Source organism: Mustelus asterias, chromosome 4 (assembly GCF_964213995.1).
Source record: "Mustelus asterias chromosome 4, sMusAst1.hap1.1, whole genome shotgun sequence".
In the NCBI taxonomy this organism is placed as follows: domain Eukaryota; kingdom Metazoa; phylum Chordata; class Chondrichthyes; order Carcharhiniformes; family Triakidae; genus Mustelus; species Mustelus asterias.
The window spans coordinates 146210654-146354832 of record NC_135804.1 but is presented as its reverse complement, the minus strand read 5'-3'; the positions used below and the strand labels follow the sequence as shown (position 1 = coordinate 146354832).

The window sequence follows — 144179 nt, the reverse complement described above, 5'->3', positions numbered from 1 at the left end:
AGCAGCTGGGAAGCCCACATTTCCACCTAAAAGCTTGAGTTATCTTCACTCCCAGTCCTTACTTATTACCATGTAGAAGCAAGGAGTGCAACCTGAGTTTAGCAGGAATAACGAGGCAACTGATATAGGCCATAGCCTGGGTGGGACGAGAGGAGATTAATCCTGGCACAACCCAAGTGATGATGTGGAGATGCCGGCGTTGGACTGGGGTAAACACAGTAAGAAGTTTAACAACACCAGGTTAAAGTCCAACAGGTTTATTTGGTAGCAAAAGCCACACAAGCTTTCGGAGCTCTTAGCCCCTTCTTCAGGTGAGTGGGAATTCTGTTCACAAACAGAGCTTATAAAGACACAGACTCAATTTACATGAATAATGGTTGGAATGCAAATACTTACAACTAATCAAGTCTTTAAGAGACGAAACAATGTGAGTGGAGAGAGCATCAAGACAGGCTAAAAAGATGTGTATTGTCTCCAGACAAGACAGCCAGTGAAACTCTGCAGGTCCACGCAACTGCAATACACATCTTTTTAGCCTGTCTTGATGCTCTCTCCACTCACATTGTTTCGTCTCTTAAAGACTTGATTAGTTATAAGTATTTGCATTCCAACCATTATTCATGTAAATTGAGTCTGTGTCTTTATAAGCTCTGTTTGTGAACAGAATTCCCACTCACCTGAAGAAGGGGCTAACAACCCAAGTGGTCAGGGGACATTGTTCAGCAGTGATTGTGGGGGATGTAAGCCAAGGGAAGGGCCAAGATTTCCTCCTGGAGCTCAGAGGAACAAAATTTAAATATCCAATTCTAATTCAGTAGGCCCCAATCCTGCCTGCTGCTGAGTTTTAAAATGAGGTACAACAGTGTACGCAATTTGGGTGGTTCGGGTTAAAATCATCTTGGTTTTCCAGTGACGACATAGGAACCAAACCTTTTCAATATTAATGAGGTCCTGTCTGCCTGTGCCAAAAGCCCAGGAGTTAAAATCACAGAGGACATAAATGTGTTGGGCAAGGAGCAGGAAGATCCCGACCACAACTTTAATCAGCACATGGGCAGAAGCAACCTCAGTCCTCAGAGCATTGTCATTGCTTCATAGTCAAGTGGCCTAATGCATGCCTCTCTGAGGTGACATCTGAGATTTATGGGGAGATGTAATGATGCAAGCTCGCAGATTTCCTCAGGAACTCTGAAGGTATTTATTAACAAGGAAAACTGTGCAGAGGCTGGCAGCCCTCTGGCTGCCCCAGTCCTACATGTCTTCCACATGTCTTCAGACTGTCTTCTGCGAAGACTCCACCCCCTGCGGTAATTACCTACTCTCGGTCCCAATTGGTCCCTCAAGCCTGGTGATCCTCTCCTCTGTTGCCCTTAAAGGGACAATCACCACAGGAGATCTGTGCAAACTAGTCATTGCCTTTTTTGCCGTTATTCTTTGCATGGTCTCAGTGAATGTGTAACTTTTTGGACTGGGTTATTCTCAGACCCCATTAACTCTGGAAAGGGAGGATATGTTTCAATTGCTGTTGCCTCAAAGGAGTGTGTACGATTGCCTCAATCATTCCTAAATGTGTTTTAACCTTTTAAGTGCTGTAAGGAACTCCATCAATTTCTTTCACTCTGTTTTCTGTCACATTATACACGTGAAATAAAGTAGAATCAGTGGAGCACTGTACGACCGTCTGTTGTGAAACAGTGAGCTGCGGCTCATCCCAGAGACTGAAGCACAAAATCTAAATGCTTACTCCAGTGGGTTACCAGGGAGTGCGGCACAGCTACAGGTGCCAGACATTAAACAGAGATCCTGTCAGCCTTCCCATGTAAATGATATCTTGACACAGTTGCAGAGAAGAGCAGGGTAGTTCTCCCTAGTCCGATGCCAACATTTATCCCCCAAAACAACCAGCACTGAAAGAGGCTATCTAGTCATTACCTCATTACTGTTTATGGATCTTTGCTTTGTACAAGTTAGTTGCCATGAATTGTAAGCACCTGCACTTCAGAAATTCAGTGGACTTTGTCATGAAAACGTGCTACATAAATGCAAGTCTTCCTTTTTCTCAATGTCATGGCATGCCAAGGTGTTCACAATTTCTTATCCGGACGGATGATGGTTTAGGGCTGGCCACCAAAGAAAAGCAGAGGGTGAAGACCCAGGAATCCTCACAAAGGGAGGACTTTCTTTTTATTTTTTAGTCTTACAAATAGACTTACATTAACACTGCAATGAAGTTACTTTGAAAATCCCCTAGTCGCTACACTCCGGCGCCTGTTTGGGTACACTGAGCGAGAATTTAGCATGGCCAATGCACCCTAACCAGCACATCTTTCGGACTATGGGAGGAAACCGGAGCACCCGGAGGAAACCCACGCAGACACTGTCAAATGGTATACCACAGGACAATCACAGGCATTCCCTTGTATGGTATTGGCTAGAACCTGGGTGTGGCTCGCTTAAACGTTTGCTTAGAATTGCGGCTTGCATGGGGAGAAAGATAATTCCACATAGCAACATCCCACATACAGCAATGTGATAATGGCCAGATAACTTAATGAAGAATTCACCCCTTTAGACATATTTAGGCCCAGTTTCTTCTCCAGCTGGCTGCATTTTACGTCCTTGTGCATTTTTCATAACTTCATTAAGGTCGGGAAGTGTCTGTAAAAATAGTGAATATCTGAAGCAATTTCCTGACTTTTGTGCCAGGATTGTGTCGTTTGCCGTCAAGGCCAATTCTGAGTGGGTGCAAGGTGGGGTGAGGTGGGGCGGGGGGGTGGGGTGAGGTGGGGAGGGGGGTAGATTCCGAACAATGCTGCTAGATTTTTCCTCGATGTCCTCCACAGGCTAAAAACTTGTGTGAGTTCATTCGGGGCCTACAGTGCAGCCCATGCCTTTACTCGGGTTCAGTTAATTCTCAGGGAGGCCTCTAGCTCCATTGGAAAAGATAAAAAGAACAAGAGAAACATTCCTTGGGACCTTCCCCATCTTACCACATGGAATGAAGCACCCCTCCCAACTGAGTAAATAATACCATCCCCAGGATATGGCACCCCGGCCAAGAATTAAGGCCAAAATATTGGGAGCTCATATTAAATAGATGAGTGCAAAGACTTTTCACATTCCAAACTTCAATACTATAGCTTGCTTCATTTGCTCAACAAGGGAGTCAAGGGTTATGAGGGGGAAGTTTAAGTTTATTTATTAGTGTCATAAGTAGGCTTACATTAACACTGCAATGAAGTTACTGTGAAAATCCCCTAGTTGCCACACTCCGGCGTCTGTTCGGGTACACTGAGGGAGAATTTAGCATGGCCAACTAGCACATCTTTCGGACTTTGGGAGGAAACCCACAGAAACACGGGGAGAACATGCAGACTCTGCACAGTCAGTGACCCAAGTCAGGAATCAAACCCAGGTCCCTGGTGCTGTGAGGCAGCGGTGCTAACCACTGTGCCACCCTGCCGCTGGCAGGAAAGTGGATTTCAGGACACTATCAGATTAGCCAGAATCTTTACTGAATGGCAGAGCAGGCTCAATGGGCCAAATGGTCCACTCCTGCTCAATGGGCCAAATGGTCCACTCCTGCTCCTATTTCTTACAGTCTTACTTTCCTTACTAATTTGATAAATAATATCCCACGGTTACTCTTGAGTTTCCATGATGTCATTTCCATTAGCTTTGAATTTGATGCAAAAATACTTTTGAACTATCTTACTGTATTTAAGGCTATAAATTGAAGTTCATGATTAGCTGAGGCATTGAGTAAGTTTATATTCCAAAACAAATATCGTGAAATAAATCAAAAGCATTCAATGTAAGCCATGTTGTAAAGAGTTGTCACATTTGGTTAGCATGCTTTCTTTCTAAAGCATGTATAGCGGAGGAAAACCAGATATATGCAATAAATGTTACAAATAAATCATTCAGTAAGATGACCAGCCCCAAATGAAGCTGAAGCCATTCTCTCTTAATCACTATTAGGCCAGTTAATTCACACGTATTGCATTAATATGAAGACATGTTGGCTCCTGATCAATCAGGCTTTACTGCGACTGGTGTGAATGTAAGTTTATAAAGTTTCCAGACTCTTCACGAGCATTAAACCTTCAGTTATCCTTCGGAACAGGAGCTAGCTTGCACAAATACCAACTTTCAATGACTATAGAGATGATGCTTTAGACCCGGCCATCAAAGAAAAGGCCAGGGTGAAGACCCAGCCTCCTCACAAAGGAAGGGAGGGCTGTCAAATGGCATACCACTGGACAATCTCAGGCATTCCTTTGGTTTTATTGAAGTATGGTATTGGGTGGAACCTGGGTACAGCTCATTTACACCGTTTAATTGCGGATTGCATGGGGAGAAAGACAATTCCAGACAGCAACATCTCCCAGACAGCAAACCTGACATCCTCAAAGCACTTGAAGAGGGAAACGAGGTTGAAATTGGGGTGAAAGGGCAGAGGTTTTAATAGTTGGATTTTGAGGGTAGGAGTGATGAAGGGGAGGGGAACACTAACTACCTTAGAATGTGGAATTGTTCCAATATTCGTTACACAAAGAGCAGATTCATTCCAAAAACAAGATGGCCTCAAAGATGGACTGAGCAGCACTTGTTTTTTGGTGCAGGATAGGCTATTGAGCTCCCAATATCAAGTTTAAGTTTATTTATTATTGTCACAAGTAAGCTTACATTAACACTGCAATGAAGTTGCTGTGAAAAGCTCCTAGTCGCCACACTCCAGTGTCTGTTCGGGTACACTGAGGGAGAATTTAGCATGGCCAATTCACCTAACCAGCACGGCTTTCGGACTGTGGGAGGAAACCGGAGCACGCAGAGGAAACCCACGCAGACACGGGGAGAAGGTGCAGACTCCGAACAGACAGTGACCCAAGCCGGGAATTGAACTCGGGTCCCTGGTGCTGTGAGGCAGCAGTGCTAACCACTGTGCCACCATGGCTGGCAGGAAGCATGCCCACATTTCCAAATGGAAGAGTGCTGCCTACCATTTAAAGTGCTGAACCAGAAGCACTCATCGGGAACATTTAAGAGGCAGAATAATTTATTCAAATGACGGTCCTTTGAAGTACTGGTTTCTAATTTTCAAATGTCTCAACGTTTCAATTGCAAGTGCTGAACTCACACAACACAGCAAGATGACCATGGGTAGGAAGGTGGCTATACTTACCCAAACATGGAACCAAAAGCAGGAGACACCAAAGTGCATTGGTCTTCACTGTTCAGGTGCAGGCATTTTATCCTGTGTCGCTGTGCACCCAAAAATGGACATAGCCAAATTTCTAGGCCAATTTATGTTTTTTTTATTCTTTAGTGCTAATCAAGGCGACTAATGTTAGAATTAAAAGCAAACTACTGCAGGTGATGGAATGCTGAAACAAATGAGAGAATTCTAGGAATGCAGAGCAAGAAATCTTCAACACAAAGGGATCGATTTCCAATTGGCCTCAGGCCCCCAATGCCAGGGCCAAGTGGGAGTCCTGCATTGGCAGCACGCCCAGCGAGTTGCTTGAGGGGATGGTGTCCCTTGGTCATCTCCACCCACTCTGTCCACAGCGGCTCTCGATGCTGCTGGCTCAAACAAAGCATCAGCAACCCCAGAACCTCGGCAGCCCGAACAGGAGTGGTGAAGGTTGTTGCGTCAGGTCAAGGGCTGTGAGGCAATCTCAATATTGGGGCGCCCTCTGAACAATTGAAAATTCTATTAAACACACCATGGCCAGGGCTGCCAGGCCATCATAGCAAAGGGGAAACCCCGCCATAGGATGGCCTGCAGTTGTAACCCTCCCAACATAGTGGATCCTGCTCTGTAGGATGCGTCTCCACCCACCTACACCCCCCTCATCCCCCCACCAATACCCCCCACACCCACCCTCCTCCCCCGCCACCCGCCACCCCCCCCCCCCCCCCCCCCCCAGCCACCGGTCTTGCAGCAATGGGCTGCAGCCGCATCAGGAGGCCTATCTGGATGGCATGTGCCCTCAGTTGGCACTTTAATATTCCTAATGGGCCAAAGATGCACAGATTAGGTGGATTGGCCATGCTAATGAATGGACAGCACAGTGGCTCAGTGGTTAGCACTGCTGCCTCACACCACCAGGGACCCAAGTTCAATTCCGGCCTTGGGTGACTGTCTGTGTGGAGTTTGCATGTTCTCCCCATGTCTGCGTGAGTTTCCTCCGGGTGTTCTGGTTTCCTCCCACAATACAAAGATATGCAGGTTGGGTTGATTAGCCATGCTTTATTGCCCTTTAGTGTCAGGGGGATTAGCAATGTAAATACATGGGGTCACAGGGATAGGGCCTGGGTGGGATCGTTGTCGATGCAGTCTTGATGGGCCAAATGGCCTCCTTCTGCACTGTAGGGATTCTATGATAAGTTGCCCCTTAGAGTCCAAAGATGTTGGGTTAGGTGGATTAGCCATGGTAAGTGCGTGGGGTTACAGAGATAGGGTGGGGGTTAGACTTGGATAACTCTTTCACAGAGTTGGTGCAGACTCAATGGGCCGTATGGCCTCCATTGCACTGGATTCTATGGTTCAATGTGCAAGTCAGGGAGTGGGCAGGGAGCTGCAACTCCTGCCCAGAAGCCATCTCCTTGTATAAAGGCCAGAGGTGGAAGCGTGGTGGCATACCGGCACGCCAACCGGTAGCAAGAAATTGCTGCCATGACTGATACCGTCTCCATGGCACGGGTACTGACTGACCTGTTGCATGTTTCCAGAATGTTGTCTTTTTATCTGAGATGGTACAGCTTCGAAACAAAACTGGTTGAGTAGTCGTTACTGATAATCTAATAACCCAGAGAATGCAAGTTCAAATCCCACCACGTCACCATGAGAAATTGAATTCAGATTTTAAAATCTGAAAACATTAAAAGCTGGTTTCGGTAGAAGTGGTCATGATGCTGTGGGATTGTGGCAAAAAACCCATTGGTTCACTAATGAATTAAAGGAATGGGAAACTTCCTTTATGTCTCTGTGGTTGACTCCTAACCAAAACCAATGTGGTTGATTCATGAATACTCATTGTAAGTAGCCTAGCAAGCCACACAATTTTATTAAATCACTGCGACAAGTACGGCAAGTGGGGTTGGGGGAGGAGGCAGGGAGCAATAAATATTGGTTTTACCAGCAGAATCCATATCCTGAGAGTTAATTTTTTTTAAATGATCATCCAGGTGTCCATCAAGCACTCCCTATAACATATAGAATGACATTAGAATCATGGAATCCCTACAGCGCAGAAGGAGGCCATTCAGCCATCGAGTCTGCATCAATACTCCTACAAAACATCTTACCCAGGCCCTATTCCTGTAACCCCACTGATTCCCTTAACATACACATCTTGGGACACTAAGAGGCAATTTAGCATGGCCAATCCACCTAAGCTGCACATCTTTGGAGTGTGGGAGGAAACCGGAGCACCCGGAGGAACGGAGGGGCGGCACGGTAGCACAGTGGTTGGGGCGGCACGGTAGCACAGTGGTTAGCACTGCTGCTTCACAGCTCCAGGGACCCGGGTTCGATTCCCGGCTTGGGTCACTGTCTGTGTGGAGTTTGCACATTCTCCTTGTGTCTGCGTGGGTTTCCTCCGGGTGCTCCGGTTTCCTCCCACAGTCCAAAGATGTGCGGGTTAGGTTGATTGGCCATGCTAAAATTGCCCTTAGTGTCCTGGGATGCATAGGTTAGAGGGATTAGTGGGTAAATATGTAGGGATATGGGGGTAGGGCCTGGATGGGATTGTGGTCGGTGCAGACTCGATGGGCCGAATGGCCTCTTTCTGTGCTGTAGGGTTTCTAAGATTCTAAGGAAACCCACGCAGACACGGGGAGAACATGCAAAATCCACACGGACAGTGACCCAAGGTCGGAATTGAACCTGGGTTCCTGGCGCTGTGAGGCAGCACTGTGCCACCATGCCGCCGCTTGAAGATGGAGCGCAAAGTTCCCTTTATTCAGTCTCAACAGTGGAAGAAGATTTCCTGTAAGTGGAAATTCTGAAAGCATTCCAAGGGAATACCAGCTGACAAGGGAGACTCGCATTCCATCAGCCTGACCTGGATTCCAAAGCTATATCCCAGAGGTGAAAGGTGTAATGTACTTATTCAGTGCCTGAGACATGTATGTTTATTCAGTCAGATAGCACTGCATTCTCCACCCCCCACGGTAATCAGAACAAGGGTTACATACATGTGGATTCCAGTGCTTTGATATTTTGACTCATCTTCTTTAAGGCACAAAGAAAAGGCACTGGGGAAATATTATTCTTCCAACTTAATTTCACTTCATTTATTAATGTGACTTGATCCCTGCATTGTGTGCAACTTAAATAGTCTTCATTTTCCATGTTATTTTGCAGTGGTTTGTAGCAGAATCCAGTCATCCTCGCTGCTTGTTAAAGTTTTTAATGCAGCACAGATTACCTGCCTATATTTCCCACTTTTCCAAACAGAATGTACTAAATGCCTGTACCTGCTTGTTAAAGTATTTTAATGGGTTGTTAGCTGTCATGTCTGAGAAGCCAAGGTCACAGCGTTCCATGTAAACACCAGTAATTTTAGTGCCTAAAGGCACTTCTGGTTGGATGATTCAAAAATTACCTTTACAAGTGAACATAAATCATAATAACTTACTTAGGTCTGTTGTTTGATGCAAGCTTTCATTTATCCCACTTCCCCCATCTTACATTCAGCTAACTGCACTGCGTTCAGTTAATGTGAAGTAAACAATTAACATTCAAGGTGTTCTGGATGTGCTTTCTAGAGTCACTTGTGACAGCAAATTTTTTTTAAATTGGTCCTCATTATTTTCCACCTCCTGGGTCAGAAAGGCCCCGCCCCAGGATTTGTCAATGCCTCACAGCGCCAGGGACCCAGGTTCGATTCCCGGCTTGGGTCACTGTCTGTGCGGAGTTTGCACATTCTCCCCGTGTCTGAGTGGGTTTCCTCCGGGTGCTCCGCTTTCCTCTCACAGTCCAAAGCTGTGCAGGTTAGATTGGTTGACCATGCTAAATTGCCCCCTAGTGTCAGGTGGACTAGCTAGGGCAAATATGTGGGGTTACAGGGAAAGGGCTTGGGTGAGGATTGTGGCAAAAATCCATTTGGTGCACTAATGAATTACTGCATGGAAATTGGCTGGCATGTTTTCCTGCGTATATTTTTTTTATTTCAAGAGTAATTGATAATGAAACACTTTGGAATGTCCTGTGGACATGATAGAGTTTGTTTGTGCGTCATGTTATTCCTTCATCTCACTCCTGGTCCCAAAGTACAGATCAAGAAAACCTGTTGTGTGGAACAGAATATGAAAAGATGGCGCCGGAGAGAGTCCACAGCATACCCTCTACTTTCATCTTTTACTCCCATTCTACGCTCTTGAAATTGAACTCCAACTCTTCCAAACTTTCTAATAATGCTCAACACTATATTCTGCATCCTATCCTTTCCTTCTCCCCGATATACTCTAGGAACGATGTGGAGATGCTGGCGTTGGACTCGGGTAGACACAGTAAGAAATCTCACAACCCCAGGTTAAAGTCCACCAGGTTTATATGGTAGGGCTACCAAATAAACCTGTTGTACTTTAACCTGGTATTGTGAGACTTCTTATTGTACTCTATGAAGAGTCTACTTTGTCTATATAGCGCGCAAGAAACAATACTTTTTACTGTATCCCAATACATGTGACAATAATAAATCAGATCTAATCAAAACTGGGTCATCAAGAAGATGGTTTCACTTGCAATATCACTAAACACATTTGAGAGCATTTTAATTACTGCAGAAGTATTTCTTGCACTATTGATAGCAATAATATACTTGATTAACATATGAACTATCAGACAAAATTTTTTTTTATTATATACATTTCCAATTCAATCAAATCAAGTCCAATTCAGAGTCTCGACAAGTTGAGACATTTCCAATCCAAGCTGAGACAGGGCAAGCAACCCTCTACCCTGTCTTGGGCCTGATCTACATGAGCCAAACTGATTGGAGTAGGCAGACGTCTCCGCCCCCCCCCCCAAGGCTTGATCTCATTTGCATCTTAGCCAAAAGGCCGAGATACCGCTTTTAAAAATTGCTTCATAGAAAAATGAAGCTTAAATGCAACCCAATGGCCACTACCAAGTGCGTGATCCGCATAACTACACTTGATCTTAGCCAAAAGGCCGAGAAGTCAAACAAGGGAGAATGTTTTTTTCATAAGAACCCTGTTTCCGCTGTCCTTGTAAATTCACCCAACTCAACACTGCCTTATATTTTTCCTGGGGTCTTCCAAGCCCGGCTTTCACAAAACTGCGCAGTGCAATATCCCTCAGGAAACTCTGTTGAAGCAGAGTCGAGTCTGGGGAAGACAGGACATGCCCCCTTTATTTACAGCACTCACTGCCATGTGGCAAGTTTAAAGGTCCAGTTCGTGAATGGGTGAATGTGTGAATGGATGAGTGGGAGAATAGGTAGTGAGATGAGCAAGTGGGTAAGGGGTGATGGGTGATGTCAGTCGGGGTAGATGGGTGAGGTTGGTTAAGTGGTTAAGTGGTTAGGTGGGTGTGGGCGAGGTGGGAAAGTGGGCGAGGTGGGAAAGTGGGTGAGGTGGGAAAGTGGGTAGGGTGGATAAGTGGGTAGGCGGGTGAGTTGGGCAGGTTGGTGCGATGGGTAAGGGGGTGGTCAGGCCAGGCGGGGGGATAGTTGAGTTGTCGATAGTCAGGCCGAGTCAGGGGAGTAATCAGGTGTTCAGAGATAGTCAGGGGTGGAGTTAGACCAGATTTTCATCTGTCCAACATTTCCTGGATAAGTATCCATGTAAGTACATCAGAACTGTCCGAAGTGCTCAGAGTCGGAGACATTTGCAGAGGGTCCAACGGAGCAGGACAATTATCTGTCAGGAATTGAAACTTCCTGGGCAATTCCCATATAAATCCATGTGTCAGAACTTCCACAGGATCCTGGCGTGCTTCTTCAGTCGAATGCGATTTCATCCAAGTCCTCAATTCTCCCCAAAAAGCAAGAAAAGTGAAGCACTCAATTATCTGGTGCAATCTCTCACACTTAGTGCTATTAAGATGTTTAAAGTTTATTTATTAGTGCCGCAAGTAGGTCGAAGTTACTGAAGAGCACCCGGAGGAAACCCACGCAGACATGGGGAGAACATGCAAACTCCACACAATCACTCAAGCCGGGAATTGAACCCGGGTTCCTGGAGCTGTCAGGCAGCAGTGCTAACCACTGTGCCGCCTGCCACCCACCATGTTGAGCCCATGGTGACAACTTTAACGTAAGCAGTGACCAGGTATCCTTCCCAGAAAGCAAAGCACATCATGCCGGGGAGAAGGTGTGCCCAAATTCAACGCCATCTTCAGTACCCACAGGGCACAGTGGTTAGCACTGCTGCCTCACAGCACCAGGGACCTGAGTTCAAATCCAACCTCTGGTCACTGTCTGTGTGGAATTTGCACTTTCTCCCCGTGTCTGCGTGGGTTTCCTCTCGATGCTTCGGTTTCCCCCCACTGTCCGAAGATGTGCAGGTTAGGTGGATTAGCCATGTTAACTTGCTCCTTAGTGACCCAAGATGTGTAAGTTAGGTAGATTAGCCGTGGCAAATGCATGGAATTATGGGGATAGGGTGGAGGGGGTGACCTTTCGGAGAGTCGGTGTAAATTCGGTGGGCCAAATGGCCCCCTTCCGCACTGTAGGGATTCTATGTTCTTATGGATCTGCAGAATATGTTGGCAGACCTCAAGAAAGCATCAAGGATAAGGCTATGGCATAGTGGTTAGCACTGTTGCCTCACAGTGCCAGGGACCCGGGTTCAATTCCAATTTTCAATTGGGTGATTGTGCGCCGTTTGCACATTCTCCCCATGTCTGCGTGGGGTTCCTCCCAGTGCTCCAGTGTTCTCCCACGCTCCAGAAATTTGCAGGTTAGGTTGATTGACAGGCTAAATTGCCCGTAAGTGTCCCAAGATGTTTAGGTTGGGGGCTTAGCGGGGTAAGTACATGGGGTTATAGGGATAGGATCTGGGTGCGATTGTTGTTGTAGAGTCAGTGCAGGCTCGATGGGCCAAGTGGCCTCCTTCTGCACTGTAGGGATTCTATTTCCCAGACAAGGTATCTTGGCCGGGTATGCATGCCCTTCTCAACATTTACCTCTGCCCCGTGCAAAGCAGCCTCACAACTCTTCCATTGTTTAACACACATGCCCATATGTTCAGTGCACACATTCAATTTGTAGCTTACAGCTGGGACTCCTGTCATTATCAATACCACCAAAGGGTTTCATACTAAACGTAATTTAAGCAATCTAGCTGTGATGCATGTTAATTTATTAATGTATGCTGCGACATGCAAGATGATTATGTGAACTCCTTTGACCAAGGCACTACTTTAAAGCAACTAAGCAAATTAAAGTTATTTTTATTAAATTAGATTTCAGGACTTTTGTTAATGTTTGGGATTGCATTCTGATATTCAGTTTGCTTTTCTGCAAAATGTAAATCCAGATCCCAGATGCCCAGCTTTGGCTAAAAGCTAATCAATTCTTCCTTGGGCTATTACTTATCCGTCCACCATGTCTTGTTGAAATTTGTCCATTCGCTTACAAACAGACAAACAGACTAACAACTGACCAGAAACATTACCTCTGCCCATCTTCCCTGGAGGATCGAGGTAATTACATAAACTACTTCCACAACTACCAGGTGACTAAAGCACTTTACAGCCAATGAAGGATTTGCAGTGTAGCCACTGTCGTAATGTAACAATATGGCAGCCAGTTCCCACACAGTAAGCTTCCACAAACAATGATGTGATAATGACCAGATGGGCTTTTTAGCTATGTTGATTGAGGAATTGGCCAGGACACCAGAGATAACACCCCTGTTTTACTTCACAATAGCCCATAAGATTATAAGAGATAGGAACAAGAGGAGGCCATTCAGCCCTTCTAGCCTGCTGTGCCATTTAATAAGATCATGGCTGATCTAACACGCATAAATCCACTAGGGGAGGTGATGGGCTAGTGGTACTATTGCTAGACTATTAATCTAGAAACTCAACAAATGTTCTGGGGATCCGGGTAATTTGAATTCGATAAAAATAATCTGGAATTAAGAGTTTACTGATGACCACGAAACCATTGTCAATTGTCGGAAAAACCCATCAGGTTCACTAATGTCCTTCAGGGAAGGAAATCTGCCGTCTTTACCTGGTCTGGCCTACATGTGATTTTAGATACACAGCAATGTGGTTGACTCTCAACTGCCCTCCAAGGGCAACTAGGGATAGGCAATAAATGCTGGCCCGCATGTCCCACGAATGAATAAAAGAACTTTCCTGCCTTATCTCCTTAACCCTTAATTCAATTAACACCATAAGTGCCATGGGATTGTTCACATTCACCTGAAAGGGTCGGCAGGGCCTTATCTCATCCAAAAAACAAGCACCTCCAATAATGTCGCACTCTCTCAATGGAGCACCGCTGTTATTTAACTGATACGGGATACTTAAATAAATGCAAAATACTGCGAACGCTGGAAATCTGAAATAAAAGCAGAAAATACTGGATAAATTCAGCAGGTCTGGCAGCTTCTGTGGAGAGAGAAACTGAGTTAATGTTTTGGATCTAAAAGGTCTTCCTACAGAAGGAGCATTTTCTGTTTTTATTTCATGGGGTGCTGTTGGATAGCCTATCTTGGAAGCCTGCATATCATCTGCTAACTTATTCTGCAGTCTTTTGGGTACAGATGGCATAGCATTGACTCTGGACACACCTCCTCCCTGGCATGTATGGTTTTGTATTCTAGGAAGGTCTCCCAAACTGAGTTCAAACTGTTCACATTGGCCCCATGCGGCAGCGCCTCCACTGACATGGGGCCGTTCACGCCAGCGGGATTTTCCCATCTGGGTGCCAAATTCTCCAACCTCACTGCAGTGGGAGCCTGGCGTGAGCCACCAGTAAGGTCAAGCCCACGATCCGTATGCTCAAATACTGAAGTGGGACTTGAACTCACAACTTTCTGATGCAGAGTGGTACCGACTGAGCCCCAGCTGACAAATTGTAAGACGTCTGAATGAACTGACTGTAAGTGACTGTGATGACTTGAGCCAGGTTAATGAGGTTGGCTTGCTGGAGTATGAACTACCTGATGAGTCCTCTTTGCCGAAAGAGCTACCTGATGAGTCCTCTTGGTTGGTACCTAAAAGAAATACCTGATGAGTCCTAATTGATGGTTAAATCAAGGAGCCTCATGCTCCCTATTTAAAGCAGGTGTGTCAGACTCCCAGCCTGCATTCAGCAGGGAGCAACTGGAGAGCTGGCTGTGTACAGATGCATGGTGTAAATAAAGTAACTTGGTGACGGGACTTTTGCCTCCGTGGAGTTATTACAGTGACACAAATAAATCAGGAGTCCCACGACCATCACCAGTCTACACTTTCCGCTGTCTCGGAAAAGCAGCCAGTATATTCAAGGACCCCACACACCCCGGACATTCTCTCTTCCACCTTCTTCTGTTGAGAAAAAGATACAAAAGTCTGAGATTACTTACCAACCAAATCAAGAACAGCTTCTTCCCTGCTGCCATCAGACTTTTGAATGGACCTACCTTACATTAAGTTGATCTTTCTCTACACCCTAGCTATGACTGTAACACTACATTCTACACCCTCTCCTTTCCTTCTCCCCATGTACTTTATGAAAGGTATGTTTTGTCTGTATAGCGCACAAGAAACAATACTTTTTACTGTATGCTAATACATGTGACAATAATAAACAAATCAAATCAAATCAAAAAGGGACTGGAGACAGAACCATGTAAGAGTTTCCCATCAGACTTCACTTATGTCATCTTTAACATTTTAACAACATAATATTTCAATTATGTCAGATGTTTGAAAGTCTTAATTACGCGGCTATCAGGACTACAGAATCAAAACAAAGAACTAAAATGCTGCATGCTTTAAACTGTGCTTTCCCAAAGCAGGCTTGAAAAATGTGGCAAAGAATGACTGTGCCAAATACTTGGGGTATTGGTTTTGAGCATTGCCAATTCAACTTGGTTTGAGAAGAACCCACATTGGATCTGAGAGGCTCTTTAAGATTTCCTAGCATTTGATACTAATAGCAGTGCCCGCAGAACTGTTGCGGCCACTCAGTGAATGCAATTATTTTTTTCTTTTTCTCAGTAAACCTGCTTTAATTCAGTCTACACCACCCGCTCCCACCTCCCCCACCGCCCTCCACCCCCGTCAAGCCTCACAACAAACCCTGGAGCAAGTTGTGTTGTGTCCATGTCATTGTGAACAGCCTGCAATATCTGGGGTTCTGTAAAGTACAAACAGACTTACAGATGAGGTGCCTGGTAACTAACTGCAGAAACAGGGCCTGCACTTTCCGTAAGCAAGATTCGTTTTTTTTTTTAAATCTGCATCACACAGATTATAGCGATGAAAGACATCTGTAAATGGTTCGACAATTGTCCGCAGATGTTTCTGAAGACAATTTTTAAAGTCTGTGCTAAAGCTGATTAAGATATTCCTGATGCAGGAGGTGCAAGTCACCGTTTTAAGTGAGTCCAGCTTTGGGTATATATCGTACGCACGTCTCAATCTTCACATCCTGTTGACTGATAAACTGTGGTATGATTAAAGGGCAACAGGAGAAGATTAATAAACTAGGATTTTAATGAGGGTTTCTGTTTTCCAGCTATTAGTGCCTATACTTACTCTTCTTGGAAGATTTCTTATCGGCATGATGTTCATTACCTCTCCACACTGTTTGTGCTATCAGGTCACTAAACTTGCCCAATAAAGTGTCACAAGCTATGTTGTTTTTTTTCCCATGAGTTAACACACTGGGGTGAATTTCCTTGGAGCTTTTCCTGATCCATTGCCATACCCTTGTAAATGGGATGCCCATTGCACTTCTAGAACATAGAACATAGAACATTATAGCGCAGTACAGGCCCTTCGGCCCTCGATGTTGCGCCGACCAGTGGTACCAATCTAAAGCCCTTCTAATCTACACTATTCCAATATCATCCATATGTTTATCCAATAACCATTTGAATGCTCTTAATGTTGACGAGTCCACTCCTGCTGCAGGCAGGGCATTCCCCGCCCCCACCACTCTCTGAGTAAAGAACCTACCTCTAACATCTGTCCTATATCTCTCACCCCTCAATTTAAAGCAATGTCCCCTCATGCTAGCCAACACCATCCGAGGAAAAAGGCTCTCACTATCCACCCTATCTAATCCTCTGATCATCTTGTATGCCTCTATTAAGTCACCTCTTAACCTTCTTCTCTCTAACGAGAACAACCTCAAGCCCCTCAGCCTTTCCTCATACGATTTTCCCACCATACCAGGCAACATTCTGGTAAATCTCCTCTGCACCCTTTCCAACACTTCCACATCTTTCCTATAATACGGCGACCAGAACTGTACGCAATACTCCAAATGCGGCCACACCAGAGTTTTGTACAGTTACAGCATGACCTCCTGGCTCCGAAACTCAATCCCTCTACCAAAAAAAGCTAACACACCGTACGCCTTCTTAACAACCCTATCAGCCTGGGTGCCAACTTTCAGGGATCTATGCACATGGACACCCAGATCCCTCTGTTCACCCACACTACCAAGTATCTTACCATTAGCCCAGTACTCTGTATTCCTGTTACTCCTTCCAAAGTGAATCACCTCACACTTTTCCGCATTAAACTCCATTTGCCACCTCTCAGCCCAGCTCTGCAGCTTATCTATATCCCTCTGTAACCTGCCACTTCCCTCCGCACTGTCTACAACTCCACCGACTTTAGTGTCATCCGCAAATTTACTAATCCATCCTTCCACGCCCTCATCCAGGTCATTAATAAAAATGACAAACAGCAGTGGCCCCAAAACAGATCCTTGCGGTACACCACTAGTAACTGAACTCCAGGATGAATATTTCCCATCAACCACCACCCTTTGTTTTCTTACAGCTAGCCAATTCCTGATCCAAACCACTAAATCACCCTCAATCCCATGTGTCCGTATTTTCTGCAAAAGCTTACCATGGGGAACCTTATCAAACGCTTTGCTGAAATCCATATACACCACATCAACCGCTTTACCCTCATCCACCTCTTTGCTCACCTTCTGGCAACATTGAGGCAGTGGAGCAGGGATTAATTAGCTGTAATTATTTATACAGAGCTATCTACACAGGATGAAAAGGATAGATAAGGAGGGTGGAAGATTGGCATTTTGATTCTGTAAGTTGGGATGAGGGCCGGTCCAACACCTGACAAAGGGCGATGGCAGGTATTCTCCAAGTGTCGTCCGAATGGTATGTTGGGGTAAATGGAGAAAAGAGGGAGGGGGAGAGGGAAGAGGGGACAGGAAAGGCAGGGGGATGGGCCTCTGCATAATTAGATCTCTACCTGAGGTAGGTCAAAGGATCAGTAGGTGAGAAAATGGATCCTCCGGATCTCAGTCTAGCTGACCATTCCTGCTGTGAATATTCCTAACAGGTGACCCATTCTGGGGGAGGAGGGGTAGTGGGCTAATACTGACTAGCCCCTTACAGTGCTCATGGAAGGTGAGCCATTTGTGTTGGAATCTGTCTTGGATAATTTTCACTTCGACAATTACTTCTCATAACAGTTCCAATATCATCTCACAGTGAAGCCCATGCAATATGACATAAAGCAGCAAAGGGAGTGAGTGAATCCCCTTGCACTGTGTCTGCTTCCTGTCATTTGCTGGTGTGATTGGTCTGGCTTTCTTTTCCCTCTCTTGGTCTGTTCGAGAGCTTTAACCAAAATGCGTCAACAGATCGTCAGCGTCTGGGAAAACATAATAAAGGAAGCAGACTAACACTCCAAGGGAATCTCTTTGCTTTACGTCACCCCAGAGAGTCCATTCCATTGGTCTGTGCCAATGGAGAATGCACAGGACTGCATGAAGATCTGCAAAGGGGAATATTATTCAGTAACACATTTCCAAGCAAATATTTAAACAGTGATGGGTTATCAGTGCTGCATCAATAATTATACCTTGCTACTCAGAAAGTACAAATATAATCTCCAAACACTGCAGACCAAGATGTTATAAATCATATTTCATATTTAGAGAACTATAATAACATTACATAAGGTTCATTGTCTATTTTTAATAGGTGATAAATCCTCCTTGATTTTCTCAATAGTGCCCCACAACATCCCTAGAATGCTGTTGAGCTCCACAGATTCCAGAGCTGATGATCAAGCTCTTTTTTTTATTACTTCTAACTCCCTCCACCCACATTCCTTCCCCGTTTACTTTTCCTCCTCTTCCTATTTTAATCTGAAGGTTCATAGCCTTTCAACGGTGCGTTCAACCCGACAAACATTAGGGGCAGAATTTTCCAGTCCCACCCACCGCGGGAATTGTAGTGGTCGGGAAACGGACCGTGCAGAGATCCGTTGACCTTGGGCGGGATTTTCCGGCCTTGGGGCGGGCGGAGCCGGAAAACCCAGCCCGAGATCATCAAAGGTTAATTCAATATTTTATTCAATTTACAAAAAACTCCTCAGATAAGACATGGGAGGCCGGTGGGTGGGGGGGCGGGGGTGGGTGGGGGGGGGGGGGGGCGAACAGGAGGGGGTGCGAATTCTCTGACCATTCACTCTGGCAGGATTCTCTGGACCTGCCGGCAGCGCAACCCCTACCGGGGTTTTCGTGGCACCATGGGGTGACATTAATAGGAAATCTCATTGACAGTGGTGAGACCAGAGAATCCCGCCGCTAGCAAACAGCGCACAGCCTCCGCCGCCGAGAAACACACGGCTGGGAGGCCGGAGAACTCCCCTCACGGTGTAAGTTAGTAACTTCATAGATCGTTCATTCATGCCTACACGTGATTCTTCCACATTTCTCCTCAATGTTGAATCTCCAAAATTCAGTGAATGAGGTGAGCAGCACGGTTGTGCAGTGGTTAGCACTGCTGTCTCACAGCGCCAGGGTCCTGGCTTCAATTTTGGCCTCTGGTCACTGTCTGTGTGGAGTTTGCACATTCTCCCTGTCTCTGCGTGGGTTTCCTCTGGGAGCTCCGATTTCCTCCCGCTGTCCAAAGATGAAAGTGAGGAGGTGTGGGATAGAGGGAAAGTTGGCCGATTGGATAGGTAACTGGCTGTCTGATCGAAGACAGAGGGTGGTGGTGGATGGAAAATTTTCGGATTGGAGGCAGGTTGCTAGCGGAGAGCCACAGGGATCAGTGCTTGGTCCTCTGCTCTTTGTGATTTTTATTAATGACTTAGAGGAGGGGGCGAATGTTGTTCCTCTGTTTAAGAAAGGGAATAGAAATGACCCTGGTAATTATAGACCGGTTAGTCTTACTTCGGTGGTTGGTAAATTGATGGAAAAGGACCTTAGGGATGGGATTTACGACCATTTAGAAAGATGCGGATTAATCCGGGATAGTCAGCACGGATTCGTGAAGGGCAAGTCGTGCCTCACAAATTTGATAGAATTTTTTGAGGAGGTAACTAAGTGTGTTGATGAAGGTAGGGCAGTTGATGTCATATACATGGATTTTGGTAAGGTGTTTGATAAGGTGCCCCATGGTCGGCTTATGATGAAAGTGAGGAGGTGTGGGATAGAGGGAAAGTTGGCCGATTGGATAGGTAACTGGCTGTCTGATCAAAGACACAGGGTGGTGGTGGATGAAAAATTTTCGGATTGGAGGCAGGTTGCTAGCGGAGAGCCACAGGGATCAGTGCTTGGTCCTCTGCTCTTTGTGATTTTTATTAATGACTTAGAGGAGGGGGCTGAAGGGTGGATCAGTAAATTTGCTGATGACACCAAGATTGGTGGAGTAGCGGATGAGGTGGAGGGCTGTTGTAGGCTGCAAAGAGACATAGATAGGATGCAAAGCTGGGCTGAAAAAAGGCAAATGGAGTTTAACCCTGATAAATGTGAGGTGATTCATTTTGGTAGGACTAATTTAAATGTGGATTACAGGATCAAAGGTAGGGTTCTGAAGACCATGGAGGAACAGAGAGATCTTGGGGTCCATATCCACAGATCTCTAAAGGTTGCCACTCAAGTGGATAGAGCTGTGTTAGCTTCACTGGCTGTCTTGTCTGGAGACAATACACATCTTTTTAGCCTGTCTTGATGCTCTCTCCACTCCCATTGTTTTGTTTCTTAAAGACTGGATTAGTTGTAAGTATTCGCATTCCAACCATTATTCATGTAAATTGAGTCTGTGTCTTTATAAGTTCTGTTTGTGAACAGAATTCCCACTCACCTGAAGAAGGGGCTTAGAGCCTCGAAAGCTTGTGTGGCTTTTGCTACCAAATAAACCTGTTGGACTTTAACCTGGTGTTGTTAAACTTCTTACTTAGCTTTTATTAACAGGGGGTTGGAGTTTAAGAGCCGTGGGGTTATGCTGCAACTGTACAGGACCTTGGTGAGACCACATTTGGAATATTGTGTGCAATTCTGGTCACCTCACTATACGAAAGATGTGGCAGCGCTGGAAAGAGTGCAGAGGAGATTTACCAGGATGCTGCCTGGTTTGGAGGGTAGGTCGAATGAGGAAAGGTTGAGGGAGCTAGGGCTGTTCTCATAGAATCATAGAAATCATAGAATCATAGAAACCCTACAGTGCAGAAGGAGGCCATTCGACCCATCGAGTCTGCACCGACCACAATCCCACCCAGGCCCTACCCCCACATATTTTACCCACTAATCCCTCTAACCTACGCATCCCAGGACTCTAAGGGGCAATTTTTTTAACCTGGCCAATCAACCTAACCCGCACATCTTTGGACTGTGGGAGGAAACCGGAGCACCCGGTGGAAACCCACGCAGACACGAGGAGAATGTGCAAACTCCACACTCTGGAGCGGAGGAGGCTGAGGGGAGACTTAATAGAGGTTTATAAGATGATGAAGGGGATAGATAGAGTGAACGTTCAAAGACTATTTCCTCGGGTGGATGGAGCTATTACAAGGGGGCATAACTATAGGGTTCATGGTGGGAGATATAGGAAGGATATCAGAGGTAGGTTCTTTACGCAGAGAGTGGTTGGGGTGTGGAATGGACTGCCTGCAGTGATAGTGGAGTCAGACACTTTAGGAACATTTAAGCGGTTATTGGATAGGCACATGGAGCACACCAGGATGATTGGGAGTGGGATAGCTTGATCTTGGTTTCAGATAAAGCTCGGCACAACATCGTGGGCCGAAGGGCCTGTTCTGTGCTGTACTGTTCTATGTTCTATGTAATAATTCTGTGATGTGGGCCTCACTGCAAAGCCAACATTTATTGTCCACACTTGAGAGGGTGATGTCCAGTAACCTTCTGGAGCCACTGGAATACATGTTATTGGGAGTGCTGTCTGTTCAAACATAAATTTGGTTTATGGGAGTTTTGATACAACTGAGTGTCTTGCTGGACCATTTCAGGGCACAGTTAAGAGTCAACCAATTACTGTGGGTCTGGGTCGCACATAGGCCAGGCTGGTTAGGGCAGCAGGTTTTCTGCTCTCAAGGACATTAGTGAATCAATTGTATAACAATTCGATCGTTTCATTGTCACTATACATCTGATCCCAGATTTATTTAGTTAACTCAATCTAAATTCCACAGATGCTGCGGTGAGAGTTAAACTCCTGGTTCTGGATGACTGGCCCAGTAACATAACCACAAAGCAACCATACCCTTCATGCAGCGAGCTGTTAGGAGAAATCTTTATAAAGGCTGTTGGCCTATCTGAATCGATCTATTGGCCTTTCCCTTTTCTCTCTCCCCTCTTTAGTTTGCTTGAAGTTAATTCTTTCCTTTTGCCAATTTTGACAAAAATCTCCACATGAAATATTAACCCACCTCTTCTGTTTCCCATGCTGATAGATCCATTGTGGTTTCCAGCAATTTCTGGGGGGGGTTTTATTTCAGATTTCCATCGTTTGCTGTTTTGTTTTCCCCCTTTCATCTCTTGGAAAGTTTCCTCACTGGTAAACCCACCAGTGCTGGAAAGTAAGCTTCCCGTAACAAGTAACATTCTCCATTCAGTATGTGACTGTTAACCTTCCCACCCCCATGTACTAAGATTTATGTTTGAACAAACAGCGCTCCCAGGAACATGCAACCAGCACCAACTTGTACTTCTTGTCTTGTTTTAACTTAAGATTTAACAAGCATATAGCATTCTATAAACACAGAGGCTGAAGTCACACTATGGTTGTATTGATACCACGAGTGCATTTGCACCAAGATAGGTCACGCTGCCATCACACTGAGCGGGATTTTTCCCTCCCCCCGGCCCCCCGACAGCGGGTTTGCCCGCAACAGATGCAGCAAGCTATTGGTTGTCAGCAGGATCTTCCAGTCCCACCAAAGACTATGGGCTTTTGCATGGCTTGCTCGCCCCAACTTCGGGAAACCTGCCACCTGGGGGTCGAATTCAGCAGGACCGGAAGATCCCACCGGCGGGAGCGGCCAGTAAGACCCACCCACAAGTTCCTCTGTATTGCACCATTCCCTCAGTTGCATGATGCTAGTGTATGCCCATCACGATCTGAGATCAAAGATCTCAAAGATTGATGAGGATTTTCTGAGCTGGAGTATAAATATGCAAGCACAGCTCCCTAATGCAGCAATGGCTCAGTTGGTGGCACATTGCCTCTGGGGTGAATCCTATTATGGGAGTGCTGCATTGTTGGAGGTGCCATCTTTCAGACGGGATTGCAAGGGCCCCATCTGCCTGTTCAGATAGATTTGATTTGATTTGATTTATTATTGTCACATGTATTAACATACAGTGAAAAGTATTGTTTCTTGCGCGCTATGCAGACAAAGCATACCGTTCATAGAGAAGGAAACAAGAGAGTGCAGAATGTAGTATTACAGTCATAGCTAGGGTGTAGAGAAAGATCAACTTAATGCAAGGTAGGTCCATTCAAAAGTCTGACAGCAGCAGGGAAGAAGTTGTTCTTGAGTCGGTTGGTACGTGACCTCAGACTTTTGTATCTTTTTCCCAACGGAAGAAGGTGGAAGAGAGAATGTCCGGGATACATACGGTCCTTAATTATGCTGACTGCTTTGCCGAGGCAGCAGGAAGTGTAGACAGAGTCAATGGATGGGAGGCTGGTTTGTGTGATGGATTGGGCTACATTCACGAGCTTTTGTAGTTCCTTGTGGTCTTGGGCAGAGCAGGAGTCATGCCAAGCTGTGATACAACCAGAAGGAATGCTTTCTATGGTGCCACTGTAAAAGTTGGTGAGAGTCGTAGCTGACATGCCAAATTTCCTTAGTCTGTGAAAGATCCCATGGCACTATTCTGAAGAAGAACAGGAAAGTGTTCCCTGCTCTCCCGGCCAATATTTATCCCTCAATCCATATCAGAAAAACAGGCTATCTGGTTATTGCCATATTGCTGTTTGTGGGAGTGTGTTATGTACAAAGTGGCTGCTGTGTTTCCTAAATTACAATAGTGACAACACTTCCAAAATATCCCATTGGCTACAAAGTAACTTGAGACATCCGTTGTTTGCAAAAGGTGCTATACAAATGCAAGTCATTCTTTCAGCACTTCCTGCTAGTGGCCCAGTTTGGAATTGTGCTGTGGGCTGTGCTGAGGTGAGATGTGTGTCTGCTCGCATCTGGGCATAGCGGGGAGGGTCTATGTCAGACGAAGCACTTGGAATGGTAGATGTACGGCAATGTAGTTGAAACCAAGCAAAACAAAATGCAAAGTAACCAAAAAAGGACAAGTTCTACCCAAAGATTAGGATGGGAAATTTAAAAACAATTTCAGGCGGTGGTGTGATTGTAGAATTGCGCATTCCTTCGGTTTTAAAAGATGTTTAGCCCCTGTTTTCTGCCAGTGACTAAATATATTAGATTCCTCAGTACAGCAAAGATACATCCCAGATATGTCCCCGGTGATAAATGTCTGAAGTTTGTGCCAGCATAATTAAGGACCCATTGCGTGCCCTTTGGGACGACCCTGGCATTGCACCTTCCCATTGCATGGAGTCTCACTTCCTTCTCCCTCTGTACCCAGTGAGCACCTCTGCTGCCGACACATCTGAATAAAATTTCCCCTGTAATGGATGCAATTTAATAATGATTGTGACTCTCGGCAATAAAAGAACAAACAACATTAATTAATAGTTTTAAAATGACTAGGCTTGAACAGGTTTCACAAGCCCAATGCACCCCATGGCATTTATACAGAGCCTTACAGAGGTTTGTTTATAGGTTCAATTTCTGTCCTCTCCTCAGTGATGAAAGATGATAGTGGAGGAGCTACAGTTGGTCTCAGTGTCTGACAATTCCTACTTCTGATAGCATTGATCCTGCTGGAAATGCACATGTATTAACCCAATCAGGCTCACTCTGAGGGGCGGCACAGTGACACAGTGGTTAGCATTGCTGCCTCACAGCTCCGGGGACCTGGGTTCGATTCTGGCCTTGGGTTTCCGTCTCTGTGGAGTCTGCACATTCTCCCTGTGTCTGCATGAGTTTCCTTTGGGTGCTCCAGTTTCCTCCCACAGTCCAAAGAAGTACATGCTAGGAGTCCTGATCACGGTAAATTGCCCCTCAGTATGCATGCACATACGTGCATGTGTGTGTGTGTGCATGCATATGTGTGGATGTATGTGTGTGTGTGTGTCTGTCAGGATAGACTCAGACTCTCCACGACCCTAAATTGGAGCAAGCAGCTCGCGAAAGTGAAGAGGGCGCACTCTGATGGTGCTCTGAAGTTAATTCCTACAAACACTCACAGTCCAGACACTCTTGCATGAACAGGTTACTGGATGAGTTCCCATTGGATGTTGGCACCCTTGGTTATCTAAGCTTGAGCCACCAGCATTAGGAAGCAGGGGTGGGGCATGAATGGGAGGGTCATCAAGTCATGGGTCATGAAGGGGGACCCATTGGGAGGGCCCTAATGTCCAGCGACACTGATCTTACACACCATGCAATGAAATCCCTTTAATATTTGCGACCCCTTAATTAGGAAGAGAAGTTAACACCATTCTGGCCATGCCTGCCTGCTCAGGCTTGGCTATTGAAAGTCTCATGGACAGTTGAGAAAATGTGTAAATTTAATGCAATGCCTGGCTTGATCAAGTTCACCCTGGATTTTGTCCAGAACTTGAAGATTATTCCTGATTGTGCTGTGGGCAACCTGCGGGAAACATGATAGGGGTGTTAAAGAAATTGTTTTCTCATTCTCCTTGATCCTATTGTTTATTGATAGAAGTGCTGAAAGTGAGGATAAAGGCTGATTGGCTGATTGGGATGGTTGGAGGCAGAAAGTTATAGCAGGGCACCTCTAGAGTCTAAATAGCATTGGCAATCTTAGCATAAGGATTACAACAGCACGGAGTCGACTATGAAACTTCCAGGCCTGTGCTGAGTTTTGAATAATTGCTAATGCAGCAATCTCACTGCACTTCACTGGTGTCAGTTCTGTTGGCAGCACAGAGTATGCTTTGATCTGAAAGATGTGATGCCACTTATTTTAACTATATTTTAAATTTATGAGTGAGTGTCGAGCATTGATGGGCCCTTTTCAGCCCTGTCAACATTTCTGACACAATTTTAATTGTGCACCTTTACATTCAAATTAATAACACTCAGCTTAATAACTCTGCCAACCCAATTTGGGTTCAAGTAAGTTCTGTTAGTTTGCATTTCACTGATATAGATGTTTCGGTGCTCATTGCTTCCTCACTGTCATTAATGTTTCTTTTTCATTAAATTTACCTAATGCAAGGATAATTTAACAATCTCCTGCTTCATTCTTTTTTTATTAGTGTCACAAGTAGGCTTACATTAACACTGCGATGAAGTTACTGTGAAAATCCCCTAGTCGCCACACTCCGGCGCCTGTTCGGGTTACACTGAGGGAGAATTTAACATGGCCAATGCACCTAACCAGCACATCTTTCGGATCTTCAGGAGGAAACCAGAGCACCTGTAGGAAACCCAAGCAGACACGGGGAGAACATGCAGACTCCTCACAGACAGTGACCTAAGCCGGGAATCGAACCCGGGTCCCTGACGCTGTGAGGCAGAGGTGCTAACCATGAGGGTGAGGGAAGGGGGTTAACCAGCGACAAATTAAAGGGTCACAAAAATTAAAGGGATTTAATTGCATGGTGTGCAAGATCACTGGCATTGGACATTAGGGCCCTCCCAATGGGTGCCCCTTCGTGACTCTTTTCATGACCCACCACTTGATGACCCTCCCTTCCATGCCCCAAACCCTTCATGCCCCACCCCCTCAGGCCCCACTCCCTTGGCACTGCCCCAGCATCTGGCAGTGAGCACCTGGCAGTGCCAGTGTGCCAGGCTGGCACTGCCAAGTGGGCACCACTCAGCCATATCCCTAACCACCCAGGGGTTACATGACCTCTGACCACCTCCCCTGCCCCCGGCATGGCCATCACACCTGGTCTTAGAATGTGGAGATCAGTAGTGTTTCTCGCTGGGTTTCCTCTGCACACTAGGGCTGGAAAATCCCAGGAGCAGGAAGAATCCTGCTGCAAATGGACTCTGCAGATTTAAATACTTATTATGCTAATCTGGTTGCTGCTCAGTAAATACAGAAACCGGATTATGTCAGGGAGTGGTAGCTGGGAAGATCGCAATGGAGGTTTGGCGCTGGAGCTGAACGCGCTAAACCCCTCACCCATGATTCTCCGGCCCTGCTCTGATCTAACGTAATCTATGCCCGGCGCAACGCAAACAGAAAATCACGGCCATTATCTTCAGAATAAGTAATTAAAGCAAAAAACCCGAGTATAAAAGATCCTATGGCACAATTGGAAGAATAGTGGTCCCCTGCTGAATATTTCTCCCTCGACAATATTAGTAAAAGAGATGATCTGGTCTGGTTACAGAATCACAGAATACTACAATGCAGAAAAGGCTCTTTGGCCCATTGAGTCTGCACCAACTCATGAAACGCCCTGACCTGCCCATCTAATGCCACTTGCCAGCACTTGGCCCATAGCCTTGAATGTTATGACGTGCCAAGTACTCATCCAGGTACTTTTTAAAGGATGTGAGGCATCCCGCCTCCACCCCCCTCCCAGGCAGCGCATTCCAGACCGTCACCACCCTCTGGGTAAAAAAAGTTTTTCCTCAAATCAAATTACAGTGCCAGACTTTTCAGTGTGCACATTAGTTGCTGCACTTGCCAAATCACAACATCAATTGTATTTCAGAAATGATTTGCTGGTTGTAAACAGCCGTCCTGAGTGTAATGCTGCATACTTCAGACTTTGTCAGGAACAATAAAGGCATTTCTTAACAAGGAAAAACGGTACTGATGCCTGATCTCCACCTTCCCCATGGCACCGCCAGAGCAGCAGCCCCCCGCACCCCACCCCCCCCCCCCCCCCACCACCACTCCCCCTCCCCAGCTGCCCCAGTCCCTATATGTCCTCTATGTGGCTTTTGCCCCAGAGAGGACACCACCCCCTGGAGACATTACCCACTCTCTCAGTCCCAATTGGTCCCTCAAGCCAGGTGCCCCTCTTCTGCTGTGCTGCCTCAAAGGGACAATCACCAGAATCGCTGCACTGAACTTGTGGAGAGTGTTGAATAAATGCAAGTTCTTTTTTCCTTTATTGACTTCTCTCTGGGAAACATTAGTGAAACCTACTCCAGCATTGATAAGAATGCTCCAGGGTAAACAGATGCTCCTAACCACAATCTTGTTCTCTCTTCTTTCCAGAAATGTGTCTAATTGCTGCTTCAACCCTGTTGTATGGTCCACTTTATTGGCTTTTCCTTCTAATATTTCCATCAGTATTTACCACTGTCATTTTCCTAAAATATGATTTTCAAAATTCCACAGTACAATTAAAACTGAATATGCAATTTCCCAATGTAAACTGGAGGAACATCACCTCATCTTCTGATTCGGCACTTCCGAACTGAACACTGAGTTCAACAGCTTCAGAGTATGGGCTCTCCATCCCACCTCCACTCCATTTCCATTTATTTCATCTCATTTCCTCTTTTCACCTTATTAATCCAGTTTTATTACTTTATATCCTTCATTTTATTTTTCCACTTCTAAAATCTTGCTTTTCATCCTGTTTCCCGCCACCCCCCCGCCCCCCATCCCGCCCCCACCCCCCACCATCCCGCCCCACTCCACCCCACTCAGGCTATCTGCCACATTCATATACTCTGCAACTTTGTTCTGCCATTTACACATTCTCAATGGACACCATCAGCACCATTTACATTCTCTTTGTCATTTTATCTATGTCATCCCTATCAATGATGTGGAGATGCCGGCGTTGGACTGGGGTAAACACAGTAAGAAGTCTCACAACACCAGGTTAAAGTCCAACAGGTTTATTTGGTAGCAAAAGCCACACAAGCTTTTGGAGCTCCAAGCCCCTTCTTCAGGTGAGTGGGAATTCTGTTCACACTCACCTGAAGAAGGGGTTTGGAGCTCCGAAAGCTTGTGTGGCTTTTGCTACCAAATAAACCTGTTGGACTTTAACCTGGTGTTGTTAAACTTCTTACTGTGTTTATCCCTATCAATTACAGAATCTCCCCCTCCCCCCAACCCTCACAGTATAAATCTTGTCCTATTTTGCTTATCCTCAGCTCTGACGAAGGGTCATCCAGACTCGAAACATTGGCTCTGTTCTTTCTCCACAGATGCTGTCAGACTTGCTGAGATTTTCCAGCATTTTCTGTTTTTGACGTAATTTATTTAAATTTTTGGATGTGAGTTTTTAGAAGTGTTTTCTTTGCTCTTCCATCTCTTCTCTGCATCTTGAACCAAAACCCAAAGATGGGACTTATTTCAATCATTGGCCCTAAGTGTTAATTCTGTTTCTCTCATCACAGATATCCTGACCGGGCAGCTGGTTTTCTGGTTCAGTTGTGTTTAGCCATGGTGTTCTGAACCATCTCAGCTATGTCCTCACTGACCTGCTTGGTAACTTCTCCTGAAGCATAAGAAATGTTCCTGAGTCACGCAGGGGAATTTTCCCGTTCCGCCCAGCCATGGGAATGGTAGGGGGGGTGGGGGGACATGCAACCTGTTGACCTCGAGTGGGATTTTCCGATTTTGGGGCGAGCGTGGCTGGAAAATCCTGCCCACAAAAGTTTCCTGCTTGATGAATCTTGGTGAATCACCATGCTTACTAATGATCTATGCACCTTGTGTGAGCTGTTTGATGTCGTGTCACACATGATTGAAAAATACCAAAGCTATACCTTACCTTTGTCTAGGAATGTTTTCAGAATGTGCCTGGAGCACTCTTCAGTAAATTCCATTTGGTTTTCGGATAGCAATTTATATGCTTGAACTCTTTAATGTTGTTCCTGTGTCTTTGTTCCCCACTTATTCATTCACAGGAAATGAGCGTCCCGTGAAAGACCAGTATTTATTGCCCATCCGTAACTCTCGTCAAGGAGGCGGTGGCTGACTTAGTGTCTTAACTACTCACAGAGTAGATAAGAATCAACAACGTTGATGTAAACCTGAAATCACATATAGGCCAAACCGGGTACAGATGGCAGATTTCCTTCCCCAAATGACGTTAGGGTGGCATGGTGGCACAGTAGGCAGCATGGTGGCACAGTGGTTAGCAATGCTGCCTCACAGTGCCAGGGACCCAGACTCAATTCCAGCCTTAGGTTACTGTCTATGTGGAGTTTGCACATTCTCCCCGTGTCTGGGTGGGTTTCCCCCGGGTGCTCCGGTTTCCTCCCACAGTGCAAAGATGTGCGGATTAGGTTGATTGGCCGTGCTAAATTTCCCCTGAGTGTCAGGGGGATTTGCTTTTGGTTTGATTTATTATTGTCACATGTATTAACATAGAGTGAAAAGTATTGTTTCTTGCGCGCTATACAGACAAAGCATACCATTCATAAAGAACAAAGAACAAAGAACAAAGAACAGTACAGCACAGGAAACAGGCCCTTCGGCCCTCCAAGCCTGTGCCGCTCCTTGGTCCAACTAGACCAATCGTTTGTATCCCTCCATTCCCAGGCTGCTCATGTGACTATCCAGGTAAGTCTTAAAAGAAGGAAACAAGAGAGTGCAGAATATTATAGCTGGGTAAATACGTAGGATTATTGTCAGTGCAGGCGCAATGGGCCGAATGGCCTCCTTCTGCACTGTCGGGATTCTATGATTCCAGTGAAGCAATGGATCTCAACAACAACCTGATAACTTGATGGCCACTATTACTGACATGAACCTTACTGTTCCAGATCTTTCAAATTAACTAAATTCAATTCACAAACCGCTATGGTGGGATTTGAATTCACATCTCCAGATTAGTAGTTCAGTAACACAACTGTAATCATACTGTACATGGTCCTAAAGAGGTGATCATACTTGGTTACCAATTCAGTAAAGCCTAAGAAATAGCCATTGGATTTAACTCCCAGTTTGGAGTTTATTATAGAACATTGAACAGTGCAGAACAGGAACAGGCCCTTTGATCCACGATGTTATGCCAAACATGACGAAGTGTATCCCAAGACATTGTGGGAGGCTAGGGAGGAAATTGCAGGTCCCTTAGCCGAGATATTTGAATCATCGATAGTCACGGGTGAGGTGCCTGAAGATTGGAGAGTGGCAAATGTTGTGCGTTTGTTTAAAAAAGGCTGCAGGGAAAAGCCTGGAAATTACAGGCCAGTGAGCCTCACATCTGTGGTGGGTAAGTTGTTGGAAGGTATTTTGAGAGACAGGATCCACAGGCATTTAGAGATGCAAGGACTGATTAGGGACAGTCAGCATGGCTTTGTGAGTGGAAAATCATGTCTCACAAATTTGATTGAGTTTTTTGAAGGGGTAACCAAGAAGGTAGATGAGGGCAGTGCAGTTGATGTTGTCTACATGGACGTTAGCAGGCCTTTGACAAGGTACCGTATGGTAGGTTGTTGCATAAGGTTAAATCTCATGGGATCCAGGGTGAGGTATCTAAATGGATACAAAATTGGCTTCTGTCAAGAGGGTGATTGCAGAGGGTTGTTTTTCAAACTGGAGGCCTGTGACCAGCGGTGTGCCTCAGGGTCCACTGTTATTTGTCATTTATATTAATGATTTGGATGAGAATATAGGAGGCATGGTTAGTAAATTTACAGATGACACCAAGATTGGTGGCATAGTGGACAGTGAAGAAAGTTATCTCCAATTGCAATGGCATCTTGATCAATTGGGCCAGTGGGCTGATGAATGGCAGATGAAGTTTAATTTAGATAAATGCGAGGTGATGCATTTTGGTAGATTGAACCAGGGCAAGACTTACTCAGTTAATGGTAGGGCATTGGGGAGAGTTACAGAACAAAGAGATCTAGGGGTACATGTTCATAGCTCCTTGAAAGTGGAGTCACAGGTGGGCAGAGTGGTGAAGAAAGCATTCGGCATGCTTGGTTTCATCGGTCAAAACATTGAATACAGGAGTTGGGACGTCTTGTTGAAGTTGTACAAGACATTGGTAAGGCCACACTTGAAATACTGTGTGCAATTCTGGTCACCCTATTATAGAAAGGATATTATTAAGCTAGAAAGAGTGCAGAAGAGATTTACTCGAATGCTATCGGGACTTGATGGTTTGAATTATAAGGAGAGGCTGGATAGATTGGGACATTTTTCTCCGGAGCGTAGGAGGCTGAGGGGTGATCTAATAGAGGTCTGTAAAATAATGAGGGGAACAGATCAGCTAGATAGTCAATATCTTTTCCCAAAGGTAGGGGAGTCTAAAACTAGATGGCATAGGTTTAAGGTGAGAGGGGAGAGATACAAAAGTGTCCAGAGGGGCAATTGTTTCACACAGAGGGTGGTGAGTGTCTGGAACAAGCTGCCAGAGGTAGTAGTAGAGGCGGGTACAATTTTATCTTTTAAAAAGCATTTAGATAGTTACATGGGTAGATGGGTATAGAGGGCCAAATGCGGGCAATTGGGATTAGCTTAGGGGTTTAAAAAAAAAGGCGGCATGGACAAGTTGGGCCGAAGGGCCTGTTTCCATGCTGTAAACCTCTATGACTCTAAATTAAACTATTCCCTTCTGCCTGCCCTTGGTCCCTATTCCTCTATTCCTTGCATATTCATGTGCTTATCTAAAAGCCCCTTAAACACCCCTAATGTATCTGCCTGCACCACCATCACCTTGGCAGTGCGTTCCAGATACTGAGCACTCTCTGGGCAGAATCTTACCGGCACGTCCGCCCGAGGTTTGTATGATCCCGCCTGAGGCCAACGGAGAATGCCGTTCTCCGAGCCTCGCCCGCCCCTGGAATCGGGACGGGCGTGCCGGTCAAATTCTAGCCTCTATGTAAAAAACCTGCCCCTCATATCTCCTTTGAACTTTCCCCTTCTCACCTTAAGTGCTGCCCCCTAGTATTAGACATTTCAACTCCAAGAAAGAGAACATTTGTGCAATTCAGAATTTTTCATTTGAGTAGTTATCATCCAGTTGCAAGTGGCTATGTTTACCGCTTTTCAAATGCTCTCTCACATCTATCCATTTCATATGTAGCATTCTTAGCGTCCATAACTTCTTTTGTGGTCAGCGATTCACTTATACAGCTGGTGCCAGCCGCCACCTGAAGCCCGCCCAATCTGCTGGGCTACGGTTGGAAGAAAATTTTATGTTGCCGCATCCTGTGGAAACACTTCACATGGAGTGTAATAAATAGTATGCTGCATCGCTGCTGTCCAGTCACGATTAATTTTCTCCCCATCACGATGAGTGTGGTGGATATTCTTTTGGCATATCTTGAGTCAAATTTTATTTCCCAGTTATGTAGCATAAGAATCAGAAGGACATATTTTACACAGAGGGTGGTGGGGGCCTGGAATACGCTGCCAGGCAGGGTGGTGGAGGCGGACACACTGGGAACGTTTAAGACTTATCTAGACAGCCATATGAACGGAGTGGGAATGGAGGGATACAAAAGAATGGTCTAGTTTGGACCAGGGAGCGGCACGGGCTTGGAGGGCCGAAGGGCCTGTTCCTGTGCTGTATTGTTCTTTGTTCTTTGTCTGTTCATGCTGAAAATACTCAGCAGGTCAGGCAGCTTATGTGGAGAATGAAGCACAATTAACATTTCTGATCGATGACCTTCCCTCAGGGATCCTTCTATATGTCAAAATGTATTTGAAAACATTTTCTCAGCATGAAGTCATGCTCGTTTTGTTCCTCTGTTTCCTGCCTACTCTTTATCTAGTTTAACAGGGTAAGGACTACAACAACAATTTAAATTAATATACAGCGTTTAACATAATCAAATGCCCCAAGATTCTTCACAGTGGCATTATCAAACCAATTTTGACACCAAGCCACAGAAAGATATCTTAGGTCAGATGGTCAAAGACATAGTCAAAGTGGTAGATTTTAAGGAGTGTCATAAACGCGGAAAGCAAGGTAGAGAGGCAGAAAGTTTAAAGTTCAAAATTTATTTATTAGTGTCACAGGAAGGCTTACTACGATGAAGTTACAGTGAAAATCCCCTAGTCGCCACAATCTGGCGCCTGTTCGGGTACACTGAGAGAGAATGTAGCACGGCCAATGCACCCAACCAGCACGCCTTTCGGACTGTGGGAGGAAACTGGAGCACCCGAAGGAAACCCATGCAGACACGGGGAGAACATGTGGACTCCGCACAAACAGTGACTCAAGCTAGGAATCCAATCCGGGTCCCTGGCGCTGTGAGGCAGCAGTGCTAACCACTGTGCCACCGTGCTGCTCCTCCACTGTGCTACAGTGCAGGGAGGGTATTCCAGGACTCAGGGTCTAGGTCACTGAAGGCATAGTCACCAATGGTGGAGAGATTAAACGCTCAAGAAGCAGAGTTACATAAGCACAGGTATCTCGGAGGGTTGTAGGGCCTGAGGAGGTGACAGAGGTAGGGAGGGTCAAGGCCAGCGAGAGATTTTGAAATAAGGATGAGAATTTTAAAATCAAGGCAGCGCTTAACCAGGAGTCAATGTAGGTCAATGAGCACAGGGGTGAGGGGTGAGGGGTGAAAGGGATTTGGTGCAAGTGAGAACAGAGACAGCAGAGGTTTGAGTGCCCACAAGTTTATGGAGGGTAGAACATGAGAAGTTGACTAAATATACATTGAAATAATCAAGTTTAGAGGTAGCAAAGGCACGGGTTGAGGGGGGTTCAGCAGCAAAGAAGCTGTGGCGAGGCTGAGTGGTGCAATGTTATGAAATGGAAATAGGGGATTACCCCAATTACCCCAAAATTCTCCCTCAGTGTACCCGAACAGACGCCACGTGTGGCGACTAGGGGATTTTCACAGTAACTTCATTGCAGTGTTAATGTAAGCCTGCTTGTGACACTAATAAATAAACTTTAAACTTAAGACAATCCCACCATTGATTAACCTGTGAACCTTCATTGTATTCTTTCCATGGCCAGTGTATCCTCCCTTAGATAAGGAGAATGAAACTGTACACAATGCTCCAGGTGCAGTCTCACTAAGGCTCCATATTATTGCAGTAAGACATCCTCACTCCTGCACTCAAATCCCCTTGTAATGAAGGCCAACATACCACTTAACTTCCTTATTGCTTGTTGCACCTACATGTTAACTTAAAGTGACTCATGAACAACGACACCCATGTCCCTTTGGACACCAGCACATCCCAACCCCTCACTGTTTAAGAACACTGCCTTTATGTTTATTCTACGCAAGTGAATAACACCACACTTATTCTCATCAGATTCCATCTGCCATGTTCTTGCCCATTCACTTAGTCTGTCCACGTCCCCTTGAAGTGTCCTCGCATCCTCCTGACAACTTACATTCCCGCCTAGTTTTGTGTCATCAGCAAATTTGGTCCCCACATCCAAATCATTTATGTAGATTGTGAATAGCTGTGGACCGAGCACTGATCCTAACAGTTTGCCGTCCTGAGAATCACCCATTTATTCCTACTCTGTTTTCTGTCCGCTAAGCAATCCTCAATCCGCATCTGTCTATTACCCCCAATTCTATGTTCTCTAATTCTTTGGGAGACCTTATCAAAATCCAAATGCACCACATCCACAGATTCTCCTTTATCAACGCCACAGCCAACATCCTCAAAAAACTCCAACAGGTTAATTAAATATGATTTTAATAAATCATGTTGAACCTGCCCAATCATATCACTATTTTCTAAGTGTCCAGTTATCACATTCTGTATAATACAATCTAACATTTTACCTCTACCGATGGTCAAAGTTCTCTGTTTTCTTCCCCACCACCCCCCTTTTCAAATAGTACAGTTACATTTGCTACTTTCCTGATTATCAGAACACTTGCAGAATCTATAGAATTTTGATCTATTATCTTTTGAAAGGTAACCATCAATGCTTTCACTATCTGTGTAACTATCTCAGCACGCTGGGATGCAGCTCATCAGATCCTGGGGATTTATCAACCTTCAATCCAATTAATTTTTCTAATACTACCTCTTTATTAATACTAATTTCTTCCAGTTCCTCATTTTGCCCCTTGGTTCCATAGTATCCTGGGAGGTTTTCAGAATCTTCCTCTGTGAAGGCTGGGATAATACCGGGTTGGCGCTTCACTGGAGCTTATCATACAACATTGAATACTGAGACACATAAGAAGGTCAGATTTGATTTCATTTGATTTGATTTGATTTATTATTGTCACATAGAATCATAGAATCCCTACAGTGCAGAAGGAGGCCATTTAGCCCATCGAGTCTGCACCAGCCACAATCCCACCCAGGCCCTATCCCCTTAATCCCACTTATTTACCCTGCTAATTCCCCTGACACTAAGGGGCAATTTATCATGGCCAATCAACCTAACCCACACATCTTTGGACTGTGGGAGGAAACTGGAGCACCCAGAGGAAACCCACGCAGACACGGGGAGAATGTGCACACTCCACGCAGACAGCGACCCAAGGCCAGAATTGAACCTGGATCCCTGGCGCTGTGAGGCAGCAGTGTTAACCACTGTGCCACCATGACGCCCATGTATTGGGATACAGTGAAAAGTATTGTTTCTTGCACTATACAGACAAAACGTACTGTTCATACAGTACATAGGGGAGATGGAAAGGATAGGGTGCAGAATATAGTTTACAGTCATAGCTAGGGTGTAGCAAAAGATCAGGTTAATATATGGTATGTCCATTCAAAAGTCTGATGGCAGCAGGAAAGAAGCTGTTCTTGAGTCAGTTGGTAAGTGATCTCAGACTTTTGTACCTTTTTCCCGACGGGAGAAGATGAAAGAGAGTCGGTCCGGGGTGTGTGGGGTCCTTAATTATGCTGGCTGCTTTTCCGGGGCAGCGGGAAGTGTAGACAAAGTCAATGGATGGGAGGTCAGATGACTAAAGGCTTGGTCAAACAGATGAGTCTCAAGGAGTCACTTAAAAGAGGAAGGCCACAGAGAGTAGTGAGGTTTGGGAATGAAATTCCAGAGCTTAGGCCCTTGGCAGATGAAATGATCCAGCTCAGAGCAGTTTAGAGTCAAATATGAAACTTCCTGGATCTGTAAAGTTCAGTGTTGTACCAGACATAACCTTTATCCACTGAGCCATCAAGAGGACTTTTGAATTTAATTCCCAACATAAAATTCAAAAACTAACAAGTAATGAATCCCTTATTAAAATAACAACGCTCGTCAGCTTCAGGCTTTGAAAACTTTATTTTTGTTGCCAGATTTATGTCGCTCCCCGTGCTCTCGATGGAATGTTCTGTTGATGATGTCATGAGTTGAACCATCGCCATGTTCCTCAGATTATCTATTCTACTCATGACATCATCCCGTGAAACAGATCATGGAAGCAAAGGGAGCAACATTATGTGGACAATAAAATTAGGATCAGGCCCTTGACTTTCTGAACATTTGGTTTTAATACAAAAGAATCACAAGCTGTCAGGGTTTTTTATAAAATAAATGCTTTAAGTTGTTATTAATGCATTTGAGCAGAAATATATATATTGTCCCAAAAGTCCAATTTGTCAGTTTCAGGTGTCGTTCATCCTTTTAAATATAACTTCACATAAATATTTGTATTCTCATCCTTTTTTTAGTTTAATTTTTTTCTTGTTAAGGGCAAAGAAGGAATAAGGTTTATGTAAAGTTGTACAAAGGAACACATATGATGTGTTTTGTTATGATCCCAGTTGAAGCTATAACTGGATGGGAAGATTCCAGAATGGACCCCTGGCTTAAAAGACTGCAACTTTTACCTTTTGTATAAAATGTGGAGAATAGAGTCATAGAACCACTAATTAGTTTTAACACCAAGAAAAACATTTATTAAACATGAAAAGATTACTCCCCTCTTACCTTAACAAATACACACAGATTTTAAGATTAACATGGATTGCAAAGTATACTTCTAGCTACAATGGCCTCAGTAATGCAACGTCCCTTTAAACACACAAGATGGCTGTGGTCAAATACACTCTCCACTCTTGAAACTCAAGTGAATGTCTGTGGATTTTTCCTCAGAATTCCCCCCAGAGGCATGTCGCATGAGAGTTTCCAAACTCCACTCCCAAAAGAAACACACTTTAAAATCTTCTGTCACATTAATGCTTTCTATCAGCAGTTTGCATTCCAAAAACTGGTCCAGGTTTTCCAAATTACTTTTTTAAACAAAACTTCCATTCCACTTTTAACAGTGAATCCAGTATTCAGGTTTTACCACTTCTCCTTCAGGATTTTGTTGTCTTGATGGTTGTACAGTTTACAATTGCTTTAACTATCGATTCCCAGACTCTATTAAGATGGTGTCAAACTTTTGATTTACCTCTGAAGTCTACTTTCCCACTTTAAACTTGGTTGCTGAAACTGTCTCTTCAACTCAGAACATGTTGTTTATTTTTCCCCTTGAATCCTCATGAATTATATCCTGGTTTCTGTTCTCTAAACTTCAATCTTCTTCAGACATTCTTTATGTACCAATTCCCTGGTTATTGGGACTATAAGTGGTTCTTTGGGAAGCCTGCCTCTTTGCAGCTCCCTTGTCCAGTCCAGTCTTTTTTCTGGCAGAATTGAGGGATGTTCACTCCCAATGTCCTATCTCCAACTGCAATCAAATTCAGCTAAACAGGAACAAAAACCTTTCGACCTTAAAAGGCCCCCATTTGCTAAGCAACTACTGCTACTTCTACTTACCCTTAACACAATAACCCTCTCTAAACACAATAGAAGCACAGTTGGAATTGAAATCAACCCCACTCACATATAAACACCTTTGTCCAGCATGAATCTAACCATAGGTTTTATCCTTCCAGGTACAGAAACTTTAATTACATCCATTTAAAACTATACCTCATCATCATCGAATATCATAGAAACCCTACAGTACAGAAAGAGGCCATTCGGCCCATCGGGTCTACACCGACCACAATCCCACCCAGGCCCTACTCCTATATCCCTACATATTTTACCCACTAATCCCTCTAACCTACGCATCTCAGGACACTAAGGGGCAATTTTAGCATGGCCAATCAACCTAACCCGCACATCTTTGGACTGTGGGAGGAAACCGGAGCACCCGGAGGAAACCCACGCAGACACAGGGAGAATGTGCAAACTCCACACAGACAGTGACCCAAGCCGGGAATCGAACCCAGGTCCCTGGAGCTGTGAAGCAGCAGTGCTAACCACTGTGCTACCGTGCCGCCCTATTTTTACTGTTTGCTAATATAAATATAATTCCCTTAAAACTACCTGTGTTTTCCTAATAGACAGAACTTTTTCATTCTTTCCAATACTGACTGATCTTCCAGCGTATTCAGATTTTTCTGCAGATTTCCAGCATGTTTTATTACCGCTCCATGTAAACCCAGTGGAAGAATTGGCCAGTAATAAGTCTCATTCCTTTTTATATAAGAGGTAATTATCCAGTTTTGTACACCCGGCCAAAAACCTCACCCGTGGAAAATACATGTGGGAATTTCCAATCAGAAAATTTTGGATAAGCACTTTTATTGGGGCAAATCCCCTCTTTGGGAACATGAAATTGGAAAGCTTCAGTTTACATAAATCTCCAATTTTTCATTTCCCACGCCAAATTTTTTAAGTTACCTCGTGTATCAGACACTTGTTCTTGATCAAGATACCAGGAACATAGCCAAGACGTAACTATGTTACTCTGTGAGAATGCACAGTCATCAAGAATTATTTCATCCTTCCTTGCTGACACAGGCCTTGAATTTATTTGCCACATACTTAACATGAAGAACAGATTAGGAACTCCTGATAAGTGAGAATCAGGAGGAATGGTTATCCATGCTTTTCTACAACAAGTAACTGTGACATCAGGTTGACCCACATGGGGCTACCTATTTGCTAGAGTATCATTGCCTTGTTCATTCATACCGGCTTTTCTTTCCCTCTTGATTTCAATTTTGGGCCCCATATCTCAGGAAGAATGTGCTGTCCTTGGAGAGGTTCCAGAGAAGGTTCACGAGAATGATCCCAGGAATGAAAAGCTTTACGTATGAGGAGCGTCAGAGTACACTGGGTCTGTACTCAATGGAGTTTAGAAGGATGAGGGGGATCTCATTGAAATGTACAGAATAATGAAAGGCTTGGACAGAGTGGACATGGGGAAGATGTTTCCATTTGTAGGAAGGACTAGGATCCGAGGGCACTGCCTCAGAGTAAAGGGATGACCCTTCAGAACTGAGATGAGGAGGAATTTCTTCAGCCAGAGGGTGGTGAATCTGTGCAATTCATTGCCACTGAAGGCTGTGGAAGCCAGGTCATTGAGTGCATTTAAGACAGAGATAGGTGCTTGATTGGTAAAGGAATCATGGGTTACAGGGAAAAAGCAGGAGAATAGGGTTGAGAAACTTATCAGCCGTGATTGAATGATGGAGCAGAGTCGATGGGCCAAATGGCCTAATTCTGCTCCTTTATCTTATAGTCTCCCCTGAAGATGTTGAGCTAATTCCATGGATACTAGCAGCCAACTGATATCTGACTCAATGGCCAATCTCCACATATGACCTTGGATGGTGAGTGTACTAAAATCAGCTCCTGACCACATATCTGGATTATCACTAAGATTGCCTATTTCCAACTCTGTAACATTGCCCAACTCCACCCCCACCTCAGCTCATTTGCTGAATTCATGCCTTTGTTACCGCTCGACTTGCCTATTTCAATCCACTCCTGGCCTCCCTTGTACTAGCTTCTGTAAACTTGATCTTATCCAAAACTCTGCTGCATGTGAATAAAAAGCACCAAGCCACATTCACCTATCACCTCATTACTGACGACACTGGCTTTCAGTCAAACAACGCCTTGATTTTCAAATTTCATCCTTAATTTCAAATTGCCCCACAGCCTCATCCCTCCATTTTTCTGTAATCTCCTCCAGCCCCACAACCCTCTGCTCTGTTACCTTTGACCTCCTAAGCATTCCCAATTTTAATCGCTCGACCATGATGATCATGCCTTCAGCTGCCTTAAGCTCAGGAATCTCTTCCCTACACTTCTCCACCTCGCTTTCTGTCGTCCTTTTAGATTCTCCTTAAAATTCTACCACTACCAGCTAGGTTTTTGGATATCTAACCTAATGCATAGCCCGGTGTTTGATATGGATGATGGGAAGCACCTTGGGATGTTTTATTAAATTAAAGGTGCAAATATAAATACAAGTTTTTTTGTTGCTATAACAGTAAGTTAAGGAAATTCAGCACATCTCACCAGTTTTTACAGATGCACCATAGAAAGCATCCTTTCTGGATGTATCACAGCTTGGTCTGGCTTCCCTTCTGACCATGATCGCAAGAAACTACAAAAGGTCGTGAATGTAGCCCAGTCTATCACGCAAACTAGCCTCCCATCCATTGATTCTATCTACACTTCCCGCTGCCTCGGGAAAGCATAATCGAAGACCCCATGCACCCTGGACATTCTCTCTTCCACGTTCTTCCATCAGGAAAAAGATACAAAAATCTGAGAATACGTACCAACCGACTCAAGAACAGCTTCTTCCCTGCTGCCATCAGATCTTTGAATGGACCTACCTTATATTAAGTTGATCTTTGTCTGCACCCTAACTATGACTGTAACATGACATTCTGCACCCTCTCCTTTCCTTCTCCCCAATGTACTCTATGAACGGTATGCTTTGTCTATATAGCATGCACAAAACAATTCTTTTCACTGTATCCCAATACATGTGACAATAATAAATCAAATCGAAGAGGCTTCATTATGTCAGATATTATAGCCAAACCTGACCTATACCCATGTGGGAACCTTGGTGGATTCCTCCCTTTTCTTGCCCAGGGTTATTAAGGTCAACTGCTATTGGTCAATTGCTTCCCCAGCTAAGATTAGGCCAAGGGTGGAACCTGTGAATTTCTGGCCTGTGTAACTAAGTGGACACCTACACCAAGACTCTCACCACTGGAGTGTTGGGAGAGTTTCTGAGGGTGCCTCTTGCCATTACCTTCATGTGAAGACTCAGTCTGACTACATAGACAGCCAACAGGAACAGCTCTGTTAAAACATTGCTACTCCTACTTTGAAAAGTCAAATTAAAAGATCAGAGTGACCACATCAAAGGGTTGGCCCTTCAAGGAGGAGGGCTGAATCCAAACTGTGTGTCCATTTATGCTCGTTTCAGATATCAAAGCAGGCTGGTTACAATAAGTGAAACTATGTCCACAGTTCATTTTAAAAGCATGCTGGGCGCAGGTTGTACCCACATCGAGGCCTTTCCGATCTGATAGTTAACACTTGCTCTGAAGTAGGCAAGAGTCCACCCAGCTGTAGTTCAATGGACGTGCCCAAGCGATGATCGCATTTTTGAAAGTGTCCCATTTTATTTTCAGCCCATCTCCAGGATAAGGAAACAGTGCTGTTGTTACGTGATTGAACTCAACGTCAGGTCATATCTTTAAAACTGTTCACAAATAGCTACCATGAATGTTACAGTGCATTTTGCATCCACTGTGAATCTTGCAGGACCATTGTGATTTGGTCCCATTGTTCTGTAGTATTTGTCTCTCTGAAGTTGCAGGGTTCATTTCACAGCATTGTCTGTAACAGCAGACAATCGAGCCGGCTGAAGATTGATCAGCACAGCTTTAAGAGTAAATGCTGAAATTGGGCGAACAAAATAGTTCACAAGTCCATACTGGGTATTTATTATTCCAGCTTTGGACCTTTTCTGGTGTCAAGACACGGATCCAATGGGCCAACAATGCATATAAAACAGTTAGCATATCCAGGTTGGCTTAAAGCTCAGATCAAAAAGAATCCCTGCAGTACGGAAGGAGGCCATTCAGCCCATTGAGTCTATACTGATCACAATCCCACTGAGGCCCTATCTTCGTAACCACATGCATTTATGCTTCTAATCCCCCTGACACTAGGGGCAATTTAGCATGGCCAATCAACCTAACCCGCACATCTTTGGACTGTGGGAGGAAACCGGGGCACCTGGAGGAAACCCACGCAGACATGGGGAGAATATGCAAACTCCACTCAGACAATGACCCAAGGCTGGAATCGAACCCGGGTCCCTGGCGCTGTGAGGCTACAGTGCTAACCACTGTGCCACCGTGCTGCCCTATGTGTAACATTGAAGGGAGAAGTCATTCCAGGGTGGTTTCCATGTTGCCAAGGGGCTCTGCACAGAATTGCCATCAAAGTTGAAATGATAGAATGGTTGTCGGCACAGAAGGATTCAGCCCGTCAAGCCCACGCATCATTGCATTAGACATTGGGCCACAGACCCCCAAAACAAATACAGAGTAAGATCTCATTAGGTCTGAGCACAGCTATTGAGAATGTACCTGTAAAGATGCACTCTCAGAGACTTTGGCTGGAATTCTCCGGCCGTTCACGGCCCACCATCACCGCCAGCGAGAACAGGGAATTTGGCGCTCAGCTAAATCTCCATTGACTGCAGCAGGCCTGGAGAATCCCAGGTGAGGGCGAGGTCGGAGAATTCCGGCCCTTCATTTTTGTGTACAAAAGGTAGTTTTCTATGAATAAAAATTGTGCAGCAGCCTCATGGCTCCCAAAGAGCCTCTCTCACCAAGGGAGCGATTCCACAGTCTGAGTCCCAATTTGACATGGTAGACACCTAACCATTGTTTCTGACCACAAATCACCTCAGGACCATTTGACTAAAGGTGCAGCAGTGGAGAAAATCTCAAAACAACAAGGCCAGCAAGGAAGAGAAGCAAGCAACAGCACCCTCTAGCGCTAACTTTACAAAAGCAGAATGAGGAATATTCCAGAGCACAGAAATATTCAGAAGAAGAGGTTAGATTGGAAATGATCATCTGTAGCCAGTGAAATAGCCAAAAGAATATTGTTGTCTGTGTTCCATGTTGTTTTGGTATTAATTTAGTTTAAAACTGGTGCTGCACCCGATTGCGATGCTGTTCATTTTGAGCATTGCCATGTGTCTGAATCTGATCAGATCTGAACCTGTGCTGTGGCAAGTGAGCAGCTATTGGTGAATCTTCTTTTTGTTAGGGCGGCACGGTAACACAGTGGTTAGCACTGCTGCTTCACAGCTCCAGGGTCCCAGGTTCGATTCCCAGCTCGGGTCACTGTCTGTGTGGAGTTTGCACATTCTCCTCGTGTCTGCGTGGATTTCCTCCGGGTGCTCCGGTTTCCTCCCACAGTCCAAAGATGTGCGGGTTAGGTTGATTGGCCAGGTTAAAAATTGCTCCTTAGAGTCCTGGGATGTGTAGGTTAGAGGGATTAGTGGGTAAATGTGTGGGGGTAGGGCCTGGGTGGGATTGTGGTCGGTGCAGACTCGATGGGCCAAATGGCCTCCTTCTGCACTGTAGGGTTTCTATGATTTCCTTCAAATTCTTTTAAACTCTTTCTTGTACGCCTGTGTACAGAAAACCATTGCCAGCAGAGGCCCATATCCATCACCATGAAGCAGCACTTCCTTTAAGAAATCAGATGTCGACCTGCATCGCGTGGTCCCTGAGTGTCTATATGGATATGGGCTCTTTTCCCAAAAGGGAGGGGGGAAGGGGAGATTGCTGTTCAAGTCCCTCACATTCTTCCATTCGGAACAGACAGCCTGCAGTTGGGGGGCGGGGGGGGGGGAGGGTGGAGAGAGAGTTCGTGATATGTCTTGACACTAACAGAAGATATGTGCATTTGGAAAACATTATCCGAACTCAATTTTTAATTAACATCTGTTGCTATAATATTTTTGATACTTATAAGAGGTAGCCGGAGAAGCTTTTATAACTGCCACTCTCCTTGTAGCACCGTGTCAGCTGTTGCTCAGTTGGTCGCACCTCTGATTTTTTTTTTTATTCATTCGTGGGACATGGGCGTCGCTGGCTGGGCCAGCATTTATTGCCCATCCTCGGTCACCCTTGAACTGATTGGCCTGCTGGGCCATTTCAGAGAGCAGCTGAGAGTCAACCGCATTGCTGTGGCTCTGGAGTCACGTGTAGGCCAGACCGGGTAAGGACGACAGATTTCCTTCCCTAAAGGACATTAGTGAACCAGATGGGTTTTCCTGACAATCAGCAATGGTTTCATGGTCAAAAGTAGATTCTTAATTCTAGATTTTTTTCACTGAATTCAAATTCCACCATCGTCCATTGAATCTGGGTCCCCAGAACATTAGCTGAGTTTCCAGATTAATCGTCTGACAATAATATCACTAGGCCATCGCCTCCCATGAGCCTCCAGGTTCAAGTCCCACTCCAGCACTTGAGCACAAACCTCAAGCCAGAGACACCAGTACAGTACTGAGGGAGTGCTGCCCTGTCAGAGGTGTTAGCTTTTGGATGACTTGTTAAACCAAAGCTCCATCTGCCCTCTCGAGTGGACATTAAAAATCCCTATTTCAAACAAGATTAGTAGAATTATCATGGGTTTATCATGTTTATTCCTCAATTAACATCATAAAAAGTGATTTTTTGATCATTATCACATTGCTAGCTGTGGGAGTTTGCTTTGTGCAAATCGGCTGCTGTATATTGTACATTACAACAGTGACTGCATTTCAAAAGTATTCCATTGGCTGTAAAGCACTTTGAGATATCTGGGCGTTGTAAAAAGCGCTATATAAATGCAAGTCTTCTTTAACTGCAATGCCCAGAGTGAGCATACAGGGAATACATTCATTACAATACTTAATTATGTCTATATACAACGTACATTTGATTACTGATTTCAGTAAATTGGAAGTTGGGTCAAAGTATTTGGTAATAGATGCTTGTAAAGAAGAAATCCGACATAAAATCTTACAAATGTGTTTCTGTGCACTCAGAAATATCTATGGGCTTCACAGCAGGTGTAGAGTGGCACCTACTGGCTGTCCTTGGTACTTCACAAACTCTGGGCCAAAAGATTTGTGCCGGAATTTTACCACCTCACCCGCCCGAGGCTCGTAAGATCCTGCCCGAGGCCAAAGGAGAATGCCGTTCTGCGAACCTCGCCCGCCCCGATTCTGGGGAGGGTTGAGGCGGTAAACTTCTGGCCTTGTTCTGCCCATTGTACAGCTTGCCTTCACTTCTGAACAACATTTTGCCTTTTTTTAGTCATCACTTAGAAAATAGAATAAATAATCCAAAGCTCCTGAGAATTTCAAGCTTCACCTTTATGAAAGATTTCCTCAAGTTGGAACGCCTTTATGTGTCAAACTGTGTGTTGGACGATGCTCTGAATACCAACCGAGGTATTACCAACAGTGGTCTCATAAAAACTGTCTAATTATTACTTATTTTCTACAGAATGACCTGTGTAATTCTTATCCCTGCTGCAAACAATTAAAAGTTTCCCAGATCTTCCTGTACGATGGGAACAGAGGCTATATGTATAATAACATCTGTTTATGTGATGAACGTATGTTTATGCTTCTAAATTTTCACTTTACAATGTACAATTCCTGCTGTAAATTACAGAAACCGAACCACAAAATAATCAGGAAAACAGGGAAAAGGACAAACTCACAGTGGAACAGGGGACAACATGATTTTCCAGAAATTGGATAAAGTCCGGGAGCATCAAGAAGGATTTTAAAAATTGCATCTGAGTAACGCCTCTCAGGACCACTTGATGTCCCAAGCAACAAAGCACTTTTTCTGAATTGCGGTCACTGTTTTAATGTGGGAAACACAGCAGCCAGTTTGCACTCATCAAACTCCCATAAACAGCAAGGACGGCACGGTGGCACGGTGGTTAGCACTGCTGCCTCGCAGCGTCAGGGACCCGCGTTTGATACCGGGCTTGGGTCACTGCCTGCGCGGAGTCTGCACGTTCTCCCCGTGTCTGCATGGGTTTCCTCCGGGTGCTCTGGTTTCCTCCCACAGTCTGAAAGACGTGCTGGTTAGGTGCATTGGCCGTGCTAAATTCTCCCTCAGTGCACCCGAACAAGCGCCGGAGTGTGGCCAGTAGGGGATTTTCACAGTAACTTCATTGCAGTGTTAATGTAAGCCTACTTGTGACACTAATAAATAAACTTTAAACTTAAGTAATCTGTTCCAGTGATGTTGATTGAGGGATAAATAATGGCCAGGACTTGAGAGAGTGTCTTAATCTTTTTGACACACTACCAGGGAATCTTTTATATCACCTAAGAGGGCAGATAGGGCCTCAGCTTCATCGTTCATTTGAAATGGAACCTCTGGCATGGAACCTCGGAGTGTCAGTCCTGGAGTGGAACCTGTTGACTCAGGGGCATAAGTGCTCCCAACTGAGTCACAGCTGACAAAGGTAAAATGATCATTGGAAACAAAAGGTCAGAGATATTAAGTTTATTTTTAATTAAATTGTTGGCACCGTAATCTAGTGGATAAACTGGAGGAAATAATTTGTAGCGAGAGTATGAATAGTGTTGGGATGACTGAAACATGACTACACCCAGGACATTGTTGATCCACCAGAAGGAACTCTTTAGTTATAGGCAATAAAATAAAACAAAACTTACTCCAACTTGTAAATCAAAGAAAAAGATTTAATAAAGAAACTTCATTACTCCAACACTTGAGGCCTCACCTTGGGCCATTCCAAGCTCCCACAGTCCCCAACAGCTTTTATTTATACTGAGTCAGCTGATCACCACATCATTTTGTCATTGGTTACATACTTTACCAGGTCAGCTGACCCTCAAAGTATGTTACCATTGGTCACATTATAACAAATCCAATGTTATCATTGGTTACATTGTAACAGACATGGTGGGCAAATAAACATTACAGGACATAACATATTTAGGAAGAAATTTGATGGAAGGGGTGGGGTTAGAGTAGCTATACTAGTTAAAGATAAATAACAGCAGTAGAAACAGAAGAAGTTACGAGCAGTAAGGTATGTATAGAATCCATATGGATTGAGTTAAAAGATAGAAAGGATTTATCGTTCTAATAGGGATATAATATAGACCATCAAATGATGGATGGGAATTTGAGAAAGAAATATGTAGCTAAATCTATGAAGTGAGTAGCCATCATGGAATAGATTTCGGCACGGTGGCACAATGGTTAGCACTGCTGCCTCACAGCGCCAGGGACCCAGGTTCAATTCCAACCTTGGGTGATTGTGTATGTGGAATTTGCACATTCTCTCCGTGTCTGCGTGGATTTCCTCCGGGTGCTCCAGTTTCCTTCCACAGTCCAAAGATGTGCAGGTTAGGCGGATTGGCTAAATTGCTCCTTGGTGTCCCAAGATATGTATATAAATTAGGGGGTTGAGCAGGGTAAAATGCGTATGGTGACGGGGATAGGGTTATGGGGATAGTGTAAGAGTCGATGGGCCGAATGGGCTCCTTCTGCGCTGTAGGGATTCTATGATTTCAACAACTCCCAAATAAACTGGTGGGAAGAAGTGGAGAAGGCTGTAAAAAGAGTTTTGAGATTGGATACAGGATTCCTTTCTCACTCAGGAAGTAAGATCCAACAATAAAGAATCACTTCTGAATCTTGTAGAAGCTAATGGACCACAACAGGTAAGAGAAGTAAAAGGAACGGAGCTTCTTCGCAGTGGTGGTCACAGTGATTAAGAGTGACAGAAAGAAGATAATAGATCGGAAAAGAGCAAATGATGGCAAAATAACGGTGCAACTAAAGGTAAACAGGGAGAAAATCTTTTAAAACAAAGAGACCAAAAGCAGTGGGAAAGTTTTAAACAGTAATCAATGGAAACACAACAAACAATTCACATTTATTCAGCAACTTTAATGTAATGTATATATTGTTATATATAGTATCTTATATGTACTACTGTATAAAACTATACACTACTATATACTAATAGTATATTATATATTCTACTATATATTGAGCAGAAATATTCCCATATTTTGTAAGTGTCAGGCTCTAACTGCAAGCCAAGGTATAACTCTCCAGCGGCACAGTGGAGTTTTTAGTTCAGATCTTGAGCCTCTCGGAAGGAAAAAAATGAGTGGGCAAAGTTGGCTCCACAGAAATCAGGGTGCCATCTTTAAAGGACACACCGATCAGCACCGATCAAGGGATATGGGGGGAAAGGGGGGAATAGGATATTGAATTCAATGATCAGTCATGATCAAAATTTGGTTTGATTTGATTTGATTTATTATTGTCACATGTATTAACATACAGTGAAAAGTACTGTTTCTTGCGCGCTATACAGACAGAGCATACCATTCATAGAGAAGGAAATGAGAGAGTGCAGAATGCAGTGTTACAGTCATAACTAAGTGTGTAGAGAAAGATCAACTTAGTGCGAGGTAGGTCCATTCAAACATCTGATGGCAGCAGGGAAGAAGCCGTTCTTGAGTTGGTTGGTACGTGACCTCAGAATTTTCCTGACGGAAGAAGGTGGAAGTGAGAATGTCCAGGATGTGTGGGGTCCTTAATTATGCTGGCTGCTTTGCCGAGGTAGCGGGAAGTGTAAACAGAGTCAATGGGTGAGAGGCTGGTTTGCGTGATGGATTGGGCTACATTCACGATCTTTTGTAGTTTCTTGCGGTCTTGGGCAGAGCAGGAGCCATACCAAGCTGTGATACAACCAGAAAGAATGCTTTCTACAGTGCATCTGTAAAAGTTGGTGAGAATCGTAGCTGACATGCCAAATCACCTTAGTCTTCTGAGAAAGTAGAGGCGTTGGTGGACTTTCTTAACTATATTTTGGCATGGGGGGTACCAGGACAGGTTGTTGGTGATCTGGGCACCTAAAAACTTGAAGCTCTCAACCATTTCTACTTCATCCCCATTGATGTAGACAGGGGCATGTTCTCCTTTACGCTTCCTGAAGTCAATGACAACCTCCTTCGTTTTGTTGACATTGAGGAAGAGATTATTGTCACTGCACCAGTTCACCAGATTCTCTATCTCATTCCTGTCAGGCTCGAAGGGCCGAATGGCCTACTCCTGCTTCTAGTTTCGATGTTTCTATCTTTGGATCCAGAGGAAACCCACGCAGACATGGGCAGAACATGCAAACTCCACACTGGCAGTCACCCAGGGCTGGAATCAATCCCGGGTCCCTGGCTCTGTAATGCATCAATGCTAACCACTCTTCAGCCAGTTCAATTCAATGCCAGTCTTCAGCCTATTCAACTCACTCTATGTGATCTCAAGAAATGGCTGAACGCACTGACCATACAACATCCTGGATATAATGCCAAAAACCTGCTCCAGAATTAGCCACATCTCTAACCAAGCAGTCCAGTACAGCTATGACATTGGCATCAAGCTGACAGAGTGAACAATTGCCCAGGCTACCCAATGGAGAGGTTGCCCCACTAAAATAGCTGTTTGGGCCGTATAAACTAACATGTTATTGAAAAGTCTTCAGAGGGCGCCTTCACCTTGGGAGCTCACCCCTTGCCCAAATTCTTAATAGGACAGTGAACACACGTTCTGGCCATTGACTTAACAATCGTGCCAACTGTTGATGGGGATGTGGGATGGGGGGACGCAGAAATGGTTCTGATTGCAACTTAAAATCCTCTCCTATGACCATAAGGAGTTGCAAACAATGAAGATAAGGCTCAGATTTCTGGTCAGGGTGGGGTTAGGGATAGACTGACATGTGAGTCAGGCCGAGCAACCTCAGGAACAAGTGTGGATTGGTGCTGTGTGTGGAGGCAGGCTGGGGGTGCAAGACTGACTCATGTTCCGGCCACTGTGTTTAAATAAATAATATTTTTAAATCCCTCCAGTTCACATGGTCCCTCTTACCCTATGCCAAAATAGTGCCAACCGTGCCAACCCATGCACACACCCACAACTCTTGGCCCTTAGCCCCTCAATGCCAAGACACCTAGTGTCCTTGGACACTTCCTGGGCAGTTCCTTGACAGCTGGACAATTCCAATGAGTTTGTGCATAACAAGTGCATAATTCGAACTATCCCAAAGGATGTCTTACCTCTCCCAAAGGGTGCTTTATTTCTCCCAAAACGTGCCTGTTTCTTCCTAAGGTATCCCAAGACCTTATTCAAATGGGTACCTTACCTCTCCAAAGAATCCCCCAAGTTAAATCACCTTGTCCATCAGTGCACTCCGGGATTCACGCAGTTCAAGTTTAAGAATCGGAAGTCAGTGGAAGCAGCTGGTGATTTAATGGGCAGCTATCTCCACGAATCTCACGAGCATGAACCCTGCTCTCACTCCAATCCTGTCACTGTGAAGATGGGAAATGCTGGGTTCAGGGCCGGCACTTTGAAACTTCGGCCATTTCTGGGATTTCTGCCACAATGAAGAGCCTCACTGTTGTGGCGAAAATCTGAGTGCAAGTATTGCCTTTTCTATTCATTCATGTAGTTTGGGCATCACTGGCAAGGCCAGCCTTTATTGTCCATCCCTATTTACCTTGAGATGGTGATGGTGAACAATTTGGGACAAATGAGTGGCTTGCTAGACCACTTCAACAATCATTTAAGAGTCAACCACACTGCTGTGGGTCAGGATTCGCACTTAGGCCAGGACAGGCTGGGACAGCAGATAGAGTCATAGAGGTTTACAGCATGGAAACAGGCCCTTCGGCCCAACTTGTCCATGCCGCCCTTTTTTTTTAAATCCCTAGGCTAATCCCAATTGCCCGCGTTTGGCCCATATCCCTCTATACCCATCTTACCCATGTAACTGTCTAAATGCTTTTTAAAAGATAAAATTGTACCCGCCTCTACTACTACCTCTGGCAGCTTGTTCCAGACATTCACCACCTTCTGTGTGAAAAAATTGCCCCTCTGGACACTTTTGTATCTCTCCCCTCTCACCTTAAACCTATGCCCTCTAGTTTTAGACTCCCCTACATTTGGGGAAAGATATTGACTATCTAGCTGATCTGTGCCCCTCATTATTTTATAGACTTCTATAAGATCACCCCTCAGCTTCCTAGGCTCCAGAGAAAAAAGTCACAGTCAATCCAGCCTCTCCTTATAACTCAATCCATCAAATCCTGGTAGCATCCTAGTAAATCGTTTCTGCACTATTTCTAGTTTAATAATATCCTTTCTATAATAGGGTGACCAGAATTGCACGCAGTATTCCAAGTATGGCCTTACCAATGTCTTGTACAACTTCAACAAGATGTCCCAACTCCTGTATTCAATGTTCTGACCAATGAAACCAAGCATGCCGAATGCCTTCTTCACCACTCTGTCCACCTGTGACTCCACTTTCAAGGAGCTACGAACATGTACCCCTAGATCTCTTTGTTCTGTAACTCTCCCCAACGCCCTACCATTAACTGAGTAAGTCCTGCCCTGGTTCAATCTACCAAAATGCATCACCTCGCATTTGTCTAAATTAAACTCCATCTGCCATTCGTCAGCCCACTGGCCCAATTGATCAAGATCCCGTTGCAATTGGAGATAACTTTCTTCACTGTCCATTATGCCCCCAATCTGAATGTCATCTGCAAACTTACTAACCATGCCTCCTATATTCTCATCCAAATCATTAATATAAATGACAAATAACAGTGGACCCAGCACTGATCCCTGAGGCACACCACTGGTCATAGGCCTCCAGTTTGAAAAACAACTCTCTACAACCACCCTCTGGCTTCTGTCAAGAAGCCAATTTTGTATTCATTGAGATACCTCACCCTGGATCCTGTAAGATTTAACCTTATGCAAAAACCTATCATGCAGTACCTTGTCAAAGGCCTTGCTAAAGTCCATGTAGACAACATCAACTGCACTGCCCTCATCTACCTTCTTGGTTACTCCTTCAAAAAATGCAATCAAATTTTTGAGACATGATTTTCCACTCACAAAGCCATGCTGACTGTCTCTAATCAGTCCTTGCATCTCTGAATGCCTGTAGATCCTGTCTCTCAAAATACCTTCCAACAATTTACCCACCACAGATGTGAGGATCCCTGACCTGTAATTCCCAGGCTTTTCTCTGCAGCCCTTTTTAAACAAAGGCACAACATTTGCCACTCTCCAATATTCAGGCACCTCACCCGTGACTATTGATGATTCAAATATCTCGGCGAGGGGTCCCGCAATTTCCTCCCTAGCCTCCCACAATGTCCTGGGATACGCTTCATCGGGTCCCGGGGATTTATCTACCTTGATGCGCTTGAAGATTTCCAGCACCTCCTTCTCTGTAATATGTACACTCCTCAAGACATCACTATTTATTTCCCCAAGTTCCCTAACATCCATGCTTTTCTCAACAGTAAATACTGATGAGAAGTATTCATTTAGGATCTCACCCATCTCTTGTGGATCCGCACATAGATGACCTTGTTGATCCTTAAGAGGCTCCACTCTCTCCCTTGTTACTTTTTTGCCCTTTATGTATTTGTAGAAGCTCTTTGGATTCTCCTTTGCTTTATCTGCCAAAACAATCTCGTGTCCCCTTTTTGCCCTCCTGATTTCTCTCTTAACTCTACTCCTACACCCCCTATACTCTTCAAGGGATTCACTTGATCCCAGTTGCTTATGCATGTCATGTGCCTCTTTCTTCTTCTTGACCAGGGCCTCAGTATCTCAAGTCATCCAGGGTTCCCTACTTCTGCCAGCCTTGCCCTTCACTCTAAGAGGAATGTGTTTACCCTGAACCCTGGTTAACACACTTTTGAAAGCGTGCCACTTACCAGATGTCCCTTTGCCTTCCCACAGACGCCCCCAATTAACTTTTGAAAGTTCCTGCCTGATACTATCAAAATTGGCCTTGCCTCAATTTAGAATTTTAACTTTTGGGCCAGCCTCCCCTTATAGCTCAAACCATCAAGTCCCGGTAGCATCCCAGTAAATCTTTTCTGCACTCTTTCTAGTTTAATAATATCCTTTCTATAATAGGGTTAGCAGAACTGCATACAGTATTCCAAGTGTGGCCTTACCAATGTCTTGTACAATTTCAACAAGGCGTCCCAACTCCTGTATTCAATGTTCTGATCGATGAAACCAAGCATGCCGAATGCCTTCTTCACCACTCTGTCCACCTGTGACTCCACTTTCAAGGAGCTATGAACCTGTACCCCTAGATCTCTTTGTTCTGTAATTCTCCCCATTAACTGAGTAATTCCTGCCCTGGTTCAATCCACCAAAATGCATCACCTCGCATTTGTCTAAACGAAACTCCATCTGCCATTTGTCAGCCCACTGGCCCATGGGTTTTTATGACAGTGGTTTCATGGTTTCATTACTGACACTAGTTTGTTAATCTAGATTTAATTAACTTAACACAAAGTTCCCAGCTGGTGTGATGGGATTTGAACTCAGGTCTCCAGATCATTATCCCAGGCTTCTGGTTTACTAGTCCAGTAACATAAGCATTATTGTAGTATAACCTTGCTTATTCACCAATAACCTGATCACCAATGCTCAGTTTGGGTTCCACTAGGGTCCAGACTTCATTCTAGCTTAGGTCCAAAGAAGGTTCCTTTGACAGCATCTTCCAAACCCACAACCTCTGCCACCTATATGGACATGGGCAGCAGATGGTGCCGGTGCAGACTTGCTGGGCCGAATGGTATATGGCCCATCGAAGGAAACGGGAAACACCTGTACCCACAAATTCCCCATCAGATCCCTATGCACCACAGACATTCTCTCTTCCAATTTCTGCTGTTGAGAAAAAGATACAAAATTCTGAAGTTATGTACCAACCAACTAAAGAACAACTTCTTCCCTGCTGCCATCAGACTTTTGAATAGGCCTACATCTCTACATCCTAGCTATGACTGTAACAATACAATCTGCACCCTCTCCTTTCCTTCTCCCCTATGTACTCTATGAACGGTATGCTTTGTCTATATAGTGCGCAAGAAACAATACTTTTCACTGTATCCCAATACATGTGACAATAATAAATCAAATCAAATCAAATCAGGAAAGGTCGCTGGCCATCCTGACTTGGCAACATACCACTCACTGTTCCTTCATCAACGGATTTCAGGACTTAAGGTCCTAGAACTCCCTACCTAACAGCATTGTGGTTAAACCTACACCATATGGACTGGAAGTTTAAGAGAATACCTCACCACTACCTTCTTGAGGGTAATTAGGGAATGACAAAACATTCTGATGCTGCCAGCCTGTCTATTAGTAAAAAAAGGGAAGCACCCTTCATCGAGACCTCCAGCGCAGTGTTGAAAAATATTGGGGCCATCTCTCTTACACATACAATTGTGTTAACTGGGGGGGGCAGTATGCTGATCATTGCAGAAACAACAGGCACATGTTAATCATGATTCCCCACTCACCCCCACCATCCCCCCTCCCATTTTAGGGCCCTATTAAATTATCTCCCTTTAATTTGTGATATTTGATTTGATTTGATTTATTATTGTCACATGTATTAGTATACAATGAAAAGTATTGTTTCTTGCAAGCTATACAGACAATGCATACCATTCATAGAGTACAAAGGGGAGAAGGAAGGAAAAGATGCAAAATATAGTGTTACAGTCATAGCTAGGGTGTAGGGAAAGATTAACTTAATATCACACACACACGCACAAACACAGAAAATGCTGGAAAATCTCAGCAGGTCTGACATCATCTGTGGGGAGAGAATAGAGCAATGTTTCGAGTCTAGATGACCTTTCATCAGAGCCACAGATGATATCAGACTGCTGAGATTTTCCAGCATTTTCTGTCTTGGTTTCAGATTCCAGCATCCACAGTATTTTGCTTTTATCAACTTAATAGATGGTAGATCTATTCAAAAGCATTGGGGCGGCACAGTAGCACAGGGGCGGCACGGTGGCACAGTGGTTAGCACTGCTGCCTCGCAGCGCCAGGGACCCGGGTTCGATTCCTGGCATGGGTCACTGTCTGCGTGGAGTTTGCACATTCTCCCCATGTCTGCGTGGGTTTCCTCCGGGTGCTCTGGTTTCCTCCCACACTCCAAAGATGTGTGGGTTAGGTTGATTGGCCATGTTAAAGGGGATTAGTGGTGTAAATATGTGGGATTACAGGGATTCCACATCCCTGTAATCCACAGGTATTTTGGGTCTGGGTGCAGACTCAATGAGTCAAATGGCCTCCTTCTGCACTGTAGGGATTCTATGATTCTAAAAGTCTGACAGTAGCAGGGAAGAAGCTGTTCTTGAGTTGGTTGGTACATGTCCTCAGACTTTTGTATCTTTTTCCCGACAGAAGAAGATGGAAGAGAGTATGCCTAGGGTGCGTGGGGTCCTTGATCATGCTGGCTGCTTTCCTGAGGCAGCGGGAAGTAAAGAAAGAGTCAATGGATGGGCGGCTGGTTTGAGTGATGGACTGGGCTTCGTTCACAATCCTTTGTAGTTTCTTGCGGTCTTAGTCAGGGCAGGAGCTGTGATGCATCTGGAAAAGATGCTTTCTATGGTACATCTGTAAAAATGATAGAGGGTCATGGCTGAGATAGTATTTCGAAGTAGCATCTTGACGTGAAAGATCCCATGGCACTATTTGAAAAAGTGGCAAGTTTTCCAAGTGTCTTCGCCAATGCTTGTCCCTCATTAAAATAAATAGATAATTTTTTGCCTATTTTTGGGAGATTCCTGACTAACTCAGCTATCGTGTTTGACGACATAACAACAAACTAATAAACTTTAAATGTAATTCATTGGCTGCTCAGAGGTTGTGAAAGGCACTATATCAAAACAAAGTCTTTCTTTCAGAGCAATGAGATGGCATTGGAAAAATTTAGAAAGAAAAATGTCTAATATTTTCATGCTGAACAATATATGTACAAGGTACTTTGGATAAGGAAAACCATTGCATTCAAATGGGAAGCATTAAAACATTTCATAGAATCATAGCATCATAGAATCCCTACAGTGCAGAAGGTGGCCATTCAGCCCATCCACCTGCACATCTAGAACATAGAACATAGAACAGAACAGGCCCTTCGGCCCACGATGTTGTGCCGAGCTTTATCTGAAACCAAGATCAAGCTATCCCACTCCCTATCATCCTGGTGTGCTCCATGTGCCTATCCAATAACCGCTTAAATGTTCCTAAAGTGTCTGACTCCACTATCACTGCAGGCAGTCCATTCCACACCCCAACCACTCTCTGCGTCAAGAACCTACCTCTGATATCCTTCCTATATCTCCCACCATGAACCCTATAGTTATGCCCCCTTGTAATAGCTCCATCCACCCGAGGATGGAGCTATTACAGTCCATCTTTGGACTGGTTTTAATGATTCTTAATAGGTGCTATTCTTCAAAATGAGGCATAATGTTAAATTATATGGTCTGGTATCAATCTATTTATGTTTGTCAGTATATTTGTTCTGGGTTTGTCTCCTGGTTATCTGTCACAATTAGGCTATTTTTGCACAAAAATGGCCTCACCAGGCTGCTGCCCAAAGAATGTATGCATGTACAGACAGCCTGACATACGCAGGATGTCAATTGGAACACTGCCTGAAAATAATCTGTGGACCATAAAATGGGCTTAGTACATCAGTATGTATCAGTATTGTGCTGCTGTATCTCGCTGCAGCTAAGGTAAAGGGAAAGTGATAGCTCCGACTGTGTTACAGCAGGCATTTAGTTCTGTCGTACACACAACAGCAAGGCTGGCGATTGTATTACAGTCTTGTGGGATGGGATCCATTGCAGCTATTGCTATTAATAATTCACATATTTGAACATTGTAATAAAGGAGCTCCTGTGGTTAGTGACTGATCCCGTGATGCATGTGATATGAGTAACAGCGGAGTGGAGAAGATCTGATCATGGAATCATCATGGACGTATTTCCGCTAATATATTCAGGTCACTCACCACATCTGGGCTGCTTGTGGGAACCGACAGTCATTTAGATAAAGTATAGCCTTGATGTAGAATGACTATTAAAAGAAGCTTGCGCGCTGGGATATCTGGCAAATCAATGCAATCCACAATGGAATGCTGAGTTATCATGCTGGCTTACGAATGCACTGCAGTGTGGTATAGTAACTGTGCCGTGTACTGGTGATATTATCCAGCAGCATGTCAATTCACAGTGTAAAGGGGAACAGGTTTGCTCCAGCAATTTCCCACATGAAGAAGGAAGGTAAATACTGGAGAAAGACCCACCTCCTGCTTTGCAACCCGCTGACACCTCTCAGAATGACACTGGCAAATGACATGGATAGAGGTTACTCCCGTATTCTCTCAGCCACAGAAAGGAAGCGAAACAGAAAACTGGAAATAAATTATAAATGAATGCATTTAAAAGGGAGGATCACCCTGAAACAAATGATGATGTGCAATGTCCCAGAAAAGGGTCTTTTACTTAATTGTGCTGCTAACTAGAGTGTAGCAACCCCCCAGGACTTGCATGGGGAATCATTGATTGATCTCCTAGTAGGATCCGTAGAATACGAGCTCCGTGGTGATTGATAATTACCTTACCAGGTGGAGCTTGTATACTGAGCCTTGTATGAAGTAGGCCTCTGAGTGGGTCCATTGTTGTATTGTCCCGGTTGGGATCTGTTTGCATACACCACAGGCTTGTGGTTTTACTTCACTTTGTTTTGTGCACTAAAGCACTGTTCCTTGGCAGCCGACTCCTGGAGTTATTATTTAGCAAAAAAGCATTGCTTCACAGAAATAAAGATTCTAACCAAATATCATGCCTTCTTTCTTCAGGGCAAAGAACAAAAACAAAGAAAATTACAGCACAGGAACAGGTCCTTCGGCCCTCCAAGCCTGCACCGACCATGCTGCCCGACTGAACTAAAACCCCCTACCCTTCCGGGGACCATATCCCTCCATTCCCATCCTATTCATGTATTTCTCCAGATGCCCCTTAAAACTCACTATCGTATCTGCTTCCACTACCTTCCCCGGCAGCGGGTTCCAGGCACCCACCACCCTCTGTGTAAAAAACCTGGAATTTTTACGATACTCACTTATAGGATATAGAAAATATTGTAAAACAGCAAAAGATTTTAGGGCACTTAGAATATTGCATTCAATTCTGGTCACCACATTACAGGAAGGATGTGGAAGCTTTAAAGAGGGTGCAGAAGAGGTTTAGCAGGATGCTGCATGGATTCAAGGGTACGAGTGATAAGGAGAGGCTGGACAAACTAGGGTTGTTTTCTCTGGAGCGGCGGAGGCTGAGGGGAGACCGGATAGAAGTCTATAAAATTATGAGAGGCACAGATAGGGTTGACAGTCAGAATCTTTTTCCCAGGTTTGGAATGTCTAATACTAGGAGACATGCACTTAAGGTGAGAGGGAAAAAGTTCAAAGGAGAAGTGAGGGGCAAGTTCTTTACACAGAGGATGGTAGGTGTCTGGAATGCGCTGCCAGGGGTGGTGGTGCAGGCAGATACGATAGGGGCTTTCAAAGGGCTTTCAGATAAGCACATGAATATGCAATGAATAGAGGGATAAGGGACCAAGCACAGGCAGAAGGGATGAGTTTAATCTGGCATCATGTTCGGCACAACACCGTGGGCTGAAAGGCCTGTTCCTGTGTGATGCGCGATATGACACACGAGAGGCGTGATGTACTCGGGAAATAAAGGCTTTTATTGCCAACAATAACAGAGCTACCATATACAGTACACGATCCCAGACTAAAGGGTCACCAGGCAGAGCAGTGACCTTTATACCTCTCCCAGGAGGCGGAGCCGACTGGGGTGTACCATAACAACTCTATTAACAGGTAGAACAGCCCAACCCTAACCCCAACAGTAACATATATACAGACTCCATAGTACTGGCCAGACCATGGCTCAGCACTACCTGGTGGGAACCAACAATGGTTCACCACATTCACCCCTCCTTTGAAAACAAAGGCCGGCGGGGTACAAAACACAGAACAATTGTTCATCTGTCTATAAGTTCAAACGGTCTGGGGGACCGCACCGTCGCTGTGACCTACTCAACACCGGCGATGACACCGGTTCAGGCAATCGCGGTGATGTTCTCTCCAAGGCGGTGTCCAGCGACTCCTCCAGTGCCTCACGGGCCGGTAGACCCCGAGGTGGTGACAATCCGCTGAACTCGGGCACGCCTTGAAGTGGCGACCATCTCCTGGACTCAGGCAAGCTGTACACGGGAGTAAGAGGGTTAAGTGGTGGTCCCGATACTGCCCGTGCCGTGTCAGGAGGGGAAATAATGGTTGGGGGGTCCCTAACAGTAAGTGTGGGAGCGACAGGGGTTTCCAAGCCCCCTGCTGGCGCCAGATCTCAAATCGAGACCGTGTCCTCTCGCCCGTCAGGATATGCCACGTAGGCATACTGAGGGTTGGCGTGGAGGAGATGGACCTGTTCAACCAAAGGGTCAGACTTGCGGGTCCTAACATGTCGCCCGCAGGAGGACAGGTCCTGAGTACGTCAACCAAGACGGTAATGAGGTCCCAGAGGAAGACTTCCTCGGGAATGAAAACATTCTCTCATGAGGAGTAGCGTTGGTTGCCGTACACAGGAGTGAGCGTATGGAGTGGAGCGCATCAGGGAGTACCTCTTGCCAACGGGAGACTGGAAGACCTTTAGACCTCAACGCCAGTAAGACAGCCTTCCAGACTGTAGCATTCTCTCGTTCGACCTGTCCGTTACCCCTTGGGTTGTAGCTCATGGTTCTACTAGAGGCAATCCCATATGAGAGCAGGTATTGCCTCAAGTCATCGCTCATGAACGACGAGCCCCTATCGCTGTGGATGTAACAGGGGTAACCGAACAGGGTGAAAAGATCACGTAATGCCTTGATAACCGTGGCAGCGGTCATATCAGAACAGGGAATGACAAAAGGGAATCGTGAGTACTCATCAACCACATTGAGGAAGTACACGTTCCGATCTGTCGAGGGAAGGGGGCCCTTAAAGTCCACACTCAGTCTTTCGAAGGGACGAGTGGCCTTAACGAGTTGTGCCCTGTCAGGTCGGTAGAAGTGCGGTTTGCATTCCGCGCATACCCGGCAGCTTCTGGTTATGGACCTGACATCCTCCACCGAGTAGGGTAGATTCCGGGCTTTTATGAAGTGGAAGAGCCGAGTGACCCCCGGATGGCAGAGGTCATTGTGGAGAGCCTGCAATCGATTCTCCTGCATACTAGCGCATGTTCCACGCGACAGGGCATCCGAGGGCTCATTGAGCTTCCCTGGACGATACATGATATCATAATTGTAGGTGGAGAGTTCGATTCTCCACCTCAAGATCTTATCATTCTTGATCTTACCCCGTAACGTGTTGTTGAACATGAACGCCACGGACCACTGGTCTGTGAGCAGAGTGAACCGTTTTCCCGCCAAGTAATGGCGCCAATGCCGAACAGCCTCCACAATGGCCTGGGCCTCTTTTTCCACCGCAGAGTGTCGAATTTCAGGGCCTTGGAGGGTGCGAGAGAAAAAGGCGACGGGCCTGCCCGCCTGGTTAAGTGTGGCGGCCAGGGCGAAATCAGATGCATCACTCTCCACCTGGAAGGGGATGGACTCATCGATAGCGTGCATCGTGGCTTTCGCGATGTCGGCTTTTATTCTTGCAAAGGCTAAGCAAGCCTCTGTTGCTAGGGGAAAAGAGATAGACTTGATGAGCGGACGGGCTTTGTCCACGTAATTGGGAACCCACTGTGCGTAGTATGAGAAGAAGCCTAAACAACTTCTCAGTGCTTTGACGCTAGTGGGCAGGGGAAGTTCGAGGAGAGGACGCATACGGTCTGGATCAGGGCCAAGGACCCCGTTTTCCACCACGTATCTGAGGATAGCTAGGCGGCGCGTACAAAATACACACTTCTCCCTGTTGGAGGTCAGATTCAGGCGAGATGCAGTGCGTAAGAATCTAAGAAGGTTGGCATCGTGGTCCTGCTGGTCATGGCCGCAGATGGTGACGTTATCCAGGTACGGGAAGGTAGCCCGCAGTCCGTTCTGGTCCACCATTCGGTCCATAGCACGCTGGAAGACCGAGACCCCATTCGTGACACCAAAAGGAACCCTTAAAAAATGGTACAGGCGACCATCTGCCTCAAAGGCCATGTATTGTCGGTCCTCTGGGCGAATGGGGAGCTGGTGGTAAGCAGATTTTAAGTCAATGGTGGAGAACACCCGGTACTGCGCAATCTGATTGACCATGTCAGAAATGCGCGGGAGGGGATACGCATCCAGCTGCGTGTATCTGTTAATGGTCTGACTATAGTCTATGACCATCCGGGGTTTGTTCCCATTCTTAACCACCACGACTTGCGCTCTCCAAGGACTAGCGCTAGGTTGGATGATCCCTTCCTTGAGGAGCCGCTGAACTTCAGATCGAATGAAGATCTGATCCTCAGCACTGTAACGCCTGCTCTTTGTTGCGATGGGCTTGCAGCCTGGCACGAGATTCTGGAATAGGGAGGGTGTGGTAATCCTAAGCGTTGAGAGACTACATGTGGAGCGCGTTGGGCAATTTAGAGGCTGCGGGTCTCCCACTGAAAGCGGAGGGAGTGGCCCACCGTACTGCAGGGTTACACTCTTCAAGTGGACCATAAAATCTAGTCCTAGGAGTATTGGCGCGCAAAGGTGCGGTAACACAAGGAGCTTGAAGTTCTCGTAAACCGTGCCCTGCACCGTCAGATTGACCACGCAACTCCCTAGCACAGTGACAGACCGGGACCTTGACGCCATCGAAATTGTCTGCTTGACAGTCCGAATCTGGAGACCACACCGCTTCACGGTGTCTGGGTGAATGAAGCTCTCCGTGCTCCCACTGTCAAACAAACAATAAATCAGGCGTTTGTTTACCTGTATGTCCATCATGGACTTGTCGAGTCTGTGAGGCTTGGCCTGATCCAGGATGATCAACGCCACCGTTGGTTCGTGGGCGCAACTGCAGGCAGCTGAGATGGTTGATGACGGCCCCTGCTGGTCATTCGCGGTCGGTGCCGACCAAAATGGCTGCCCCCATAGGTCGCACGTGGACGATGGCGCCAAAACCTGCGGCCCCTGCAGGTCGCACGTGTCTTGCGACTCCAACGTTTGGAATGGCGACGACCTGGAATCGCACGTGGTAGAAGACCTTGAAGATGCAGAAGACAAGGAGGCCGGCTCCGAGGAGTCACACGCCGCACTGCTGTTCTTGGATGGAAGTTTGGACCGGCATACCTTGGAATAGTGCCCCTTCTTGCCGCAGGCGGAGCACAACACCGCTTTATCTGGACATCGCTGCCGAGGGTGTTTCACCCCCCCACAGATGTAACACCGCGGGCCACCTGGAGCTGCTGCCGTCATCAGGTCCGAGGCTGGGAACGCAATCGCGCAGTTTTTCGGTCCCGCTGAATGAAATGGGGTCTGTGACTGCCCCTGCCACGCTGTCTCCACGTGGTCGTCGGGGTACATCGCCAGACTTTTGGAGGCCGTTTCTAGAGCGTCAGCTAACTCTATGGATTTAGTGAGGTCGAGGTTACCTTGCTCCAACAGCCGAAGGCGGATGTACGACGAGCCGATTCCCGCCACGAACGCATCTCGAGCTAGGTCGTTCATGTACTGGTCTGCCGACACTGCCTTGCAGTTGCAGGCTCTGGCTAGCTGTTGAAGCTCGCACGCGTACTGTTCCGTCGTTTCGCCGGGCTGCCACCGTCGAGTGGCTAGAAGGTATCGAGCATGCATCTCATTCAGCGGTTTGTTGTATCGCTTCTTGAGAAGCTCGAGGGCCACTTTGTAGTCGGTGGCCCCACGGATCGCTAGGTATACAGCGTCGCTTACCCTCGCGTGGAGGACCCGGAGTCTGTCGGCATCGTTGTGGACCGCTGTGGAGGCATCGAGGTAATCCTGGAAACACTTCAACCAGTGGTCGAAAGTGTTCGATGCTCCCGCCGCACGTGGGTCCAACGTAAGCCGTTCGGGTTTAAGCATTTGCTCCATGTTTTCTTTGTCGTTTTTTTTTCCAAAAAAAAAGAATTTACTTGTTGGCAATAAAATTGATGCGCGATATATCACACGGGAGGCTGGATGTACTCGGGAAATAAAGGCTTTTATTGCCAACAATAACAGAGCTACCTTATACAGTATACGATCCCAGACTAAAGGGTCACCAGGCAGAGCAGTGACCTTTATACCTCTCCCAGGAGGCGGAGCCGACTGGGGTGTACCATAACAACTATATTAACAGGTAGAACAGCCCAACCCTAACCCCAACAGTAACATATATACAGACTCATAGTACTGGCCAGACCATGGCTCAGCACTGCCTGGTGGGAACCAACAATAGTTCACCACACTGTGCTATATTGTTCTATGTTCTGATTCCACTTCAGAAGTACTTCACTGGCTGTAAAACACTTTGGGGCTACCTGAGGTCATGAAAGACACTGTATAAGTGCAAGTTTTTTCAAGGAATCTAGACGTTCCCAGGTTGAAATGAAAAGAAGAAAGAAATTAGTTAAATCAGGAAGCGAGGCAGGAGCTGGATTGGAGGGTCTTGAACGAAGATGTGAGGGGAGGGGGAAAGGGAGGGAAACGAAATGTGTCGTAGGTCTAAGGCAGCAACGAGGTCCAGGAAGTTGGAAGGAAAGGGCTGGTCAGAGCTGGGTTGAAAGTTAAAGGGAATAGAGGATTTAAGGTTTAAGTTTGGGCTTCTTCAGGTAAGGGTGATCTTGAAGAAATAATGACAGTGCCAAAAGAAACGGACAGTGTTAACACACACGAGTCTACGAAGGTGAATTTGTTTGGTCTAGACATGGGAGACAGGAGTAGATCTCCAGTATTATGCATGAAACAGATGTGTTGAGAGCTGAGGAGAAGAAGCTGCATAAGGTGGAATGGCTGATGACTCAGTTGAAATGGAAGCCAGGAGTTAAAGGAAGCCGTGATAGCTATGCGTATGGCCTTAATATTGGCCAGAAAAAGTCAGTGGGAATCTCGCATTTTGAATCCAAGGTGGCAATGTGGATAAGTGGCAAGTATCATTCACATCACACCAGTGCCACGTAATGACCATCTCCAGCGAGAAAGAATCTAACCAGCTCCCAACAACATTATCATTGCTGAAGCCCCCACCATCATCATCCTGGAAGTTATCATTGACCAGAAACTTAAGTGGATCAATCACTCATAAACACTGTGTCTTCAGTGATGTGGAAATGCTGGTGTTGGACTGGGGCGGGCACAGTAAGAAGTCTCACAACACCAGGTTAAAGTCAAACAGGTTTATTTGGAATCATGAGTTTTTGGAGCGCTGCTCCTTCATCAGATGAGCGGACTCGTTGGACTTTAACCTGGTGTTGTGAGACTTCTTACTGTGGCTTCAAGAGCAAGTCAGATGTTGGGAATTCTGTGGCAATTAACCCACCTCCTGACTTCCCAAAGGCACATGTCAAGAACCTGATGGAATACTCTCCACTTGTCAGGACCAGTGCAGCTCCAACAACACTCAAGAAGCTCAACACCGTACAGGACAAAGCAGCCCAAATGATTGGCACCCATTCACTGCCTTCAGCATTCACTCGCACCATCACTAGTGCACAGTGGCAGTTGTCTATCACGTATAAGATGTATTAGCTGAACCTCCTTCAGCAGCACACTCCAAACCTGTAACCTCTACCATCTAGAAGGTCAAGGGCAGTAGTCACAAAGGAAATCATCTGCAAGTTTCCCTCTAGGTGCCACACTATCCTGAATTGGAATTATAAATCACCTTTGCTTCACTGTCTCCGAGTAACAATGCTGAAACTCCTTTCCTAACAGCACTGTCACCTACACCACATTGATTACAGCAGCTCAAGAAGGTAGCTCACCACCGCCTTCTCAAGAGCAATTAGGCCTCCAAACAGTGAGAGAGACAGAAGAGCAAATATGCAGGGAAATCACAAAGATGTGCAACAACCAAAGAGTGGTGATATTGGGTCATTTTAATTACCCAAATATCAATCAGGAAATTTTGAGTAAAGGGAAAAGAAAGGGATGAATTTCTTTAATGTTTTCAGAACTTCCTTGTTCAGAAAGGAGACATTGCTGCATCGGGTGCTGGGGAATGAAGTGGGCAGAGTGGATAAGGAGCAGCTGTCCCCCTTAGTTGAAGGGTCAGTCACAAGGGGACATAGGTTCAGAGTGAGGGGCAGGAGGTTTAGGGGGGATGTGAGGAAAAATATTCTTACCCAGAGGGTGGTGATGGTCTGGAATGCGCTGCCTGGGGCAGTGGTAGAGGCGGGTTGCCTCACATCCTTTAAAATGTAATTGGATGAGCCCTTGGCACATCATAACATTTAGGGCTATGGGCCAAGTGCTGATAGATGGGATTATGTGGGAGTTCAGGTGTTTCTCATGTGTCGTTGCAGACTCGATGGGCTGAAGGGCCTCTTCTGCACTGTATGATTCTATGATTCCAAGAGGGCCAAGTGGACTAAGAATCTATGGGAGAGAACACATGGGTACCATTGATCATCATATCATAAGGTAGTGTAGAAGAGCAAGGAATGGTCTAAAATAGAACATCTATATTGAACGGGGACTAATTTTAATGGGATGAGAAGGAACCGAGCCAAGGTAAAATGGAACCAAAGACTGACAAGAAAAACTGCAATAGAATACTGTGAGATCATTAAGGAGGAGAAGCTTGAGGTACAGGTTAGGTACATGCCAACAAGATAAAAAAAACTAAATCAGGGCTTTGTGGATGGTATAGAGAATATGATAACAGGAAAAAAATGAGGATGCATGATGACGGGTGAATTCTTCAAGTGAGGAACAGGCCAAGTACAATAGGGTGAGAGGGATGGTGAAGAGGAATGGAACACTTGCAAAGAGAGAATATGAGAATATAGTGGGAGCCAACATAAAATGGAATCCAAAGATCATCTGTGGCTGTAAATAGCAAGCAGGTAGTAAGAGATGGAGCGGGTCCTATTAGGACAAAGCCAGTGATATATACTTAGAGTTGCAGGGCAAGACTAGAATAGCTAATGAGTACTTTGTGTTGGTATTTATTAAGTAAGTAGTCTCACAACACCAGGTTAAAGTCCAACAGGTTTATTTGGTAGCATGAGCTTTCAGAGCACTGCTCCTTCATCAGGTGAGTGAAGAGTTGTGTTCACAAACAGGGGACATCTTGGCACAGACTCAATTTACAAGATAATGGTTGGAATGTGAGTCTTAACAGGTAATCAGGTCTGTACAGATGCAGACAATGTGCGTAGAGAGAGGGTTAAGCACAGGTTAAAGAGGAGTGAATTGTCTCCAGAGAGGACAGTTAGTGAGATTTTGCAAGCCCAGGCAAGTCATGGGGGTTACAGATAGAGTGACATGAACCCACGATCCTTGTTGAGGCCATCCTCGTGTGTGTGGAACTTGGCTATCTTGTTTACGAAGGAAGAGGAAACTGACAAAATATCAGTAGAGGTGCAAATGGTAGAGATAATGGATGGGATGAAAATGAGAGGCAAGAGTTACTGTAAAGGTTGGCTATGGATGAATAAGTCACCTTGTCCAGATATCTTTCTTTATTCTTTCTTGGGACATGGGCATCGCTGGATAGCCCAGCATTTTTTATTATTGCCAATCCCTCATTGCCCTTGAGAAGGTGATGGTGAGCTGCCTGCTTGAACTTTTTTTTCATTAATTTACAGGCTGTGGATTTCGCTGGCTCGGCCAGCATTTATTGTCCATCCCTAGCTACCCTTCACAAGGTGGTGGTGAGCTGCCTGCTTGAACCGCTGCAGTCCCACAGTGTTGTTAGGGCAGGAATTCCAGGATTTTGACCCAGCAACAGTGATGGTGAGTGAATTGGAGAAGAACCTCCAGGTGGTGGTGTTCCCAGGTATCTGCTGCTCTCGTCCTTCTAGATGATAGTGGCATGGGTTTGGAAGATGCAACCGAAGGAACCTTCCTGCATTGTATCTTGTAGATAGTACACACTGCTGCCACTGTTCGACAGTGGTGGAGGGATTGAATGTTTGTGGAAGGGGTAGCAATCAAACGGGCTGCTTTGTCCTCGATTGTGTTAAGCTTTGCTGACGAATGAACAATGTTCAGCACCATGCTCTCTTGTTGGAGATGGCCACTGCCTGACACTTGTGTGGTGTGAATGTTATTTGCCACTTGTTAGCTCAAGCCTGGATATTGTCCAGGTCTTGCTCCATTTGGACATAAACTGCTTCATTATCTGAAGAGTCACAAATGGTGCTGAACATTGTGCATTCATCAGTGAACATCTCCACTTCTGACCTTATGATGGAAGGAAGATCATTAATGAAGCAGTTGCTTGGGCCCAGGACACTGACCCTGAGGACCTCCTGTAGTGATGTCCTCGAGCTGAGATGATTGACCTCAAACCACAACCATCATCCTCTATGCCAGTTATGACTCCAAGCAGCGGAGAGTTTGCCCCCTGATACTCATTTACTCCAGGTTTGCTCGGGTTTCTTGATGCCACATTCGGTCAAATGCTGATGTCAAGGGCAGTCACTCCCACCTCACCTCTAGAGTTACATCCAAACCAATACTTAAAAGTTAAACAAGATCTGTCAGGCAAAGTTTGTACAAACTGGTAAGAAGAAATTCAGAATGACATCAGGGTACAGTTCTTCATTCAAAGTGACCAGGCACTAGAAACTATTCCAAAAAATGTACCTCTCATCATTAGATTGAATATTGAATTAAACCTGAGAAACTTGTTTGGAAATGACACAGCATTACCATTTCAAACAACTGCTGATCTTGGAGGAATATTCACCTGGTTACACTCGCCTCTGTCCACAACCAGGACATATAACTGACTGTATCAAATAACTAAACCAGAGCACTGACAGAAATCTAATTTGTAATGTGAGAGAGTGGTTAGCAAAGCATATGGGATCTTGGGCTTCATAAATAGAGTAAGAAGTTTAACAACACCAGGTTAAAGTCCAACAGGTTTATTTGGTAGCAAAAGCCACACAAGCTTTCGGAGCTCTAAGCTCTAAGAAACTGATAGCCAAGTTCTGCACACACGAGGACAGCCTCAACCGGGATATTGGGTTCATGTCACACTATTTGTAACTCCCACAGTTGCGTGGACCTGCAGAGTTTCACTGGCTGTCTTGTCTGGAGACAATACACATCTTTTTAGCCTGTCTTGATGCTCTCTCCACTCACATTGTTTCGTTTCTTAAAGACTTGATTAGTTGTAAGTATTCGCATTCCAACCATTATTCATGTAAATTGAGTCTGTGTCTTTATAAGCTCTGTTTGTGAACAGAATTCCCACTCACCTGAAGAAGGGGCTTAGAGCTCCGAAAGCTTGTGTGGCTTTTGCTACCAAATAAACCTGTTGGACTTTAACCTGGTGTTGTTAAACTTCTTACTGTGTTTACCCCAGTCCAACGCCGGCATCTCCACATCATTCATAAATAGAGGCATTGGATACAAAAGCAGGAAGGTGATGCTGAACCTGTATAAAGCTCTTGTTAGTCCACACCCCGAGTATTACATTCATTTCTGGTCACTATACTTTAGGAAGGATGTGAGGGTCTTCGAGAGGGTGCTGTGGAGATTACCAGAATGGTAATCCATTACCAGGATGGGGAGTTTTGGTTACAGGGTTAAGTTGGAGAAGCTGGAACTTGTTCTCTTTGAAGGAAAGGAGACTGTGGGGAGTTTTGATAGAAGTCTACACAATTATGACGGTTTGAATAACAAGCACCAATAAATTACCAAATTCCCAAATTAATGTTAGAAATAGAAAAATTGGAAATGTTGTATCGACAATAAATATATTAAAACTATTATAATGTTTTAAACAGAAAAAACATGTTCCAGTTAAATTTCAAGAAATAACTTTCATTTATCAGTTGCAGTATCCAAACAGCATCAAGATAGGCTCGTTAAGTTGGACACTGAGATTGTTTCCATTGGTCAGAGAATCTGAAACATTGAGGCCTAGTCACAGGATAAGGGGCCAATCATTTATAGAATCACAGAAGGAGGTCATTTGGCCCATCTTGTCTATATCAGCTCTCCAAATGAGCATCATGGCTTTGTGCCATCCCCCTGCCTTTTCCCCATATCCCTTGTGACGCTACTGTGCCTTTAAGAAATGTATTCTGACCATGTTTCTTTGAAGTTTTTAAGCAGGCCTGGCCTTTTGGTATTGTTGCCGTGATGTCTGATGTCCTCTAATTGTTGCTGAAGCAATATAATGGGCATTTTGTTTATTTTTAATTTGGACTAACGCAATGACCTGGAGTTTTATAGCCCCTTTTGAATTGTTGAATGAAGAATGATTGACAGGTCAGGTGGTACCCTGGGACAGTTTTGTTTTCACAGCAGAAATCCAAAGGTTTTACTTTCATTTGGCAGAAGCTGTTGGGACTGCAGACTGAAAGCAGTGTTCTCTGTCTTTCTCTGGAGTGAAAATTCTGCTGTCTCTGAGATGCAGCTAGAAGCTGTAGGCAAGCAGTATCTCAGTGTATCTCATCTGTGCAAAAAGTTCCTGGATTGAGAAAGCCTCAGCATTTTCAATTCAACATCCGAAGGAATAATCCACAGCGGGTTTTGGAAAGCTCCAAGGTCCAGCAACACGTTAACATGCTTGCTGTCTGTGCCAAGCCTAGAGTATGGTTGTGGGCGTTGTTTTTTTGATTTGATTTATTATTGTCACATGTATTAACATACAGTGAAAAGTATTGTTTCTTGCGTGCTCTACAGACAAAGCATACTGTTCATAGAGAAGGAAACGAGAGAGTGCAAAATGTAGTGTTACTGTCATAGCTAGGGTGTACAGAAAGATCAACTTAATGCAAAGCAAGTCCTTTCAAAAGTTTGACAGCAGCAGGGAAGAAGCTGTTCTTGAGTCGGTTGGTACGTGACCTCAAACTTTTGTATCTTTTTCCCGACAGAAGAAGGTGAAAGAGAGAATGCCAGAAGGTGGAAGAGAGGGTGCGTGGGGTCCTTAAATATGCTGGCTGCTTTGCCAAGGCAGCAACAAGTATAGACAGAGTCAATGGATGGGAGGCTGGGTTGTGTGATGGATTGGGCTACATTCACAACCTTTTGTTGTTCCTTGCAGTCTTGGGCAGAGCAGGAGCCATACCAAGCTGTGATACAACCAGAAAGAATGCTTTCTATGGTGCATCTTGGTTTAGCTTGGAACAGCAAAATTAGCTGTTAAAGGTTTATACAATGTGTTGTGTTTTTGTAATTGGTAAAAGTTATGCTAATTTTCTTATTATATGTTAACTGTGTTCTTAAATATACTTTGGTTGATAAAAGTTCTCTTCAAGTGGGTCACTTGAATTATACCTGGAGTGAAACATCTTATGCTTACCCGTGCCAAATTCAAAGTGCAAAACTTATGGTCTAGGCTGGCTTCATAAAACACCTTGGAGTTTCTGACCTGGATGATAGCACCCTGCACATTTAGAAGTGAGATAAGGAGAAATTACTTTGGTCAAAGAGTTGTGAATCTTTGGAATTCTTTAGGGATGTGGAGGTTCCATTGTTGAATACATTTAAGACTGAGATTGACAGATTTTTGGTCTCCTAGGAAATTGGGATATGAGCGAAAAAATTGAACTGGAGCCCAAGATCAACCGTAATCATATTGAATCGTGGAACAGGCTCAAAGGACCTGATCCTATTTCTTATGTTCTTGGTTCAGATGTTCTGTGCTGTAAATAACTCTTAAAATATTGGAGAAGATTCAAAAAATGAATTATGGTTGAGGAGTTTAATGTTTGTCTGCTCTCTAGAATGGTTCTAAAGGAGAAACCGAGGAGTGGTAATAACTTGAAGGAATTGAGTCACATCTGAAAATTAAACTATATTCTAAAACCTAACATTTTCTTGTTGCTATTTGTGTACTGCACTTGATAAATGCAAGTTCTTTCTTTAGATTTAACTGACACTTATTTAAAACATTATAATTTTTGTATATTCATTGTAGATACAACATTTCTTTAAAAAAAAATTCCTTTAAAATTAATTTTGGAATGTAGTAATTCTGTGATGGGTCTGGATGCCACGCAGTTATTAACCCCAAGCGGTAGAGGGCGCCACAGGATCTAATCTAGGCCCCTCTTGTCTGCAAAGCTCTTTGATTGCACCGGGCGGCGGGTATCGAAGAATTCCGGAAAGAGCCGAGGAGGGGCCGGCGCTGTTCCGGAAGGAGCCGAGGAGGGGCCGGCGCTGTTCCGGAAGGAGCCGAGGAGGGGCCGGCGCTGTTCCGGAAAGAGCCGAGGAGCGGGAGGCGCTGTGCCGGAAAGAGCCGAGGAGCGGGAGGCGCTGTGCCGGAAAGAGCCGAGGAGCGGGAGGCGCTGTGCCGGAAAGAGCCGAGGAGCGGGAGGCGCTGTGCCGGAAAGAGCCGAGGAGCGGGAGGCGCTGTGCCGGAAAGAGCCGAGGAGCGGGAGGCGCTGTGCCGGAAAGAGCCGAGGAGGGGCCGAGGCGTTCGGCGGTGTCTGTGAGCCTGAGAGAGGCGGAGGCCCCGGGCTCGGTGTGTGTGTTTTTTTCCGGCAGTGACGGCTGGTTGCTGGGGCCGGCCCATAGGCCGGGTAGGGAAGATGGCGATATCGCGGGGGCTGTGGTGCTGCCAGCGGGTTTTGGCCTGGATTCCCGTGCTCATCATCACTCTGGTCGTGCTGTGGTCTTACTACGCCTATGTGTTCGAGCTGTGTGTGTGTAAGTGGCTCTTTGTTGTGGAATTAATTGCTGGTGACAGGGAGGAGGAAGTTATTGGCTGCATCCACTGAAGGATAAAAGTCACCGGGTCTGTCAACATCAAAGCTCAGCTCACAGCACACCCAGAATTTGGGCCTTTAACAAGCTGCCAGGACAGGAGGAATAACAAGAAGTTGCTGCTCAACTTTTAATACCTCACAGCAGACTGCACACACAGACTCCCCAGCTACTGTGCTGACAGAAACCCTACAGTGCAGATACTGTGCTGCTACTGTCCCTCTTGCAGTTTCACTTGTTTTACAATAAATTCTGAAGTTAAAGCTATTTATTTTAAAATCTCACCAATTAAATGTTGCAATTGTACAGGGTGTTTGTTGGTGAGACCACATCTGGAGTATTGTGTCCAGTTCTGTTCTCCTATTTTGAGGAAGGATGTGGTGGCATTGGAGGCAGTTCAGAGGAGGTTCACCAGATTGATGCCCGGGGTGAAAGGGTATGAGGACAGATTGGGCTTGTACTTGCTGGAGTTCAGAATGATGGGCTTGTACTTGCTGGAGTTCAGAATAATGGGCTTGTACTTGCTGGAGTTCAGAATAATGGGCTTGTACTTGCTGGAGTTCAGAATAATGGGCTTGTACTTGCTGGATTCAGAATAATGAGGGGGGGGATCTGATTGAGGTATTAAAAAAAAACTAAAAGTGATTGATAAAGTAGACATAGACCAAATGTTTCCTCTTGTGGGGCAATCTAGAACCAGAGGTCTCGGGTATCGGTTGAGAGGCAGTAGATTTAAAACTGAGATGAGGAGGGTGGGGAACTTGTGGAACTCGGGAAAGTGGGATATGGGGAACAGGTGGGGAGGTGGATTTGAGACCAGGGAGAGATCAGCCATGATCTGATTAAATGGCAGAGCAGAGGGGCTGAATTTGCCTACTTCTGCTCCTAATTCCTGTGTTCCTATGTCTCTAAAATCTGTTCCTACCAATCTTTCAGAGTGTTTTCAGATTACAGTGCAGGTTTACATTGAAACATAAATATACACGGTGTGGATTTAGTCCAGTTTTTCATTTCTTGTGTTGTAGTTTGTGGGAAAGACTTTAAAGCAAACAGATTGAATTTTATCTGGTGTAACTGGTCACATTACAATTAGATTTCTGTCAGTGCTCTGGTTGAGTTATTTGATACAGCCTGCCACATGTCCTGCTTGTGGACAGAGGCGAGTGTAAATAGGTGAATATTACTCCATTATCAGCAGTTGTTTGAAATGGTAATGCTCTGTAATTTCCAAACAAGTTTCTCAGGCTTAATCCAAAACTCAATCCAATGATGAGAGGTACATTTACCTTGTGACTAGTTTTGACCAGGACGGCATAGTGACACAGTGGTTAGCACACGCCTCACAGAACCAGGGATCCAGGTTCAATTCTGGTCTCAGGTGACTCTGTGCGGAGTTTGCACATTCTCCCCGTGGGTTTCCTCCGGTTTCCCCTCTCAGTCCAAAGATGTGTGGGTTAGGTGGATTGGCCATGCTAAATTGTCCCATTGTGTCAGGGGGATTAATATGTGGGGTTACGGGGATAGGGTCTGGATAGGATTGTTGTCGGTGCAAGCTTGGTGGGCCAAATGGCCTCCTTCTGCACTGTAGGGATTCTATGATTCTACTAACTTTGTCTGACAGTCCTTGTTTAACTTTTAAGTAGTGGTTTGGATTTACCGTTTCTGTTTCACTTCATATGATATATTTGTGCAAGATTTCTTCATATTCTCCCCTATCTCTGAGAATCAACCCTCGGCACGGTAGCACAGTGGTTAGCACTGCTGCTTCACAGCTCCCGGGACCTGGGTTCGAATCTCAGCTCGGGTCACTGTCTGTGTAGAGTTTGCACATTCTCCCTGTGTCTGCGTGGGTTTCCTCCGGGTGCTCCGGTTTCCTCCCACAGTCCAAAGATTTGCGGGCTAGGTTGATTGGCCATGCTAAATTGCCCCTTAGTGTCCCGGGATGCATAGGTTAGAAGGATTAGTGGGTAAATATGTAAGGATATAGGGATAGGGCCTGGGTAGGATTGTGGTTGGTGCAGACTCGATGGGCCGAATGGCCTCTTTCTGCACTGTAGGATTCTATGACCTATGATCTATGATTCTGCTCTGTTTTCAGAGTTCTGTGGTCCTCTGTTGCATAGATGACCAGAACGTGATACAGTGCTCAGGATGAATCTTGACCAGAGAATGTTATTCGCAGGACAGCTTCAGTTTAGTCCTCCGCTGATCTGACATTATGTTTACCATGATTGCTGCTCAATAACTGTAAATGTCAATGTTAAGCCTGCTTTACTCCAGGAATTCTTTCAACCTCTTTTCTCAGCCGGTTTGACATTATCTGTGAAAAATGTTGCCAATTTATTCTCGTTCATAGTACCTTCTACTTATCAAGGTCATAAATGACATAAGTGACTGTGACTTGGTAAACTATCGCTTTTTGTCTTTCTCAATCTGACCACAATCTTTCACGTGACACCATCCACCTCCAGTGCCTCTTCTCTGCCCTCCAATTGAGTGGCACTGCCCTTACCTAGTGCCATTCATATCTATTCATTTGTAATCAGAGAATGACCTGCAGTGACTCTTCTGACTCCTACACTGTTACCTCTGCTGTCCCCCAAGAATCCATTAGCCTCTGCGGCTTCTCTTCTTCATGCTGCCCCTGACAGAAACACATTGTCAGGTTCCACACGTACATTGATGTCACCCAGCTCTACCTCATTATCCCCTCTCCCACAGATCACAGCCTTTGCTTGAGGCCTTGAGAAGAGAATTACATAGTTATCTGACGAGCAAAACTTGTGGACGAGAGGAAAACGGCAGGGGGTAGAACTAAATGAGTTGCTCTTGTAGAGCTAACATGGACAAGGATGGGCTGAATGGCCTTGTATACTGCAAGCCTACAGCTTGTCCAATATCCAGTACTGGATGAGCAGAAATTTATTAGGAAGGCTGCACCAACTCCATCCGTTCTCCATAGCAACTGTCTGAGGCAGACTGTTGACATCCTTGGTATCCCATTTGACCCCGAGGTGAGTTTCCGATCGCATATCCTCTCTGTCACCAAGATTGTCGGTTTCTATTCATGTCACCCTACTCCGTCACTGCATCAATTCATCTGCTGCTGAAACCCTCATCTGTGCCTTTATTACTTGTAGACTTAACTATTTCAATATTGACCTGACCGGTCTCCCTACGCAAAGTTAAGCTCATCCAAACAAATGCTACCTATATCCTGGAATTCTAAATCCCAATCATTTATACACATCAAGGTACCATCAAGGCTCACTGGGTGCTTCCTATTCAACAGCAATTTGCAATAATGTAGTGCCTTTAACACATTAAAAAAAACATTTCGAACGGGTATTAGCAAAGGATGAACATGAGCCCAATGTGCAGGAGATTAGAAGCAAACACACAAATTGGGAGCAGGAGTAGGCCATTCAGTCCCTCGAACTTGTTCCACCTTTCAATAAGATCATGGCTGGTCTGATTGTGGCCTCAACTCCACATTCCTGACTATTCCTGTTAGCCTTTGTCTCTCTCCCGTGTTAGTCAAGAATCTATCTGTCTCTTTTTTTAAGATATTCAATTACCCTGCCTTCACCGCTGTCTGTGAAGGGAGTTCCTAAGACCCTCTGAGAGAAAATCTTCTTTATCTCACCACCTCCTTAAATGCAAGGCCCCTTATTTTTAAACTATGTCCTCTAGTTTCAGTCCCTCCTACCTGGGGAAACATCCTTTCAGCATCCACCTGTCAAGTCTCCTCAGGATCTTATATATTTTACTAAGATCACCTCCCGTTCTTCTAAACAGCAATGCTTTCGGGTCCAATCAGGTTCTACTTTTCTTCCAAATTAACCCCTTCATCCCAGGAATCAGTTGAGTGAATTTTCTATGGACTGCTAATGCAATAACATCCTAAGCAGTACCCAAATGTTTTGATTTAATAGGTGGGTTTTAAAGGAGAAGTGGGAAATGGAAATCTTTCATTATGCGTGCACTCCTTCCTTCCCACTAGCTAATTCTTAATACTGGGTAAGTTATCTTTACTGTAGTACTTTATCAAAAGGCTTTCTGGTGAAAACACTGCAGTATATGGCTTACCCATTTCATTTTGGGGGGTTATCACCTCAGAAAATTACGAGACTGGGCAGAGACAAGGTTTACCTCTAAAACCATGCTAACTGACACTTAGGGTTGCATTTTATTTCTGATAATTGATGCTCATAGCGTAACTTCATACGCTCCTGTGAAAATGCAATGTAGACAATGTGTGATCAATGAAAATTAAATTAACCTTCAAAACACATGCAGCAAGAGTACTTTAAGGGAAGGGGTACTAAAACAGGATTGGAGTCAAATTGTCATAAATGTGGCACTTTTTTTTAAAGACGTTTATCGTTAATCCTGATATTTGTCCTGCATGTGATATCATCAAAATCCTTTAGTTGGTTACAGGACCCAAATGCAGCACACAAACGGCCGCTGAAGACACTGATTCCAATTGTACACTGCAGTGCCAGATGTTTTTGGAAGCTCAGTCTTTGCCGTGTTGGAAATTTACACCCAGTTTGTCAATTGTTTTAAATGATTTGTGTAGGATATCCCAACGGGTTGGAGGGAATTACAGTGTAATTGCCTGCAATTGAGATGGAGTTCGATTCTGCTCTTTCAGGATGTGTTCCGGCCAAATTCCATAGGGATTCTAAAGAGCCATTACATAACCCTGCTGTAATCCTACCCAAATCTTGCCAATAACCTCCTGGACTTCTAACCTCATGGGAAGCTTGTGGGTTTAGTGACAGCACACCGCCTCTGAATCTCAGCACATCACAGCATTTGCGAATGAGATGCACAGTATGAGAATAGACAGCGATAGATAATATCAAACCTGCTGTCTTCTTCCCTTAGTCTAGTCCAGTGGTGACTAGATCCTTTTATCTAAGGTTACAAATTTACTGATTCCTTGAAATTGCTACCAGGCCCTCAAATGTGAGACTTTGTTCCTGGGTTGTTAATAGTTGTCACATGCCCACACTTCTCCGCTCACTTTGTGCACTCTAAGAATTGTGATTAACTTTTAAATAACGATGCAGAGTCCAGATTGCAGTCCAAAAGTGGAAACCAAACTGGAAAATTCTCAAAATACACAGCAGCCTATAGAAAGACCGGTTAACATTTTGGGTGCAACTGTTCATCAAAGACAAAAGATCATTTTAATAGGGTGTGGAAAATAGAGATGGGTGGTGATTGGTATTTCAAAGACAGTGAGAGAGTTAATGGTCTACAAACTCCCCTCTGTTTCTCGTCTGCTAAAATGCTCCTTCCTTAACCTTTACAAAAGCAAAATACTGCAAATGTTGGAAACCTGAAAAAAAAGGTAGTGAATGCTCAGCAGGTCAAACAGCGTCTGAGGAGCGAGAAACAGAGTTAACGTTTCGGGTCAATGACCCTTTCAACAGCTTGTTTAACCTTTCCATTTTTAATGCTAATCTGGCGAGTACAATAGCTGAAAGGTTAACCTATCTATTCTCTTTAACACTAGTGGACCTGTTGTGTAATTCCAGGATTTTCTGCCTTTATTTTCAAACTTCCAACCTTCTCAGTTTTTATCGATATGCGTTAAGGTACGTATTTACACCACATAATTTGCATTGTCTGTGGATGCTTGTCCCAATCATGTGTGAACAGATTTCTTATACAAGCAAACAGATTTTCAGCACACCAGTCGGTACTGGGGAAGTTGCTAGAGTCTATTATCGATTGTATTCACTGGGGTTTAGAAGAGTGAGAGGGGATCTCATAGAAGCTTATAAAATTCTAACAGGGTTAGACAGGGTAGATTCAGAAAGGGCATTCCCAATGGTGAGGGAATCCAAAACTGAGGATCATAGTTTGAGGGTGAGGGGTAAATCTTTTAGGACTGACAAGAGAAGCAATTTCTTCACCCAGAGGGTGGCAAATGTGTGGAATTCACGCCCACAGAAAGTAGTTGAGGCTAAAACATTGTCTGATTTCAAGAAGAAATTAGATATAGATCTTGGAGCTAAAGGGATCAAGGGATGTGAGGGAAAGGGGGGAATCAGGATATTGAATTTGATGATCAGCCATGATCGAAATGAATGGCGGAGCAGGCTCGAAGGGCCGAATGGCCTCCTCCTCTGTCGGTGCAGATTCAATGGGCTGAAGGGCTCTTCTCTGCTGTATGGTTCTATGATTCTATGAAAAGCAAAATACTGTGGATGTTGGAATCTGAAACAAAAACAGAAAGAGCTGGAAAATCTCAGCAGATCTGAGATTCTCGTCCTATTTTCTTTGTCTTTTGCTCTGATGTAAGGTCATCCTGACTCAAAATATTGGCTCTATTCTCACTCTGCAGATGCTGTCAGACCTGCTGAGATTTTCCAGCACTTTCTGTTTTTGTTTCATCACCCTCATTGCCTCCTTTGCTTCTTGTGCTTGTTCGCCTATGTGCGCTTTAATCATTCTTCTATGAATGTGCAACATCCCTCTCGAGGGCTGCATACTCAAATTGACTTGGACTCCAGTTTCCATATTCCATTACCTTTGCTCCCTTTAAAATTATCTTTTGATTACATTTGTTTCTGTTCAATAACACTGACATTTTTCGGGGCAAAGTGATGGGATCAGAGAATTTGATCACCAAAGGACCAATTTAAAAATTCCAAGCTGCTTTATCATGAAAGTGAAGTTTGACATTCATTCATTCAGTAGCCATGTTTAGCTCTCAATCTAACACATGTATTATAAAGTTTGACCTTGAATTAGCTGCAATTAAGACTTAGAACAAAGTTTTAAAGTTTATTTATTAGTGTCACAAGTAAGCTTATATTAACACTGCAATGAGGTTACTGTGAAAATCTCCTAGTCGCCGCACTCCAGTGTCTGTTCGGGTACACTGAGGGAGAATTTATCATGGCCAATCCACCTAACCAGCACATTTTTCAGACTGTGGAGGAAACTGGAGCACCCGGAGGAAACTGGAGCACCCAGAGGAAACCCACACAGACACGGGGAGAACAGGCAGACACCGCACAGACAGTGGCCCAAGCCGGGAATTGAAACCGCGTCCCTGGCGCTGTGAGGTAGCAGTGTTAACCACTGTGCCATCGTGCCAGTCTGGTGACAATGACAATGCCTACCAAAATGATTCAGCTGTGTTCCAGTTAAATGCCACATTTTATGCTATCTCTTGGGGATGCAATAAAAGCTTTAATCTGGGAATAAAACTTTTGTGAAACTCCTTGTGGAAAATAGCAGGCAGTATTATTTTTGTAATCTGGAGATTTAGAATTGTTTTAGTGTAGGTCTAAATCTATTTGGGACAGAAAGTATATGTTGAAGAGCTAATTTATCTGTATTAATTTTTTCCAGAAATATTTCAACATTCTTTGTTTTATTGCTGATTTTCTGGCTAGTTGGTACCGATTACAGTAATAATTTTATTTTGAATCAGTGTTGCAATGATCTGATATTATGCACTGCTCTGTAATATTCTTTGTACACTACACATCTCCACTTCTCTCTTGTTAAGCTGAGCAGTAGCTGTTCCTCTTGCTCCCTTTGCATTTTTGCTGTACTTCCTCCTATCTGCCTTCCTTCCTCAAAACCCTTTTGTTTGAGGGTATTGGTGGTGCACAGATGATCTTTCACCTCTTAGATCTAGAGTCAGATTCATCCAGGCAGATTGGATAGCAGTTTCCATTCTCAGCCAATTCTAAGGATTCTATGTGATACCCACTCAGGCAGTCGTGGTGTGCGTAGATTTGCAACACACAAAAGCCTAGAAGTTGAACCAAGTGGGCAATTTAACTAAGACCGTCAAGGTGACTGCTGTGGGATGTGGAACAATCTCAGTGAGGAGCTTTTTATTTGTTCGTATATTGTGCGAAAGGTTGGAAAAGTTGCATTTTTACCAGCCATTTTACCCGTTATCCTGCAAAGGCAGTATTGAACCTTATCTTTGAACCATTAAAGTTCTTGCTCATGGTTGGCTTCTGATGTTAGGATAAAGATCAATGGGACAAATTAGAGGGAGCCTTGCTTTGCACTTTGCCGTGTTATACCTGAAATGGTTTGTGCTCTATTGGCTAAGGTTATTCATGAAGGCCCGCATTCTCAATCTTTTCCCTCCCCTGAGGTGTGCTGATCCTCATGTTAAATCACCACCAGTCAGCTCTCCCCTCAAAGGGGAAAGGAGCCTATGGTCATTTGGAACTGTGGTGCCTTTAGCTTTTATTTGAAATGGAGATATAAATTGTAATTTTCCAATTCAGGCATCTGAGCCTCGCTGATGTGCAGGACTGTCCTAGTGCCATACTGAAGATAGATTTTCTCAAAAGATCTGGTCAACGTTGTTGGAAGGTTTAGATCCTCGGAGGTGCTTCTTGCCTTTGTAATTCAAGTGTACCTAATTGCTCTTTTCCCTGAGAACATGAGGTCCAACAATAATTATACTAGTCACAAGATGATTTCACCATTATTTCTATTCACTTCTCTTTTCTTTTTCTTCCCATAAGGCAGAGTTGGAGTCAAATGGAATTCTGAGAAAGGATATATTTTGTTTTTGCTTGGTTCCACTGTTGGCTATCTGATTGGCTCCTTTGCATATCCCTTCAATGTTCCTAAGGATATATATATTTGACCCACTTATCTACCTGCTGCCTCTAGAGAAGTCATCTGAAGATGTTGGATCAGCTTGCATGAATTTGTTGATGAAATCTAGGTGCAGCGCTCCATCTTCGCTCTTGATCCTTCTACGTTGTCCAACTGCTTATTAGTCATCCATTAGAGCTGCAGTTATCTCCAGCTAAAAGTTGGAAAGGCCAAAAACATTGTCAGTGGCTGTTGTCAGTGATCCAACTCATTCCCTTCTTACCTATTGTTTCTAGTTGTGCACTACACCCTATCCATAGACCGAGCTGGATTTGGAAAGGAGCACAGCACTGAAGACCAGGTATTTGCCCTCACCACCCACATTGAAAATGACTTTCAAATGTGCCTGAAAACTGGAGTCTACTTCAATCTCACTGCAGCTTACAACACTGTTTGGCATAAAGGCCTATTGGCCAAGCTTTCTAGAGTCTTATCACCCTGGGTTGTTGACCATCGCTTCTCTTCAAAACAGTCTATTTTGAGTACATATGGGACCCAGAGCCAGCACATGGAAGAGGCAACAAAATGGCCTGCCTCGAGGATCAGTACTGGGTCCCACCCTGTTCAACCTGTACATATATGACCTGTCTACTACATGTAACCGTAAGTTCATCTACACTGATGACATCTGCTGTGCTTACCAAGCGAGAGAGTTAAGAGTGCTTTTAATGATGACCTTAGTAAGCTATCTGACTACTGCCAAAACTGGTGCCTTAAACCACGTGCTGTCAAAACCATATCTTGTGTCTACCACCTTGACAGTGTAAGTCACCAAGAAGTTGACCTTTACCTAAACGGCAGCCGCATCAAACGCCACCCTACACCCACCTATCTTGGTGCCATTTTAGACCACACACTGACATTCAAACCACACTTCCAGAAAGTCTCAGCTAAACTGAAGACTCAAACAATCTCATCAGCAAACTAGCAGAAACCTTTTGGGCAGCCAACTTTAAGAACCTCCTTTTTGGCTCTCTGCTACTTAGTAGCTGTGTACTGCGCTTCTGTCTAGAAGAACCCTGCGCTCTGCAAACTGATCGATGTCCAGCTGAATGAGACCATGAGAAACATTTCAGGAGCAATCTGGTCAACAAACTCAAGTTGGCTACCTGTGCTCTGCATCATTGCGCCACCACAAACCTGTTGTGTAGCACGATTGCTAGAAAGAGTGCACAAAAATCCTAACCTGCCACTGGTAGAAGACATCACCCACCCACCCAGCAAATGCCTCATTTCTAGGCAGCCAGTCTAGTCCAACCTGCCCAAGCCAGGCGGTTCTGCTGCGGGCCTGTGGCACAACGCCAACAAACAGCCCAGAATCAGCACCTGAAGATGATCCCATGTTGGAAATCCCTGGCTTTGACTTCCTGTGTGGCAAATGGGTCAAATTGAAGAGTTGGACCCTGCCATAACAACCTTATCTGTTGGGGACACCGTGACTCACCCCTGTGCAACTGTGGTGAAGTGCAAATCATAGGGCATTTAATCAATTGACAAGTGCCCCAGGCTGTGCTTCAGTGGCAGGCTCACTGCCCTCCATCAGACTGATAAGGAGGTTGCTAAGTGGTTGACGAATTTCATATCTGACATCTAGCTGTTCATCAGTGGATACAATAGTAGTAAAAGTGCAGCTATATGGTCAGCCTTATTAGCAGCATATTCGCATCTCCAAGATGAACCCAAGAAATTGCAATCACAACATTTGTACCTAATATTAGAATAGCAAGAAATTGGTTGTACCAGTGCATGTTTCACATCAACAGGTTTATCTCATTAAAGATCTACAATCTGGGTTTTGGAAGCTGTTTCTTAGAACACCAACTGCAAAAACTGAAATTGACCAATAACTACTGTTGCATGCAACGGAAAGACAACAGCAGAAGTGACTATCAAAATAGATGCTCTTTTTGTTCATTGAAATGAACCTGGTTTTCTCAATTTGATAACGGCAGATTTGCATTTGACAGTTTCTGATTATCTTTGTAAACTAATAGAAAAATCAATGCATGATGCCAACTTTGGACTGAATTTCAGTGTTGGTCCCTCATTCTGCACAAAACTAAGAAATTGTCATGCCAACTGATTTATCAATATGTAAAGCACCCAGCAAACTTCCACATCTTTCACAAATGGTGCATCTTGCTGCCAAGTACAGAAATTCTACGTGGAAAATATATTTTAAGAAAAAGCTTACGTTTGTTTAGCATCTCATCACCATAAGGCACTTTACAAAGAAAGGCATTTACTATTGTGTTGTCTTGCAGTAATGACGCACGAATGAATGGACATATGTTCTGTTTTGAGTGGCCCCCAAATAATAATGTTGAGGTAGGGAGGGCTATAAACAAGCAGATAAGGGATGCGTGTAAAAACGGAACGGCAATAATCATGGGGGACTTCAACATGCACATTGACTGGCAGACTCAAGTCGGTAAGGGTGGAATGGAGGAAGAGTTCTTAGAATGCTGTCGGGATAGTTTCCTTGAACAGCATGTTACGGAACCGACGAGGGAACGAGCTATTTTGGATCTGGTATTGTGTAACGAGGTAGGTAGAATTAAGGATCTTATTGTGAAGGACCCTCTTGGGTCTAGTGACCACAATATGGTCGAATTTCTGATTCAGATGGAAGAGGAGAAAGTTTGGTCTCAAACCAGTGTCCTCTGTTTGAACAGAGGGAAATATGATAGGATGAGGGATGAATTGGCTAAGGTAGACTGGGAGAGCAGGCTGGCAGGTAGGATAGCTGAGGAACAGTGGAGGGTTTTTAAGGAGATCCTTTTCAGTTCTCAGCAAAAATATATTCCAGCAAAAAACAAGGATTGTAAGAAAAGGGAGAACCAGCCGTGGATAACGAAGGAAATAAAGGAGAGTATTAAAATAAAAACAGCTGCGTACAGAGTGGCCAAAAATAGTGGAGAAACAAGTGATTGGGAAAAATTTAAGAAACAACAAAGAGAGACTAAGAAAGCGATAAAGAAAGGAAGGATAGACTATGAAGCTAGGCTAGCAATTAATATACAAAATGATAGTAAAAGTTTTTATAAATATATAAAAAGGAATAGAGTGGCTAGAGTGAATGTTGGACCCTTGGAGGATGAGAGGGGGGAGTTAATAGTGGGAAATGAGGATATGGCTGAGTCTTTAAATAAGTTTTTTGTGTCGGTCTTCACGGTGGAGGACACAAATAGTTTGCCAAATATTAACGATAGAGGGTTGGCAGCAGGAGAAATACTTAATACAATTAATGTTACCAGAGAGGCAGTGCTGGGTAGACTAATGGGACTGAAGGTGGACAAGTCCCCGGGTCCGGATGGAATGCATCCCAGGGTATTGAAAGAAATGTCAGAGGTAATAGTGGATGCGTTAGTGATTATTTATCAAAACTCGTTGCATTCTGGGGTAGTGCCGGTTGATTGGAAAACGGCTAATGTTACGCCGCTGTTTAAAAAAGGAAGGAGACAAAAGGCGGGTAACTCTCGGCCGGTCAGCTTAACGTCTGTAGTAGGGAAAATGCTGGAATCCATTATTAAAGAGGAGATAGCAGGGCATCTGGATAGAAATGGTTCGATCAATCAGACGCAGCATGGATTCATGAGGGGAAAGTCGTGCTTGACGAACATGTTGGATTTTTATGAAGATGTGACTAGGGCGGTTGATGGAGGAGAACCGGTGGATGCGGTGTTTTTGGATTTCCAAAAGGCGTTTGATAAGGTGCCCCATAAAAGGCTGCTGAAGAAGATTAGGGCACACGGAGTTGGGGGTAGTGTGTTAAAGTGGATTGGGGACTGGCTATCCGACAGGAAGCAAAGAGTCGGAATAAATGGGTGTTTTTCCGGTTGGAGGAAGGTAACTAGTGGCGTGCCGCAGGGATCGGTACTCGGGCCGCAACTGTTTACCATTTATATAGATGATCTGGAGGAGGGGACGGAGTGTAGGGTAACGAAGTTTGCAGACGACACAAAGATAAGTGGAAAAGTGAATCGTGTGGAGGACGGAGAAGATCTGCAGAGAGATTTGGACAGGCTGAGTGAGTGGGCGAGGATATGGCAAATGGAGTATAACGTTGAGAAATGCGAGGTTATACACTTTGGAGGAAATAATAACAAATGGGATTACTATCTCAATGGAAACAAATTAAAACATGCTACCGTGCAAAGGGACCTGGGGGTCCTTGTGCATGAGACGCAAAAGCCCAGTCTGCAGGTACAACAGGTGATCAAGAAGGCAAATGGGATGTTGGCCTATATTGCGAGGGGGATAGAATATAAAAGCAGGGATGTCTTGATGCACCTGTACAGGGCATTGGTGAGGCTGCAGCTGGAATACTGTGTGCAGTATTGGTCCCCTTATATAAGGAAGGATATATTGGCATTGGAGGGAGTGCAGAGAAGGTTCACCAGGTTGATACCGGAGATGAGGGGTTTGGATTATGAGGAGAGGCTGAGGAGATTGGGTTTGTACTCATTGGAGTTTAGAAGGATGAGGGGGGATCTTATGGAGACTTATAAGATAATGCGGGGGCTGGACAGGGTGGAGGCGGAGAGATTCTTTCCACTTAGTAAGGAAGTTAAAACTAGAGGACACAGCCTCAAAATAAAGGGGGGTCGGTTTAAGACAGAGTTGAGGAGGAACTTCTTCTCCCAGAGGGTGGTGAATCTCTGGAATTCTCTGCCCACTGAGGTGGTGGAGGCTACCTCGCTGAATATGTTTAAAGCGCGGATGGATGGATTCCTAATCGGTAAGGGAATTAAGGGTTATGGGGATCAGGCGGGTAAGTGGTACTGATCCACGTCAGATCAGCCATGATCTTATTGAATGGCGGGGCAGGCTCGAGGGGCTAGATGGCCTACTCCTGCTCCTATTTCTTATGTTCTTATGAGTGGTAGCATTGAAGCAAAAATGAAATAAGAACATAAGAAATAGGAGCAGGAGTAGGCCATCTAGCCCCTCGAGCCTGCCCCGCCATTCAATAAGATCATGGCTGATCTGAAGTGGATCAGTTCCACTTACCCGCCTGATCCCTAATATTGTGAAATATTGTGAGAATTCCTGCTTTTCTCTGAATAGTGCCATGAAATAGTTTATATACACCTGAAAGAGTAGATGGGATCTCAGTTCAGACAAGCAGCCTCATCAACACCAGCATTCCCATGCAGAAAGTTTTTCAGTGTTGCACAGGAGTGTTAGCCTGTGCCAGGCATCTTCAAACTTCTTCATCTGAAGAATCTTTCTTCAAATAGATTGGTAATTAAGGACTCCCCATCTAAATTCTAATTTTACACAATTCATATAACATAAAAGTGCTGCATGTGATGAGTGTTTTAAATAATGCTCTTAAGAAAATAGATATTTACGTTTATGCTGCTCTCAGCACTCATGTTCCCTTCCTGGGTAAGACAGTCGGCCGAATCTGCAGTGCACACATGATGACTCACCCTTTCACATTTATTTTGTGGACCCTTAGGGAAAGTCTTATATAGATCCCCAGAGATCTGCAGACCCCAGTTTGAGAACCATTGGTCTAGACTATGCGTTTAAGTTTATAATGGGATGTGTGTACTGAGGGTATGTTCAACCAAACCAAGTTGATACTGGAGGTGGTCAAAGATGCCGGTGAATAGATGTGAATGGTGATATAGATCACGGGCATCATTCATGGATTATGCAGAAAACCTAAAGATGGTTTCAGCCTCTAATTCCAGTGGCTCACCCTGCTGGAAAGTGTGGATTTGTGTGTGGCAATAGGATCAAGCTTTCCATGGTTGAACCATCTGTCAGGGCTCTCTTATGGGGGATGGTTGTTTCGGTAAGATGACAGAGAGCTATGTGCACTTGAAAATCTGTATCTCAGCATGAACAAGCGCCTTTTACAAAAAAGAAGGAAAGAGAGGAGGAAAAATAATTGAGATTCATTTTCCATTTTATATTAATTAAGTACAAAGGGGAAATAGTTCAAATTTTCAATATTAATTATCAGTATGGAATTGGTAGATTTCTTGCCATGATGTGAACATTGTTGTAAAAACACAAACTATGGGTAGGATTTTTTAAAAACTTAATTATTTTTTTAATTCACTGGGTGGCACAGTGATTAGCACTGCTGCCTCACAGAACCAGGGACTCAGGTTTGATTCCCGGCTTGGGTCATTGGCTGTGCAGAGTCTGTACGTTCTCCCTGTCTCTGCATGCGTTTTCTCCGGATGCTCCGACTTTCTCCCACAGCCCAAAGATGTGTGAATGAGGCGGATTGGCAATGCTAAATTGCCCCTTAGTGTATGGGGACTAGCTAGGGTAAATACATGGGGTTATGGGGATAGGGCCTGGGCGGGATTGTGTTTGGTGCAGACTCGATGGGCCGAATGGCTTCCTTCTGCACTATAGGATTCTATGATTCCATGACTGTTGATTCTGGGAAAGTGCATCATGGCCTGTTTCAATGAAGCAGTCAGTATCTGATTAGATCATATGTTGGTTTTCGGAGATTAAGAACCAGCCATTTTATTTAATCCTTTCTCTGTTACTTTTTTTTCTCTTTGGTTGAAATTTAAGTGAGAGTTCTCTGAATGGTATTGTGTCCTTCAGATGATTACTGCATATTCTCCTCAAGCCATTGTATTCAGTTCTTAAAATTATGTCATTCCAGCCAGATTCATGTGTGTGTTGAATGATTTGAACACATACATAAAAGGTATCAAATATCACAATTTGTTCACTATGCCAAGTTAGGGACTGTAACAAACTGAAATGAGAAAGTATTTGGTAGATTGCAGGAAAACATCAATGGGTTATGGAAAGCACTGTTCCATGCAAGTAAATATGAAGAGCTACGTTTTGAGGGAGAAGAGCAGAGAATGGAAATCTAGTCTTTGTGATAAAATTGTCAGTGGAGGATTAGTCATATCTAGGATGTGTAATACTGTACACAGATTTCTGAAAGCAGAAAATAGCTAGACAAGAGCAATGAGGATTCTGGGTTTATTGTGAGGAGATTTTTAATTTATTCTTTCATGGGATGTGGGCATTGATGCATGGCCAGCATTTATTGCCCATTCCTATTTCCCCTTCAACTGAGTAGCTTGCTAGACCATTGCAGAGGGCAATAAAGAGTCATAAGTAGACCAGATTAGGATGGCAATTTCCTTTGCCAAAGAGTATTACTGAACCAGGTGAGTGTTTTAATTCCACCAGCTGCCATGGTGGGATTTGAACCCATGTCTCCAGAGCATTAGCCTGGGCCGCTGAATTACAAGTCCAGTGACATCACTAGACCATAGTCTCCCTTCAGCAATTGAGTAGAAGAGCCAAGGTAATGAATCTGTACAATTGGTGAGGGCACAGTTGGCATAGTGTACAGTTTGGGGTATTCTGTATAGAAAATATATCAGAGCCATGGAAAATACCAGGGGATCAGAGGATATCGTTGCAATAAAAAAACTAGGATTGTATTTGCTGGAACAGGCGAGGTTTAGGGGAAATGTGACAGAAATGTTAAAATCTTCACATTTTCACAGGATATATGGTGAAAGATTATTTCCATTGATTAGTGAATCACTTAAACAAGATCAAGACTTGAAGATTGGTGCTAAAGATAGAAAAGGATATGGGTGGGGGGGTGATGAGAGATGCAGATGTTAGATTTGCTTTATTAGATTTAGAAGATTTATTCGGATATGAAGTGTATTACTACAAGCAGCTTTTGAAGCTTGAGTCAATCACAATATTTTAAGAAGAAATTGTGGAGATGTCGTAAAGGGCATTGGGAAGGTAGAACTTAAAGTAATAAAAAACAAAAATGCTGGAAATACACAGCATTTGTAGAGAGAGAAACAGAGTTACTATTTCCAGTCAATTAACTTTCATTTCTCTTCTCCATCGATTCTGCCTCAGCTGAGTGTTTGTGGCATTTTCAGTTTTTATTTTGGATTTCTAGCAACCGCAGTATTTTGCTTCAGCGATTAACGTAGATAGTTCATGCAAGGCTGACATGGGCAAAGATGCAAAGGTCTTCCTTTGCTGCCATTTCTAATCCAGTAAAAAATTAAAACCTCCGACTGAATGGGCTAAGAGTTTTAAGTTTGAGTCTGAGTAACAGGGATTGCTAATTTTGATCTGTTCGTGGTTTTGAATCTTTTGTGTTAAAACTTGTTCTTTTTCATTCTTTTCTCTACACAGTTACTGTCCAGAATGGATTTGAGAAAGGTAAGTGCTTTGTTTTGGATCTCTATGTCCTTTCACGAAACCAGTTTCTACAGTGAAAAGTCAGGATGCAATTGCCTTTGCAAGAAGTCCACCTCAGTAGTTCGTATTCAGGCGCACACTGCAAGGCCGTAAAGCAAATGGAAATGCTGCTGAAGTATTTATCTTTCCCTAACTGTGAATCTTCAACATGTAGAGTGTTCACACATTCCCTACAAAACCCTGATCTGAATTCAATATTTTATAACAATGAAGAACTGTGAATATTTCAAGTTTTAACTGTGATATTTAATTGAGGAATTTGTGAGATATGAGAGAAAGGAGCGATTGCTTTATGCAATGTGACCTGAAGAACAGTATATGGTATAGGATTTTGGAAATTTGTCACTGCATCTTTTAGTTGCATGAGCATTATGGCTCTAATTCAGTACAGTAATTCCTCACTTAATGACCCACTTCCTGAGAAGTGTGAATTTAAGCAAAACAATGTTAAGCAAATCAGATTTTCCCATAAGAACTGATGTATAAACTGGAGTTAGGTTCTTTTTGGCATTTCTCATCGGGGGAAAGAAATATAGTTGAAACATTATACATGTACAGTACATTCCAAAATGAAATAACTTTTAAAAGTAAAATAAATTGTCAAATATGAGATTTTAACTATTCAAAGAGGTTTCACCATTGAACAACCTGACAATGAGAATAGAATCATTAAATAGGGAACTGGTGAGCAGAATGCAGGGGTAGGATATTAGGATAAATCCGATGGAAACGTACTATTTAGAAAGAGATTATAGAGACTGAGTATTCCAGACAGAGAGAGACATGAATAATACACGAGGATAAACTGCTGAAGCATCCAGGAGAATTGGAGAGGCTACGAGCTGAAGTTGTTATTAAGTAGTTGTCAGTTTGGGTGAGTTTCATTGTTGGATTCACTACCCGTATCTTTATCCCTGTCAGGTCCTTGGTCTGTTTTCGAGACAGTTTGTTTTTCCTTGCTTACAAATTAAATAAGTAGGCATAATAGAATCTATTATTCTCTGATGGTAATTCATTAGAACATAGAACAGTACAGCACAGAACAGGCCCTTCGGCCCACGATGTTGTGCCGAGCTTTATTTGAAACCAAGATCAAGCTATCCCACTCCCTATCATCCTGGTGTGCTCCATGTGCCTATCCAATAACAGCTTAAATGTTCCTAAAGTGTCTGACTCCACTATCACTGCAGGCAATCCATTCCACACCCCAACCACTCTGCGTAAAGAACCTACCTCTGATATCCTTCCTATATCTCCCACCATGAACCCTATCGTTATGCCCCCTTGTAATAGCTCCATCCACCCGAGGAAATAGTCTTTGAACGTTCACTCTATCTATCCCCTTCATTATTGAAATGCTGCACTTTAAAATCTCAAAGACTGCTGAATTCGATAAAGACCGAGACTGATTTCATCAATTCATTTAAAATTCTCCTCATTGTGGCGCACAGGTAAATTGCACAACATTAAAGGGATATCTGTCAGTGACCTAATGAAACGATGTTACTCAAATCAACGTTAATAGAGGAATGAATCCCCGTTTGCACTCCCTATTCTCAGCAACACCTCCCTTTATCCTTTGCATTCCTTTCCGGTAGTTGTTGGATGTCTAAACATTTGGGCCAATCTGGTTGCGTTGGTCTTGCATGAGCATTTGAAAATGTACATTGCACCAGGTCAACCCCAGTCCACTGACAAAATCAGACCTTGCAGATTGAGCCTTTCAGCTGTGGCTGTGTGTCCTCTTTGAAAGAGCTATCCAATTAGTCTGAGAACCCTGTGCTTTCCCCTGGAAAATCTATCTTACTCACATAATCCCCTTGAAAATAAATTTTACTTAAATACACCAAGATCTTCAAGTTACGAATAGTTTATCGTCAGATATGAAATATTCAACCCTGACTTCATTTCTCCCGTAGAAACATCTCAATATGTTAGATTTAAGATTTTCTTTCATGAATTTTTTAAATCTTCCAGCAGCTGAGACATTTCTCCTGCTTCTGCATTACACACATAATATCCCTGCCTAACAACTGCTCCGAGAATAATGACTGAAACCAGAACCAGATTATGCTACTGCATTCTTTAAAAAAAGTACCAGCATGGAGGCAGCTTCTTGTTGGGGAGTAATTCATCAGAGAAGGGATGTTAATCCTGGGGAACAAAACATTTCTCCATCTCCAGCACCGAGTCTCAGCCTCCCTGATCTAGCATAGACTGCTGCAATCAGTGAACACTGAAGCTTTCTCTGTATTGTACTCGGGAGTCTGTTTTCACACCAAGCTCAGGGAAGCAGTTTCTGATGCTCCTGCTGACATTTCCATTTCTTTCACCAGGCCCCTCCTGCTCAGTGGGATATTACAGCCCTGCTGAGCTGAATGGAGATTTAAATGACTTGTCACATCTGCCAGGAAGAGAGAGACTCTGGCGTGGCTGTAAAATCCTAGCCCAGGTTTATTTGCCCAGGCACTATCAATTCGTACCAAATTAAGGGAATATTGGCTCACCATGTCCTGGGTTGAGACACTGAAACTCATTTCATTTATAGCTGATACAGCTAATTGACATTGCAACACTTCAGGCTAAATTTACTATACCACCCAGTCCCTAACAGGCTCAGTTTCTCGTGATACAAAAATGTTAACTGCAGGCACAGAATGCCTTAAACCAGACCATGTAATGTTTTAAATACTGAGAGATTATTTCTTCTTCCTTTCCCTCTTGGTACCCTGATTTTTTGATTGTCTAAATAAATTATTGCTCAGAAAGCAGAATTATTTGCAATGTGTTTCATATAACAAAGCATTCTAAGGGACTTTATAGGGGGAAAGGCAACACTGAGCATTGGAACATAGGAATTAAAAGTGGAGTAGGCAATTCAGCCCCTCAAGCCCATTCCGCCCTTTAACATGATCGTGGCCAATCTTGCGCAGGAAGTAGGAATGCAGTTGCGGAGTGACCAAAAGCTCTCCAAGATTAGGGGCCAAATTTTCCCCTTAGTGTTAGGAATTACAAATTGGGAAATTTCCAGATATCGTGATCCCACCTCCTACCTGGCAGTTTCTGCCCATGCTATTCCCATAATGAGGTGGCAGAGATGGGATGATATTGGGGGCGTTGCCTCCCGAAGTAAACCCAAGGCAGGAACAGAGGTGGGCAGATGCTGAAGCGAGCAGGTTAGAAGGCCCACTCCATTCACTGGGGCATTGACCCAGTTCTTTACACCAGGAGCCTTAACCCGCACCTCTCTCCCTTTCACTGCAGTAAAAACGTACTGAAATGATTATACAGCATCTAATTATGACTTGTAAAGTTGGCAGAACCTTTTAAATTTGTCTGTCAATGGGTCCCTGACACTAGATCAAGCTGCCCTAATGGTTCACTGGCCCTCTGACCTAGTAATAACTACGCCCTCCAAAGCTGACCTGACTCCATGAAAATTACAGGGCGTCTAAAATCACCACCCATGCAATGGAGCTGATGGTGTTGGGATTATTAAGTGAGGGATTATGACCTGTACCCTTATCCCACAGCCTTGAAAACAGCAGAGGATGGGAATGGGGTCGGGAATCTTGGAATTGGTTCCTCCCTGTCTCTTCACACACCCCGCTCCTCCCCACACTCCCTTCTGGTGCAGATTTGACCTGTGGTGGGAAGGCAAGATCCAACTCTAGGTTTTTGAAGGTGGGGAACGATGTAATGAGGAGAAGAATCTTGTCAAATCTAGGGAAGTGGTGGCTGAATGCTGTGCCACTGATGAGTGAGCAGAGGAGAAATGTATAAAGCCAGTATCGGATGTGCTGGGACGTTGAACTCGAGATGATTGCACTAGAGTGGAGCAAGAACATGGAGAGCTTGAAGACAGGAATAAAGATTTTGGAATCAGTTCGCTGGAGATAGTAAACAATGAAGGTCAGTGAAAACAAGAAAGTGAGACTTTGTATCGAGAAAGTTACAGAAATAGAATCTTGGATTTTTGGATTTTTTTCAGCATCAAGGGGTGAGAATGTCAGTGAGTTGAGTATGTTAGAAAAATCAAGTCTTGAAGTGTTGAGAAGGTTTTAGCAGTGGTGAGCTTAGATGGTGGTATTTGCCAGCACAGTTGCAGAGGGAGAAGTAATTGGTCATGCCATTGAACCATAGAAACCCTACAGTGCAGAAGGAGGCCATTCGGCCCATCGAGTCTGCACCGACCACAATCCCACCCAGGCCCTACCCCCACATATTTACCCGCTAATCCCTCTAACCTATGCATCCCAGGACTCTAAGGGGCAATTTTTAACCTGGCCAATCAACCTAACCCGCACATCTTTGGACCAAACCAGATATGGGCTTTGTAGATGCACTCTTACTTATTTGTTCATGGGATGTGGGTGTCGCTAGTTGAGCCAGTATTTATTGCCCCTCCCTAATTGGCCTTCAGCTGAGGGCATTTGAGGGTCAACCACATTGCTGTGGCTCTGGAGTCCCATGTAGGCCAGATCAGATAAGGATGACAGATTTCCTTCCCAAAATGACATTAGTGAACAAGATGGGTTTTTACAACAAATCTGTTTTTGTGATGTTGATTGAGAGGTAAGTATTGACCAGGACACTGGAGAGGACTTTCCCGGTTCTCTTCAAAATAGAACCAGGGGATCTTTTACATCCATCTGAGAGGGCTGATAGCATCCTCGACTTAGTGTCTCTTCTGAAAGACAACATCTCTGACAGTGCAGCACTCCATCAGTTTGTCACTGAGGTGTTGACCTAGATTGTTGTGCTCATATCTTGGAGTGGCACCTGAATTTTCTGAGACAAGAGTGTTACCTCCTGAACCACATCTGACACTACCTCACCTGGTAATGGTGGCAGTCTGTTTGATCCTAGATAAGTCCTATCTAGTTTCTGAAATATGGTTCTATTTAATAGAAAGTGATCAATTTAACCATAGAAAGTGATTGATGAATGAGAAAATCCAGAAAATAGGAAGAACAATTAGAAAACGGGAAAGCAGATTTTTAATTGGAAAGATCAAAATATGGATATGAAATAAATATCATGAGGAAGACAGTTAACTGACACAGTGCTAGTCATTGATAAGCTAGTGTGAACACATCCGCACCGAAATAACACTAGAATAATGAGACAAAGACTAATCCTCTATTTTGCATAGAGAAGGAAATTTCATTGCAAGCTGTTTAAAAATATTGGTGGATCTTCCAGATGGATGTATAGATTGATTCTACTAGTATTTTAAAAATTGGCTTAGAAAAGCCAAACAAAAGAGACTGTGTCTGTGTAAATACAGTGTGGGCTTTGTGAGCGTACTGGCTCACTGTCACATCCTTCCTGCTGACCTCTGCTCAACACTGCAACTGGTACTCCGGTTGTGGCTGATGGCAGAGAGAGATCCGCAGGGGAAGCTGCCAGATATTGAGCGCACTTGTAAGATCTGGCATCATAGTCTTATTTCACGTTAAAACTATGAATTTTCATGAATCCCTGCTTTAAACACAAATTTTAGAAATTTTGATAAGAAATTGGACATAAAAAAAAGAGTAGGATTCAGGATGAAAAATGAGGTTTTTTTGATAAATCACATTACAGCAATAAACCATTGGGCACTGCAGTAAGTTGAAATGAAAGGTATCTCAGTTGCCAAGATTTTGCTGAAACAAAGCCACGTAAGATCATAATGGGCAATTTTTCTGCATACACCAGACTTTCAATGAGAAAAATGCCCAAAAACGAGTTATTCACCAAGCATGTTGTCCTTTTGATCTTAACAGATGAGCTTTCAGTTCTGAATATTCATGCACGTCTGTCCTGCTTCTTGCATGGAAGCTGAAAAACTGAATGCCATCTTCTGATAATGAATAAGGCATTTGATTGGAGGAATGGCCAGAAACAATGTCATTCTAAACACTGAATTCATTAAAAACTTAAATTGTTTTTATTGTGCTGAAATTTCTTTCACTGTCAATGTTCAAGTTTAGTTTGGCAAGTGGTTCCCAAGCTAATTTTAGCAAGGTTTAAAAACCTGTGCTAAATAAGAAATGAGCTAGTAATCCAGTCGCAGTTTTAATAACTGTGATATCTGATGTGTTATGCCATCTGCCAAGATCAAGCGCCGTGAACCATGTTATCCTTTCACCAGGGTGCATGTTTCACAGTGTTACGTTGTGGAACTCTCAGCACTCAGATTGAAGCATGTGACCTTTCATTTCCATTTTACTTGCATGCTGCTACTCTACTGAAGACCCACAATTGGTTAATAAGTCGTTCATATTCAGCAGTCTCTTCCACCTGTCTGTCGAGTAGGTATGTCTGAAATAAAACAAAACGTTTTAACAAATAATGGCTACCTGCAAACCTCCTGTGACAAGCTTCACAGCAAATTGGAGGAAAAGCTGTATTATCAACAAAGCGTCAGAGAATATTAAATGCAGCATTTGGACAAATTTCAACACTGGGCCCGATTTTACCATTGCTTCGGGTGCGAAAACTTGGTAAAGTCAGGCATGAGACGATTAGAGCAATCCGCGCTTGCATCTGCGCAGATGCCCACTTTACCAAGGCCCGAAAATGGCCGTGATCCAAACCACACCCAAAATGGGCGCAACGGCGATTTAAATGCATTTGCGTGCATTTAAATTGAATTAATGGGCTGCCCGCCCAACTTTACCAGCATTTCCCCCTTTACCATCGCATTCGCCCGTCCAGATTCAGCGCGAAACAGACCTGCTCAGCAAAGGTCTACTTCAGGCGCTCCACCTTCTGAAGAGGTAAGTTCAGATCTTCCAACGGCTCTCTGACTCAGATCGGTGGTGGGGGCAGAAGGGAGGTGGGTCAGATCATTCTCTGGTGAGGGGCCGATCGCTCTCTGGTGGGAGGGGGAATCTGGGGTGGGGGGGCGGAAGGGAGGCCAGATGGTTTTCTGGTGGGGTGGGGGGGGGAGGTGGGTCAGATGTATCTCTGGGTGGGGGGGGGGGGGATGGGGGGGGGGGGGGAAGGGGGAGGAGGAGGGAGGCCTGATCATTCTCTGGTGAGGAGGGAGGCAGGCCATATGGATCTCTGGTGGGGGGTGGGGAGCTGCCACTCTGTGGGCGATCGGTGGGGGGGGGGGGGGGGGGGGGGGAGGGGGGCAGAGAGTCGCGATCAGTCTGGTAGCAGGGGGACAGTTATGTTGTGGGGGTCGGGCGATGTCTGTGGGGGCCATCATTCCTGGACCGATTTATCTGCTTTTTGCGGCCCGGGAACAATGTGACAGGGACGCGTTTTTCAAATTTTTTTTCACTGTGCATGCGCAGTTCAAAGCTGCGATCGGAGCTGCAGCATTTCGGGCGCGATAAGCCCCACCCACAGCAAGATTCAGACTCGCAATTTTTTTTTTCAGGCTAAGTGTGTATGGGGGTGCTTGAGAGCAGATTTCCAAGTCGGATCTGAATTGCGCCAAGATTCAGCACTTAGAATGAAAATGGTCTTTGGTAAAATCGGGCCCACTATATCCAAGAATGTCACATATTCTTGTCGATAATTATGCATGACCCAGGTCCTGAATACTGCTTCCATAGCCGTGGAGGCTGTTCTGACATCTTGCACTCCTACTTAATTTGAAAAAATACTTGTTTTCTGATGGACTAGTGTTCTTTAAGCTCGCAACACATTCTTTACCCCCCCCTTTTCTGTTTTATCGGTACTATTTTGGTCATTGCTGTTCCATATTATCCACTCTTGTTACATTTATATCTTCTGTCTCCTCTAGATGGCTAGTCTGACATTCAGTACCGGGTGAGCAGAAATTTCCTCCAGTTGGACATTGGGAAGGGGAGGCTATTATTTTCAGTCACTGAAGTAAATTCAGTTTGCTCACCGCCAATTCCATCCGTCTCCCAAGCAATTATCTGAGGCCGAATCAGACTGCCCCAAACTTTTGTATCATATTTGATCCTAAGATGAGCTTCCAACCACATTCCCACGCCATCACTAAGACTGCCTAATCCCACCTCCATAACATCACCACACTCTGCCCCAACCTCAACTCATCTGTTGAAACACTCATTCGTGCCATTATTACCACTAGATTTCACTATTCCAATGCACTTTTGGCCGACCTCCCATATTCTACCCTCTGTAGAGTTGGCATCAACCAAAGCTTTGCTTCCCATGTCCTTCCATCATCCTTGTTTTTGTCTACTTACACTGGCTTCTGGTTAAGCAACGCTTTAATTTAAAAATTCTTATCCTTGTTTTTAAATATCACCATGGCCTTGAACCTTTTCTCTGCAATGATCACCAACCCCTTACCCCTCTGAGATATATTCAGAACTCTGATTGTAATTGCTCCGTTGGTGACCATACCTTCAGATTCACGAGCCATTAGCTCTGGAATTCTCTCCCTAAACCTCTCTGCCTCACCACCACTTTTTCCTCCTTTAAGACACGCCTTAAAACCTATTTCTTTGACCAAGATTTTTTGGCTCCTTATGTGGCTTGGAATTTTATTTTGTTTTGATGCCTCAGTGAAATATTTTAGAGTGTTTCTTTATGATAAAGGCACTATATAAATACAAGTTGTTGTGCTTCCTCTAAGTTGCAACTATGTCGTTCTGCGTGTTTTCTTCTCCCTATAACTCCTATGTATTGAAATCAAATCTCGTCGCACAATCTCCCACTCTAACATTCTTCCCCAAAACCTCAAAGCATGAATACCTTGCTTTCCTTGCTATTTCTCCATCCTATTTTTCAAGCTTTGAAAACTCAAGCCTGGCCTTGCCCATTATGTTTTCCTTGCTTTGCCTTTTTGTCTATTCCTTTTAGCCCTGGTGATGTATTGAAATATGGGCTTTGGCCCTTTGGTTTCTCAATTTTGAAATATAGTCAATGAACAATGGCATTGCTTTAATCATGGAGGAAAACAGTTCCATTTTTTATTTTCTCTGGTGAATTTTATATTCCACTCACTTGAAATGAGGACTGTGACTGGCAAGAAATGCATTATTTACATTTGACTCCGTCTACGCTTCCCGCTGCCTCGGAAAGGCAGCCAGCATAACCAAGTACCCCACACATCCAGGACATACTCCCTTCCACCAGCTTCCATCCGGAAAAAGATACAAAAGTCTGAGATCACGTAACTTTAACCCTTATATTAAGTTGATCTTTCTCCACACCCTAGCTATGACTGTAACACTATATTCTGTTCCCATTCCTTTCCTTCTCCCCATGTACTCTATGAGTGGTATGCTTTGTCTGTATTGTGTGCAAGAAACAATATTTTCCACTGTATACCAATGCATGTGACAAAATCAAATATTTCTATACTTTTGGGGCGGCACGGTAGCACAGTGGTTAGCACTGCTGCTTCACAGCTCCAGGGTCCCGGGTTCGATTCCCGGCTCGGGTCACTGTCTGTGTGGAGTTTGCACATTCTCCTCGTGTCTGCGTGGGTTTCCTCCGGGTGCTCCGATTTCCTCCCACAGTCCAAAGATGTGCGGGTTAGGTTGATCGGCCAGGTTAAAAATTGCCCCCTTAGAGTCCTGAGATGCGTAGGTTAGCGGGATTAGCGGGTAAATATGTGGGGGTAGGGCCTGGGTGGGATTGTGGTCGGTGCAGACTCGATGGGCCGAATGGCCTCCTTCTGCACTGTAGGGTTTCTATGATGATTTTACACGTATAGCGCTAGAGTTGAGTTCTTTCAAGTCAGGAAAAGTGCATCCAATTGCAAAGATAGCATTGCTCGAGCAGTGTGCATCAACCCCCAATGGCCCATGTGTAGTGTGTTGTTTCATGTATGGGCCTTCAGCCAATTATACAATAAAACTTTTCTTTCCATCAATCTGCAGTACATTTGAATGTGTCATCAAGGTGAAGGAACATGGCACTCCACCTGATTCCCTAGTTTAATACTGCTGCTGATAGCCAGAAAACATCTGAGCTTTGCTCTTAAGCAACTTATAATTAGGAATAAATAGGGATTTATATTTTTCCAAATGTCCAGAATTTTGAATAAGATGACAATTTATTAAAGCATTGGTGCCTAACATCAGTGCCAGTGTAATGCTGGGATTTTAGGCCATACGTTCCCAGGTATCTACTGACCTTTTCCTCTGGATGGTAGCGGGCATGGGTTTGGTAGATGCTGTCTGAGGAGCCTCGGTGAGTTCTGCAGTGGATCTTGTAAATGGTACACACTTCTGTTCGTCGATGTGAAGGGAATGAATGTTCGTGAAAGGGATGCCAATCAAGCGAGCTGCTTTCTCCTGGATGTTGTTGAGCTTCTTCAATGTTGTTGGAGCTGCATCCATCCAGTCAAGTGCAAGAGTGTGTATTCCATCACACTCTTGAATTGTAGATGGCGGACAGACTTTGAGGAGTCAGGAGGTTTAAAGTTAAAGTTTATTTATTAGTCACAAGTAAGGCTTACATTAACACTGCAATGAAGTTACTGTGAAATTCCACTCGTCGCCACAGTCTGGTGATTGTTCGGGTCAATGCACCTAACCAGCATGCCTTTCTGAATGTGGGAGGAAACCGGAGCACCCGGAGGAAACCCACGCAGACACGGGAAGAACGTGCAAACTCCACACAGACAGTGACCCAAGCCGGGAATCGAACCCGGGTCCCTGGCGCTGTGAAGCAGCAGTGCTAACTACTGTGCTACCGTTCCGCCCCAGGTATGATACTTACCTCAGGATTCCTCGCCTCTGACCTGCTCTCATAGTCACAGATTTTACATGGCTAGTCCAGTTCAGTTTCTGGTCAATGATAACCCCCAGGATGTTGGAAGTGGGGGATTCAGCAATGGTAATGCCATTGAATTTTATGGGGCAATGATTGGATTCTCTCTTATTGGAGATGATCATTGCCTGCCACATACCTGGCGTGAATGTGACTGCTGTATTGGTAAATATTCCATAGCCAATTCGAAGTTTAATTTACTCTGCTTCTGCACCCATCTCCTCTCAAAACCCCCCCTCTGTCCATCGTCAAACCAATCCTCGCTTTCAATATAGGAGAATAATGTGCTAATAGAAGTTATATATTCCAATATAGATGAATTAGAAACTGGAAAATAATAGCTATCTTACCTAGTGAGATTAGTGTAATTAATCTTTTTTTAAAAAAAACACATTTTTGACTTGGGGAGTGAATTGGCCAAATACTTCAGAATAGAACAATTAAAATAAGTTATCCTGAAGTCCTGTGAATTGTTTTCCACTGGCTCCATATGATGAATAGCTAGCTACGTTTTCCAATTGAAATGCCAAAAGTTGTCTATTCCTTTTATTGGCTTCCCAGCTGTATTATCATTGCAGAACCTAAGTCTGCAGAACAGAACTGAATGTCTAATCAACCTTTATGTACACGGAACATATTTGCTGGTAAATATAGCTACAATGTATTTTTTACCTGTTAATAATAGAACCATCTTTGCTTTATCTGATCTTTCTTTTGTATTGCAGCTGCGTATCTTGTGGTATTTCACTTATTTTTTGTGATGTTTTTGTGGACCTACTGCAAAGCTATTTTCACAGAACCATCTCAACCTTCCCGAAAGGTAATTCAATTTGAGTAAAATGTGCAACGATTGATTTTTTTGTACAAAGTCCAAACTTTGTACTATCTAACTTGAACATTGTTTATGTAAAATGACTAGATTGGGCAGGCCCATTAGAAGGTTTATTTATTAGTGTCACAAGTAGGCTTACATTAACACTGCAATGAAGTTACTGTGAAAATCCCCTAGCCGCCCACACTCCGGTGCCAGTTCGGGTACACTGAGGAAGAATTTAGCATGGCCAATGCACCTACCCAGCACGTCTTTCCAACTGTGGGAGGAAACCGGAGCACCCAGAGGAAACCCACTCAGACATTGGGAGAATGTGCAAACTTCACACAGGCAATGACCGAAGCTGGGAATCGAACCTGGGTCCCTGGTGCTGTGAGACAGCAGTTCTAACCACTGTGCCACCCGTGGTCTTGATGCACCAAGGTTCTCTTTTACAGAGTGGACGATTGCGAGCTATTTTCCTCAATCCTTTGTGCAGTTGGATGCTGATTTCAGTAAATCTGTAGGAGGGGGCCGTAGAGAGAAGGCCATGGAGAGGGAGTGACCCTTGTGACTCTTTGGAATTTGTTTTGCATACTTTGCCTCAAAAAGCATGCAAGCGTACATGTGAACATATGAATTAGGAGCAGGAGTAGTCCATTCGGTCTCGTGAGCTTACTCCGCCATTTGATAAGTCATGGCTGATCTGACTGTGGTCTCACTCCACATTCCACTTACACCAATAGACTTTGATTCCCTTATTAGTCTGATCCCTGTGGCACTCTGCTGGTCACATTTTGCCAAACCAAAAAAAGACCCATTTATCCCTACTCTCTGCTTTCTGGTCCCTAACCAATCCTCCATCCATGCAAATATGTGTGGTCGCACACACGCAAGTACACACATGCACGCACACCTCCCAATAAATTAGTCAAGTGTGATTTTCCTTTTACTAAACCAATTGACATTTTGACCGCATTCAGATTTTCTAAGTGCCCTGTTATAACTTGCTTAATAGATTCCAGCAATTTACCTATGACAGATGTTAAGCTGACTGGCCTGTTGTTTGCTGCTTTCCTGCTTTCTGTCTCCTTCCTTTCAAGGAATCACAATCATGATTTTCTAATCTGATGGGACCTTTCCAAAATCTAGGGAACCTTGGAAAATTAAACCTCTTCTAAAATCAAATCTTGTTCCAATAGTACAAGAGGGTCAACTGTTGCAAGAAGCTGTACATCACTTTTCTGGTATGCTTATAATGTAGGATTTTACAGATAGTTGCAGGATGATATGTAACACTGAGGTCTTTTGTTTTTGTTCCCCCTTCCCCATCATAAATGCCTTTTTCTGCTCAAGTTCTGCTCAGACTTTTGCCTTCGGAGCTGGACAGGTAGCCTGCTTTTGGAGGTTTACTCTGCCTGCTTAGATAGGTAGCAACCAATGTATTGCTTGGGCAGGACAGCTCCTGACTTTTGCTTCCTTACTGAGTGAATGAAGAAATTTTGCTCCCAGGTTTGAATCAGAATATGATTGGAGTTGTTGATTTAAATATGTGACCTTTCAACTTTGTAGAGCTGAACAGAACTAGAATACTGCAGATGTTTTGTTATAATATGAATACAGATAAATTCCACTATACTAAAACCACGGAATAAGAGATTGTAGCCTTTTTTTTGAAGGAGGATTGTATTCTGTTGTGTTACTTGCATTATGTTTTGCAGAACAAGTCCTGATGATAAACAGCAACATGCTGTGAGGGTGAATCAGCTTAGAGTATTTATAGGGGAGAAGGGGAGGGTTATGTGCCTCTGGCAACCTTTCTGATTTCCTGCCGTTATAATAGAAGTCTGCTTCATGCTCCACTGCTGTTCACCCATTTTGTTTTGACACTTTCTGATATACACTTGACAACAGTATAACCATCATCAAATTCCCCATCATTAATAACGTGGAGGCCTCTATTGACCACAAACCAAAAAATATGGTAGCGATAAGAACAGGTCAGAGGTTGGGTATTGTGCATTAATCGACTCATTTCCTGACTCCCCAGAGCCTTTCCACCATCTGCTAGGCACAGATCAGAAGTTTAATGGGATACTTTCCACTTGCCTGGATGAGTATAATTCCCAACAACACTGAAACACCTGAGGAGCTTTTCACAGTAACTTCATTGCAGTGTTAATGCAAGACTACTTGTGACTAATAAATAAACTTTACTATCTCCAAGGTGAAGTAGCCCAGTTGATTGTAACCCCAAACACCACCTTAAATATCCACTCCCACCACTGCCAATGCTTTGTGCTTGCAATGTATGTCATCTGCATGATGCAAGGCAGCAACACACCAAGGCATTTTGACAGCAACCCCCAAAAGCACGACCGTGACCACCTGGAAGGACACGGGCAGCAGATGCACAGGAACACCACCCTTCCAAGTTTCCCTTCAAGTCAAAAGCCATCCTGACTTGGAACTATATCACTGTTCTTTTTGTCACCATTGCATCAAGATCCTGAAACTCCCTACCTAATAGCACCATTGGCGTACCTTTACCACACAGGCTGCAGTGGTTCATGAAGGTGGGTTGCCACCACCTCCTCAAGGGCAGATAGAGTTGGGCACTGAATACTGGCCTTGCCAGTTATGTCCACATCCCATGGATGAGTAAGTCAAAAAAAAAATTGTGATTTTTGTTCCATTTTTTTATGTGCTTATAGTTCCAATTGTCCAGAGCTGAAAAAGAAAGGTACGATCGAGAAGAAAGGCCTGAAGTACAAAAGCAAGTTCTCTTGGATGCTGCTAAAAGGTTGCCAGTGTACACCAGGACTGCAGCAGGAGGTATCAGGATCCAATACCAAACTGAGTTTAAAATAAAACAAACATTTGCAAATATTGTATAAGCATTTATATCCTATAAATTTCACTGTAGGTGTGATGTTGGGATTGATGACATTTATAACCTGTGATAACAATGTTAAAAATAAACTTACCAGCCAGGTAATTCCAGTAAATTAGTAGTAAAAGTAACCTTTTGGCATCCATGTGCAGCTATTCTTAGGCCCAGGCTACTCCAGTGAAGTTGTTATAACCTTAAATGATATTGTAAAACTAATAACAGGAAAAAATATAATGATTTGAATTCAAATATTGTCTTGTGGCCCACTCATACCCTAGCAATGCAAGTCAACCTAGTCAGTCTTCTGTTCACTTCTAGTTCAAAGGCCACATGAAAACCCTCGAAACCTGATCCATGACTGTGTGGATTCTTCTGGTCATTGTGTTGTGATCTCTTGATACATGCAGACAAAATAGTTTATTTTCTTAACCTTTAAAATGGTTAATTTTCTATTAACAGCCAACTAGGTCTTGATTTTTGACATTTTAGTTGTGCCAAGTAGGGGGGGGGAAAAACCGCATTGGATTGAAACTGCATGTTTACACTGTGGTGTGCAGCGTGCATTCTGAGTACTAAGTGCTGGGATTAGAGAGTGAGCTCTGGAAATTACCTTAATCTACCATCAACTCATAATTCTTTTTATTCGTTCATGGGATGTGGGCGTCGTTGGCTGGCCAGCATTTATTGCCCATCCCGAGTTGCCCTCGGGCAGTTTAGAGTCAACCACATTGCTGTGGCTCTGGAGTCACATGTAGGCCAAACCAGGTAAGGACGGCAGATTTCCTTCCCTAAAGGACACTAGTGAGCCAGATGGGTTTTTCCTACAATCGACAATGGTTTCATGGTCATCAGTAGATTCTTAATTCCAGATATTTTTTATTGAATTCAAATTCCACCATCTACCATGGCAGGATTTGAACTTGGGCCCCAGAACATTAGCTGAGTTTCTGGATTAATAGTCCAGTGATAATAGCTTAATGATAATGCCACTAGGCCATCGCCTCCACGAATAAAAAGTCTTTAATGATACTGCAAAGTGGGACCGAATTGATAGTGATGTTGAAGATGACTGATGATCTAGCTTAAATGTGACATTTAATTGGATGGAGTGTGAATGCTCATCCATCCCAGATCATCCTAAAAACTCTGAAATGTATTTTCTTCCTTCATATTTATGAATGTTAATGAGACAACATGGAAAAACTAATGCAAAAACAGAAAATGCTCGAAAATCTCAGCAGGTCTGAAAGCATCTGTGAAGAGAGAATAGATACTGACTTGAAACGTTAGAAACATAGAAACATAGAACAGTACAGCACAGAACAGGCCCTTCGGCCCACGATGTTGTGCCGAGCTTTATCTGAAACCAAGATCAAGCTATCCCACTCCCTACCATCCTGGTGTGCTCCATGTGCCTATCCAATAACCGCTTAAATGTTCCTAAAGTGTCTGACTCCACTATCACTGCAGGCAGTCCATTCCGCACCCCAAACCACTCTCTGCGCAAAGAACCTACCTCTGATATCCTTCCTATATCTCCCACCACGAACCCTATAGTTATGCCCCCTTGTAATAGCTCCATCCACCCGAGGAAATAGTCTTTGAACGTTCACTCTATCTATCCCCTTCATCATTTTATAAACCTCTATTAAGTCTCCCCTCAGCCTCCTCCGCTCCAGAGAGAACAGCCCCAGCTCCCTCAACCTTTCCTCATAAGACCTACTCTCCAAACCAGGCAGCATCCTGGTAAATCTCCTCTGCACTCTTTCCAGCGCTTCCACATCCTTCTTATAGTGAGGTGACCAGAACTGCACACAATATTCCAAATGTGGTCTCACCAAGGTTCTGTACAGTTGCAGCATAACCCCACGGCTCTTAAACTCCAACCCCCTGTTAATAAAAGCTAACACACTATAGGCCTCCTTCACGGTGGCATGGGGTGGCACAGTGGTTAGCACTGCTGCTTCACAGCTCCAGGGACCTGGGTTCGATTCCTGGCTTAGGTCACTGTCTGTGTGGAGTTTGCACATTCTCCTCGTGTCTGCGTGGGTTTCCTCCGGGTGCTCCGGTTTCCTCCCACAGTCCAAAGATGTGCGTGTTAGGTTGATTGGCCATGCTAAAAATTGCCCTTAGTGTCCTGAGATGAGTAGGTTAGAGGGATTAGTGGGTAAAAATATGAGGGGATATGGGAGTAGGGCCTGGGTGGGATTGTGGTCGGTGCAGACTCGATGGGCCGAATGGCCTCTTTCTGTACTGTAGGGTTTCTATGATTTCTATGATTTCACAGCTCTAACCACTTGAGTGGCAACCTTTAGAGATCTGTGGATACGGACCCCAAGATCTCTCTGTTCCTCCACAGTCTTCAGAACCCTACCTTTGACCCTGTAATTTAGCTGAAGGAACTGAAGGCACTGTTGCTAAGTTTGTAGACGATACAAAGATATGTAGAGGGACAGGTAGTATTGAGGAAGCAGGGGGGGCTGTAGAAGGACTTGGACAGGTTAGGAGAGTGGGCAAAGAAGTGGCAGATGGAATACAGTGTGGAAAAGTGTGAGGTTATGCACTTTGAAAGGAGGAATGGAGGCATAGACTATTTTCTAAATGGGAAAATGCTTAGGAAATCAGAAACACAAAGGGATTTGGGAGTCATTGTTCAAGATTCTCTTAAGGCTAACGTGCAGGTTCAGTCAGCAGTTAGGAAGGCAAATGCAATGTTAGTATTCATGTCGAGAGGGCTAGAATACAAGAGCAGGATTGTACATCTGAGGCTGTATAAGGCTCTGGTCAGACCCCATTTGGAGTATTGTTATCAGTTTTGGGCCCCGTGCCTAAGGAAGGATGTGCTAGCCTTGGAAAGGGTCCAGAGGAGGTTCACAAGAATGATCCCTGGAATGAAGAGCTTTGTCGTATGAGGAACAGTTAAGGACTCTGGGTCTGTACTCATTGGAGTTTAGAAGGATGAGGGGAATCTTATTGAAACTTACAGGATATTGCGAGGCCTGGATAGAGTGGACATGGAGAGGATGTTTCCACTAGTAGGAAAAACTAGAACCAGAGGGCACAGCCTCAGGCTAAAGGACGATCCTTTAAAACCGAGATGAGGAGGAATTTTTTCAGCCAGAGAGTAATGAATCTGTGGAACTCTTTGCCGCAGAAGGCTGTGGAGGCCAGGTCATTGAGTGTCTTTAAGACAGAGATAGGTAGGTTCTTGATTAATAAAGGGGATCAGGGGTTATGGGGAAAAGGCAGGAGAATGGGGATGAGAAAAATATCAGCCATGATTGAATGGTGAAGCAGACTCAATGGGCTGAGTGGCCTAATTCTGCTCCTATGTCTTATGGTGTATTTCAACATTCTCCACCCATTAGGCCTGTTGATATGCAATATTTTAACATTTACAGATTGCGTATAAATAACTAAATCCCATGAAGTAGAGGTTTCGATTTTGAAAATTCTGGACGTCTTTGAATTGCAGGATGTGCAAGTACTTTCAATATATTTGGTGGTACTGATCCTTGCTTTCTTCTCTCACCAGCCATCAGATACTGTGACCGATGTCAAGTTATTAAGCCTGACCGCTGCCATCATTGTTCCATCTGTGATACGTATGTAGTTCAGGTCTTCTCATTGAGAAAATCTAGAATAAAAGAATGAGACTGTTTGGACAACCATGTTTTTGCATACAGGATCATACATGTACTCTGGATTTCACACATAACCGATCCAATTGTAACTACTTCCCACCGCCTATAAGGAGCAGTTCAGATGCAGTGCAACTCAGTTGTGATACCACTGCATGCAATGAATGGATTTCTGCAGTGTTGTATATTAATGATGTTGCCAGGGAATTGGGGGCATGGTTTCTCTGTTGGAGAGTGTTAGTCTTGCTGACCACTCTCCACTCTCTGGTTACTGATTTTCATGAACCTCTGCTTCTCAGATGCCGCTGATCGTACTTGTAAAAGTGCATTCGGTGTGTTGCTCGCCCGTCTGTGCGTTTTGCAGGTAATGCTGGGACGCTTCCGTTTGAATGTAATTTCATCTTTGTGAAACTGACAAAATGCATTGAAATTTCTTTGCAAATTGAGGTGGTGATTTAACGCTTTTAAAAAAAATACTGAGAAGACAAACTGTACAAGATTATGAGAAATATATAATGCACTCAACCCAGCACTGAATAGACGCCCAAATATAATTATTAAGTCTGACACACTGATGTTTATTACATGTAGGATTATAGTAATTATCTGATACAATGAATAGTTGTCCCCCTTCCTCCACCCCCCCCCCCCCCCCCCCCCCCCCCAACCCAGAATGTATCTTGCTGCATGGTTAAGTTCCCATCATCACTGCTAAACTCTTTAGAACCACTGAGCAGAGGAAGGCATGTCTCCAAAAAATTAAGTGAGACAAATGGTGAGTAAATTATTCTGTACTTCCTTCACAGTAATTAGCAGTTAAATGAACACCATTGGTGAGGGATTGTGAGTGAATTGCCTGCCTGATATTACAGTTAGAGTAGTGATACCAAGGTAACTTTGACAGTGGAACTCTTCCAACATAAGGTGAAATAAATACAAATATAAGAAAGCGTGGAACAGTTACACTTATAATGGGGAAAGGGTGAAAGCTTAAATCTGGCAAATTATTAAAATGTGCAAATTATGAAGATTGTTCTCGATTGATCACATCTAGAATCATAGACTGAAATTACTTACACCTATTAGAAGTCGAGATAGACTCCTGGATTATTCTTCAGCTATTAAACTTTCCTTAAACATACTTTGGAACTTTAATAGAACTTGTCATTTTCCCCAGATATCTGTACTCTTCGAATTCTGGCCTCTTGCACATTGACAATTCTACTCACTCCACACTGGTGGCTGTTCATCAGCTGCCTAGGCACGAAGCTCTGGAATTTCCTCCCTAAAGTTCTGAGCTCCTCTCACTCTTTCATTACAGCACGTATTTGAACCTATCTCTTTGACCAAGCCTTTAATCGTCTGTCCTAATTTCTCCTTTGTGGCTTGGTCAAATTTTATCTGATAACGCGCATAAAAAGTGCGTTGGTATGTTTTACAATGTTGGAAGTGCTCCTTAACTGCAAGTTGTCATTATGTAAAGCCAGCTGAAGCAAAATGAACATTAACACCCTGGTACAGATAGATCACAGAACTCTGTGCCATGAGAAAATGGATGTCAGCTTTTTGTTAAAATAGTCAACGAATTAAAAAAAAACTTTTGAATTCCATTTCACAGAAAGCCCAAAACTTATTTCTGCTGAAGCTACTTGAAATTTTACTTTTTATTAATGTGTCCTGTATCACTGTTTATCACTAACGAGATTTTATTGTTGTCTTTATTTCTCAGGTGTGTACTAAAAATGGATCATCACTGCCCTTGGTAGGTCCGAATTGATGTTTAATAAGCACCTAGACTCATTCGTCACATTGATCATGACCAAGACACAAGCCCACTTATAACTAAGTTTGCAGTTTTGTTGCACAGATGACATATTCTCCCTTGGCATTAATGCCTGGATTGTAGAGTTGTCATAATTTAAGCCTGTGTAATAATCACTTGAGTTGGAAGTTCTGTTCAAATGATCCTATGATGATTTTTTATAGCCATGTTATCTCCTTGGTGACAGATTTTGAAAGCCCTTCAAGGCTGTTATTTAGTTATTGCTCAGTTGTCATTGTGCGTGAAAAGTTTTGGTTTTGGGGAGTTTGTTTACATTTTCACCTTGGTGCAAGAGAACAGGGAACATTGAAACTCTATGCAATTGATGCAGTGGCAACACTCATCTCTGAGACTGTAGGTAGTAGATTCAAGTCCACTACTAAGGACTTAATCCCATAATCTAGGCTGATACTTCACTGTAGTATAGAGAGAATGCTGCAATTTCAGAAGTAGTGTCTCTGATGAATTAAAGTGAAGCACAGTCAGCCTTCTCAGGTGGATATAGAAGATATTGTGGCCCATTTCAAAAAAGACCACAGGAGTTTGCTCCCATGTCCTTGTCAATATTTACCTCAGAGCCAACATCAAAATGAAAACAGAATATTTGGTTATCATCCCACTGTTTTTTGTGCACTGTGCATATTGGTTGTCACATTTCCCACATTACAACAGTGGCTATATTTCAAAAGTAAGTCATTGACTCTATCACTGCTTTAGGGCACTGAGGTCATGAAAAGTGCTAGATAAGTGGCAAGATCTTTACGATTATAAGTAGAAAGACTCTACCCTGAAAATTTTCTTTCTCCCTAGGGTGAATAACTGTATTGGATTTTCAAACTACAAATTTTTTCTGCTGTTTTTGGGATATTCCATGTTGTATTGCTTGTTTGTTGCTGCCACTGTTCTGCAATACTTCATCATGTTTTGGACGGTAAGTTCTAACCCCACCCAAAATACAGAACATACAGGGATAACAACTGGGTGGTGCCTTATTTTTCTCTTTAGTTTGAGACATTAATTGATCTGATACACAGGCACTATTTATATTCTTTCACTTTTCATTGTTTAAAAATCCTTTTTCCAATTATGAGTTAATTGCTTTTCACGTATTTATGATCCACTTTTTTCCTCTTTTCCCCTTTCAATTCTTGAAGGTAATGTCCCTTGCTGACATGCATAGATGCTGACAAGTTACCTTGCCTTAGTGGCTGTTCATTGTCTGAGCCAAATCATTGGGGTGTTGGCAAGTTATATGGCCTTGAGTGGTGTCATAGACAAAGCCCAATTCACTCCTCGCCCAACATTGATGTATTTCAAAAAAGCTACTGGATAGTGAACAAGAGTGGGAACCCTGGATGACTTATCTCTCCTACCATCTTCCTTACCAAGGGGCACAGGGACCATTTGTAATACAGGTTGAGTACCTCAAATCCAGCTACCTAAAAACCAGCGGTGTTTGAAAGCTGGACATTTCTATAATGTTCTTTGCAGCAATTTTAAGTGAGTAAAATTATTTATTTTTTTAAAAACATGACTGGGCAATTTGGCTGGGCACTGCATGGCGCACTGTGGCCCCAGAGAGTGACTTTGTGAGTCACTCAATCCTACACTCCAAGCAGCTCTTGACCTTGCCTGACTTGGCACAACCCAAATGTCCAACCCATTATTTAGCAATATCCAAAATCCAACATGACCTCAGTCCCAAGAGTGCCAGATTGGAGATACTGTACCTGTACTGTAATTACCAACCAGACTATGATGTGGAGGTGCTGGAGTTGGACTGGGGTGGGCACAGTAAGAAGCCTCACAACACCAGGTTAAAGTCCAACAGATTTATTTGGAATCACGAGCTTTCGGAGCGCTGCTCTTTCATCAGGTGAGTGGAGGTAGGTTCACAAACACGGCATGTATAGGCAAAGACATATATAGATAATGGTTGGAATGCAAGTCTTTACAGGTACAGACAGTGTGAGTGGAAAGAGGGATAATCACAGGTTAAAGAGATATGAATTGTCTCAAGCCAGGACAGTCAGTAGGGTTTTGCAAGTCCAGGCCAAATGGTGGGGATTGCAAGTAGTGTGACATGAACCCAACATCCCGATTGAGGCCATCCTCGTGTGTGCAGAACTTGGCTATCAATTTCTGCTCGGCGATTCTGCATTGTGTGTATTGAAGGCCACCTTGGAGAATGCTTGCCCCAAAGATTGGAGGCTGAATGCCCTTGACTGCTGAAGTGTTTCCCGACGGGAAGGGAACACTCCTGCTTGGTGATTGTCGCGCGGTGTCCATTCACTTGTTGTCATAGTGTCTGCATGGTTTCACCAATATGCCATGCCTTGGGACATCCTTTCCTGCAGCGTATGAGGTCGACAACATTGGCCAAGTCGCATGAGTCAACATTACCCAATGTTGTCTACCTCATTCGCTGCAGGAAAGGATGTCCCGAGGCGTGATACATCGGCAAGACTATGCAGAAGCTACGACAATGGATGAAAGGACACCATGCAATAATCGCCAGGCAGGAGTGTTCCCTTCCAGTTGGGGAACACTTCAGCAGTCAAGGATATTCAGCCTCCGATCTTCAGGTAAGCATTCTCCAAGACGGCCTTCAAGACACACAACAACACAGAATTGCCGAGCAGAAACTGATAGCCAAGTTCCGCATGCATGAGATGGCCTCAACTGGGATCTTGGGTTCATGTCACACCACCTGTAACTCCCAACACTTGACCTGGACTTGCAAAATCCTACTGACTGTCCTGGCTTGAGACAATTCACACCTCTTTAACCTGTGATTAAACCTCTCTCCACTCGCACTGTCTGTACCTGTAAATACTTGATTACCTGTAAAGGCTCGCGTTCCAATCATTATCTTGCAATTGTGTCTTTGCCTATACATGCCGCATTTGTGAACCCACCTCTCCACTCACCTGATGAAGGAGCAGCATTCTGAAAGCTCATGATTCTAAATAAACCTGTTGGACTTTAACCTGGTGTTGTGAGACTTCTTAGTGCAACCAGATTAAGTTCACACTGCACATTGAACAAAGATTTTGCCGACAGTATTGTTAGTACTACATTGAGTTCCATTTAATCAGATTTTTTTTAAATATATGGCTCAGAACCTATTAAAAACACAGAATAATGGTGACTTTTCTAGTATGTAATCCTTGTTTTCAAATTTGAGAAGTTAAACCATGGAAATTAGAAGTTTATTTTGACCTTCCACAGTGCAGGAGACCAATTTCATCGGCTCATTTTTCTCTGATTGACAGGGTGGTTTGACAGATGGTCGTGCAAAATTTCACGTTCTCTTTCTTCTCTTCGTGGCTGTCATGTTCTTCCTCAGCCTTATGTTCCTCCTCAGTTACCATTGTTGGCTGGTCAGTTTGAACAGATCAACGTTAGGTAAGAATTAAGCAACGTCTCTACAATATTGCACTATTAATGGAAAAAGGTAGGGTAGATTTGAGATACTATTTTTGTTTTCTCCTAGTACATTAAGGAATTAATCAAATTAAAGGTTATATTTGAAGGGGGTAGTATCTGTAAGCTTTAATTCTCTGGTTATATGTTTGTATTTGACTTGTTAATGTAGCACAGGTGGCTCTGTTATCTGCAGGACATAAATAGCGCTTGCTCCTATAGTTGCTATGGAAGTGGAGGTGTATTGTAAATTTTGGTTTAGGCTTGGCTTGATTGGTGGAATCTGCTTGGACCTCAAGGGAAAAACATTTTGGTTCTGTTTCATTGTGACATTACACTTGTTGGAGGTGATTAGAATTCCATGAGAAGGAGTTGTGTAGTCCAGCTGACACAAGTTTTTCTTAAGAGTTTGAGAAGACAACTGGATGGATGATCAACTCTGCTTCTGTGTAGTATTGTATCTGCAAATAAACTGGACCAGTAGTGTATGATGACCTAGCAAAATGGTTATTTTCCACCTGCAAAACAAAATGGGATGATATTGAGCTTCCTGCATATTCTTGAATAAGCAACTTGCTGTGATGACAACCCATGTTTGGCATGGGTTACAGTGAAAAACAAATGACAGCATAAAGGTTTAAGTTTCAGCTCTGAGGAGACGGTGTATTAATGCAGTATGTTATCCATCTGTTTACACAAGTAATTATATTGGTAAAGCCCTGACTGTAATATTACTAGCTGTAACATAGATATTGTATCTTACTGACTTGTCTTTTCTTGTATAATATTGTGAATCAGCCTGCTCCAATGTCAAGACTGAACTAGTACTTAATAAAAATGGGAGAATTAAAGTAGTACTGAGCGCTAATGGCTTGGTTGGGTGTGGCTTTGCACATTGTGACTTTTCATATTGTAAATTCTTATTTTGGTGGGTTGCAGTGCACAAAAGAATGACGGTTTGCTCACAGTGAAGACGAGATAAATTCTCTGTCCCAGTGGAGGCTGTATCGGTGAAATTATTCTGGACTGAGGAAGGTGGAATTCAGACCACAATCAGATCAGCCATGATCTTATTGAGTGGTGGAACAGGCTCGAAGGGCCAAATGGTCTACTGCTGACCCTAGGTTCCTACAAAAACTAGGAGCAGGAGTAGACAATTCAGCCCCTCGAGCCTGCTGTGCAATTCAGTAAGATCATGGCTGATCTCACCATGGCCTCAATTCCACTTTTCCTGCCCGCTTTCCACAACCCTTCAACCTATTACTATTTAAAAATCTGTCTATCTTCTCAAATTTACTCCATTTCCTGGAATCCACCGCACTTTGGCTTAGTGAATTCCACAGATTCGCCACCCTTTGAGAGACATAGGGCTGGATTTTACCATTGCTTCGGGCGCGAAAACTTGGTAAAGTCGGGCGTGAGGCGAAAAACGCGATCTGCACCCACGTCTGTGCAGATGCCCACTTTACCAAGGCCCGAAAATGGCCGTGATCCGAACCGCGCCCGAAACAAGCGCAATGATGATTTAAATGCATTTGCATGCATTTAAATTGAATTAATGGGCTGCCCGCCCAACTTTACCAGCATTTCCCCCTTTACCATCACATTCATGCGTCCAGATTCGGCGCAAAACAGACATACTCAGCAAAGGTCTGTTTCGGGCGCTCCAGCTTCTGAAGAGGTAAGTTCAGAGCTTCCAAAGGCTCTCTGACTCACATCAGTGGTGGAGGGGAGGGAGGCGGGTCAGATCATTCTCTGCTGGGGAGGAGGGAGGCCAGATGGCTCTCTGATGGTGCGGGGGGGGGGGGGGGGGGGGAGAGGGAGGCCCGATCATTCTCTGGTGGGGGGGGGTGGTGGTGGCAGGAGGCAGGCCAAATCGTTCTCTGGTGGTGGGTGAGGGAGGTGGACCAGATCATTCTCTGGGTGGGCGGGGGGGGAGGGAGGCTCGATCATTCTCTGGTGGGGGGAAAGGAGGCCAGATGGATCTCTGGTGAAGTGGGCAGGGGGGACCGCTGCCACTCTGCAGGCAATCAGTGGGAGGGAAGGGGGGCAGAGGGTCGCGATTGGTTTGGGTAGTGGTGGGTGGATAAGGGGAACAGTTATGTTGTGGGGTTGGGGCGATGTCTGTGGGGGCCATCGCTCCTGCTTTTCGCTCCCGGGCTGCTTTGTCCGCTTTTTGCAGCCCGGGAACGATGTGACGGGTGCGTTTTCAATTTTATTTTCACTGCGCACGCACAGTTCAAGGTTCAGCAGCATTTCAGGTGCGATAAGCCCCGCCCACAGCGCGATTCAGAACCGCAACTTTTTTTTTTTCAGGCTCAGTGCGTATGGGGGCACCTGAGAGCAGTTTTCCAAGTCGGATCTGAATTGCACCCAGATTCTGCACTTAGAATGAAAATGGTAAAATCGGGCCCAAGGTTTCTCTTCATCTGTTTTAAATCCGCCGCCCTTTATCTTAAAACTATGACCTCTTGTTCTAGGTTGCCCCACAAGAGGAAGATCTGCTCTACATCTACTTTGTCAATACCTTTTATCATCTTAATACCTCAATTAGATCTCCTCTCATTCTTCTAAGCTCAAGAGACTATAGGCCTAAACTCAATCCCTCCTCATCTCTGGAATCAATCTGGTGAACCTTCTCTGAACTGTCTCTAATTCTACTAAATACTTCCTCAAATAAGGAGACTAAAACTATACACAGTACTACAGGTGCAGTCTACAGTTACAGCAACACTTCCTTACTTTAATTCTCTATTACTTTTGCTATAAATGCCAAAATTCAATTTGCCTTCCTTATTACCTGCTATACCTGCATATCAATTTTCTGTAACTCATGCACAAGGACACCCAGATCCCTCTTCACTGAAGCACCCCAAAGTCTGCCTCCATTTAGATAATAAACTGCCTTTCCATTTTTTCTGGTCAAAATGGATAACCTCTCACTTGTCCACATTAAACTCCATTTGCCACGTTATGGCCTACTCACCTAACCTATCTACATCCATTTGTAAACTTATTTTTAAGGATGTATCACTGGAGTCAAGGCGGCCATATTTCATAATTGTGCTACCTTAGATCCAGCAGCTGAGAGCTTTCCCAGCTGAGGAATGCTGCATATGGAAGAAGCAAAAACTAAATATTTGAAAAGTGTGAGTAGAGTAGAAAAATATACCATTATTGTAAATGGAAAGCTTCAATTCATGGCAACAGACAGTAAATTATCCGCTTGATCTGCTAGTTTTAACAAAAATATGTGAACTGCTCTGAGAATTGAGCAATTTTGCATGTTAGGTGAGCTATCGGAAATAACTGGCTGATCCTTAAAAGCATGTGCCATCAGGGTGCTTTTGAAAGTTTTTTTAAAAATGTAGTGGAATTTTTCTTTACCTGTTTTCTTTCTTTCCTTTCCTCCAGAGGCCTTTTCAGCACCAGTATTTCAGCATGGTCCAGATAAAAATGGTTTTAACCTGGGTGTGTGGAAAAATTTAAAGCAAGTATTTGGGCCAAAAAAGAAGTACTGGCTGCTTCCCATCTTTACCAGGTATCAAGTCATCTTAGATTGTATTCTATTCCTTCAGGTTTTTATTACTGATGTGCATTTGTAATACTGTATGCAATGTCAGACCAGACGCAATGCCATAGCTGTGTAGATGATCACTGGTTGAGGGACTGGTTGATCACACCACCCAATGGCTGAAGTATAAGCTTCACTGGTGTCAAATTTAATCTTTCTAATTATTGAATTTTTAAAATTTGACTTGCAGTGTTGGAGATGGGCATTCCTTCCCCATGAAGTCACAGTCAGAGAGTCACAATCCGTTACTGTCCAATGAGGGGCATTGGGACGAAGGTGAATCGGACGTGGAATACACAGGTATGACCATCGGAATTGTGCTGTAATGATAGCGATCATCCTTTTCTGATGCGTCATATGAGAAACTTTTCAGCACATGGCCCTGGTGCAGTTGCTTTGGAGTTAGGGTGGGCTGCAAATGATACTGATGTTCAGCTGGCTCCTTTTCAAATACTTCAGAACAATGCGATCACCTTTGAGTCTCTATTTGCATTTAATAAACTATAAAGGATTAAATCACAGAATCCCTACAGTATAGAAGGAAGCCGTTTGGCCCATCGAGTCTGCACCGACCACAATCCCACCCAGGCTCTATCCCCATAATCCCCCGCATTTACCCTACTAATCCCCCTGACACTAGGGTCAATTTAGCACAGCCAATCAACCTAACCCACACACCTTTGGACTGTGGGAGGAAACCGGGGCACTCAGAGGAAATTCATGCAGACACGGGGAGAAAGTGCAAACTCTGCGCAGACAGTGACCCGAGGCCAGAATTGAACCTGGGTCCCTGGCGCTGTGAGGCAGCAATGCTAATCACCGTGTCATCGTGCCGCCATGGTATGGCATTAGAAGCTGAATAGTGAAACACTATGGGCTGGATTTTCACAGAGCCTTTCACGGAACTGGAAGACTTGTCCCCATTTCCATTTTCGCCAGTAGGGGGAAGAGACTTTGTCAGCTGGGCAGGACTTGAATCACAAAGGTGGGAAATCCAAGCTCAGCAGGGCCATTTAAACTCAGTACTGTGTTCAGACCCAATTCTTGCTTTGGCAAGGACCTTGTCCTGCTGCATGGGAGTCACAGGTTGAAGGAGGAGATATAAATGCTCGTGAAGGATGGATACGGTTTATAGAGTCATGCAGGATGCTGCCAGACCTGCTGAGTTCATCCAGCATTTTCTGTTTTTATTATAGAGGATAGCATTGCCTATTTGGGAGCTAGCTCACCGTACAGTAAGTATATAGGACTTATTAGTATGTTATTAACACTTGATTAAATTACCTATAGTATTCCTGGATGGTGAGATGGGGATTTGTGTACATAATGTTTTCTTTCCATCTCTCTCTTTTTGTACACTCCAAGTGTTTGTCTCTCTCTCGCTCACTCTCTCCCTTTTTTCTACTTTATCTGGACATCTGCAAGTATGGTGATAGTTATATTGCAATCAAAAACCAGTAGCATGTGTAACCCTCTTCATAACCCCTATACACTTCTTGGCTTCTAAAAAAATGGAATATAGTTTTTATTTTTGAACATTGAATATGGATTTATCTTGCCAAATGTTTTGATCTATTAAAGAATTAGCCATACTTCCCTGTCATTTTTTGCTAAGCTTTATCGATTTAAACTTAGTCATCTGTTAGCTTCTCGGCATCGAGGAGAATGCGACAGCATTTCTGCTCAGTAATGAAGTTAAGAAAGCACAATGGGAGTGTAGTTAAATGTACCATTTAGCATGGTACAGAACCAGGTAGGAAATACTCAGGTTTGATATCTGTTCTGTAACGGTAATCTCAAATTGGCCTAAGTGCTCTTGAGCTGAAGAAGGGGAAAGCATAAGCCAGCTTCCAGCTCCTGATAGTTTGCTCTGTTGAAAGTATGTTTGTATAAACATTAGAGTCGTAGAGGTTTACAGCATTGAAACAGGCCCTTCGGCCCAACTTGTCCATGCCGCCTTTTTTTTTTTTAAAACCCCTAAACTAATCCCAATTGCCCGCATTTGGCCCATATCCCCCTATACCCATCGTACCCATGTAACTATCTAAATGCTTTTTAAAAGATAAAATTATACCCGCCTCTACTATTACCTCTGGCAGCTTGTTCCAGACACTCACCACCCTCTGTGTGAAAAAATTGCCCCTCTGGAAACTTTTGTATCTCTCCCCTCTCACCTTAAACCTATGCCCTCTAGTTTTAGACTCCCCATTGGATGAGGACAGGATAGTTTCTGCTCTTGATCAAGGAACGTGCTGCTGAAGATTGGCTGCTTGATTAGAATTGGAAGGAGAAAGTTGGGAAGCGGTGATTATCAGTGGTGGGTGGAGGTGGGGGATATTTTTTTATTTTGCAATATTCAATGTAATGTGCTTATAATAGTATAAACCTATAGAGAAAACAGGGAAATTATGTTTTTAAAGATATCAGTGACTTGTTTGCCCTAATACATAATTATATTTTCCTTTCAGCAACTGCAAGTGGCACTACCTCTGTGACTGTTGAAATGGATTCCTAGCTGACCTCTGGTGCTGTTTGGTGTTCATAGGTGAGTATCCATGAGCCCCAGTAATTTCCACTAATTACAGATTTCCATTTCTATTGGGGTGGCACGGTGGCACAGTGGTTAGCACTGCTGCCTCACAGAGCCAGGGACCCGGGTTCGATTCTCGGCTTGGGTCACTGTGCGGAGTCCGCACGTTCTCCCCGTGTCAGCATGAGTTTCCTCCGGGTGCTCCGGTTTCCTCCCACAGTCCAAAGATGTGTGGATTTGGTTGATTGGCCGTGCTAAATTGACCCTAGTGTCAGGGGATTAGGAGTGTAAATTTATGGGTAATGGGAATAGGGCCTGGGTGTGATTGTGGTTGGTACAGACTCGATGGGCCGAATGGCCTCTTTCTGCACTGTAGGGATTCTGTGATTCTATTCTATGATTTTGACTCATCAGGAAGATGGAAGCCAAAATGTAGCTCATGCTGGGGTGTGCTAGTTTCTGATGTTTGAGCAGAAATGAGTCACATTTGCTACCCAACGGTCAAGTGGTCTCTGAGTTTATCCAGATCACTCAAAATCCTTGCATTTGTCAATGGGGGTGCAATGAGCTAAATAAAATATATCCTGAAGATTAGTTAGAATTATTACACAGAGAAGCTACAGAATCAAGTGTAGATTTCGTCACCTTTTCAATTGAGAAGGAGCCCCAGTTGGTGAGGATAAAAAAGTTCTGTATTCTTCAAAAGATATTTATCTTTTTAAGATTTAGAAATCCAAATTTCCAAAACATTGATTTTAAAATGCACCGGGCAAATCCCCCTCCCCCCTGCTGGTTCATCAGGGAATTGTTCCAATGCAGGAGGTTTTTTAGGCCACCGTGTCTGCACTGGCTCTCCAAATGACCATTGATTAGCCATCACTCTATTTCCTAATTTTGTATCTATGTTGTTACTGTCTCTTTTATTCCACGAGCTATAACTTTGCTCACGCGTCTGTGGTGCAGCGCTGTATCAAATGCCTTTCGGGAGTCCATGTATACCACATCAACAGCATCACCCTCATCAACCCTCTCTGTTCCCTCTTCAAAAAATTCCAGCAAGTTAGTTGAACGTGATTTGTTATTAAATCCATGCGGTCCTTCCATAGTTAAGCCACATTTGTCCATGTGACTATTAATTTTGTCCTGAATTATTGTTACTAGAAGTTTCCCAACTGCTGAAGTTAAACTGATTGGCCTGTTGTTGTCAGGCTTATCTTTACACCATTCTTTCTGAACAAGGAGTAATGTTTTCATGATGACCTGATATTAAACCCGAATGAAGGCCTAAGTTAAATTCATGGTTGGTGTTGAATTCAACTGGGAATAAGCTTCACAGCAGGACACTCTGAACTTCTGCTGAAGTTTTTGCTTTTGATCATTAACCAGGGACCATTGTCCCCCCCCCCCCAACCACCTCCACACCTTTGCCAGACATACCCCTGTGTGGATGTCTGACAAAGACAGGATTGGACCCATGGGGGAGTGGAGTGGGTGGAGTAGAATTTTAATATTCTAATTTTAATATTCTGCTGGGAGCTGACACGTGGGGCAGGGGAGGTGCTAGCAGCACGTCAGATGCTGAGGAGTCTGGATTTCCCCACGTGCTATGGAGCTTTACCTCCCAGAGTGAGTGTCTTTTTTCATAGCCTGCTTTCTGAGCAGGGAGCCTGATTGGCAGACAGGTCCAGTTGGATATGGGGTTGCTGTGGAGAAAGCAACAGGATTGATGAGGGTCCAAACTTCTTACCGTGTTAGGGAGGTCAGATCCCTGACTCCAGGGGTCAGGGTTCAGTCTGATCCTGGCAGAGTATGATGCTTGTGATTTCCTTGGCAGTTTCCCAGCAGCTTCTCGTAGCTTGAGAATCTGCTGGCTGCAGTTAAACCTGCAATGGAGGTTGAATCATGGGCTTCCAGCCTGGTTAATATATTTGAAATGCCAGCCTGTCTCTCATCACCCTGCCTGAGTTAAAACTGGAAGTTGGGTTGGAGCTTGCCGACATGTTCCCATTAATTTTCCATTAGTCTCCTCCCGCACTGAATCCCACCAACTCACCAATGTAAAATTCCAACTTTCCACCTCCTAGCCACTGTAGTCAAAGTGGTCACTGTATAGAATCATACAGTGCAGAAGAGGCCCTTCAGCCCATCGAGTCTACACTGACACGCGAGAAACACCTGACCTCCCACCTAATCCCATTTACCAGTACTTGGCCCATAGCCTTGATTGCACTTGAAGCATGTCTATTTGATTAACTGCCGGAGAACCTCTCTACCCACTGGATTGTGCCTCAGTGTGCACCTGCACTGTCAGGAGCAGAGATCAGCGGGAAAAACTGGTGAAGGAGAACATTTATGGAGTACGCTTGCCACTTTGAATGCCAAAACTGGCCTTAAAGTTACTGATGTGGAGCTCCAAAAGCTTGTGTGGCTTTTGCTACCAAATAAACCTGTTGGACTTTAACCTGGTGTTGTTAAACTTCTTACTTAAAGTTACTGACAAATTACACTGCTTTGTACTGTCATGGAATACATCCACTCTCAGTCGTTACAAAAATGCAGCTCTGAACTTTGCCATAATTTATTTGTAACATTACACGAGATTCACAAATGTTTTAGATTGATTCACTGATTGAGGGACCACCTCCCTAAACAGAAATGCAAATTAATGATAAATAATTGATCAAAAGTAATTTAATCTATTGTTGATATCAGTTATTGCTGTCTTTTCAGGTCAGGTCATTCCCTGAGGCCATGTATTATTTGAAGTGCAAATGAGAGAACCAAAGATCTTTGAGGATCTTCAACATATAAGACAGATGGAACTGAGTATTACACGCCTTATGTCAGGCAATCTCCTGAAGATCTTTTTCAGTAGATAAATATACGAGCAGGCTTTGGTTCATGAGCAACTGCATTTCCTTGCTGGGGGAGGGAAAACGCTGTAAATTCAATGACAAACTGGGTACTCACAGATGTGGACTTTGATGTAAATAATGTGTGTGTGAATGAGGCTCTATCACAGATCCTAAAGCCAACATTGGGATTAATTTAACATTGACGTGCTGTATTTAACTCATTAGGGTGAAGTGCTAAACAAAAGTGTTCTTTGCATTAATATTGCACGGTTAAGGTACAAATATAGAACTGTCAAATGGAAAAAAGAACTGCACTGCCTGTTCAACCATGTGTTTGAACAGAAGAGCTGTAGATTGATTGTTTACTGTGGTTATATGAATTAAGTCATTTCAAACCGGGTCATTTTTTAAAATGTTTTTTTTATTTTTTTTAAATATGTTTAGAAGATACTTAAATTTAGCTAGTTTTTTTTGATATGTTTGTAATGTGATGTACATATTTTTTAAACTAATTTACCCTCAAAATTAAATATAATAAAATTACTCCAATGAGGGACCAAAGATTTGTAAAGCAATATCTGCTCAAATTTGAATCACTCTCAAATCTAAGGTCAGTTCAGTTATCTGCTATTTGATGCACCCATGCCAGTGTTAACTTTTATAGCACAGTCAGTTTTCATTGTCATCACACAAAGGTGTGAATTCCTTCTACTCCAAACTGTAATTCTAAGCAAACAAATGAAGAACAAAAATCTACAGTAGAAATTTGCTTGCTCTTCCTCATCCATAAAAAAAGGCTCACTACTTCATGTCTATACCCTGTGGCACAATTCCACCCTGAAGTATCACCTTGCACTTTCTCCTTGTGCCAACTCCAATTCGGGAGGAATAGTCAAGGTTGAGAGTTTGCTACCAGTTTATGTTTTATTTAAATATATTTAAATTCAGGAAACAAATTAACTGTTGAAAAATAGGTCTGTCAATCTCTTTTTTTTTAAAAAGTACAAGTCTTAAGAGCAGTTGATTTTCTGGCTGCCTAGAATTGCATGCATTCACTAACTCGACAGAAGTTAGTGGGCATTGCTGTCAAGGACTTTGTAATATCTCTTCCAGGTTTCGGATGTGACTTGCGTTCTCATCATGTGTAGGCTTTTGAATTTGCTGAATGTTGACGTGTGGAGGGTTTCTTAGCAGGTAAGTCATCTGAGCCCAAAGCACTGACTGAGGTTGAGACAGAATAAGCTGCTTGAACTGCAAGAAATTGAGTCGTAGGCTTTCATCGTTGCCAGCAACATTAAGGAATAATTGCTGCTAGATTCAGGGGCATTAATCACAAAGAAAGAATACTGTGGTAGAATGTTTTAAAGGGAATTTTGAGGTATTAAAACTCTCAGCAGCTTCCACCTTTGACATGCAACTAAGTTAAAAGCTAATTATCTCCATCAGTGGGATTTAGTAAATTCACTTCCCGGCGTTAAAATGCTGTTCTTACAAGTATCACTAGCAAATGCCCAATTATTTCCTTTCATTGCAAGATTATTCAGTCTAATTGTTTTCCTATCATCCTTGTCAATGTTAACCAACATGTAAAGCAGATGGTTTTGTCATTTATTACTCTTTTTGAGAGATCCTGTTGTGTGCAAATCATCTGCCGTATTCCCTATAACAACAATGACGACACTTAGTACCTCATTGGTTGTAAGGCACTTTGAGATGTTCTGTAGTTGCGAAAGGCTCTGCAAGAATGCAACTTTGATATTTCTTTATTTTCCTTTCATAAGATTCTGTTATTAACCAAACTGAATTGCAGGATGCATTGTGGATTCCCAGGATTGCAATAAAAATGGGTTTATGAACACCTTTTTGTGTTTCACAGAATGATGTAAAACTGTTCCTTCTTGTCGCCTGACAAGAATACACTTCCGCTCTGACCTCATGATGCAAATCCATCTGGCAACTGAGGCAATGGTAATCCCATGAAATTGGATTCCTATTTGGATATTAAAGGAGGCATTGGATAGTTTGCTATCCACCATAACAACATTTCGGGATTGTTCAGATATAAATGCTGTTGCAGATGTATTTTGGTCAGAATCCTTTGGAGGAATTATTCCATTTTTATTTTCAATTGCTTTGTGGATATGTATTTAAAAAAGCTTTCTCGTCATCAGCTTAAACCCTTTACTATAAACCAATCAGCGATTTAATTACAAGTATTGAAATAGGTTGTACATATTCCAGTTATGGATGTTTGGCTGATGTTTAAGCAACTTTAATAAATATGCCAAACCTTCACAAGTTTGAAATTTAACTCCATGAACTGACAAAGCTTCGGTACTTTATTTAAGTACAAGATTATTGGATTGTCCTACAGTGGAATCCATTTTTAACAGTGGTGTTGCAGTGTATAGGCAGGCTCAGTTCCTGTAATAGATTTTACTGTAAAACTGCACTGTAAATCTACAGAACAATCCATTGCAATGCAAGCCCCTCTCAGTTTTACAAGCTCTATTTTAGTAGGAGGCAACCTTTTGGTGACAGTGCTGCATTTGATGTCAGTTTCAACATATTGATGGAGAAAAGTAGTTTTAAGCATAGCTGAATGATTTTAATGTAACAGAAAACATTCATGCATTCCAGATCTTCCTCTGCTTCCACAGCCAGAAATAACTGATGCACTTGCTGAATTCTCGTACAGAATTTTCCGATGATCAAACACAGCTGGTGACAAGCAGAAAGTATTGCACGGGATTTTTTTTTAAAAATTCGCACTAGGCATTTTTGATGGAGGAGGAGGATGGATGATCCATGATTTGCATTTGGGGGATAGACAGTTTAGTCTATGTATTAGAGCTGCATGTCAGAGCTTTGATTGGTTTTTCAATGCTAACAAAGCACACGATACATTTTGAATAAGAAAAGTTAATGCAGCCGTCTAAAATAAGCCATGATTATTCATTGCCTGATGTAAGCAGGATCTCCATCGATGAGGTGATCTCACCCACTGTGACTTTGATGCTGATTAATTGTCTGGGTAACTTGCAGCTTTTTTTAAAACCATATCACAGAGCCATCCACTGCAAATTACATGAGCACAGAATGATGTCACTCTGAGCTAACAGGAGACATCAACTGTTACTAGACACGCTTTCCACAGTCTCTTTATGAAATGGAAGTAAAACCAAAGTGGACTTTGGAGTACAACAGATAAGGAATCCCTTACATTGTGTGCCTATCTCTTGTTAGTTCCCATGCACCTTTATAGATAATGATAACCTGGATAGGCTGGAATGTATATTTGGGTTATGTTAGGTTAATAAAATGCACCTTTTTATGAATGTGATATATTGCTGTTACTCTCTGTTTATTTATCTGCAGCAGGAATGTCCTTTAAATATCCTCATTCAGCAAGGAGTTCAGGTCACCTTGCAACTAGTCTATTGAACACAGGCCTTAAGAGTGGCAATGACTCCCTCATTCATTCTATCTCTGTGTTCCCTTCCCGATTAGAAAATGCTCTTTTTATCTCTGCCTCGCAGCTCCAGGAACCCAGGTTCGATTCCCGGCTTGGGTCACTGTCTGTGCGGAGTCTGCACGTTGTCGCCGTGTCTGCGTGGGTTTCCTCCGGGTGCTCCGGTTTCCTCCCACAGTCCAAAAGACATGCTGGTTAGGTGCATTGGCCATGCTGAATTCTCCCTCAGTGTACCCAAACATTGAGTACACTGTGTACTCAGCCAGAGTGTGACGACTAGAGGATTTTTACAGTAACTTCATTGCGTGTTAATGTAAGCTTACTTGTGACGAATAGATGAACTTTAACTTTAGAGAGTGAAATACCTGTTCACAGAATTGCAGAATGGTTACAGCACAGAAAGAGGTTATTCAGCCCATCCTGTCTGTGCCAGCTCCCCAAAGAAGCAGTTTATTTTATGCCACTCCTCAGCCTTCTCCCACTAGCCCCGCACATTCTTCCTTTACAGATAACCATCTTTGTCCTTTTTAAATGCTGAAATTGAATTTGTCTCTGCCACACTCTCAGGCAGTGCATTAAAGATGTTTTACTCAAAGGAAGTTATCATTAATATAATATGGAAATTTGCTCTGCATTTAGAAACATCGAAAAACTACAGCACAAACAGGCCCTTCGGCCCCACAAGTTGTGCTGAACATATCCCTACCTTCTAGGCCTACCTATAACCCTCCATCCATTTGCATCACTAAAATTATTGACTCAAGAAATTTCATCACCGCCAGTTTATTAATGCCATCTGCTTCTAGTATTTTCTGGAATGCTGAGGAATTCAAGATTTTAATCCCTCTCTTTGTTGAAGTAGTTTTCCACTGGGAAAATACATGGGTCGAAATAGACAAGGTGCCAGATTCCCTGTCCTAATCCCAGCTGTAAAGTCATGAGAAACCCCCAATTGACTGTTAAATAGTCAAAAAATTAGTCCCCAAATTCTCCCAAAAAATTTTAAGTGACAAATTCACACAAAAACTGAAATAAATCCCACTGGTATTTTCAGCAAGTGTTTCAGAATGAATCTCCCACACAGCAGAGTGCCTCAGCGTGAATCACGCTGGAATTCAGGGGATGGGGCCTATTCCCATTGGAGAGGCAGGCAGCATAGCACTGAGCGGGTCACTGTGCATGCGCCAATCTGTCAGCTCACCCAAGATTGGCATATGTGCAGTGGTCCCACACTGCTGGCCTCCTGATTGCTGGTCAGCTCCGTGACCCAGCATCACTGGCCCCCTGGATGTGTCCGGGCCAGCCTCAATGCGCCCCCACCCCCCAAGCATGCCTTGATGTTGCGTCTCCTCCTGATCGACCTGACCCCAATGGCCATCCCCGATCGCTGGTCTCCTCCCTCTGTCACACAACCCGAGTGCAGAGTGGCAGCAGGGCCCACCGATCACCCCCCCCCCCCCGAGGTCCTGTCCCCTTGGCACTGCCCTATGCCCAATGTGCCCCTGGGCATTAGCACTTTGCCCCTTGGGAAGTGCCAGGGGGCCCAGGCTGCCAAAGTGGCAATCCCCAGGGGGCAACCCCCCGCACCTGATCTGGGAGGCCTCGATTGCCCCCTTCACTCCAGCGGGGTCAGACTGCCAGTTCCCCACAAGTAGGGAGTTATAGTAAATGCCGCTGGACCGAACCACTCCCAGTTAGGGAGGAGATGCTAGCAGACCGAGAGATTTCAGTCCCGGGCCCGCTGATGATATTTAAAATACATTGACATGATTTACATCAATTATGCAGCTCCGCGCCAATTTCTGGCATGGAGCTGACGGCCCGGAAACCCGGCAGTCGGAGACCTCGGAGGCCAGGCCACCCAGTGGGAAGCTCCTAAAATGGCCTCTGCTCAAGTCTCCCGGCCTGCTGCGCTACAAAGGTAACTCAGCGGGCTAGGGGAATCACCCCTAGATGTCCCACAGCCATTTAAGAGTCAATTGTTCCTTAATAGACTGGGGGTAGATCTTCCACCCTTCAGGATCAGGAATTGCCATCTCAGCTACCGGCCAGTCAGAGGCTGACAGCGTTACGGTACTTTGTGACAGTGACATGCTTGCAAAATGAACAAAAGCCAGAGTCTGATATTGCATCTGAAAGTATACCTCCCACAAGGGCACACATGTTAGAGAGCACCCATAAAATGATGGGAATAACGTTCTCCAAGCATGTATAATCACCCATAAGTATCCAAATTTGCATGAGTGTAACATGTTGCCCTCTGTGCTGTTAAGTAGTCCAGTCCATGTGCTCAACTAGTGTAGGGGACAAGGTCAAGGCCGCGATTTTCCCAAAAAATGAGTAAGTGTCATAATGGCAAGAAAACCGGAGCGACCGATCGCAATCCCATTTTTTGGGAAAGTGGCGAGCTGTGTGTCGGTTGTGTGAGTGGCTGAGCCTAAGGGGCTAAACACACCAGTGAACCCGGCTGCAAAGCAATCGGGCACGGTTTTGAAAAGGTGCCCTGATCTCTCAGTGAACTGGGAGACCCCTTTCCTCCTCCCCACCCCGCCGCCCCCCCCCAACATTGGGACCCCCTCCTTATTGGTGGCATATTTCCCCACCCTCGACACAGATCTCCAGCATTGGAGCCCTCCCAATGGATCCCCATTCATGCTTCGACCCTGCACTGTCCCGGCACGGTAGAGAATCTGGTGAACTGGTGCAGCAACCAATGTCAACAAAATGAAGGAGATTGTCATTGACTTCAGGAAGTGTAAAGGAGAACATGCCCCTGTCTACATCATTGGGGATGAAGTAGAAAGGGTCGAGAGCTTCAAATTTTTAGATGTCCAGATCACCAACAACCTGTCCTTGTCCCCCCCATGCTCACACTATGGTTGAGAAAACCCACCAACGCCTCTACCTTCACAGAAGGCTAAGGAAATTTGGCATGTCAGCTACGACTTTCACCAACTTTTACAGATGCACCATAGAAAGCATTCATTCTGGTTGTATCACAGCTCGGAATGGCTCCTGCTCCGCCCAAGATCGCAAGGAACTATAAAAAGGTCGTGAATGTTGCCCAATCCATCGCGCAAACCAGCCTCCCATCCATTGATTCTGTCTACACTTCCCGCTGCCTCGACAAAGCAGCCAGCATAATCAAGGACCCCACGCACCCTGGACATTCTTCCACCTTCTTCCTTCAGGAAAAAGTCTGAGGTCACGTACCAACCGATTCAAGAACAGCTTCCCTGCTGCTGTCAGACTTTTGAATGGACTTACCTTGCATTAAGTTGATCTTTCTCTACACCCTAGCTGTGACTGTAACACTACATTCTGCACTCTCTCGTTTCCTTCTCTATGAACGGTATGGTTTGTCTGTATAGCGCGCAAGAAACAATACTTTTAACTATATGTTAGCACGTGACAAATCAATCAAATCAGGCGGGCACTGCCCAGCCATGTGCCCAACCACCCAGGGGCTTCACTGGCCTCCGAGCCCCTTGCGTGGAGACCAGTAGTGATTCTCATTAGTTTTGCGCCATGCCCGGAGGTCCTGGGAGCTGGGAGAATTTGGCATCAAACAGGCTAAACATATTTAAACGTTACTTTAAATATGCTAATTGACCTCGCGCCCTTTCTGGGTGCTATCCGGGTTGTGCCAACAGAAAGGGGCTGGGGTGATTGCAAACTGTTTGGCACCAGGCACGAAATACATTTTCTGGCCCACGTTTAATTTTCCAGGATGGATGTGATCTGCACCAGGTATGGTGAGGCTGGAAAATGCCCCCCATGGGGCCGATAAATTAATAGGAAATTTGATTTTGATCAGCAAACAGTGTTGACAATGCCAGCCAACGCAGGGAAATAGTGGCAATGCCACTTACTCACAATCCAACAGCCCAAGCTCATACCCTGGCGATATGGGTTCATTTTTTTCTTTCATTCGTGAGACATGGGCGTCACTAGCTGGCCAGCATTTATTGCCCATCCCTGGTTGCCCTTGAGAAGGTGGTGGTGAGCTGCTGCCACCTTGAATCGCTGCAATCCACGTGCTGTGGGGGTTGACCCACAATGTCGTTAGGGAGGGAATTCCAGGATTTGGACCCAGTGACTATGAAGCAACGGCGATATATTTCCAAATCATGATGGTGAGTGGCTTGGGGGGGAACTTGCAGGTGGTGGTGCTCCCCCTCCGCCCACCCCCACCCCCCCCACCCCCCCACGGCAGCTGCCATCATTGCCTGGTTTAGTCGATGTGTATAACTGCAGATCCAAAGAAATGTGGTTGACTCTTAACTGCCCTGTCAAATAGCCTAGCAAGCTGCTCAGTCCCAGGACAATTAGAGATGGACAACAAATACTGGAATAAAAAAACCCTGAAAACCACTGGGACTGAATTTCACTTTTGGAGCTATTTAGTATACCAAAAAGATTTGCCTTTAATAGATAACAAAGAACAAAGAACAGTACAGCACAGGAAACAGGCCCTTCAGTCCTCCAAGCCTGTGCCGCTCATTGGTCCAACTAGACCATTCGTTTGTATCCCTCCATTCCCAGACTGCTCATGTGACTATCCAGGTAAGTCTTAAACGATGCCAGCGTGCCTGCCTCCACCACCCTACTTGGCAGCGCATTCCAGGCCCCCACGACTCTGTGTAAAAAACATCCCTCTAATATCTGAGTTATACCTCGCCCCTTTCACCTTGAGCCCGTGACCCCTCGTGATCGTCACCTCCGACCTCAGAAAAAGCTTCCCACTGTTCACCCTATCTATACCCTTCATAATTTTGTACACCTCTATTAGGTCTCCCCTCATTCTCCGTCTTTCCAGGGAGAACAACCCCAGTTTACCCAATCTCTCCTCATAGCTAAGACCCTCCATACCAGGCAACATCCTGGTAAAACTTCTCTGCACTCTCTCTAAAGCCTCCACGTCCTTCTGGGTAGTGCGGCGACCAGAACTGGATGCAGTATTCCAAATGTGGCCTAACCAGCGTTCTATACAGCTGCATCATCAGACTCCAGCTTTTATACTCTATACCCCGTCCTATAAAGGCAAGCATACCATATGCCTTCTTCACCAACTTCACCGCCTGTGAACAAAGAACAAAGAACAGTACAGCACAGGAAACAGGCCCTTCGGCCCTCCAAGCCTGTGCCGCTCCTTGGTCCAACTAGACCAATCGTTTGTATCCCTCCATTCCCAGGCTGCTCATGTGACTATCCAGGTAAGTCTTAAACGATGTCAGCATGTCTGCCGCCACCACCCTACTTGGCAGCGCATTCCAGGCCCCCACCACCCTCTGTGTAAAAAACATCCCTCTGATATCTGAGTTATACTTCGCCCCTCTCGCCTTGAGCTCGTGTCCCCTCGTGATCGTCACTTCTGATCTGGGAAAAAGCTTCCCACCATTCACCCTATCTATACCCTTCATAATCTTGTAGACCTCTATTAGATCTCCCCTCATTCTCCGTCTTTCCAGGGAGAACAACCCCAGTTTACCCAATCTCTCCTCATAGCTAAGACCCTCCATACCAGGCAACATCCTGGTAAACCTTCTCTGCACTCTCTTTAACGCCTCCACGTCCTTCTGGTAGTGCGGCGACCAGAACTGGACGCAGTACTCCAAATGTGGCCTAACCAGCGTTCTATACAGCTGCATCATCAGACTCCAGCTTTTATACTCTATACCCCGTCCTATAAAGGCAAGCATATCATATGCCTTCTTCACCACATTCTCCACCTGTGTTGCCACCTTCAAGGATTTGTGGACTTGCACACCTAGGTCCCTGTGTTTCTATACTCTTGATGGCTCTGCCATTTATTGTATAACTCCCCCCTACATTAGTTCTTCCAAAATGCATCACTTCACATTTATCTGGATTAAATTCCATCTGCCATTTCTCCGCCCAATTTTCCAGCCTATCTATATCCTGCTGTATTGTCCAACAATGTTCATCGCTATCCGCAAGTCCAGCCATCTTCGTGTCATCCGCAAACTTGCTGATAACACCAGTTACACCTTCTTCCAAATCATTTATATATATCACAAATAGCAGAGGTCCCAGTACAGAGCCCTGCGGTACACCACTGGTCACAGACCTCCAGCCGGAAAAGGACCCTTCGACTGCTACCCTCTGTCTCCTGTGGCCAAGCCAGTTCTCCACCCATCTAGCCACCTCTCCTTGTATCCCATGAGCCTTAACCTTCTTAACCAACCTGCCATGAGGGACTTTGTCAACTGAGTCGTGTGATATTTAAAAGCAACAGCCTGTAACTCCTAACAATTGGTTGTTTCATACCTATTTCCCCACACTTACTTCATGATTATATTTGATGGGAGTTTATTTTTGCGTACTGAGATCCAAATAGCTCTGCTATCTAAAGGTTTGACTTCAACAGAAAACTCCTTCTGTCTAAGTGTAATTTCTTTCCCTAGCTCTGCAGAAAATTTAAACTCCTGCCTTTATCATTTCCTCGTTCAAGCAACAGCAAGACGTTCCAGTTCTTCTACATTGTGCTTGAGATTGAATTCCCATGCTGTTCTGTTATGCCATCTTCCCGTACTTTTTATATTGTATTAAATGGAAAAAAGAAAGTAATTGAAGAAAACCACTTTAATGGTACCTGAGCTTTTAAAATCACTGATCAATCTGAACGTGAAGAGATGTGCAGTATTTTAACTTGCTTCTTCTGTAAATAGCTTTGAAAATACTTTTAAACCTTTCAGCTGGCATGTTGCATTGATCTGCCATTTCCCCTGCTGAGATGATCGTTTTGATTTTAGAACAATGGGGAGGCAGCAGGAGAGATTTGCCTGCAACATCCAAAAAATGGTTGATCTGCTCCGCGTGATGTAGCACCATCAGCATATGAGATAAAAGAAAAGTCCTGACAATACCAAACCAGCTGGGTTTTCGTTCTTAGTGCTTCTATCATTGAGCTACACATTAGCAAAGGAGATGTGTACAAGTATCTGTTCATCCCACTTGATTGCCATCCTCCCTGTTCACAGTGCAGAAAAATATTTTTTAAATCTCATGTACAAGGTCTTGCCACTGCCTTGTTTTTCTGACACTAGAGTACAAAGAACAAAGAAAATTACAGCACAGGAACAGGCCCTTCAGCCCTCCAAGCCCGCACCGACCATGCTGCCCGACTTAACTAAAACCCCCTACCCCTCTGCGGACCATATCCCTCTATTCCCATCCTATTCATGTACTTGTCAAGACGCCCCTTAAAAGTCACTACCGTATCCGCTTCCACTACCTCCCCCGGCAACGAGTTCCAGGCACCCACTCCTCTTTGTGTAAAAAATCTGCCTCGTAGATCTCCTTTAAACCTTGCCCCTCGCACCTTAAACCTGTGCCCCCTGGTAATTGACTCTTCCACCCTGGGAAAAAGCTTCTGACTACCCACTCTCGCACTTTTTTATTCTCTCTCACTGCCCCCGATTGCACCGTCTTATGTGAGTTGCTAACGTAAGCTTGTCAGTTTTTCTTGACAATAATCCTGTTTCTATTTTTCTGTCTTCAAAATATTCCTAATCCACAATAATTGCTTTTCATTAAGCCTCTGCCAATAGGTTTCATGTTTTTTGCTGCACTTTCTAATATTCAGTAATGTGTCCATTTTGTTTATTATTGGTTAAAAAAATGTGTTTACAAGAATAAATGATTTGTTTTGATAAATTGGAGTTAATAAATTGGAGTCTGAATACCACTGATTGAGCTGCAGTTAAGTCTATTGGTGAAGTGAATCTAATGTTGAAACATTCTACAAAGAAGGAACACACACAAGAACTCAACTGATAACTCAAGTGGCTTGTCAGCCTCCATGATTCTGTTGGTGCATCCACTCTTCTTAATTATTAATGTAAATATAAAGTTACGTTAAACAACTTGCATTTGTGTAGTGCCTTTCCAACATCAAAAATGTTCTTAAGACTCCTCATGGGAGAATGAAGAAAAAAAACCCAAGGAGGCAAAACATTGGGTGGGAGGGAGGGGTTGGGGGGGGGGGGGGGGAGGTGACTAAAGGTTGAAACAATGTGTGTTGACAAACTTTTTTAAAGAAGGAGGAGAGGTGGAGGGATTTAGTGAGGAAATAGAAGATTAGAGTCAAGGTAAGCTCATTAATGACTATCAATAGTGGCAAAAGGGAGTGGGCACACACAGGAAGCCCAGAGTTGGATAAAAGGTCTGGAAGAAAATTAAGGATGGAAGACATTGCAAAGATAGGATGGACAAGGTGATAGCAGGCAGTAGCAAAGGAGCAGCGTTTATAATGGTGTTGAAAATAATGGCTTTAGCTTTCTCAGTTTTCAATTAGGGGATGTTGTGACTCAGCTGTGATGATATTGGACAGGCAGTGATAGGTGCAGCGTGATATCATCAGCATATATATAGAACCTGGTTCAGTGCCTATGGGTGAAGTCATGGGACAGAACTTTATAAGTTCATAAGATATAGGAGCAGAATTAGGCCATTCGGTCCATCGAGTCCGCTCCGCCATTTGATCATGGCTGATATGCTCCTCATCTCCATTTTCCTGCCTTCCCCCCATAACCCTTCAATCCATTACCAATTTAAAATCTTCCTTAAATTTACTCACTGTCCCAGCATCCACTGCACTTTGGAGTAACGAATTCCACAGATTCACAACCCTTTGGGAGAAGTAGTTTCTCCTCAACTCTGTTTTAAATTTGCTGCCCCTTATCCTAAGACTATGATCTCTCGTCCTAGAATGTCCCACAAGAGGAAGCATCAGCTCCACATCTACTTTATCCAAACTTTTTATTATCTTGAATACTTCAATATGATCTCCCCTCATACTTCTAACTTCTAGAGAGTATAGGCCTAAACTGTTCAGTCTCTCTTCATATGACAACTCCTCATCTCTGGAACTTATCTTTATGATCTCCCACTGGGGTTTGTAGGTCAGGGTGTGAGTGCAAAATTTCCCAGATGGACTTCCTGCCTTGCTCTCTCCACAATTTTGCACTTGGATGGGCGAGGCCTAGGTTGGCCTACCTGTCCTTGTCCCAGTTGAGGCCCATAAGTGGCCAATTATTGACCACTTGACAGCTGTTTCATGCCTAGCCTTAATTTTCAGGCGGGCAGGAGGAGTTCCAGGTCAGGGGCAAGCCCAAAAGTAAATTGGTTAAGACGTCAGGGGAGAAAGGGAGGGGGCACTCCATCAGCATTCTACTGTCAGTCATCCGGTGAACCGCCACCGCAACCCTCCTCCCTGCCCAGAAGGTTCGTGTAGTTCCTCCCTCCACCCCAACCCCTCCAATACCCCTACCGTCCTCCACAGGCCTCATTCACCCTCCCTGTCCAGAGACCCTCAAAACTTACCTGGTCCTGGAATCCCAGGATTTAGACTCCAGGAACTGCTTGCAGTCCCAGTACTGTGCAATGCAGGACTGGAGATTTGCTGGCAGTTCTCTGGGGTGGGACTTTCTCCTGAGTGAGAGGCAGAAGTCCTGCTTCTAACCAATTATTTTTATTTTATTAATTCGTGGGACATGGGCATTGCTGGCTGGCCAGCATTTATTGCCCATCCCTAGTTGCCCTTGAGAAGGTGGTGGTGAGCTGCCTTCTTGAATCACTGCAGTCCACCTGCTGTGGGCTCACAATGCCATTAAGGAGGGAAGTCCAGGATTTTAGAGGTGGGAAACCTCACAACCTTTAAAAAGTATGTGGATGAGCACTTGAAATGTTGTAACATTCAAGGCTACGGGCCAAGTACTGCAATGTGGCATTAGTGTAGTTTTGTTGGTGCAAACTTGATGGGCCAAAGGGCCTCTTCTGTACTGTATAACTCCATGGCTCACTGGTTCTATACCTAGAGGATACTGGAAAAAATTGGGAGTTTGAAAGGGGCATGGGTGGTATGAGAGAGGCATGGAGGGGTAGGGGGATCTAAAACTATGTTGGCAACTAGATTGATGTCCCACAGAATGGAAGTGAGCCTTCTAACTTGCCTACCTCAGCAATCTCCCGCCTCCATTGCTGCTTCAGGCTGCTTTGTGAGAGAGTGGGCCCACCTGCAGCAAGGCCTACCTCCTTAGGATGAAGGTTTAATTCATTCATGGGACATGGGCATTGCTGGCTGGCCAGCATTTATTGACCATGCCTAGTTGCCCTTGAGAAGGTGGTGATGAGCTGCCTTCTTAAACCGCTGCAGTCCACATGCTGTATGTTGACCCACAATGCCATTAGGGAGGGAATTCCAGGATTTTGACCCAGCGATTGTCAGGATGGTGAGTGGCTTGGAGGGGAACTTGCAGGTGGTGGTGTTCCCATGTATCTGCTGCCCTTGTCCTTCCAGATGGAAGTGGTCGTGGGTTTGGAAGGTGCTGTCTAAGGATCTTTGGTGAATTGCTGCAGTGCATCTTGTAGATACTACACACTACTGCACCCAGCAGTGACCTGAATGCATTCCTAATGGTATAAAATCTGCTTAAGCGACATATAGTACCTGGAAACTTCTGTGCAGCATTTTAAGGGTTCAGTTAGAAACCTCCAGCAGCCATCTGCGTGAGGGGGGCGTTGGTCAGAGGTAAGACAATGCCTGGCATTTTCATTTCACTCTTTTCCATAATGTCACTGTGCATCTAAGCAATATTGCAATTATACTTGTACAGAATTATGACTACATGGCTATCATCCGGACCCAGAGGGAAGTAGGGCTTGGAACTAAGACAGAAGATTCACAAATTCAGACACACTACCTCTCCTTCAGCAACCTGGAATCAGATTTCTGGATGTAAATGCTATTTACATAGAAACATAGAAAACTACAGCACAAAACAGGCCCGTCAGCCCCACAAGTTGTGCCGAACATATCCCTACCTTTTAGGCCTACCTATAACCCTCCATCCTATTAAGTCCCATGTACTCGTCCAGGAGTCTCTTAAAAGACCCTATTGAGTTTGCCTCCACCACCACTGACGGCAGCCGATTCCACTCGCCCACCACCCTCTGTGTGAAATACTTCCCCCTAACATTTCCCCTGTACCTATCCCCCAGCACCTTAAACCTGTGTCCTCTCATAGCAGCCATTTCCACCCTGGGAAAAAGCCTCTGAGAGTCCACCCGATCTATGCCGCTCAACATCTTATATACCTCTATTAGGTCTCCTCTCATCCTACGTCTCTCCAAGGAGAAAAGACCGAGCTCCCTCAGCCTATCCTCATAAGGCATGCCACCTCAATCCAGGCAACATCCTTGTAAATCTCCTCTGCACCCTTTCAATCGTTTCCACATCCTTCCTATAATGAGGTGACCAGAACTGAGCACAGTACTCCAAGTGGGGTCTGACGAGGGTCTTATATAGCTGCATCATTATCCCCGGACTCCTAAACTCAATCCCTCGATTGATAAAGGCCAGCACACCATACGCCTTCTTAACCACCTCCTCCACCTGCGGGGCCGATTTTAGAGTCCTATGGACCCGGACACCAAGGTCCTTCTGATCCTCTCCCGTACTAAGAGTCTTTCCCTTTATATTGTACTCCTTCATCCCATTCGACCTGCCAAAATGGACCACTACGCATTTATCTGGGTTGAAGTCCATCTGCCACTTCTCCGCCCAGTCTTGCATCCTATCTATGTCCTTCTGTAACTTCTGACATCCCTCCAGACTATCCACAACCCCACCAACCTTCGTGTTGTCGGCAAACTTACCAATCCATCCCTCCACTTCCTCATCCAGATCATTTATGAATATGACAAACAGCAAGGGTCCCAGAACAGATCCCTGGGGCACACCACAGGTGACCAACCTCCAATTAGAAAAAGACCCATCTATACACACTCTCTGCCTCTTTTGGGCAAGCCGGTTCTAGATCCACAGGGCAGCAGCCCCTTGGATCCCATGCCCTCTCACTTTTTCTAGAAGCCTTGCATGGGGGACCTTATCGAACGCCTTGCTAAAATCCATATAAACCACATCTACCGCCTTCCCTTCGTCAATGTGTTTAGTCACATTTTCGAAGAACTCCACCAGGCTTGTAAGGCACGATCTGCCTTTGACAAAGCCATGCTGAGTATTCTTGAGCATACTAAACCTCTCTAAATGCTCATAAATCTTGTCCCTCAGGATCTTCTCCATCAGCTTACCAATCACTGAGGTTAGACTCACCGGTCGGTAATTTCCTGGGCTATCCCTATTCCCCTTCTTGAAAATAGGAACCACATCCGCAATCCTCCAATCCTCCGGCACCTCTCCCGTCTCCATCGACGATGCAAAGATCATCACCAGAGGCTCTGCAATCTCTTCCCTCGCCTCCCACAGTAACCTGGGGTACATCCCATCCGGACCCGGCGACTTATCTATCTTGATGCCATTCAAAGATTCCAGCACAACCTCTTTGTTAAAGTCCACATACTCAATCCTTTCAGTCCACCGCAAGCCCGCAGTACATCCACCCATGTCCTCCTCCTCTGTGAAAACCGAGGCAAAATACTCATTAAGCACCTCTGCCATTTCTACTGGTTCCGTACAGACTTTCCCGCCTTCACCTTTTATAGGCCCTATTCCTTCACGTCTCATCCTTTTACTCTTCACATATTTATAGAACGCCTTAGGGTTTTCCTTAATTCTACTTGCCAAGGCCTTCTCGTGACCCCTTCTGGCTCGCCTAATTTACTTCTTTAGTTGCTTCCTACAAGCCGTATACTCATCTAGACCCCTATCTTCGCCAAGCTCTCTGAACCTTTTGTACGCTTTCCTTTTCTTCTCGACTAGGTCCCGCACAGCTTTCGTGCACCACGGTTCCTTTAACCTACCAACTCCTCCCTGTCTGCTCGGAACATTGTCCTGTGGAACCCTGGACAGACATTCCTTGAAAAACTGCCACCTCTCTTCAGTAGATTTCCCCGAGAACACCTCCTTCCAATTTACTCCTCTAATTTGCTGCCTTATGTCTTCATATTTCCCCTTACTCCATATAAACGCTTTCCTAGCGTGCCTGATCCTCTCTTTTTCCAATGCAAGCATAAAGGAGATAGAGTTATGATCGCTATCCCCAAGATGCTCTCCCACTGAGAGATCTGATACCTGTCCAGGCTCATTGGTCAATATCAGATCAAGTACAGCCTCTCCTCTTGTAGGCTTGTCCACGTGAACAAAGAACAAAGAACAATACAGCACAGGAACAGGCCCTTCGGCCCTCCAAGCCCGCGCCGCTCCCTGGTCCAAACTAGACCATTCTTTTGTATCCCTCCATTCCCACTCCGTTCATATGGCTGTCTAGATAAGTCTTAAACGTTCCCAGTGTGTCCGCCTCCACACCTTGCCTGGCAGCGCATTCCAGGCCCCCACCACCCTCTGTGTAAAATATGTCCGTCTGATATCTGTGTTAAACCTCCCCCCCTTCACCTTGAACCTATGACCCCTCGTGAACGTCACCACCGACCTGGGGAAAAGCTTCCCACCATTCACCCTATCTATGCCTTTCATAATTTTATACACCTCGATTAAGTCTCCCCTCATCCTCTGTCTTTCCAGGGAGAACAACCCCAGTTTACCCAATCTCTCCTCATAACTAAGCCCCTCCATATCAGGTAACATCCTGGTAAACCTCCTCTGTACTCTCTCCAAAGCCTCCACGTCCTTCTGGTAGTGTGGCGACCAGAACTGGACGCAGTATTCCAGATGCGGCCGAACCAACATTCTATACATCTGCAACATCAGACCCCAACTTTTATACTCTATGCCCCATCCTATAAAGGCAAGCATGCCGTATGCCTTCTTCACCACCTTCTCCATGCTGTGTCAGGAAACCCTCCTGAACACACCTAACGAACTCCTCCCCATCCAATCCCCTTACCCTAGGGATATTCCAATCTATGTTTGGGAAATTAAAGTCTCCCATCACAACAACTCTGCTATTATTGCAACTCTCCAGGATCTGTTTCCCTATCTGCTCCTCCACCTCCCTGTCACTATTGGGCGGCCTATAGAAAACTCCCAGCAAAGTGATTGACCCCTTCCCACTCCGAACTTCCACCCACAGAGACTCTGTAGACAATCCCTCCACAGCATACACCTTCTCTACAGCTGTGACACTATTCCTGATCAGCAGTGCCACTCCACCCCCTCTCTTGCCTCCCTCCCTGTCCTAACTGAAACATCTGAATCCCGGCACCTGGAGTATCCAGTCCTGTCCCTGAGACATCCAAGTCTCCGTAATGGCCACCACATCACACTTCCAGGCATCGATCCACGCTCTGAGCTCATCCCCTTTATTCACTATACTCCTGGCATTAAAGTAAACACATCTCAATCCTTTGGTCTGAGCTCTCCCCTTCTCTACTTTGAATAGTGTGGAGGAGCAGAGGGATCTAGGTGTATGTGTGCATAGATCCCTGAAAGTTGGGAATCAAGTAGATAAGGTTGTTAAGAAGGCATATGGTGTCTTGGCGTTTATTGGTAGGGGGATTGAATTTAGGAGTCGTAGCGTTATGTTGCAACTGTACACAACTCTGGTGCGGCCGCACTTGGAGTACTGTGTGCAGTTCTGGTCCCCACATTACAGGAAGGATGTGGAGGCTTTGGAGAGGGTGCAGAGGAGGTTTACCAGGATGTTGCCTGGTATGGAGGGGAGATCCTATGAGGAGAGGCTGAGGGATTTGGGATTGTTTTCGCTGGAAAGGCGGCGGCTAAGAGGGGATCTTATTGAAACATATAAGATGATTAGAGGTTTAGATAGGGTGGATAGTGATAGCCTTTTTCCTCTGATGGAGAAATCCAGCACGAGGGGGCATGGCTTTAAATTGAGGGGGGGTAGTTATAGAACCGATGTCAGGGGTAGGTTCTTTACCCAGAGGGTGGTGAGGGATTGGAATGCCCTGCCAGCATCAGTAGTAAATGCGCCTAGTTTGGGGGCGTTTAAGAGATCCGTAGATAGGTTCATGGACGAAAAGAAATTGGTTTAGGTTGGAGGGTCACAGTTTTTTTTTTAACTGGTCGGTGCAACATCGTGGGCCGAAGGGCCTGTTCTGCGCTGTAATGTTCTATGTTCTATGTTCTATCCCCCATCCATCCTCCCTCTTGCACCGTCTATAACCCTTCTCTGTTTGCGAGCTAACTTCCTCACTCTCAGTCACCTCGTCTCGATCCCCTCCCCCCAACCTACCTAGTTTAAACTCTCCCCAGTAGCCTTAGCCAACCTTCCCGCCAGGATATTGGTCCCCCTGGGATTCAAGTGCCACCCGTTTTGTGTGTACAGGTCACACCTGCCCCTAAAGAGGTCCCAATGGTCCAGGAACCTGAATCCCTGCCCCCTGCACCAGTCCCTCAGCCACACATTCATCCTCCACCTCACTCCATTCCTGCCCTCACCCTCCCGTGGCACAGGCAGCAATCCTGAGATTACTACCTTTGCTTTCCTCCTCTCAGCTGCTATTTAATCCAAGATTGTTACTTGTGCCTGGAAGGGGTTTATCACTGACTGGGTACCAAGCAAGAAAGAAATGCTCTATTTCCTCTTTAAAGTGCAGAACTCTTTCAAGGTGTTGTGTTGTTCAGCCTATATATTCTTCGGTGAGGGGAGCAGGTAATAACTGGGGGCTTGAACCCAATTCGAATGGTGACTGAATCTCCTTTTCCAATGAGCTTGTGTAATTGCTCCTCTCTCTCAAACGCTAAAGCTGATGGCAGGAGAGCCAGTTCTGTATGTAGGAAGAACAGACCATTTCACAAACAGTTCCAGATTACAGAGGTCACACAATATAAAGAGTCCAGGCTCTAATCAAGCAACCTTGATTAGGGCAGCACAGTGGCACAATGGTTAGCACCGCTGCCTCACAGTGCCAGGGATCCAGGTTTGATTCCAGCCTCGGGTCACTGTCTGTGTGGAGTTTGCACATTCTTCCTGTGTCTGTGTGGGTTTTCTCCGGGTGCTCCGGTTTCCTCCCACACTCCAAAGATGTGTGGGTTGGGTTGATTTGGCCATGCTAAATTATCCCGTGGTGTCAGGGGGATTAGCAGGGGAAATACATGGGGTTACAGAGATAGGGCCTGGGTGGGATTTAGTCAGTGCAGGCTTGATGGGCTGAATGGCCTCAAAGAACAATACAGCACAGGAACAGGCCCTTCGGCCCTCCAAGCCCGCGGCGCTCCCTGGTCCCAACTAGACCATTCTTTTGTATCCCTCCATTTCCACTCCGTTCATATGGCTATCTAGATAAGTCTTAAACGTTCCCAGTGTGTCTGCCTCCACCACCTTGCCAGGCAGCGCATTCCAGGCCCCCACCACCCTCTGTGTAAAATACGTCCTTCTCATATCCGTGTTAAATCTCCCCCCCCTCACCTTGAACTTATGACCCCTCGTGAATGTCACCACCGACCTGGGAAAAAGCTTCCCACCGTTCACCCTATCTATGCCTTTCATAATTTTATACACCTCTATTAGGTCACCCCTCATCCTCCGTCTTTCCAGTGAGAACAACCCCAGTTTACCCAATCTCTCCTCATAACTAAGCCCTTCCATACCAGGCAACATCCTGATAAACCTCCTCTGCACTCTCTCTAAAGCCTCCACGTCCTTCCGGTAGTGTGGCGACCAGAACTGGGCGCAGTATTCCAAATGCGGCCAAACCAACGTTCTATACAACTGCAACATCAGACCCCAACTTTTATACTCTATGCCCCGTCCTATAAAGGCAAGCATGCCATATGCCTTATTCACTACCTTCTCCACCTGTGACGTCGCCTTCAAACATCTGTGGACTTGCACACCCAGGTCCCTCTGCATATCTACACCCTTTATGGTTCTGCCATTTATCGTATAGCTCCCCCCTACGTTAGTTCTACCAAAATGCATCACTTCGCATTTATCTGGATTGAACTCCATTTGCCATTTCTTTGCCCAAATTTCCAGCCTATCTATATCCTTCTGTAGCCTCTGACAATGTTCCTCACTATCTGCAAGTCCAGCCATTTTCGTGTCAACCGCAAACTTACTGATCACCCCAGTTACACCTTCTTCCAGATTGTTCATATAAATCACAAACAGCAGAGGTCCCAATACAGAGCCCTGCGGAACACTACTAGTCACAGGCATCCAGCCGGAAAAAGACCCTTCCACTACCACCCTCTGTCTTCTGTGACCAAGCCAGTTCTCCACCCATCTAGCCACCCCCCCCCCCCCTTTATCCCATGAGATCCAACTTTTTGCATCAACCTAGCATGAGGGACTTTGTCAAACGCTTTACTAAAGTCCATATAGACGACATCCACGGCCCTTCCCTCGTCAACCATTCTAGTCACTTCTTCAAAAAACTCCACCAGGTTAGTGAGGCATGACCTCCCTCTCACAAAACCATGCTGATTATCGTTAATGAGTTTATTCCTTTCTAAATGCGCATACATCCTATCTCTAAGAATCCTCTCCAACAACTTCCCTACCACGGACGTCAAGCTCACCGGCCTATAATGTCCCTGGTTATCCTTCCTACCCTTCTTAAATAATGGGACCACATTAACTATCCTCCAATCCTCTGGGACCTCACCTGTGTCCAGTGACGAGACAAAGATTTGCGTCAGAGGCCCAGCGATTTCATCTCTCGTCTCCCTGAGCAGCCTTGGATAGATTCCATCAGGCCCTGGGGATTTGTCAGTCTTTATATTCCCTAAAAAACCTAACACTTCCTCCCTTGTAATGGAGATTTTCTCTAACGGTTCAACACTCCCCTCCGAGACACTCCCAGTCAACACATCCCTCTCCTTTGTGAAGACCGACGCAAAGTATTCATTTAGGATCTCCCCTACTTTTCTGGGCTCTAAGCATAATTCCCCACTTTTGTCCCTGAGAGGTCCAATTTTTTCCCTGACAACCCTTTTGTTCCTAACGTATGAATAAAATGCCTTGGGATTCTCCTTAATCCTGTCTACCAAGGACATTTCGTGACCCCTTTTTGCCCTTCTAATTCCTCGTTTGAGTTCTTTCCTACTTTCTTTGTATTCCTCCAGAGCTCCCTCCGTTTTTAGCTGCTGGACCTAACGTACGCCTCTCTTTTCTTTTTGACCAATCCCTCAATTTCCCTGGTTATCCATGGTTCTCGAATCCTACCCTTCCTATCCTTCTTTTTTACAGGCACATGCCTATCCTGCAGCCCTAACAACTGTTCCTTAAAAGACTCCCACATGCCAGATGTGGATTTACCCTCAAACAGCCTCTCCCAATCAACAGCTGCCAAATTCTGCCTCACCCCACTAAAGTTAGCCTTCCCCCAATCCAACACCTTACCCTTGGGACACCACTCATCCTTTTCCATCACTATCCTAAAGCTAATAGAATTGTGGTCACTATTTACCACATGTTCCCCTACCGAAACTTTGAAGACCTGACCGGGCTCATTCCCCAGTACTAGGTCCAGTATAGTCCCCTCTCTAGTCGGGCGATCTACATATTGTTCCAAAGAACCTTCCTGTACACATTTTACAAATGCCTCCCCATTCAGACTCCCAGCCCTACGCGATTTCCAGTCTGTACCAGGGAAATTGAAGTCTCCCACTACAACAACCCTATTTTTCCTGCACCTATCCATTATCTCCTGACATATCCGTTCTTCCACTTCCCTTGGGCTGTTGGGGGACCTGTAGTATACCCCCAACATAGTGACTGCGCCCTTCCTGTTTCTGAGCTCCACCCACAGTGACTCGTTACATGACCCCTCTGAATTGTCCTCCCTCTGCACCGCTGTAATATGCTCTCCAACTAATACTGCTACTCCCCCACCTCTTTTGGCCCCTCCTCTGTCTCGCCTAAAACACTTGTACCCCGGAATACTCAGTTGCCAGTCCTGTCCCTCTTTCAACCAAGTCTCTGTCACCGCAACCACATCCAAATTCCTCGTAAGCATTGAAGCCTCCTTCTGCACTGTAGGGATTCTATGAACCTCTTCATGTCCCAGCTCGAGAGGGTGATCCTGACAACTTTGTTACTTAACAGTTAAACCGTGCTCATTCCCCAGTACTAGGTCCAGTATAGCCCCCTTTATTAGTAAATAACAGTGCAAATCCAGGAAACTGGTATCACACCCTGCCTCTCACTGACATTCAAATGAGGCCACTGGGGATTGAGAAGGGGTTACTCACTGCCGAAAGGCCTAATGAGCAAACAGAAAGCTTCCACACATACTTCCTCAAAACTGTGCAGTTTCTGTCCAGTGAGCACACTGAAGAGGGTCAGGAAATTCAGCTCCCTCTGCACCATCTTGTGGACATTAGCAGAAGCTATAAATCTTACTGCAGCAGAAAGGTACACTCTATCCTTGAGTCTTCATGGAGAAAATCCTCTCTTCCCCTCCCTCACCTTTCTACTTTGTAATTTTAAAACTTCTATTTTTTTCCAATCGGAGTCTTCACCTTCACAACACACAGGTGAGAATTTTCTGTCTGCCAAACTTACAAAACTTAGAATCATAGAGTCCCTACTGTGCAGAAAGAGGCCATTCAGCCCATTGAATCTGCATGACTCTCAAAGAGCATTCCACCCAGGCCCACTTCCCCACCCTATGGGGAGGGCGGCACGGTAGCACAGTGGTTAGCACTG

The 144179-nt window shown here is 44.5% G+C and overlaps 1 protein-coding gene across 2 annotated transcripts; it reads left to right on the top strand.

The window, feature by feature from the left end:
• The first annotated feature begins 71611 nt into the window (after positions 1 to 71611).
• zdhhc15b (zDHHC palmitoyltransferase 15b) lies at positions 71612 to 124490 on the top strand. Of its 2 annotated transcripts, XM_078211901.1 has the most exons (13): positions 71612 to 71915; positions 88809 to 88835; positions 100322 to 100416; positions 103122 to 103242; positions 106836 to 106905; positions 108671 to 108703; positions 109574 to 109694; positions 112039 to 112171; positions 115604 to 115730; positions 115954 to 116063; positions 116960 to 116998; positions 118232 to 118308; positions 121024 to 124490. In XM_078211901.1, exons 1-12 carry the CDS (start codon positions 71798 to 71800, stop codon positions 118276 to 118278), a joined length of 1041 nt encoding a protein of 346 aa, XP_078068027.1. In that variant the 5' UTR covers positions 71612 to 71797; the 3' UTR covers positions 118279 to 118308; positions 121024 to 124490. The 2 variants fall into 2 exon arrangements, with proteins under 2 accessions (XP_078068027.1, XP_078068029.1); XM_078211903.1 differs by lacking the exon at positions 116960 to 116998 and having other exon boundaries at positions 71653 to 71915.
• Positions 124491 to 144179: the final 19689 nt, after the last annotated feature.

What these genes read in the sequence shown, in the direction of transcription:
- zdhhc15b (XM_078211901.1), top strand. Translation starts at nt 71,798, where the DNA reads ATGGCGATATCGCGGGGGCTGTGGTGCTGCCAGCGGGTTTTGGCCTGG. An exon ending in CATTGTTCCATCTGTGATAC is followed by an intron (nt 106,906 to 108,670) that starts GTATGTAGTTCA and finishes TTTATTTCTCAG; the next exon opens with GTGTGTACTAAAAATGGATC. An exon ending in ATCGGACGTGGAATACACAG is followed by an intron (nt 116,064 to 116,959) that starts GTATGACCATCG and finishes TTTTTATTATAG; the next exon opens with AGGATAGCATTGCCTATTTG.